Source organism: Wolffia australiana, chromosome 2, assembly GCF_029677425.1.
Source record: "Wolffia australiana isolate 7733 chromosome 2, ASM2967742v1".
Taxonomy (NCBI): domain Eukaryota; kingdom Viridiplantae; phylum Streptophyta; class Magnoliopsida; order Alismatales; family Araceae; genus Wolffia; species Wolffia australiana.
Genome location: NC_135836.1, coordinates 9854135 through 9992980, shown reverse-complemented (window position 1 = coordinate 9992980; position 138846 = coordinate 9854135). Strand labels below are relative to the sequence as shown.

Here is a 138846-nt window from a genome sequence, read left to right as displayed (position 1 = left end):
TAGTCCCTTCGTTCCCAGGACGCGATGATAATCCTGGCGGCCTATAAATAGGACGACAGTCCCTCGTACATTGCACAAGACCTGATTAGCCGACAAAGCAGATAAGCGGGCGAAGATCCGAGTTTGGAGCTATCCGGGTGGGAAAATATGGGTCTGAAGCGAGGAGGGTTACTCTTGGCTCTTGCGCTTGCGCTCTACTTGTGTTCTCCATTAGAGGCCCAGCTCACGGTGGGCTTCTATAGGACCACTTGCCCTCGCGCAGAACTCATTGTGAGGGAGGAAGTCAACAAAGCATTCCAAAGCGACAATGGTATCGCGGCAGACTTCGTCCGTATGCATTTCCACGACTGCTTTGTCAGGGTAAGCAAACGCATCTTACGACTAACTATGTTCCGGAAACACAACTTTATCCATCGGCTTGATCCAGGTGTTAGCATTTAACCGTGCAAGTTGTTAAATTTCACACGTACAGGGCTGCGATGGCTCCATTCTCCTCGACTCTAAGCCCGGAAACACAGCGGAGAAGGACTCGCCCATCAACAACCCCAGCCTGGAAGGCTTCGACGTCATCGATAACGCGAAAACCAGGCTCGAGGCCGCTTGCAAGGGCGTAGTCTCCTGCGCCGATATCATCGCTTTCGCTGCAAGAGATAGCGTCAGACTCGTACGTGTGACATACAAAGCAGTACATAATAACGCAATACTCGGCTTCGTCGCCACCGGTCTTATTTTTCGGATGATTTTATGGTCATCTGATTCTTTCGCAGAGCAAAGGTCTCTTCTACGACGTGCCCTCTGGAAGAAGGGACGGAAGAGTCTCCTTGAGCGCCGAGACCTTCGCCAACTTGCCTCCGCCGACGTTTAATCTGGCTCAGCTGACCCAAATGTTCGCCAGCAAAGGCCTCACACAGCAAGAAATGGTCACGCTCTCCGGTGAGCAAACATCTAACGTGAATCACTATTTTACCACGGCTGTTGGTGAAGGCTAAAATACGTATACGCATGCAATGTTAATAGGCGCTCATTCCATCGGGAAAGCCGACTGCTCCTCGTTCAGCAGGAGACTGTACAACTTCAACTCCACCGTGCAGACGGATCCGAGCCTGAACCCGTTGTACGCTGCAGAATTGAAGCAGAAGTGCCCGCCGGGAGCGAGCGGCACGACCGTGCCCATGGATCCTCCGACTCCGTTGGCCCTTGACATAAGCTACTACAAAGGCCTGTTGGAAAATCGCGGCCTGTTTACGTCGGATCAGGCCCTCATGTCCAGCCCCGCAACTGCGAACCAAGTGAGGGCTAACAGGAACAACAACAACCTCTTCAGCACGAGCTTCACAGCAGCAATGATCAAGATGGGCAGAATCGGAGTCCTCGCAGGAAGCGCGGGCGAGATCCGTCTCAACTGCAGAGTGGTCAACTGATGATTTCCGCTGCCAGCCTATTCGTTTTACACTCTTATCGTGGGTCATCCACCATTCCGTTCGATAAATATTAAAGAATAACTCGCGTCATGATCGTGTGATGCTTCTAAGAGAAATTCTAGTTCTGAACGAGGCAAATGCCGAATAAAAACATGTTCCTGGTATGTTACTTGTCCAAAGGAACAATTCTCGACCTTTCTTTTAACCGTTTGACTTCCTACAATCCGAGGATAAACATTGCAACAATATTTCCCTGAATCTAATTAATATTAAGAAAGTAAATCATCCAACCCCCCCTGTCTGTTGTACGAAGGGAAGTATTATATTCTATTCTTCACGGCACCATAATTTTGTTTCCAGTTCCAGTTAAACATGCAGTAATCGAACAAGTTCGATGACGAAGGGGGAACGGGCAAGTTCCCCATCTGTGTTTTGTAGGGAAGGACACGGTCCGGTTTTAGAAAAAACCTAAACCTAGACCTAATGTTCGGTCCGGTCGCGGTCTCGGTTCGGTCTCGTTCTGGTCCGGTCTTCAGTCCTGTCAGGTTGACTAGTACGTGTGAAAGTGAATGCCAATATGAAGAAAATAATTTAAGCAACATTTAGAAAGTATTTTTAATCAAAAATAGAAAATAGGTTAATAATTTTTTTAAGTTTCACTGAAAGTAGTCCCCTTTGCTGCACTTGGTGATCTCGTCGCATCTTACTATTCTTCATCAGAGTGCTTGATATTGTGTACCTAAGAGAAGCAACTATATTCATGTGATTGAAAACATAAATAATATGCCCAAAATCGAAAAGATCTTCCAAAATAATAGTAGAAAAAAGATTGTACCTTTTTTAGTCTCTAATTTCCTCCACTCTCATTTCTTCAACTTCACTGTCTTCTCCTTTGCATTCCATGTTGTTCATTGAAGCCCAACATTTTCATAGCATCACTTTGACTTCGAGGATGAGAGTAAAAGAAAGTAAGAGTGAGAGAGGGAGAGAGAGGGGGATCTAATGAGAAAGGAAGAGGTAGATAATGAGAGAAGAAGAGAGGGAGAAAGTGAAATAGGGGGAGAGGAATAGAGCAAGAGAGGCAGAAAAGGAGAAAATGAGAGAGGAAAAGGGAGATAGTGAGAGAGGGAGGGGGGAGATAATGAGAGACGAAGAGGGAGAGAATGAGAGAGGAAGAGGGAGACAGTGAGGAGGGGAGAGAGGAAGAGAGTGAAATCAGGGGAGAGGGACAGAGCCAGAGAGGGAGATAATGAGAGAGGAATAAGGAGATAGTGAGAGAGGGAGAGATGGAGAGAGTAAAATAGGGGGAGTGGGAGAAAGGGAGCTGATGAGAAAGTAAGAGGGAGATAATGAGAGAAGGAGAGAGGGAGAGTAAGAGTGAAATAGGGGGAGAAGGAGAGAGCAAAATGAGAGAGGAAGAGGGAGATAGTGAGAGAAGGAGAGAGGAAGAGTAAGAATGAAATAAGGGGAGAAGGAGAGAGCGAAATGAGAGAGGAAGAGGGAGATAGAAAGAGCGGAAGAGGGATATAATGAGAGAGGAAGAGGGAGATAAAGAGAGAGGGAGAGAAGGATAGAGTGAAATATAGGGTGGGGGGAGGGCATGAGATAGTGAGAGAGGGAGAGAGTGAAATACGGGAATAGGGAGAGAGCGAGAGAGGGAGAGAGGGAGCTAAATGGAAAGGAAGAGCGAGATAGTGAGAGAAGCAGAAAGGGGGAGAGCGGAATAGGGGAACAGGGAGAGAGCGAGAGAGGGAGAGAGGGAGAGAAGGAGAGAGGGAGAGAGGGAGCTAATGGGAAAGGAAGAGCGAGATAGTGATAGAAGCAGAGAGAGGGAGAGGGAGAGAGGGAGAGGGAGAGAGGGAGCTAATGGGAAAGGAAGAGCGAGATAGTGATAGAAGCAGAGAGAGGGAGAGGGAGAGAGCGAGAGAGGGAGCTAATGGGAAAGGAAGAGCATGGACAGGGAGAGAGTGTGCGAGGGAGTGTAAGAGCACAGAGAGGGGGAGAGGGTGCCGGGCAGAGGAAGAGGATGGCGAGGGAGAGAGGGTGCGGGTGAAAGGAAGATGATGGCGGAGGAGAGAGGATGCGGGCGAGAGGAAGAGGATGGAGGGGGAGAGGAAATGCGGCGGAGAGGAAGTGCATAGAGGGAGAGAATGGGTGAGGCAGAGAGGAAGTGCATGGGGGGGAAGCGAGGGTGGGGGGAGAGGAAGAGCATGAGAGGGGGAGAGGGAGAACGTGGGAGGGGGAGAGAGGAAGTGGAGGAGAAGACGACCGTGCGAGAGGGAGAGGAAGAGTGTAGGAGGGGGTGAGAGGGAGTGGGGTAGAGGAAGACCATGAGAGGGGAGAAGGAGGAGCGTTGGAGGGAGAGAGAGGGAGAGTGTGAGTGGGAGAGTGTAAGAAGGCGGCAATGAGAGCATGAGAACAAGATAGGGGGAGAGAGGAATAGAGGGAGAGTGTAAGAGGGGGAGTGAGAGAGAGAGAGAGAGTGTGTGTGTGAGAGGGAGAGTTCGAGAGGGAGGGAATTAGAGCAGAAGAGAGGGAGAGAGAGAGATAAGAGGGAGAGTGTGAGAGGGAGGGAATGAGAGCGTAAGAGAGGGAGAGGGGGAGAGGAAGAGCATGAGATGAGGTGAAAGCAGGAGGATGCAACGGTACGAATGAGAGCGGGAGAGGCTGAGAGAGAGAGGGAGAGGGGTAGAGCGAGACTGGGAGATGGAGAGAGGGAGAACATGTGAGGGAGGCACTGCGAGAGGGAGAGAGATAGGGAGAAGGAAATGCGGCTTACCAAGTCTCAAACGCGGCGACAGCGACGGCGAGAGGGTGGCGGTGGGAAGAGGGTCTCGACAGTGACGGCGAGAGATACTGCGAGAAGGACTGCGAGAGGGTGGCGGTGGCGACGGCGAGTCTGGCGAACGAGAGTCTCAAATGTTGGCGACGGCGAGGGAGGGGTTGGCATCCAGTCTGGATCCTCTCCCTCTCTTCCGTATTGACCGAGGAATGTATTGGCGGAGGGGAGAGGAACCGGGGGAGAGTGATTATTTTAATTATTATAATAATATTATTATTTACGAACGCTCCTCGGTCCGGTTTGACTTGCAAACCGGACCCGGACTGAACGGTTCGGTCAGCCCCAAATTGGCTGACCGACAATACGGTTCGGTCCGGTCTGACCGAAGTTCGGTTAGACCATGTCCTTCCCTAGTGTTTTGTTTTGGAGAGAGGCAGGAGATGTACGTGATATTTGAAAAATGGGCAATTGACGTAGATGGGCACTAACCGTCCATGGATAATCCAGTTGTGTGAAAGGATCCTGATTGTGTATTGTTATATTGGTCTCTTAATCTATGGATAATTATATATGTATGTATGAAATCGCAGGGGGCGACAGTATTTTCATCTGATAATGGTTTTACCTCCTAAAATAGTTACAATATTTTCATTGGAGCGGCTCTGGAGGCGGAGAAAAAGGCATCGGCATAAGAGGTAGTAACTGCCTTGAGGCGTACACCCCCATAAATATAGCACTCATTTTTTTACTTATCTCGGGGTTTATAGATTCCTTCTTTACCATCATGGGCGGCCCAATTTGAGCTGCTCCACGTTCTCCATGGGACCTATATGGGCGGCCCAATTTAGGATTCTCCAGGGCCCATACCATGTCACTAAAAGAAAAAAAAAAGTGAACAAGTGAGAAAAACAGATGTCGACCATGCTAGAGGCAATCGGCAAAGTTCTCTTGTTCAAGGGTCCTCCACAGTCACTAGTTGGCCCAAGAAGTACCCAAATTGATTTATATGTATTTAGTCAATACAAGGATGACAGATAATGCTTGGTATTATGAATTGAAAATACTGAATTGATTGATAGGTATTACATGCAAATTTAGTGCTCTGTCCACTGTTGGGAGTTTTAAATGGAAACAATATCCTGCCAAAATGGGCCTTCTGTGGAAGTAGTTTGCTCTATATGTGGATGTTGTGCACACATATCAAATATCGGTACCAGCTGGTCCCAAGAACTACTGGACGAGACAGTGTATGCTAGTGTTAAATGACACGAGACAATTATTCTGTAATTTTTCAAGGATTAGTGAGTCAGTCCAAAGACAGATTTGGAAGGTAACAGGAGTTTTTTCTATGTTATTATTCTCAACAAGATGTCATTTTCAGTTAATGTTATTACCCAAAGCTGATGCAGTAATGGTGTGCCAAATGTCTTTCAATGGGTTTGTACTTTATTTACATTTCACTTCTTTATGTAAGCTATGTGTCCTATTCTACGTGGACTACACATGAATACATCACAATACAGGGGCATAGAATTCCAATCTTGAAACTCCACACCTTTTAAACATGGAAGAAAGATGTGACGCCTGCCCTCACATTATCAAATCTTGATTATGCCATAATATCTGTAAAACTAGATGAATCTAACGAAGAAAATCTAGAAACATGGGAAAGATCAGATCAGTTGAGTTTGATGATAATGCAATATGTGATGGAGGACCATCCAGTCGATCACGCCCGACCCGCCACCAGCCACCTCGCGGAGCCCGAGTCGATGTGAAGAACGCACATTTCCACTTTCAGGTTTGAGAAGCGTTCCCGTCGTCTTGGTACGTGCCGTGATCATTTCTGTTCTCTCCTTTTGATGGCTCAATCCTTGCGTACGAGCCTATCTTTGTGTTGTATTCATCTTTTCTCGTCATTTTTGAATTGTAGGGTGGCCCCTCCTGCATGAGTACAGGCCCCCTCATACTTGTTTTATTTGCTTGATTAAAGTAGTTGCCATCTTTAGGCCCCCTCATACTTGTTTTATTTGCTTGATTAAAGTAGTTGCCATCTTTAGGGGGAGGAAATTCATGTTGGGTTTGTGTTGAAAAAAACCAATAAGCTTAAAGAACCCTTTTAAGGAGGAAGCCCAATAAGCTTCCCCCTTAAAGGGGGCCTATTTGGGCATTCCACAACTGCCTTCTTCTCTCTATAAGGGGAAGGAGTGGACGCGGGAGAGAGGCATGTTATCTTTTGAAAAAAACCGATCTGAAATTCGTGTTGGCAGTTATTGTTGTTCTTTTGAAGAATTGAAGTTTGTGTTGAAGTTCCGCTGGTTCTTCGTTGCCTCTCTTAGATCTGATTGGGCAGAGACTGGAATTACTTCGTTTGTTTTCCTGAGTGTTCCCGCATCCCCTTGAAAGCGAAAGCGTTGTGTTCTCATTGATCAAATCCTGTTCTGCTAGGGAGCCTCCAAGATTTGTCATCGGATCTGTCCAAGCACCTCTCGTCTTCCTGTTTTGTTGATTGGCTGCCACGGGTGCCGATCATTTCCGTGAAACTTCAGCCCGGTTGACCGTGATTTGTGCCGCAAGAATCATAATCTTGTTGTTTTTCCGGTGGCTTTCCCGATAGATCAGCGTGTATTAGCGTTCTCCGTTCCATATCAGCAGCCATCCGACAAACTCTGCGACGCCTATTTGCGTCCTTCTGTGGACAACTTTCTCAGCCTGATCAACAGATACGTCGGGTGCTGATCGTCCTCTCATCACTTCGGCCATTGTTTGCCTCGACCCAACTCTAATTCCGTCATTGGGACCACGTAGATCACACTCACCGTATTTGCCTGTCTGGTCATTTCGAACATCTACGATTGAGTCCCGAGTCCACGCTATTCCATCTACCCATCTTCATCAGAAGTTCTATATCACTATCTGTGGGATATACCAGAACGTTCTTTACTCACCGTGGACCACCATCGTCATCTTTCTACCATCGGCGTGATTGTGTTGTTTTATTTCTGATAATCTCTGGCCCGTCCAAGGAAACTCGAATCTGAACCTTTGTACGCTGCCCAGTGTTTTTTTGTTAATGATAATAGTCTACGGGGAACTACGACCATCACTGGAGTCATCTGACGGTGTCTGCTGATTGGATTCCAATCCGTAGCCTTGTTGCTGTTTGTTTTGAAGTCTTGAACTGATCTTCAAGGGGTGCCACGACTGATTTTGCGACACGTGACTTCATTCATCAAGTGGATCATTTGGAAACAGTGTGACTAGATATTTCGAGGCCGTCTATTCACATTCTTCACGATTATCTGCTGCCACAAGTCACCGGATCAAAATCAACAGGTCCGACTTTATGCTCCCTCTCCTTATTTCAGTAAAATTATATCTTCCAGTGCTGATAGCCGATTGCTCATCGCCCGAGAGAACTTTGTACGTCTCGTAGGCTTAGCCACTTACTCGTGTTAGAGAATTTTTTCGATGGTGACGGATCAGTTCATTGGACTTTGACGGTAAGGGCATTCTTGAACGAAGTTCATTCCCCCCACACCATCGGCCTTCGAACCGATGTCATTGGGAGCTTCGGAGTGTCACAATCCTTCCGTGTCGTTGATTGGTTAACGTCTCAAATCAACCGGATTCCACGTAATCGTATCGTCAAATTTTCTGACACACATATCATTCATATAATTGAATCATCATTCAATTCTGTCAAATAGTAATTTGTGTTTAATCCTCTGTGACGTAGCACGAACTGACGATCCGCCGTTTCCGGCGTTCGTGTTACATCAACATGTAATTCCGAAATCCTATCACGTGGATTTTATTGTTTATGTTATTATGGTAACAAAATTTATGGCTGAAATTCATGAAATTGAATACAAGTTGATTTCCATAAATGTTATGGTAAGGCTCATGCTAGAGAACATGTTTTTGAGTTGTAAGCTATATTTACTAGAACCAGACAATTGGGTATGGACATCCCAAAATATTCCCATGCATTTTGTTATATATTTACTTTCTGCACCAAGTATACAGTCCAAGTTGGCCTGCAATGTTCTGTGAGAAAAGACGAGTCTTAAAATTTTCATTTCACTCTGTGCTCAAAAAGAAAAATAGATAAATATCGAGCATCCTAAAAGCCCTAATTTGGCCAAAAATTGAAAGATAAAAATTGAAAGAGAAAAACCAAACCAAGCTGCAAATGGACACATCAGAAGAAGCAACAAAATCTGGAGAAAGTTGTGACTTGTATAGATTTTAGGAAAACTATGTACATTAAAAAGAACAGCCTTAAGTTTCATTCTTGGTGAGCAAAGAAAGATAAACAGATCTCCATAGTTTTTTCATTAGTTAAATCTTGCACCCAATGTATAAAGAGAAAAAAAGCAAAACCTAAGACCAAAGGGGTCACTAGAGCTTTAGGTGTCGTGCAAATATGCATACAAATATGCGGACCTTTCCCTACTGCAACAAGGAAAGATCAATACCTCTTTATAACTTTCACCGATGATTATTAGAGATGTAGATGTGTAATGAGAAGAAAAATTCTGAGCTGACCCCTGCATCAAATTTGAAATAAAGAAAGGATAGATATTCATGGATGTGGAATAGCAAACGTGGGGTGCCAAGCTACACCTCGTGCTCTAGAAGATACCGAGTAGTCTCGAACTCTCTCATGGAACCTTTTCCATCTCTAGTTACCGTTATGTATAATCCATCATCCGCGCGAGACTCTCGAACGACTTAGGGTATGGTTTATCGTCAAACCCTAATCAGTCATTCGATTAGTACTGAATTGTAACAAGGATCATCATCTTCCTTGAGTCAATCTCCTCTTATACCAAAGGCAGATGATCCCGTCTTGACAACTCAATCATCTCCGTAAGCTTCTTACTACATCCGATCTATAATTTATTTGAATCCCATGATTTGAGGCTCATAAGTCATAATCAAAATGTAGTCATCTACTCACAAGATGCCCTTGGTGTCTCACGTCAGTGGATCACTTATTCAACCATGACTTGAATCAACCTGATTAACGTTTAGGTATAATATCATTCAGGGATTCATACAGATCAATTCAGTGAACTATTTCTCCAAAGAGCACCCACTATATGTCCTTAGTGTCGGCACACTAGTAGCCACACTAAGTACTATCAGCTAGTGATGTTCTATCCAGATAATTCGATGTCTGTCTCAACTATCCATCAAATAGGAATATTTAGAATACATGTTCAAAGACTAGTGATCACTGTATTATGATCTCATCATAATTCACTTAGTCATTCCACATATTTATGGATGTCATTATAAACATCAAATGGAATAATAATGAACACAAATATTTTATTCAATGAACTTTAATAAACATGGAAGTGTGATTGGCTTAACGGCCACGTAATATCCATCACTAAGAAGGTTTTTATCTCTTGAAATCCAGCCTTTGTACAAGTTTAATTTCATTCTCCAATGAGAAAGTAGCTTCTAAATTTGAATTTATGAGTTTGTTCTTCAAATCATGCCCCACTTTGACATATTCTCTATGTAGAGATAAGTTGGGCCTTTTCTCCTCCATGAATATTGGATCTCCTATTTTGATCCATGTAAGGGCTCAGGCATCCAAATTTTAGTATTTTCTTTACTTAAATCCTGAATTTCATTAAAAATTCAAGAAATAGTAAAAGTGGTTGACATAATTCAATAAAATCAAGTGAGGTTAGTCTCAAAAACCAGTAAATCCAATAAATAAATAGCTAATTTTTTATTAAAAATGAATATCAATAATAATATTTCCAAAGGCATAATCACACAGAATGATCACTATCTATTTGATGTAAGCATGAGAGTAGTTTACCGCTCTGGCCTCTATCCATGCATTTCCTCATATCTATAAGAGGAGGTACCAATTACTATAAAATATTCTTGGAGTTTTGTTCCTACAATTTTACACTGATTGAATGAGAGTGTGTTTAAAGATCCATAAAAGTGATTTACTGGTGTCCTATGGGATTGCTTAAAGGCAATAGAGAAATACAGAAGCTAGGTTTCATCTAGAAAAGCATTGTAGTCCTGGCAGAATGCAAGGACCTAGGAGAAGTCTCATTGCCTTACATTGACGTAGCATCATCATTGTTATTAGGTTTGATCTATCTCATTCAAAGATCACATCTCATTCTATCATCATCATCACCTCTTAAACCATCTCCATGATTTCACGTCTTCATCCCACCGCCCCTTGAGTTTCAAAAATGTTTTCATTCATTTACGCATATTCTTACTCTCATATATCTCTCCACCTTCTCATCCCACCATTGCCACCTAGCATCATTCTTCATCTCCTTTTCTCTCACTTATTATCCACATCTGATCACTATCTCTTAATTAATATCCATTGTATTAATCATACTACTATTACTTTATATTAATTATTTCTCACCTCAACATTTCTGTCATCTATCTATATTGTAATTTATAGGTATCTCTTCCATCATGTTATTTACCATTTAAATGGTATTAAATTCTTAATCGTCATTCATGGAGAGATGATGTGCACTCATTACTACTTAGATCCCTTTAAGTGAGTACATTATTTTATAGGTTTTATTAATTAAAATAAATAATAAAAATTTCACACTTTATTATTATTATTTTTTTAGAATCTTTGATCCGTATTATACAAGTTGATCATCAAATTGATTCATGTCATGGTTATGTACATGGACCTTAGCCTAGAGACACCAAACACATCTTGTGGGTGGAAAATTGTCTTTTGATGATGACCAAAAGAATTCTCATTTCTGGAACTCAAACGTGTCTTGGCTCTGTGCACCATCAAGTTCACAAAGCTGAGCGGGAAATCAAGATCGTATTGTCAATTCTCACTATAAGAAAGACAAATCAAAGAAGATAGTGTAATGAAGTCCTTGGCCAAGGGAGTATAATATTGGTGCTAACCATGTTTTTTATTAGCATTTAACATACCCGAAGTCAATTGGTGAACACCTTAGTGAGGCTTCGCCAATTGAGAGCACCTTAGTGAGGCTTTGCCGATTGAGAACATCTTGGAGGCATCGCTGATTGAGAACACCTTGAGCTCGTTTACTCAGGGTTAAGCAAAACCTTATTTTTATCGTCATTATCTCAATCGGCGATGCCTCCAAGGTGTTCTCAATTGGTAAAGCCTCACTAAGGTGTTCTCAATCAGCGAAGCCTCACTAAGGGGTTGTCAATCGGTAAAGCCTCTAAAGACAAAGGTGTTCTCAATTGGCGAAGCCTCCTAGGTGTTCTCAATCGGCAAAGCCTCAAAGGTGTTCTCAATGACAGAGCTGAGGAGTTCTCAATCAGCAAAGCCTCCAAGTACTGAGCTGAGGATTTCTCAATCGGTGAAGCCTCACCCCAAGACTTGCTTCCTCATTTTATTTTAATTAAAATTTTAACTTTTATAATTTAGTTTTAATTATAATTTTAACTTTTATAATTTATTTTTAATAATAATTTTAAATTTATAATTTTATTTTTAATTATAATTGAAACTTTTATAATTTATTTTTAATAATAATTTTAACTTTTATAATTTTATTTTTAATTATAATTTTAACTTTTATAATTTTATTTTTAATTATAATTTTAACTTTTATTATTATAAAAATTATTATTTTAACTTTTATTATAATAATATTAATTATGTAAACTTTTATTATTATTTAAACTTTTATTATTATTTAAACTTTTATTATTATTTAAAATTTTACAAGCTAATGTTAGACCTATTTTTACATATTTACAATTACAATGCAACTATGTTTAAATCCTATTCCTATGGCTTGTTTTGTTCTTATAACCCTGTTCTTTATACCCTATGATATGAGGAGGTACCTGGGATTTATTTACTCACTTTTATGTTCTCATCAATTGAGGTGCTATAATTTTATCCCTACTTCGGGAGCCTTCACTGCCCCCTTTTGGTCCTATAAGTCGCGCATTCTTTCGTCCGTTCACGAGGTTCTGAAATCAAAGAAAGATAAAGGAGCGGCTATCTAGCAGGAGTCGTGGTGGTTTTATGCCACGAGGTCCCTATAGATAAGGGGACAAATGAATCATCGCTTTTGGGCGCAACCAGCCCTCTACCATCCATCCCATTGCATTCCATCGTCTTATATTGTATTGTACCGCCAGCTACATCTATTGATAGAAAGGTTTAAAATGAAATGAAATTTTGGGATCCCAATTCATTCTGTTATTCCCGTAACTAGGAGTATCATGCAGTTGAACATACCCTAAGTCATCCTAGGAGCATCGAGCAGATGAAACAAGATAGATAGTAAACAATGACAATACGTTTCCATGGAACTGTCACTATACATAGTAACATTATATGATAGTTGTTTGAAGAATTGAATATGACTTACGGATGTGTGATCCCAAGAGTCTATTCAAGGCTCACATGGTCGAGGGATCATCTGCATATGAGGATGTGATGAAGATGATTGAAAGTAAGATCTGCATGGAGAATGATTCTCCCTTCACTTTATTATTGATCTCGACATTCAATTCATTCATGACCCGTACTTAACTTGCTTAAGATCGTCAAAGGTGAACCTTTAGAAGGAAATATCCTGAGACACCTTATTTGGTATGACCAACGGGAAGGTGTTCTATGTCCATGATAAGGATAAATGAACAAAGCATGATAAGGTATCTCTATCACAAGAGGATATAAGCAAAAAAAAATATCTACACTATGGTTACAGTCTAAAAGGCCATTAGAAGAGAAACTATGCGTGGTAACCCATTAAGATAGCTCGAAAAAAGTTGAAACATAGGGTTGCTTTAATTACTTAAAATGTGGAAGAACGTTGAGAAAAAGGAAACATGAAGTTGAGGGTAGGAAATATCATAAAGGTTACAATGATCACTATATGGATAGTGAACCTCAAGCTTCACTTGAGAGATATGGTATCTTTGGAAGATACCACATCTCTCAAGTGAAGAAAGCTCACATTTGTTATGAAAATATTTGGATATTCCCCAATGATTGAGAAAAATAATTGTTCCGTTTATTTGAGAAATAAGTTAATTGTTTTGGCATGAATAGAAAGGGAATAATTCTGTTGCATGATTCTTACCGCTATCTCAAAGTGATATTATTCCTAAGAAGAGCAATAACTATGTGAAGAAAGCTCATCTTTATGAGCCAAAATAGCATTGACAAAATGTAGAGAACTTAAAATGCATGGGATGCATATTTAGTACATTTGATTTTGAATCATATGCTAGATGATAATTGTACTTTATGGGTAAAGAACTAGCGTTTCCAAACTTATGAAGTGGAGAACATGAGAATGATTTGTTGTAGTCAATACACGTTGACATATGTTTCTACATACCTTAAAGAGTATTAAACTTTTCGATGAGATCAAAGAGAATAATACTTGAGTATGGAGTTCGCATAGTTCATGTATGATAATGTGACCTATCTCAACTTAGTCATCCACTTACGTCTAAGATGAATGGTTTGTCAAAGAGGTGGATTCACATTTTGTTGGACATAGGGGAATCCATGACGAGCAACTTAAGACTTTCAGTGAACCCATGGGTACATGCACCTATTGCAGTTGCATGAATGCTGAAATTTTTACCCATTAAATTTGTGAATTCTAATACATAAGAGTTGTGGAAGGAGAAAGAAGCCCAACTTTACAAATGGAAAGTCTAACACATAATATGAGGCTTGAATCAGATAGGATGGGGCTGAGGATTATGAGATATGGATTTTATGGATACCCAAATTAGACCATCCTAAGGAACAAAAGTGTGTTGTTTTCTAAGGATTATCCTGTAGGAAGACACATATCTTCTATGAGAAGATAGTTGGAACTAAATTAGTCTCAGAAAGAATTCCAGATCAAAAAATATATTAACCTCATTTGATGAGGATTTAGTCTTAAACTTGTTCAGAAATATACCGAAGAAATTCATATGTTGAGTAGAAAGGACTAGATAACCCGATCATAATGTTGGACATAATGATTTTGAGTTATGTCAAAATACTCTATCTAAGAGATGGTGATCTCTACCATATGAAGAGGCTATTTTAACTTTTGGAGTAAGCGAGAACGTATGGATTCTGAAATTTGGTCCACACATCTCAACCAATTTTGGAACTTGATCGACACTCTGAAGGGTATGGTGCCCAATATGAGTAAGTGAACCTTTTGATGAATATTAGATGCTGATGGACAAATTGAAATAATTAAAAGGGAAAATTAATGGAAGAATGGTTCGTACTAGCTGCAATGATAAAGTCCACCAGAATCGTTCTTGTCATAGAAGCACATTATGATTATGGAATCCACAAACGGATGAAGGTATATGTGGTACAACATAAAACTATACATCCAAGTGTGCAAACTGCCAAAATCCAATTATGGATAGAAGCAGGCATTCTGAAGTTGGAATATGAGTTTTGATAGAGTGATCAAATCTCAAGTCTTCATTAAGAATGAAGAACAAGCCATGTGAGTACACATGAAGACCATTGGGAGACCAAATCCAATCAAAATTATCATATTCTTTAAATAGAATACATTATACTCATTGAGAATGATGTAGGAATAGTATCTTCAATAAAATAATGACTGTCAAATATCATCTCCATTAAGGGATTTAGGAGAAGTAACCTATGTATTGAGAATACAGACCTTTAGAGATAGGTCAAGAAGGTTATCACTATTCTACAAATCAATAAACATATATATCATCACCAAAAGGAGTTTTGGAATGGAGAGAGGTTCATTGTACCATTGTACCTCAATAATAAGATTAATCATTTATATCATTCTATGTGTGAGGCGTAAAGTGGCCTTAGCTCTAATTGGTATGAGCACTAAAACAATATGAGATATGTTCTTGATGTCTTGTGAAGACAAAAGGAAATATTTGAGTTCATGGAGAAGATGGATTGAAACTCAAGAGTTACATAAAATTGAGTTTTTCAATGATATTCAGGTGATAGAAAGTCTACATTTGAAGTTATATTTCTACATTAATGAAGTATAACCTATTGGCAAGTTTCCAAGTCTGTCATTTTAAAACTTGACGATGAGAATGGAGTCAATCACTATAGTTGAAGTCTCCAAAGAAGAAAGAGTGATTGAAATGTTCACCACGAACCATAGATTTATATATGATCGTAAACCCTTTTCTATTGTTGTGTGACATCAATGGTGATATTGCATAAGTGAAAGACTCTAGGTCTCATTTGAGGTTAGATAACTTCCTATGACACTTCACTAGATTAGGAAGATCATCTTTAATTGGAGATAACGTAATGGAAGTGTTCCATTGACCAACAATATAGCAAATCCATGGGCGGAGCCATTAGCTCAATGTATTTTAAGCATCACTCGAAAACAAAGGGTTTTTTACTAGGAGTGATTGGTTTTTGTCCAAGTGGGAGATTGATTGAAATATATGTGGTTGGCAAGTTAATCACACATTCCATATCTCGTTACATGTTCATTAATAGAACATATTCATTATATTGCACGTGTGATGCATATGATGAAGTCCATAAATAAATGATCTGGCTTTTTGAATTATGATAAGATCATAATACGGAGATCACTAGTCTTTAACGATGTTCTCCAAATATTCCTAGTCGAAGATATGCGAGAAGGACCTCAAAGTATCTGGATAGACAAGCACTATCTAGCCTCACTCATTTGATGAGTATGGAGATACTAAGGATTAGGGTGGAGATATTAAGGATAGATTGTGGGTGCTCTTTAGTAGAAAGAGTTCACTGAATTGATACATACGAATCCCTAAATGGTATTATACCAAACTGTCAATGATTGACTCAGGTCACGATTGTGTAAATGGCCCTTAGACTTGAAATGCCAAAGACGTCTTGTGGACGAACAGTTGTACTTTGACTATGACCTGCATGTTCCTAATCACGGGTATCTAAATAGTATTAGTTTGGGTGCATCAAGAAGTTCACAAAGACGATTGAGTGGTCTAGATGGGATTGTCCACTCTTGGTATAAGAGGGGACAACTCAAGGAAGATAATGCGATGAAGTCCTTGGCAAAGACAGTGAAATATCGGAGAAGAGTTCTTTGATGATTTCCAAAAGCATCATGTTTAACTCGGATGACTGATTAGATTTTCACAGTTTACCATACCCTAAGTCATCCTAAGAGCATCAAGTGGATGAGGGACTATATGTACAAGGTATCTTCTAGAGCCCGAGGTGTAGCTTTGGCACCCCACTTGTTGGAAACTCAACCTATCCATTAGGATAAATCGATCCAACGTTAATTAATCTTTATGGTGATAAAGTTAATTAATTTAAAAGGCTCATAAAGATTATCGGGCCACTAGAGTCATGAACTAGATTGATACTTGGGCATAGCGGACCACCCGCAAATGGTCTTTTGGACTTCAGAATAAATACTGAAGTTTGAGGGGTTTTATGAAAAATATCCACTTAGTATAAATAGGGAAAGGCCTTATACGAAATTCACTCGGGCCAGACTTTTTTAGGGACTTCCCCTTATTCTCTCTTCTCCCTATAGCTCCTCTCCATTCCCGACGTGATCAAGACAGTGTAACGATGATGACAGAGGTTGAATGGAGCTCACCAAGGTGAAGAAGGGGATTCGACGTAGCAAGGATTATGTGGATATATTTAGAGGCTGCCCACATAAGCAGCTTGACTCATTTCAAACGAGGATTTAGGAAATCACGGATGTGATCCGTGCACAAATTCTTCATTTCATGTTTTATGATTACCGTTGTGATTCCGTTGGAGGTTTTCTAATGCATGGAAATCCTGATGTTCATCTAGATCAAGGCCTCTAGAACCCAACAAATGCCCTGGTGGATTAGATTGTTATTTTTTCTTCTAACTAATCCACCATTTAACCACTTGTCTCTTTACTTATAAGAGACATTACAAAACCCACTATTTTATTTTAAGAAAACTACAAGCTACATTTACAAATTGATTTCTCAGATATTTATAAACTTGCGATGTGTTAGGAAGTTGCATAACTCAAGCTTATTGGGGTCATTCATGCTTTGTTCTGTTTAATACACATATTGGCTATTAGAATCCTTATTTAGCCAAATTTCAAATTGGGACCATGTACGTTGAGTTCTAGGCATTGAGATTTTTAATATCTTACCTATGCTCCATTTTCCATTTCTACACGCTATTGACTATTCATTTTCAATAGAATCAGTCAATGTTAAGATTAAAATAGTTCTAGAGTCTAATGTTTATGGTTTATGATAACATAATTTTTATTTTTTTTACTTAATTTAAACAAATGTTTCAGATATTAGGGAATGAATTGTCCTTTTTTATTGTACATAGGGATATCAGGGGCCCATATTATTATTAATTAGTTTTCTATAGAGTTAATCCACATCAATGTTTTTATTTTCTGTCACATGTAAAACTCATTTTGATGATAAAGCCACATTTTAATGGGTTAATTTAAAAATATTAAGTTTTTATAAATTGTATCTTAGCTAAGTCCATGAGTTTCTTAATAAAAATGATTGATCTTACATTTTTTTGCCACAAGTTTTATTTGTGTTCAACATTTCAACATATTATTGAAACTTACGGATATGTTTTGAGTTTGGGAGAACAAAAAATTAGGAGTTCAATATTACAGAGGAAGAGAGTGAACTCCATAAAGGGATAAAGGCAAATTATAAAGAGCATAATTAATATATATCTATATATAAAAAATAGAGTAATATTAAAAATAAATATATTAGGAAATGTAAACTTATGATGTCTGAACTCAGAATACAAAAAAATTAAATCTTGTCTTTCATGTGTCCTGTTTCAAATTTTAAAAAAAGTAGGAAATTTAATAGAATTTATGTCTTAACAATTCGCCAAATATGTGATTTTTAAAAAGAAACTTATTCGAGCATATTTTATTAAAGGCGAATAAGACCAAATTATTCTAATTATATATTTATGGATAAAGACCAAAGTGATCAATTTATTTGAGCTTAACATGCTGCACTGATAAACAGTCAAACAGTGTTTTATTTTATGGAACAGTATTCACTATTTATTACTGCACTTGTTTGGCGTTTTCTGGTTTGGAGTTTTGCAGTGCTGATTTGGATGCTCTTAGCCAAAAAAAAATTTGGTATGTGCAATCATTATTTTTTAACATCAGCATTCTTCAATTGCTTTCTCACAGTATGTTTGACACTGACTTATTGGTACTTTTTTAATGAATTGCAAATGACTTTCCGATTTATTAACATCCCTTGAATTTATGTCCTCAGATAAGATTAACAATCTTTGTCAAGTTTTCATGCTGAATATTCCCCCGGGGTAATATTACTTGATCTGCAGTTTCATTGTTCATGTTGTGGCTGGAATCCCAAAGTTGATTCATATTGCAGTTGATTCATTCGATGCTATTTAAAAATAACATCTTTGTTGAAAACCTTTCAATGACTTTCTAAAAATTATTTTTTGATTACTTTATTTATACTATCATTTTATTTCATGATAACATTTTGATATCACTTCCTTCTCACAAATTTGGTATAATCATAATCATTTGTTTGACCCAGATAAGTAGAATTAAGTTGAAACTAACTGATTGTTTCCAAACTTGATTAACGTTTTTCTGTTAAATGGAAAAAATGTTATATATTGTTATGCTTATTTTATTTTGAGATACGTTCAACATATTCCCATGTTTCCAAATCCAAAAGATGATGATGCATAATTTTAAAAGGTATTAAGATACAATTTTCATCTAAGTAAACAATTTTAGTGTTATCAAAAGTTTATAACGATAAAATGACAGTATTATTCAGAAAATTACCAAATTATGAAATCATAATATATACTTTATGATTACACAATTGCTTTTATTGGAAATTTATTATAGGATATTATAGTATGACTGAGAACATCAAATTATGATGAAATGAAAGTAGTAGCGTATTCTAAGCGTGTGCTGCAAAATTAGGACCAAATGAGTAAAGCTTTGTCCCAGTATTGTAAATTGAAGCTTGATCAGGTGCCATCCCTAATTAAGGAAATCATTCCAACATACTAGGACAATCAGAACAAGCCATATATAGCGTTGGACCAAACATAGACTTGGACTTCAACTTTTTAACGAGATTGTAATCTGCCACATGCTCTCTCAAAGGATCTATCAGATCTGTAAGAGCCTCCTGTCATTAGAGTTGCTTACTTCAATATGGAAGATATATATTGAGCCTTTAGGACTTAAAAATTAAACTAAAAGATTCTCTGGATCCAAATCTCAGGTTCTAGAAAGTCTTGTCGGTACAAGGTAATATGAACATTGAAATGTATCATATCTATCAAATTAGAGAGACTAAATTCATAATAAAATATTTACATAAACATTTTATCCAACAATATTTATGCTTTGTATGAACTGCAATAAACTTCAAAATAAATATTTACTGGATCTTACTATATATAACTCATAGACTAGGTATATTCTGCCACTGGGACATAATATAATATGAAAGTTTGATAACTCATGAATGATAACTCAAGAGAAAGAACCATGATGGAAAAAATCCATTTTCCACAGCAATGATAGGGCCAAAAGAAATATGGGCAGTAGAGAATATGAATACCTTGATATACGCTGTAACAATGTCGTTAGCAAGGGAGAAGAGACTATAAGAAAACTCTTTTCCCTTAGTTGAGACACTACCTTTCTTGGGGGTCTCATGGGCCATGCACCTTGCACAGGCTGTTTCTCTGGTATTGCACGTCTAATGAATGCTGACTCCTCTGTTGGTTCATCAGTGTGAATAGTAAACGAAATCTGGAGAAGAACAGAAAAGCACTCTTAATATGTTCAATAAGTATGTGATGAAAGCCGTTTTAAAAAGGTGTTGTCTGTCTTTAAGGACAGAATGAATAAACTTCCAAATTTGAAGTAAAAATATTAGGATGGCTCAAAAATGATGCAAAAGAATTAAAGAGCAAAACCATAAAAGACAGATGTAATGGCATATTGCAAGTAAGAACCCTATTTATGTTTTAGTTTTAACATTACGAAGGTGATTAGTACTTGAATGTAATGAAGAATAAACTAAGTGTTGTGGCCAACCCTGTTTCTTGACTGGCTTCTTGGAATAGTCCTGATGAAAAGCTCATCTATGATGTCCCCCTTGGAAGATTGGCCTTGTGTATATGACGGTTCTCAATGGAATAGACTAGCAGACTCCCATCCCTTGTTCCAGCTAGGAAGCAATCCTCAGGGGTGACAACCAGGGAAGTTAGTGCTTTCCCTATTGCATCATATCTATGCACAATTTCTAAAGAGTGCATCGAACGTAGCGTTATCTGTCCATGATCTCCAGCACAAACAAGAAAATCTCCACAACTACTGAGTTCGATGCAGTTAAGACGGCCGTTTGACTCATGACTGGCGAGCCACTTCCCATTGATCGAGTACAAGTGTAAATGAAGGTCATCCTCAGAGTACAGGATTACCCGTCCACTCTGAGAAACGACCAACTTAGACAAGGCGGACCTGGATGGATGTTGGATGGACCTCGCATACCTTCCCTCCCTCAGCGTGTGAAATGCACAAGTGGCATCTTTGGAACCACTGATCACTATATCAAGTTCGGTGCTCACGAATATGCAGCTGACAATGTCATCGTGTCCGCAAAGAATATGAAACGGGCTTGGATCAATCACTTGGTTCTCATTGGATCTTCCATGGAAAACATTCCACACCATGACCGTAGTATCAAAACTTCCCGTGGCGAGGATGCATCCGTCATTTGACACTGAAACGTAGATGAAACATTATGAGACATTACAGATAAATAGTACATGAAATGTAGAAAGTTTTTGAAGGACATAGACAACAAGAACACTGTGGATCATATCTGTTGTAAACTTCAATATATCCTATATCGATGCAGTTGATATGGATGTCTTTAGTGATAGCAAAGGAGAAGAGAGGGAGCAAGAGGAAGAAAGCTGAAGAGACCTTGGAGAAGAGGAGAGACAAGGAACACGAACACAATTTTCGTTACTCTCTTTTTGCTGCCCTCTTGAGGGTGGTGCTCCAGGCGTTTAAAGAATGAAATGTAGAAATTTGAGAAGAAATGATGGGAATCCCTCTCATGTGATGGGCATCGTATCAATATGCAAATAGTACCTACTATGTTTTAAAGAAATAAATAAGAATAAAAAGGGATACATAATAAGCTTGGCACCTGAAACACAGCTTACGACATCTTTGTGTTGTCTTACAATTTGTACAGTCCTTCCATCATGTACGGATGAGACCTGGAAGCTATTATCCCAGCTTCCACAGGATATAAGGTAGTTCTCAGCTATGGTTTTAACAGTGGCAAAAGTTTGCCTTCCACTCTGGAAGTTCTCTGCAAGAGGAGACCCAGTTTTACGAGGAGAAAGAATATCAGGTCCAATTCCAAAGAACGGTTCCTGCAGATTATGGAAAGCAGTCAGTTATATCAATAACACGATTTTCATGGAAAATAAGATCATTTCTGGATATTTTATGCTGCTTTTTACCTGAGAACTGGAAAACGTGAAGCTTCCACCGGATTGAAGCTGATTCGTCAGCCACAATTTCACGGATAAAATGAATCCCTTGTTGATGATTACGATGTTTGAGTCTAGCAAACCAAGAAAAATAAGAGGAGACTGAAACTGAATGGGAGGAGAAATGATGGATGTCAAGGTGATTGACGATGGAGCAAAATATAAAGGACGCGCAATAGGAATAGGTGGGCCCCTTCTCGGATGCTTTTTCCGGAAAAGCTGGATTGGCGTCTGTCCAAAATTTGCAATTTGATCTTCTATAGCAGATCTCTGAAGTTCATCCTCAATCAATTCCAAATCAACAGCACCTTCATATGTCAGGTAGTAGAACACATTAGCGGCCTGCAAATTGGATCAAAGTTTTTTTAGATATTCTATGACATATGACATGGCTTCCATGCAGAAAAATAAAAATAAATGTTCTCTACCTCAACTGCTGGTTTTCCACGCTGCTTGTAGCCAAATATTAGGTCTACCCAGTGGTGGAGATTAGAACTCACAAATTCACTTTCCAATGCTTCCCGATGTTGGTAGATAAACTCCTCAGGGGATCCCTGATGAAGAATCATTAAGCTACATCAGCTCAATGAAAATGCACTTCATAATCAAGAAAGATAAAATGGATCAGTGCGAAGCTATCAGGGAATAATAATACAAATAATGGGTGGAAGCATGCAATGCTTATATTCAGCTCGCGTAGTATAAGCCCTCAGATTGGAAATAAAAGTCATTTTTTGAAGCGTGAGATAAGAAACTGAAGTTCTTATCAGGGAGTGGATGGGAAAAGAGGGGGACAATGGCAGTAAGATTGTAGAAAGAAAAGAGGAGGGAACTGGTGGAATGGATGTTGTCCAGAGGGTAGATATCGGAGAGATACAAATCACACGGGAGAGTCATATGAGGAATGAACAGAACAATTTACCTGTCTGCCTTCCCCAAGGGAAAATGGAAAACTAACCTACAAAGGACAATGACTAAAGTAACCCTATCAGGAATTACATAAATGCCCCGAGTTGGTTTAATGATGTAAATACCCCTAGATACAACTGGAATCAAATCAGTATGCTCTTAAAACATGAAACAATTTTTCATAAGATAATTTTTCAAAAATTACTTAAACAAATCTAAAAGATATCACCAGAATACTTGGAATAAAAAGTAATGTACCTTCAAAATTCAAGGCAATTAGCTCAAAGATTTGTACATGAAAGCAAAATATCAAGCTGTGATATGCGATAATTAAGTAATATAATTCTGCAGAAGTAAAATTCAGACAGCATAATACCCATTATAATGGTTCATGGAGTCTAAACTTTAGCAACCTAGGAAAATAGATGATCATTTCCAAGAACTTGATACTTTAATCTGACGAGTAAATTAGAACTGTGATGATAAGGAGGGGCCTCTCTATGTGTTGGTTGCATTAACCTTCAACGTAAAGAAGTCATCCGTGAAGAAGTTAGCCGTCAAGGTTGACTAGTATCCTTTGGCCCTGAATGTGACCTAGGCAAAAGCTGTTCCTTGGTCCCTAACTTCATCTCCTCCACAGTCTGATTTTCTGCATGAGATCTGAGTAGGAACACCTGGCATGAAGAAAACCCTAGAACCTTGACAAGAACCTAAGTTCTTAACTTGGAAATAAAAGGGGAAGAGAGTTTAGACTCCTGCCTGTCCTGAAGAGACTTTAGTCACAGGCCTGGCATGAAGAGAGAGAGATAATGTAGGCCCAATATCATTGAGAGAGGAGAAACGGCGAGATGAATTTTGACAAGAAAGATAGGGTAACGAAACCACTTTGATATTTATTATCGGCAGCCTTCCTAAAGGGAGGACCACCATATAAAGGGAAACACGCACAGAAAAAAAGCAGCCTAAAGTACCCCTTAGTGGGTGAAAATGAAAGTAATGCCCCGAAGTAAATGGCATTTGCTCTTTTTCCCTTAAAGGCATTTGCCCCAAAGTTAGACTCCTTTTGGCTAGAGGAGCAAATTGTTTTGTTCTGTACCATTTACTAGTACAAAGAAACTTTCTACTAACTGGTTCCTTTACAGATGCTACGGGTATTATATACCATGTAATATCATGGATAGTTTTTTTTTTAAGGAAAGGTAGAGGAGATCGCACAAAGTCGGTGACCCTCCTTATGGGATAATAATGTAAAATCGCTAAGTACAAGTAGGGCCTAAAAGGCTAACTGGGGCCTTGGCCCCGGGCTTTTACACCATGCAGCGGAAAAACCCCCAGATGCTTGTACCACAGTGTCCATTGATGCTTCACATTCTTTGAAGATGACTGCGTTCCTGTGCAACCATAATGCCCAGAACACTACGAAGGGTCCAAACAGCCGCTCTTGCCCCTTGAGTGCACCATTCTATATTAAGTCCCAAAAGGCTTCCTCTGGGGAGATATCCACCCCCGTGATTGGCTGGTGGGTCCACATTACTCAGCAAAAAGAGCATCCAAAGAAGAGGTGGGTGCAATTTTCATCACCATTTGCGCACATAGCACAATGCACCGAAGATTTTAGGAGCCATATCTCCCGGACAACCTTCGTCACTGGTCTTCATTGGAGGAGCAGCCAACAGAAAAAATTCACCTTAAGGGGGAACTTTTGTCCCCTGATGCGACAGGTCACGTGTCACACGTGTGAAGGATCCTCAGTTAGTCCCCTACATGTCTACGTCTGAGATTCACATAAGCATCCCGAACATAGAGATGCACCCATCCACTCCCATCCATCCTATGTCACTCTAAGCGGGTGTACACGTATTAGGGTTTGTTGCAATTTCGTATAATCTTCCACTCTTTGGTCAGACAGGGTGTCACATAGGCATGGGATCCATGCACCATCCCAGCACTCTCTGTGGCATGGGTGGTCCTTGCAAGGGCGAACAGGAGCAGGAATTATGTCTTCAATGCACCTTGGGGGGACCATGCATCTAGCGAAAACAGGAATGTTGCGCCATTACCCAGCTTGGCTTCGAAGGAATCTTGGACATGAGGAAACACCTGCCTCAGGCCTTATCGTGATGTGGAGGCTGCTCGGATTGGAGCCCTCACTCATTCCATGATATGCAATTCATGGCCATACAAGATTATCCCCTTCCTCAGCTCCTAGTGGTATCCCGATCCATCTGTTATCTTCTTACTCCCTGCCTCTGAGAGCTGGAATCCCTATCTTCTTCCTCCCTACAGCTGACTACTGACTCATCCACTGCAGTACGGTCATCCATTGCAGTGTTCCTCTCGTCCACGGGCTTCTTGAATTTTCAATCATAGTTTCCATGGCTTGAAACTGTCTCCTCTCTATGTCCCACCTCTGCTCCCTTCATACTCTTGTCATTCAGTTCCTTCGTGTTTTCCTCAACAACAGTGAGCTCCTCTTCTAAGGTTCCACGCTGCTCAAACAATTGACCTACCTTGCCCGATTCCACAAAATGTAGGCAATCTCCTTTCCCAGCTACCAGCCATACTTTTGCGCCTGTCTCATCAATAAGTTTGCCAAAAATATCCCCCTTCATGATCGGCCACCCCATGTGCAATCTTCTCGGTGCTACAAGCTTGGTTCCTCCCACCATTCTTTCTCCCTCTGATTCGGTCAAAGCAGCAGGACGCTTGCCCTCCGAGATGACCCTCTCATCTTGTAAATCTATAAGCTTTCGTCTACTCTTCAGCCAGGCGTTTGGAGTGCTATCCTTCAATTGCGTGTCATCTGCTAAAGGGGTTTTTGTCGTCGACGAAGCCTGAGATGCCACTGTCTCGTCAAGATCCTCTCTGTTAGTAGTCATCATCCCGTTGGATTCTTCGTTTACTTTCTCTGCCATCAGCGGAGCCTCCAACAGTTATTGGCTGTCGACAGACTTCATTAATAATTCAGCACGCCCATGTTGTGTCTCCGTCAATGAGATTGCCTTTCCCGTGCAGCTCCTATCCTCCACCCCTTGCAACCTCATGGATAGTTGCCCTCAATGACAGATTAGAAACGGTATGTGTCGCATTAGATAAAATCTGCTGGATAAGAAAGCCTTGTAAGAAGGAAACAAAAGTTAATATTTGGTAGCACATAAACCTGTAATAACGGAAGTACCTCAACGAGAATCATATTGCTCTGGTAGGATGACAATTGGATCAGGCACAGAGACTTGATTTCCATGTCTTAAGAGAGAATAATTTAGGATGAGAAAACACTCATGCTCCATTACTATCTATTGGATCCGTTGGAGATTTTCCTCTCATGAGAGGAGGTTATCATAAAGATATTCTTAAGGTCTAATTCTGACAAATATAGAAGTTGGTGGAGAAAAATACCAACACATTAGAATGATACAGTTCCAACAGATAGAGGCCAGCAAAGGAATGAAGAATTAAATATAATTTTGGACAGTAAAAAGTGACTTTCTCAAAAGACATTTTGACTCCATAAACATCTAAAAGGCATTTCCATACCTTTGCCCAAAGTGGGAGGGAAACATCACTTAATGGTTCTCCATCTTGCTTCACACCAAGATGATAGTTATTGGAGTTCACAAGAAAATCTGGCATGTAAAAGAATTCAGGTATGAGCTCCTTCACATCACTCGTATTTGACAAACAATTCTTGTATGTGCCTTCAATGCTCTGGAATAGACGGTCGGCATGGTCAAACTTTCCGCCCTGCTCATAGAACCCACCATTACTCAAAAGCAATCCAAATTTTCAACAGTAAAATAGTTGATCAGTTCCTGAAGAGAGATTTCTTATCATGGATGCATCAAACAAATGGATAATTAAATTTTCCAAAAAGCCAACAAAGAAGCCCAAAATCATATCAGCCCAACTGTTTGTGTCAATTGTCGATGTAAAAAATTATAAAACGGGGCATCAAATTTTAAATGACGAGAATACCGACGGAAGAACATAACTATAAACTCTAATAGAAACAGAAACCTTCTCCACCAGAAACCATGCTAAGAAAATCACGTATCTACAAGAGTGTTCTATTGAAAGATCAATAAGTCATGAATACCTGGAGTGCACGATGAAGGGCTGTAAAAGGTTCCATTCTAATCATGTAAAAGAGCACAATCCCCATGCTTGAATAGTGAGAGCCATAGTAAAAGCTGAAATTAAAAGAAGCATGTTCAGAAGGCCAACAGGTAAAACTGTGGCAGCTATATCTGGTCCATTAGATATATGGATAAAGATCTTTCCCTCCATAACATCACCTTGGAATTTCAGGGTCGCAAAAGTTGTGATATCTATCCTCAAATACCTACGCAGACAACAACCATTTTCTCATCAGTTTAGATTTAATCTAGGAAATTCAAAAAAAAAAGAACATTTTACCTGAAACCGCTTCATATCTAGTGCACCGACAGGCTTTCTAAGATCCCTAAAGGTGGATGACTTGTTGAAGTCAAGTTTCTCGGAAGTGTAATCAGCCAGAACCCATGGAAAGATGGGATATTGAGTTAAATCATTATATGATCTACCGGCAAGTGTATTGAGAATCATTAGATATTCAAAGTTGCTTAATTCCCTTCTTCTCCAACTTTCTCGAGCAGTTTCTGCCATCTCAATTGCTACTCGACGATCAACAAAGGTTACCGATCTCCCCTTTACCCCAGTGCTTCCTCGAGGTAATGATAATTCATTTCTCAATGAAACAATCAGCATACCCACCTGTTTCGCATCATTTGAAGATGCAAAGTTGAAAAAAACAGGACAAACAGAGTCATCAAAGAATACTTCTATCGCAGTGTATTGAAGTAAGTATCTGCTCCAGTGGACTGCTTTGACCTGCGTGCGAAAAAAGACACCAATTTTCAACATAAAATTCACTATAATTTCAAGCATGCTGATTTAAAACATTTAAATGTTGGGACCTTGTGAATACTCCATCTTCGATGGCGCTTGAATTTCTTAGTGTATGTTGGGGAACCCAAAAATGGAGCGTTTTTAGATCCAATATCAAGATTTGGAACCCTTTTCTGCTTGTGACTCCCAGTCAATTTGTCTTGCTTCTCTGAACCAGAGGCGTTAAATTTGTCAAAGTGTTTGAATGCAGACGATCCACCTGTACCTTCAACAAGAAATTCACTGAAGAAATATAATGTATTTCGCAGAAGAGCGAGGCGCCCACCCAGCTTCCCCTTCATCATCACAAGCACACAAGGAATGGACTGCAACACCTGAAAATTAATCTCATCTGTCAGCACTTCAGGTGGCCAAGACTTCTGCTTATATGGATATTCAACATTATACATACCTCATTTGTTTCTGTATCAGCAAGTGTCAATGAAAAATCTGTCACATTGTAAACATTTTTTCCATTGTTTTTATCATCTGGAACCTGAGTTGCCCTGACGCTGATGGGAATGTTGATTCCTTCTCTCGTACTCCCAGTTTCAGATACATTATCGATAATCCCTGAATCTACTTTACCAGAAACTCCTTGAAATTCCTTTTGAAGGAAACTCTTCATATGATCAGAAATGATACTAATTTTAGGAGGGGACTCTGAAACTGGACTAATAGATTGAGGCTGATTACTGCTTGGAGGGAGACAGAGTCCATAGTCAAAATGATAGTTCCTTCTCAACTTGGATCTACACCGAAGCTTATCTTCAGTTTTGTCTAGCTTCCACCAGGTCACAGAATCATTAGGAAAGGGATTAGTGCACCAGGGACCTCGTTCATTACTCAGATAACGGATCATGTGGACCCACCGCTCCTGAATTGGAATGGATATATATCAAATATAATTTGAATTTAAAAGAAATAAGAAAGGCAGAAAGAGGACTCACAGCAGTTATCTGATGTTTCTCGTCATAAGCTAACTGATATGCTTCCCGTCTACTATCATCTGAAGCAAGAGTTCTACTCGTATTCATCACAACCTCCTCTTCAAATATCTTCTGCTGATTCATTTCTGAAACAGAAACATCTTTTTGTTTCATGCAGAGATCCTCCAACTGCTTCAGTCGTTCAGAGATTGAATTTTTGATGTAAGTTACTTCATCGACAACCTATCCAAGAAGGTTAAAGGAAAAAGTCAGTAGTAAATGGGAAAAACATAAATGAGCATCTTTATTCTGCACATTACTCCTGCAGTTTTGATGAAAATGAAACATGAAATAGAAAAGAGTACTTTACTGTAAAGGTTCAAAACATACTTCAACAATAACTTTTTCCTTCTGAAGTACAGAAAGCAATGATGCTGGATCCTCCTTTCTAACCAATATATCAATTGTATCACCCACGCCTGAGGTACCCGAAGCAATCATAGACTTCCAGAGGTTAATTATTTCGATGATCAGAAGCCAGATAGTATTTACTCTGGTCATATCATCCAGTGTTTCACAAAATGAACTCAGATTGGCCAAAGACCTGCAAATAAACAAACTAGTTCATAAAAAAAAGAGAACTCAAATCATCTTCCATCAACTAAAACTGAAGAGTACCAGAGAAAAAGCTGAACTCTGTTGTTGAGTTGTTCGTCCTCAGATGACAGAATAGTGATCAAGACAGAACAAAATTGCTGAACTGCGGCAGATGCTTTCTCTGCGGGACCTCTGCAGAGATAGAAAAGCACCAGATGAAAGATAATACGAGGGCATCTTTCATTCCTCAGCAGCATCGCTTTATCCATGTGTTTTCCAGTCCTTCCACCAAAGGCACCACCTACTCCCCCAGAGAGTGCTGCGGCCATCTCAGTCGCTGGGATGTTCAGGGATTCCACTAGACCACGAGCCCTTTGGCCTAGTGATGGTCCTCCAGAAGCAGGATCCTTACTTTGAGTCTTTCTTGCTGTTTTTCCACTCATCTCACTGGTAATTCTCCAGATATTTTCACACAGAACCCACTGATCAGCACTAGGAGAATCATTAGAACTTGATGATGCATCGCCATTCCAAGAAATTCTACAGAAAAAAATCGCATCGTGGATTTATACACAATAACTTTAATGATTATAATGAATTTGAAGTAAGAGTTTTAAATATGAAGATGACGAGCAATTAGGGTTCGCAATATGAAAAAACATAACCAATAATCAATGGATGAAAGAGATGAGAAAAACAAAAATGTCCATTTGTAGTTTTCTTAAATATATATCAAAATCGTTTATTTTTTATAACAAAATTCTTTAGTTCCATGCAAAATTCTCTTGAATAAGTATTTTTGGGGATACTGTCCAGGTGCAAGATTTGGAAAAATGGAGCCAAAAACTAACTTCAGAGAGTGTTTAACTAAAATAAAGATGGCATATTGATAGAGGCACAAGAAGATGAACCGACATCACAAACACAAGAACAAGGGCAACATCATCATGTATCCCTCCGCAATACATTGTGTGATCAGTAAGATTATGTAAAACTGCTTCCAAAAAATTAACGTTGTTCACTTAAACCCGATTTTTTACGCTAGTCTTTCTTGAATTCTTGCATTGTAAATGAACAACCAGAAGACAGAGGTTCACCTTGGAAGATCGCCAACACATTCAGATTTCATGATTTCCTCAATGCCTGAAGCAAAGTCACTTCCAGATTGCCCGCAAGAAAACAAAACAATTGTGGACAATCCACCTGTGGGAAACTACATAATTTTTTGAAGCAACACCATTAGTTATTGTGACATTCAGGTAATAACAAGAGGGACAGGTTAAGCGCCAATACCGGGAATTTATCAAAATTTTCATTGATAAGCATCTCATCAAGGAGCTTTAAAAGATATAATGTATTGTCCCGGCATGGTTGTGTCAGTAACATGGCATCTTGCTGTGCCACTTCTAGAAGTCCGGTCGTCAAATCCACAAAGATATGTTGAAGCAATCGGTGATTTGGCAACTGGCCCTGGATGAAGATTAACAAAGCAATATCACATTTCCACAGAGCTTTATTTACACTAAGTTTGACCAAATGAAACGGAGTAATGAAAAAATATCACATCATACATTTTTAAAGCTGAGTAAGAGATAATTCACAGTTTCTTCTAATCGTTGCCAACCACCTCTGACAGCTAAAATGTAGTGGGAGAGAATAACACAAAACACAGCCCTCACAAGCTTTTCTGCCTTCTCATTATGTTCTGAATCAGAAACAGCATCCTGAGATTGAAATTTCTGAGCTACATACAGTTCTACAGATGTCTCCAGCCAGCAGCTCCAACCGATTTCCTGTCAATGAACATCAGAATTTTATTTTATCATACGAACTAGAGATGAATGGAGGAGAAGAGAAGAGGATTACCATCACAGCCTCGATATTAGATGGTTTTGAATGAAGAAGTTCCAGAAGATCCACCATAATCTTCTCTTGAACAGTACAGTCTTCACAGCGACCCAGGACCTTAAAAATGAGCAAAAGAATGTGTGGAAGAATGAAATGAGATGAGGAAATAGGAATTTCACTCTTCGTAGACTGAACATGGTCGCGTCTTTGTAAAACCTGAAATCATATTGGAGATGATAAAATTAGAACAATGGAGAGGCATAGAACTCTAGGCTCAGTCTGATATGAGATTACCAACCTGTTTCGGACTGGCTCCACCCAGAAGAACATCAAACAATGTTGCAAATAAGTTCTCTGACAAAGGGAACCTCAAGAGTCGCTCAGAGACTGCATTGAGAATGGAATGTAATCTTATGTTTTCTTCCTTTCTGTCAATCTCAGGGAAAGACTTAGGCCGTCCAATGGTGAGACTGAAGAATCTCGAAACTTTTTTGTCCGAAGGTAAACCTAAAAGAAGTTTTCCCAAAAAATGTAGAGCCAGCAACCTTACCGGCTCTGAATCCCTATACATCAAACATTAAGATACCTAAATTCCTCCCCATGATTTGTGATATTTAGTCAAGATGAACAGAAATTACAGTAGAAACAACACAACAACAGACTTAATGACAAAAAATCTTACAAACTGATCAATTCTCTGTGAAGAATTTCTCTGCGCCATGATATTGATACGGTCCTTACTCGGACCTATCAACAAACAAAAAGAAGGCGCCAAGTGACAGAACCCACATGTGCCGCAGGAGCAGCACATGTATCTTCAAACTAACAGCACTTTCAGAAGGTTATGAATAAAGCAACAGAAGACTCATCGTGCACCCTTCCTGGAAATCAAGAACTTGTTTAAGTCACAGGGGGAGCAGAGATTCTCCAGCTCGAGGAGAAAATAGTGTCCAATCTGGCCAGTCCTCTATCTCTCAGTTTCCTATTATTCTCTTCTCATCCGTCATACATTACTGTCAGCAAGATTCAAGTCTTATATTGTGTCATATATTAGAACTCCGTCGATCTTGATTTGGTAGTCAAACACTGATTTGGGTTTTCTCGGAATTTAATCTTTGTAGGATCGCAGATCTTATCAATATATCATCGTTAAAAACTAAATACATCTGAAAAACTTAACAAATTTATGCAGAAACGAATATTGATTTAAAAGAAAACACAAACTGAAGAATATAGAACAAGTGAAAAGGAAAAAACTCCATTATCAGCTTGAGTGAGAAATTAAAATGATGAGAAAGATGAACATCCAAAGCTGGAATGTTTATCTTCCACTAACCACAATCTACCCCGCAAGTTGTATTTCTACCTCAAGAGTATTTAATCTCAGATAAAAAAGTTACAGGAAAATATATTATACCATTCCTTGAAATTATGAAAAAAGACAATAACAAAAAGAATGGAGCAATAAATTAGTTTTACTGACCTGCACAGGAGATTGAGGAAAATCTGACAGCCTCCAAGAAAATCAACATGTTCTAGAAAGGAAGATAGAGAAGAACTTTGAGAGAGAAGACGAATAACCATATGCAAGACGTCCTCAATGCATAACAAATCTTGACTTCTTTCCAGAAAAGACAAGAGAGCCTTTACATCTGTACTTGAAATATTTTGCCTGAAAAACTACCCTAAAAGATCAGAACCTTTCCAATTATCAAAAATTTACAACATCATAATATAAATAACAATGAGAAATTGGTTGGATGCTTGGTTGCCACAAGGCACTTTGAGAGAGGCATTTCATTGCTTATGTGCGAGCACAGTGCCCTAATTCCACGGTAGGGGAATGTTGGGACAGAAGATCGAACCCGATCATATATGGTGCTCTGTCAGATCAATGGGTGGCAGAATTTCTGGACATGCAGCAATCCATGTTGCAGAACAGCCCCCAAAACGGGAACAAGATGACTGGGAATGAGTCGACAGCCATTTTTTCAGTTTGAAGGGCTTACACAAGGATCAGGGAGGAGCATGTGGAGCAGACAACCATCGGTGCATGTAGGGTCATTTGGAGACAAAAATTCCCGCTGAAGCACAGATGTTTGGATGGCTTTGACTGAGAAAGAGATTAGAGACTAGTGTTTTTTCGCCAAAGGATGTACCTGGATACATCGACAGTCTGTGAGTCATGCTCACTAGGGGATAAGGATTGCAAGTACCAGTTTTTTGGGTGCCCTTTTTCTCATACGATCTCGACCAGCCAAGTGATACCATCAGTGGATGTGACCTCAGAGAGGATTTTTGAGACTGAATCCCAAGAGGATCTAGAAGGGAGGACAGGGGAAGAGTAATGGTGGTGCTTTGGGTAATATGGCTGCACCGAAACGAGGTGCTGTTATGGGAAGGAAGACTTTTACCAATGGGGTTGTCCAGGAGGTGGAGGGAATCTTGGGACCCTGGTTTCTGCAGGATGTGTATTGAAAGGAGAAGGTTTGAACAGGTTTGGATATGTCGACAGGGGCCCGTTTGAATTTTACCTGGGTGGTCCCCATTTCATCAGTTGATCATCCCTTTTGTTTTTCTTTAAAAAAAAAAAGGAATAGTAATGAGAAATTATTTTTTAAAAGCCCTCAGTAATTCAAAACGCAGCACCAAAAAGGTTAGGAATGTTCTCAACTATACATAGATAATATAGAGTATCCACTGTAAGCAGCAGATTAACCAAAAGCTGGACAAGTATCAAGTTGGCTCGAAGATATACCAATTTGTTTATGAGTTATCTTGTGATGTAGCCCATTGGGGGATGTTTCTATTTATCTATCATTGGCAAAATGCTCACATAGATGGGGATCATGGCTCTTTTATTAAAAATTTCTGCCCAAACACAAGCTCTTTGTCTTTGATACTTTCAAAGTATTGAGAGGACTTGGTAATCTATTAGAGAGAGTATGTTCTGGATCTGTTGCAAGATTCAGGGCTCCTACAGTTCAAGCCTACTGACTCCCCAATGGACCTTAATTCAAATTCGACCCTGAAGCCAGATAATTCTTATTTCACTCTAACTTGCCCGGAAACATTTATGACACCAGTGCGATTTGTGATTTTTAACTGCCCTTTTCATTCCCCACTTGACTGTTGTCATGTCCATTCTTCAGTCTAGGCAGCTAGGACCACGAATAATTACCGGATCAAAAAAAATGATGTGTATGCACTTGAGGCAGATATTTAATAGGAGCAAGATGGGTAGCAAGTTGGCTATGAATTATTCAAAAATTTGGAAGTGGTTTTAAAAACACAAATTCTTATGTTGCTCAGAATACTAATTTGTAGGGATGAATAAGAGAATACCTCAAAGTCATCTCAGCCAGACTCAACAAAAGAAGACGAATTTTGTGAATTTCATCGAAGTTTAGTCTTCTCGTAGTAATGATCTTACTTGATGAACGCAAATGGGGAAGGATCCCATAGGATGAATAGTTATCTACTTTCTCAGAATAGAACTGCTGAATTATATCCAGAAACCATGGGAAGCCGCGTAGCTTTATCAAGAGGCTTGGATTACTTTCAAAATAGCTTGCAAGAAGCATATATAATTCCCTCTGCACATTAAACTCAGCAAACATCCAAATGTAAGGGTTCAAGTAGATCCATGAAATTGCATCGGTCACTAGCTCCGATTTGCCTGATTTCAACAAATACCAGTTAAATGAGGTTTAAACAGAATCAAACCAAGGAAGAAGAATATAAGAGGTAAGCATGATTTTTCACAGTACCTGACTCTTTTAAGACATCAAGCATCCTTTTTAAAGATAGAAAAAAGTGCATATTTAGTTGCAGCGGAGAAACACACTGCAATAGAAATCCCAGAACAGAAAAACCTGACAGTAAATGCATCTGTTCCTGATTTGCTGAGTTTTCTTCTATAACAGACGTTATGAGATCCAAAATATCTGCAACTAGTTTATTTCTCTCACTCTTCTGGTGTGATGATAATTCTTTTTCCTCACAATCTACATCAGAAATAGCCAACTGAGCCAAGAGAGGAAATAATGCAGAAACACCACCAACACAGTATATAATCTCTTTCAACATACGACGAGAGCATATCAGGGTTCCATCCATAACCTCTGCTTCAAATATCTTTTTATTCATGTTGTGGTCCATACATGAGGAATTAAACAAAATTCTTCCTGCACTTGCCTGCAAAACAAAAACATTACATTGATGTTTCAAAAAAACATTTTTGCATAAGTCACACAGACTGATACTGAGAGAAGTATAACCTGAGCACTAATTGAAAATATTATTTTTGATGTGAGGCCATCTTTCAGGTCACTAGCCCCCATGTGATTAAAAGTTGAGGGAAACTCTTTCGGAACAAATGAATACATGTAATCTGGTCCCAAAAAATAAATCGCCTTGACTTGATCTTGGGAAATAGCATCATTGAAAAGATAACTAGGGCCCATTTGACCAGCGAATGGAAATAACTCTTCGTCAGGAAGCTGAGAAACATCTTCAATATTAACACTCAGTCTCATTCCGATAGTGCAGCATGTAAGACTATCAGTGATCTTTGGGTACCTGAGATTAGAAAATAAGAGAACATAGGTACAGTAAAACCCCTTGTATGCAACAAAGATTTATTCATTACTAAGTCCAAGCTTGAAATGCTAAACAAAATCACCTGCATCTCTCAGAAGATAATAAAATACCATCAATATAACACTTAACAATACTGCCTCCAGAAAATGTGCGGCCTGTATTATGGGTGATACAAAGGAAGTGCCAGCTCTTCGAAAGTAGGGTAAGAGGCAATGATATGGACTGCTTTTTCTGATTGATCACCTGTGAGAACAGATTAATAAAGAGAAGGATGAGAACTTCACCGTTGCAAAAAATATTCAAGATGTTCATTGGGAGGGATATACAATGCAACAGAAGGTGCAAAGTAACCTGTGGTCAAGAGGCTTCAAATATTGGCAAGCCCATGCAGTTCAAGAAACAAATAAAACGTGAATATTCAAAAAAGCAATTATTCTTTGTGCAGTTGTTGCAAAGCCAAAAAAGGAGGGGACATTGAAAAGACAAGAAATTAACATCATCCTTTACAGAACAAAAAATGCAGTTGTTGAGCATACAAACTTCATGGGTTATGAGGTAAAACCCAAGTTTGCCAAAGAGAAGAAGGCAGTGCAGTAGGAAATGAAACATCAAATCCTTCATAAACAGCTGGTTCAAATAAAAATAACCAACTTGAGAGGGAGTGTTGATTTGGAAATGGATATCTTTCCCTTATTATCCCTATTCTTATCATGTTTATGTTAAGCCTGTTGGCGTTAATAGATACGACATTTATTTCTTCCCATATCTCTCTTTGGCACTCCATCTTTGGCCACCACATCAACAGAAATATACAAATAGATGACATTATACCATCAAGAAAAAAAAGAGAGAGACCTACAAGCACCTTTAGTAGTTTGATAAGAACAAATAACTTCATGTCACTTCATTTTTAGAGTTCTCACCCTCAGAATTCAATACCACAATTAAGATTGCCTGAAATAATTTATTCTATCGCTATATTCAAAAAATACAAATGAAATAAGAAATATTAACATACTTTGAACCTTTGGAATGTTTACAATGAAAAATAATTCTCGATGAAGTCTACCTCAAAAATAAGTTTATCTCTTCCCAACATTGCCAAACAGCCCTTCCCATTGTCAGCCTGAAAGCAAAATAAACCCATTATTCCCTCTGGGAAGTTCTCAACTCTGATCCAGCATGTGAAGGAGAATCCCTTGCTACAAGGCCATTGCACTGGTGTCTTTATTATGATTCCCTGAAAAATAGATAGAAACATGGAAAGTGTTACACAATTGAAACTAAAAAATAATCAAATGAAGTGAGTGAAAGAATTCAGATAGGTCGAAACAAAGAGTAGATGCAGGTGTTCATGCATTAGATGAATCTTTATTGCTTTTGCAACAAGAAGTTACCAATTCCAAAAGGATTTTTAATATTTGAATCATGAATACTGTTGAATAGGGGAGTCAGAAAAGCCAGAAACCCTCAGAGTGGAATAGTTGACTACGTCAAGGGAGAAGATACAGATGGACTTTTGTGGAGGAGAGGAAGAAGAGAGGTTAATGGGCTGGATCATTAACCTGATAATGTTATTTGAAGAAAGGCCCGTTAACCTAAAATAGACGATAGATACAATTGAAGGGAGGATAAATTTGGTCATTATGTGTATTTATTGTTTATATATTTTAATGGCATCATGTTGATCACTGGTCTCAGGTGGTCTTCCTTATTTTCGAAGTATAAGCGGGAATATCGCCAACACCCCCCACTCAAGTTGGTGTGTGGATGTCATCCCACCCTCCTTCCAGCACAGTGGAAACCGTACAGCGGTGTCCACTTTAGCGAAAATATCAGACAACAGCTTATGCTCCAAGCAGAGGAGCAGAGGAGCATAGAGGAAGGGATTGAGGCAAGTTTTTCCTAAAGTTCAAGAATTTTTCACAGCCCAGGTGGAAATGGAACCACCTTCCGCTATTGGTTGGACAAATGGTCTGCTCAGGGGTCCTTATGTGCAGAGTTCCATGGCTGTTCACCCTTGCAAGGATGCCTAGGACCATGGTTAGGAGCTTTTGGGACTGCACGTGGAACCCATTGTTTATCTGCAAATTGTCAGCAACTTATCAGCACAGAGGGTGGAGGATTATCAGAAGATGCAATAGTCCCTGCTGTCTCTATAACCTGAGATCGGTCCTCAAGACGGGTGGATGTGTCAGGCAAACCCTTCTCCGTGAGGGGTGCATATGTACAGATTAGACAAAGACAAGAAAAGGAGGAGCCGTTGATCATCAAAGCGTGCCAAGTTTTACGGAAGACTAAAAACCCCTTAAAAGTGCGGCTTCTTGGTTTGCTGCACCTTTGACAACAATTGGTGATGTAGGCCTTCGGGACGAGATGGCCATCGGAAGCCCTGACACTGCGTTATGTGCACCGAGGGTGAAGAATAGTGTTCCCATCTTTTCTTTGAACGCCCGCTTGCTCAAGCAATGTGGGCCAGCCAATCTATGACAGGGATGAATGTCTGCACAGAGTACTTCTGAGACTCAATGCGGGAAGGGTTCCCAAGGGGAGAGAGGAACAGGGACAGACTGTTTACCCTGCTCTGGGCCATGCAATGAGGTCATCTTCAAATAATGAGAGCCGTCACTGGTCGGCCTAGTGCACCATGTGGAGAGCTTAATCTCAGTTTGGTTTAGATGGAGGTGAATGGAGGGTGTGGGGACCCCTTAAGTCTAGCCCCTGTTTGGACCTTTCTAATTGTTAGTTATATAGGGAGGACCATCGATCACACGTGACCTTCCCCCACTTTTTTGATCAGACAACAAATTTTTCATCCGTATGGCTTTGCACAAACCTTGGGTAAGAGTCCAAAATTCTGCTTCTATGCTTGAGCAAGGTTCTTGCTGTGCCATGTGATAAGATTATGATACATGTTGATTCTTCTCCAAAAGCAACTCAGGACTGAAGGGGAAGACAAACCAAGAGTTAACATGTGAAACCTAACTCATGACGTGAGATCAATGACCCAAATCTATAAAGAGCATGACTGGGGAAATAACATGGAACATTCTAAGTCATTTCACGATTTCAGTTGCAAGGAGCAACCAAGAGGCTGTTTAGCAGGATTGGGTCTGCTGATCAGAAGGGAGATCTCCACCATGACATCTCTGTCGTCCACCCTCTCCTTTTCTGGTTCTCTCGACTTCACATTCTATGCATTGTTTTTTATCTGTATGACAAATCTGTTCTTGAACAATGAAGTGCTTTCTTGATACGGAAATGACATCAATTATCATTGATCAGATCGCTATTGGAATCTGACCCTATCAGGTTGCCACGACGGATTCTTTCCCAAAAAAGAAACGACAACCACCGAGGAAGATGAACTAGTCAGACATGGAGCACTTGCCCACAGGATGAAATACCAATTGACTCAATTGGCTGTCAATAAATGAGAGACTCACGGAGAACACATAAACGGGATCAGGACATCAACAGCATACCAATGAGAACATAAACAGAGAGTGTATAAGTCTGGTATTAGAAAATTCTCTGATCAGATGTTGATATTGGCCCGAATCCATGGATTCATTGTGCTCCATACGAGAAGTGATTACTAACTACAGTTGGCATACCAATTGGCTGGGAGTCTGCTTTCCTCAGCTGGGGTAAAATGTCACTAGTATACTTTATTTTACCCAGAAAATGCCTTGCGAAGAGTACACCACTTCCATGATAAGAAATTACAGAAGAAGACCGTGGCGTTTCATATGAAACTCCAACCCAAGATACTGATCAAGAATCTTAGCTGCCTTGGATTGACGGAAATAATCTTCTCCACAAGGACCAAAATGATGGTTAATCCCTTGCCCGAATGGTGATTAAAAAATGTATGGTTTCCATTACTCTGGCAATAGCCAAACTCCTTCATGACCTTCGTAAATCGAGCAAACCAACCCCGTGGAGACTGTTTCAGGCTATTCAGAGCCTTCTTCAATCGGCAGACAAGAAGAGAGACAAGATGAAAGCCGCGATACACCTGGACAGAAGAGGCATCAATCTACTCAGAGAGATCAGCATGCTAAATGGTGCTCTTGAACTTGACATAGGGATGATCTAATCACAGGCCTTGGTGGTTGCATGGTCATTTTGAGGTGCGGTATTAACTTTTGAAGTATTCCTCTCATAGCCCATTGAGCATTTGCCTCGCCTATTGTCCCTGGCAAACCGATTGGGTGGTTTTCAATCAATTGTTTATAAAAGAATTCTTTTATTAAATTAAATGACTTATATAGGTGATTGATCAACAGTGGCTCAGTCTGTGTCAAGGTCACAAGTTCAAACATGCTGCAAACGTACTTTTTGGTCATCACCCAGCGATCTGATACAGGGCACCTGTGCGCCCACTAAAGTCTTGTGGCAAGGCAGTTTTAGGTGATGGGCTGTTCATCTCTCTTTAAGGAAGACAGTGCCGTCCACCTTGAACTCAATGTGTGGGCGACAATGATCAGCTTCCATTTTCTGGCAGTCAGGGGGCGCACCAGTTGTTGAAAAAGTACTTCAGCTTTTGGTCGCGCTCCTGCAGCAGTTGGTTCAGATCGTCCAAGGGGGCGGCAGTTGGTCCAGGTCTTCCAAGATCATCAAAGGGTATCGTAGCTGAGCTCCGTCCAAGTAGCCAGGCGCTCCATTTTCTTGGTTGATCCCATGCAAAACAACGAATTTAAGTCTCTAGGGAGCAGTTGACCACCTCAGTCTGGCCGTCAGATTCGGGGTGATATGCCGAGCAGTGTTCCAGCCTTGTGCCGTGGAAGGTGTGAAGTTCAAAAAATAATCGTGTGAGCCACACCATGTGGCTTCACTATCTCACGTGCAAACTTGGCGGCAACTTCTTTGGCGGAGAATTGGTAGCACAGGCCTATAAAGTGACTGTACTTCCTGAGATGGTAGATGACCACCGGAATGCAGTCCAGTCTGGCCAACTTGGAAAGTCCCTCACTAAAATACATGAATATGTCTTCCCAGATTTGCTGCAGAATAGGTTGTGTTTGCAGGAGGCGCGCTAAAGAGAGAGATGACAATTCAAACTGTCAAGACAATTTGGCCGGCCGGACTTAATGTCCTTCATGCCACACCAATAGAATTGTAGGGCCACCCGTTTGTAGATTTTTAGCACACCACAATGTCTGTCAATTAACCCTCCGTGAAATTCTGTCAAAATGTGGTGACTAGCCGACAATCCTGCAGGCAAAACTAGATGGGCCATGTGCAACAGAATGTCATTGACCCAAGAAAATTTTCCCTGGCTACCCAGGCAACTCGCAAATTCTGGATCACAGCATACAGATGCCGATCATCCATCACTTCTCTTCAGATTTCTGCAACATCCCCCACATGGACAATGAAACGATGCCCGGGGGACCTTCGCTTCTAATGATTGGCATGAAAGTGCATCGGCAACTCAGTTCGACCTGCCCACTCTTTACTGGATGGAGAAGTGATAGCTCCTGAGCTTTGCAAGTAGGTGGTGGTACACCCTTTGGATCTCTTGTTCTAGTAAGTGTTTGAGACTTCATTGGTCAGTTCGGATTACAACGGCTTGAAATCTTAGGTAGTAATGCCATTTCCTAACTGTGAGAACTGTCAGAGGGAGTGCTTGGCTTAAGAAGGCAATATGGAGCTCGTGCTAAAGTAGGATGGCCCCCACACCTACCCCCGACGCATCAGTATCAATAGATAAGGCTTGTGCATAATCTGGGAGGGCGAGCATTGACGCCGATGACAAAGCTCGTTTCAAACCTGTGGAACGCTTGTTTGGCATCCGCTGGCCACGCAAAGTTTCCCTTTTTGAGCAGCTGTGACAAGGGCCAAGTGTGCCAAGCTTTACCAGCAATAGCGTATTGATAGTATCCTCCTAGGCCCAGAAATCCCCGCAATTGCTGAATATTCTGTGACAGTGGCCATGCCCGGACTCTTTCAACCTTTCCCATGTCAGTGGCGACCCCCTTGGCAGAGATCCAATGGCCCAAGTATTCTAGCTTCAGTTTTCCAAAGATGCACTTCTTCAAGTTGATACAAAGCTGATGGTTGGGAAACACCTGTAAAACTAGCATCAAATGCTGCTAATGCTCGACATCAGAGCAACAGTAACTGAGAATATCATCGAAGAAGACCAAGATGAATTCGCAAAGATACAGTTGAAATATGGAACTCATGAGTGTTTGGAAGGTGGAAAGAACATCGTAGAGGCCAAATGGCATTACTATGTATGTGTGGAAGGCTGTCTTCTTAATGTCTTAGGATCTTACACTGATCTGGTAGTACTCGGACTTGAGATCGAGTTTAGAGAGGATCGTCATTCCATGGAGATCTGGTGATACTCAGCATGGGGTAACAATCGACGGCACCTAAGTAATGTTGGTATCGCGCTTCTATCAGCTGTCACCCTAATGGACGCGATAAGGTGATGTCATTTCCCCTCGTCAAGTCAAGCTTGTGGGCTAAGGTGTTGCCAACAAAATTATTAAATGCTCCTGAGTTAATCAGAAGGGTAACGTGTTGGTCACAGATGGTTCCCTTGAGTTGAAGGGAGTATGGTGATGACATGTAGGTAACGGCTTGAAGATGGAGCCAATGGAGTTCTTAGGGGGGTTCTTCAAATGAAAGAGGGTCATTGACAGAGTCATAATCCTCCACCGTTCATATTCCCGTGGAGTCCTCAGTGTTCATAAAATGGAGATGTTAAGAGTCTTGCAACAGGCATGCCCGGGATTGAACTTCTCGTTGCACTGAAAACATAACCCTGCGCCTTCCGGTTGGCAAAATCCTCGGCCATGAGCCAGAAGTGGCGCAATGGTCAGGTTTGTAGGGCACCCCCAGGATTTGTGGTGGGAACTGCAATGGAGTGGTTTCGCAACAGGTCGACCATAGAGCGCAGCCCTGTGGTGCCTCTTTTAATGGATGTTGACTCCAATTGGGACAGCAACTTCTTAGCCTTAAAGGTGCAGTCAATGAGGTCTTTGATGGAATTGGGCTCCTGCCAACTGATTTCAACTTGGAATGAGGATCATAAGGCTGAGTAGAGTCCATGCATCGCCGTCTCTCCTGACAACTTGGGTAAGTAACCGACGAGATCTACAACAGCGAAGATGACCTCGTCCACAAAACCCGTATGTTGTAGGTTGAAAATTTATTGGTGCTAAACTTCAAGAGGTTGTAAGCTGAAGAGGCGGTACAGTAAACATTTAAAATCATCTCAAATGCTTAAACCCCCCCTGCCCTCCATGTAAGACGAGTGCTCAGAAATAAGGTCCCACATGCTGTAGCTAGCGCTCCAGGACACCATCCGAAAATATGTGAATTTCGGTGTAACAATGGTGCCGGGATGGCTGATTTTGGCGAGCTCGATCCCAGGATCCACACTTGTGACGGTTATGTTGCACATAGTCAAAGTTGTCTTCTTTGTTCAAGTCAGTGTCCGCCAGAACAAAATCTCCAAAATGGTTGTGACACAGCGTCATGGACAGAACATGAGCTGGTTGCCAAGGATTGCAGGCTGGGGGTCTGTCATCAGGAACGTTGAGGTCGTCTGAGGGATAGCAGCAGCGAGGAAGCAGGGTCAGCCATGCTTCTCTGTCAGGGCTTGAGAATCACCATTCTTGAGCAGATAACCTAGTGCAGGGAAGTCAGAGCGATGACAGGAAGACCTTCGTCTGGGAGGATGAGTGCTCTTCGTGACAGCCAGTTGGTAGTAGACGAGAGCCCATGGGGTCCACTCTACAATGATTCTGATTGGCCAGTTTACGTGGAGTGGCGTCGAAGGACCCCTCCTCCGTAAATGGCGTAAGTGAGAGCCGGGAGGTGGCATAAGGCAAACCTCATTCAAAGAGTTTTTTTGAAGCAGGCCCACTCATACCTGGAGCGATCTGTCGGGCCTGCCAAGCCCACATCGGTTGGCCCAGAAGGCTTTGCAGAGAAGAGAGCGGGTTCTCCTACTGCTGAAGGGCCGGGACATGTAAGCATCTGTGGCAGAGGGGGCGGTGTCGCCAGTGGATCCCTGTGGAGTAACAGTTGGACTTCTGTGGACAGGTTGAGGGTCAGGTGCAGATGATGAGGTACCAAGATTGGTGGCGAGGACTGGCAGTCATACTCGATGTGCCAGGATCTAGAGGACTCAGTTGATTTGCAACTCAAAGCGCAGATGCAATTGACCATGGGCACCAGGAAGTGACGGCTCTGATAACAAAGTGATATGACCCCATTAATCTTCCAAACTCAAACAATGAAAATCAAAGTTCAAATTGCTGACACTTCCGAGAAGAGAATTTGAGAGGTAGAGAAAACAAGAGGGAGAAGAGGAGAGAGCAGTAATCGATGTAGTGAATAACGACAATGGACAATCGAGACAAAGCATGGAAATTGCATGTGGAAGAGGGAAAGTCTGTCCTTGCTTGCAGGGATGGCCCTCTGCAAAAGGAACCATGCGTGTATGAGATAAGGACAGTAAATGCAAGAATATACTTAAGAAGTGTCAAAAGCAACCCCTCTCACAGGTTCGCATAGCATAAGAGGGTCTGATTGTTTGGCCGGTCCTTTGCCTTGTTGAATGGGTCGAGCTTGATGTCTGTACATGCGAAGTGAATCGCACCATTTATCAAAACCTAAAAGAATATATCCAGAAGAATCTCACATGAACGATGAAAAGTATGACTTAAGTCATTTTCCTTGAGGCAAACATGTATTAACCATTCACTACCTTCCTTCAAAAAAAAATTAACCATTCACTACCTATTCTTGGTTGAAGCTTCAACTTTATTACTGTTACAACAAGTTAGGGCAATAAAAAAGAAACAAAGCCTAGGCCATTTATAAAGAGTAGAAGCATAAAGAAAACTATCAATCAAATGAATTATCCAAATCTTCAAAGACAACGAAATAAATTTTCACTAACTTACAGAGTCAGAACCATCAAACTCAAAGAATGCAGTAGGACCTTTCTCTCTCAGCATGATCCCAACACTGTCCAAGAGTAATTTGTAGCAGTTTTCTTTGGATTTAATTTTCTCATTGCGAAGCAAGGCAAAAATCTTCCGTATATCCTTTCCATTCACACTGTGTCCCCCAATAAGCTGAATTAGTTGAGCTATCTCAAAAATCAGATCAACATCTTCTTCAAGCAAAAACCAATCAAGAAGAATAGTAAGCATTCCTGCGCGGCAGCAGGATGTTCTATTGGGGACTGTCTCTCGCAACAAAGTTTGAAAGATACCAAGGCCATAATGTTGCAAAGGGCCAGTGCACTGATCAACAAAAAGAATGATCATTTATAGAGATCAGCCGATAATTCTATTGATGAATGAATTAACAACAAGTAATTGGGAAACACGGACCTTTTTCAAGACATTCACAAGAAGAGGAATCACATCCTCATTCTGCATAAAAAGTAAAATAAAGTTAGCAGACATTAGACTTGAATATGGAACATTTCCCACCCTAGCAGACATCTTAACAGACTTTTTTGTCAAATCAAAAATGGGAGGAGAATTACTTTTCTAACTTGTCAATAATACAACTCAATCAAAACTAAATAGATGATATTTCAGGAGAAAGGAGATTATTTCTCGAGGAAATGTGACAAGTTGGATGACCTTTGTTTCTTCAAATTATAACTCTCCCATTTTATTTTTATTTTTCTTGAACAATAACTCTCCCATTTTATAAAGGTTGAATCATATGCATATGCATTATCATTTGATACAGTAGACCTTATAAAGGTTGAATCACACAGACCCAAAATTGTATAAAGTTTCACTGAAATGAGAACCTTAGCTCATGAAAACTAACATTCATTCTTTGCATTCCTATCTCTTACTGTCTTTGGTGCTCATGATTTTGGCTCATATATGAAGGTCAACATAGTATCAGAACTTCTTTGTTGACTTTATGGCGCGATCAGACACTCTCTAATCATTTCCTGTTCCAGTATGAGCCAACAATTATTGTACCCGAAATCTCTTGCATCTATTGGCTGAAAGAAACATGTCAGGAACTCCATTGCAAACCTCCAGACATCGCACATCTCGACTGCAAGAGATTATGTGAAGAATTGGAATTGAGTAAACTGCCACAAAAACAGCTTAGCTAATAGGCCCAAGGACACTGTGATATTGCCATTATTTTCAGGTAAGCTAATAGGCCCAAGAACCATATAAGCTAGGAACCACATTGACTACGAGACCCCAGTTTCCATAGGCCCAAGGACATTGTGACATTGCCCTTATTTTCAGGTAAGCCCATGTTTGTATCGAATCCAACAGCGGGACCTGTTGGACTATCTCCCAGTTCAAACAAACGCGAGGCAAGAACAAACCCAAAGTAAAACTGACAAAATATTCAGGGGCAATGTACAATATCCTATTGGACTATTCCTCATTATACAAAAGACACAAAAGCTAAAGAACATCAACAGTATATGGTTCTCATCTTCCTTAGGTAAATCCAGGCAAATCTGCATGCATTCTCCATGCATCTATTCTCGCTTGACTATGAGGGTCAGTAGGAGATAGGTTAGAATCCAGCCCGGAACAGTAAGGGGGCCGTACAGTCCTTTCCTACTGGAATGTAAATTCCTTGTAGTATGACTAATTCAATGATATCCAATGCTCGTCAGAAGAGGAGAGTGAGAAGGGACAAGGAAAGTGAGTGGCAGTGTTAAGATTAAGAGACCCCAGAGCTGTTGTGATCCATAGTCGCGCCCCCCCCCCCCGCCATTCGGCCGATCTCCAGCTTCTAAGGTGACATTGAAGTCCCCCCCGAAGAGTAGGGGTAGCCCCCGAAATCGCCCCGCCACCGACTCCAGGTCCTCCCATAGCTCTGCTCGGTTGGGTGGAGACGCCGGACCGTACACCGATATGATCACCCATTGCCATCCGTCCGTGCGGCATGTCAATTTTACAGCCACTAGATGTCGTCCGCACCACCGATCAGCTTCTTCGTAATGGTCCTCTGACCATGCCACCATCACACCTCTGGCTCGGCCCGTGGCCGGAAGAGCCACGAAGCCCTAGAGATGTCCTGCCCCACGGCATTCCAAATGTGCGCATCACACGTTTCCAGCATGGTTTCCTGAAGGCAGACTGCTGTAGTTCCCCATTCCCGGAGATACTGGCCGATGATCCTTCGCCTTCGAGCATCCCGGAGCCCACGAACATTCCACGAGACGCACTTCATAGAGAAACCAGTCGGACCTCGTCGACCTGGGGCACCAGGTGTACCCCTGCCTCCTTAGCGATCTTTTCCGCGCCTGGAGTTATTGCAGACGGGACCGTGGTCCCGTTGATCTCTTCCAGGTAAGTGGTGACTTCCTGTCATGACATGATCGTGCGCGGCTTCCTGTTGCTGCCCTTTCGCTTGTAGAAGCGATGCTGCGCCTCTAGCATTCGCTTTGCGCGCCCCACGTTCACCGCTCGGGTGACCCTGTTGCCGTGGTCCCGACCCTCCCCGTAGAGGCATTCATCTGCATCGGTCGAGCCTGCTGGCTGGATCGACGCGGGGCTCTGATCGCTGTCCATCACCGGGGGCTGAGCATGGTCCGAGTCCCCGGGAGCAAGGACTGAGCTTGGCCCCGGTGAAGGTGCCGGCGGCAGCACTCGTGGAGGAGCCGTCGCCGTGCCCCCCTCCAATATTATTGTCCCCCTGGCGACGATGGGGATCTCAGTCTCCGTGGTGGGGGAGGCCGACAGACCCGTGACGGCTGATGGAGCGGGAGTCACCCGCACCGCGTCCGTGCTATACTGCTGCATCACTTGGACGGGCGGCGACTGGTCCATCGCTAGTGGCGACGATTCCGTCCGGGGTGTATCGACTGCAGCCGCTGGAAGCGAGGACCCTGTTGTCGGGGCGTTATGGGGCACCGCCGTCTTGCTCCGATGGGTTGCCGCAGGGGTGGGATTGCTCCCTTCCCCATTGTAGATGGAACTGTCCGCCTCCAGCGACTGGCCCACGGGACCACAGTCTTGGGCTGCTTGAGTTAGATGAGGCTGGCGACCAGGGCTTGACTGTGGCGGTGGAGGGGGAGGGGGTACTACAATCTGAGCCATGAAGGCGGTCTCATCTCCTTCAATGGTGACTGCCGGCGGGATGACCACCCCCGCGGGGACTGCAATCTCTACCGCAACGCTGTTCGGGTCGCCTGACTTGAGGCCGGTGGAGATGATCCGTCGTAGGGAGCCAATAGGCCGTGTAATCTTCTCTAAATGCACCCATGCCCGGCGTCCGAAGGGGATCCCCCGAAGTTCAAGAAGCACGGTATGTTGGCTGGGTTTGTTTGCCCCATCAGCAGGAGTCGGCTTGCACCAGAGAATTCGGCCGCCTCCGTTGACTTCCTCTTCCCGTCCCCGTAATGCCTGGAAGCTGGCCCTCGTCAGATTGTGCAGGAAGAAATCCCCTGAGGATAGTTGATGAAGATCAGCGCTCTCCGTGTCTGGCCATTGGGACTGGAGGTGTTGCAGCACTTTTTCCTCCTTTGGCCGGCCGCTAAGCGCCACCCCGACCAGACAGAATATAGGCAGGTCTGGTGGGGGCCATATCGAGGCAGGCGCTCGGTGGGGTATCCGCGCGTGCGGGCAGGCAGCCTGGCGGTGGCCCGAACGGAGGCATAGGCGGCAGACAACCGGTTCCCGGCACTCCCGGATCATATGACCCCGTGAGAAGCACCGAAAACATCGCTGTTCGCCCACGCTGTTGACGGCCCGGAGATCGACCGGCGTGTGGCGACGTCGACGGCGTTGTACTCTATTCCATCCCGCTTCCTCGTCCTCATCGCCCACGATGTCCAGGGCTGCACTAGCTGCTTCTGCATAGGATCGACGCCGCGGTGATGACACCGCCTGTGCCGGTGCGGCGGTTGAAACCAAAACTACCCCGGTGCGCTCGGCTGGGGTGGAGGGCGGTGTAGGCCGGCGTTGCGGACGTGTACGCGAAGGGCTGCGTGCAGGTGCCAGAGGACTGTATCGCCTTGGCCGGGTCGGGTGGGGTCTCCTTGGTGGCCGTTGGGCTTGTCGCCGCCCTGGCCTTGCCCGATCAGGTGCCACGGTCGTTGGGGGGGATGGCCGTTTCCGTGACGGGTGTCGCCGCGGCGAAGCTGAGTATTGTGCCTGTCTACGCGTCGGGCTGTTCCGGCCACGACACAGGCAGGGACTGTGCCTGCGATGCCGCGGTCCCTGGGCGAGAGGACTATGCTCGGTCGGCTCCTGTCTCGCCCCGGCCCGCGGCACGTGGCCCACGCCAGGTGGCATGGGTGCTCGAGGACCGCCCCACGACCGCGTCTCGTGCGGGCGACATCACGCGGTCGGGGACGCCGGCGACATCGCCGTCGCCTTCGGCCATAGGATGAGGAGTGGGGCTCGGCGGGGGATTCCGCTGTCGCCGGAGTAGGGACGGGGAGGTTGGGTGTCCGCCCGAGTAATACGTCCTGTGCCCGCAAGCTTACTCCCTTTCCCCCTTCCCGCGGGGATCACCGCGGCAAGGGTCGCCGTCGCAGGCATCGCTGCGGGGGTTTTTCCGTCGCAGGCATCTCCGCGGGAGGTTTCTCCGTCGCCCGCAGGGGGTTTTTCCGTCGCCAGCGGGGGCTCCTTCCGTCACCGCGGTGGGGATCGCCGTCGCAGGCCTTTTTCCCTCCGTCGCGGGTATTCTTCTGTCACGACCGCCGTCGCAGGCCGCGGCGGGGATCGCCGCCGCGGGGATCGCCGTCACCGCGGGGGATCGCTGTCGTGTCCACTCCTTCATCTCTTTTCCTCCTACAATCATCACCCCAAGAAAGTTATTATCTCCCTAGATGTTACCTTTAAAATGTCAGAAAAATACTTTGGACTATGTAATGGGACTTCCGAGTAGAAAGATAGAGCCGAAGTGGAAGGAGATTTTTCCATTTGTGCCTTTACCATTTGCGACCGAAAGTACTAATGAAAGGGAGGACCAATCATCAAGTACTGACATTGAATTATCTGACGAACAAGAACTGATCATTGAAAGAAACCCTAAATCAGCACTACGGAATGCAAATGATGCTGGTGTACAGAGATGATACGACTTGCAGTATCAATGAATATATCTCGACTTAAAACTCACGAAAATCATCAGGAATAGAGAACAGATGAGATGAGAAGAAAATATAGAAGGTAGCTCGCCAGGTGGCTCCTCCCTCCGCGACGGCGCTTCCTCCATCCGGATCAGCAGGTCTGCTCCTGCTGCTCCAGCCTTTCTGGCGGTAACCGTCAGCCTCCAGATTCAAGAAATGCCTGATTCCCCCTCCCATACAGGTTACCTTTTATTTTAAGCTGGTTCATATGTGCGAGGACTGGCACGGGTGTTCTGGTTGGATAATTCATTTTGTAAGGAACATATCAAGAGACAAGAGAATGATGCTACATTTCCATGGATACAAACCGAGACAGATGAATTTACAGCTCAAACAGAACAGATGCTGCCTGAAGATGATCAGGGCTGGCCCATTGCCTTGAGAAAGGGGTAGAGGACATGCATCCAGTTTCCATTATCCCTGATGTCACATTTCATTCACTTCTCACATCTCTCTCCATCCCATTAAACTTCTAGTGCTAGTATTTATGTGATACCCACACTGAGGACAGTGGAAGAAGCTGCGACTAATCCAAAGTGGACGGAGGCTAGGGATGTGGAGATGGATGCACTCATCAAGAACAACACCTGGGAGGACTACCTTACCACCTGGGAAGAAATCCGTGGAATGCAGGTGGGTATATACCGTCAAGTTTAAAGCAGACAGTACTTTGAAAAGGTATAAAGCTCGATAGGTAGCTAAAGGATATACTCAATCGTATGGGATTGATTATGGTGAGACATTTGCTAATTGCTACACCATCTGCTCTAATTGCAGTGGCAGCCAACTCGAATTGGAAATTGTATTCCTGCATGGGGATCTAGATGAGGAGATCTAAATGGAACTTTCTCCTGGCTATTATCAGTCAAGATCCAGAGGTCAAGTGTGCAAGTTGAAAAAGGCACTTTATGGACTGAAACAGTCCCCAAGAGCATGGTTTGGGAAGTTCTTTCAGGCCATGAAATGTATGGGATACCGACCAAGTAATGGAGATCATACTCTGTTTGTGAAGACCAGTGAAAATGGAAAAGTGGCTGCTTTACTTGTGAATGTAGATGATATTATTGTTACAGGTAATCTTGAAGATGAGATAGCCGTGCTGGGACAGAAACTTGCTCAAGTCTTTAACATCAAGTCCCTAGGACTGCTACATTATTTCCGTGGTCTTGAAATTGCGCATTCTCCAAGCGGTATTTTCATTTCTCAAAGGAAATATATTTTGTATGTTTTGAAAGAGAAGGACATGAGCGACTGCAAGCCATCATCGATACCCATTGATGCTAACTTGAAGCTTGGAATGTGTGAAGAAGCTGTCCCTGTGGATCTTGTACAATATCAAAAATTGATCAGTAAGCTTATCTATCTCCATCATTCCAGGTCAGATATTGCTTTTACAGTGGGACTTTTAAGTCAGATCATGCATTGTCCAAGAGAACCTCATGTGCAGGCAGTTTTTGAAGTCCTGGCTAATTTGAAAGGGACGGGAGGACAAAGTTTAGTATTACAGAGAGGTAAAGAACTGACAAAAGTTTATACCGATGCAAATTATGGTGGGTCGGTATTGGACCATAGATCAATCAGTGGATATTGTAAATTCCTTGGCGGTAGTTTAATTACCTGGTGAAGTAAGAAACAAAAAGTTGTGGCAAGATCCAATGCAAAAGTAGAATTTTGAGCAGTGGCCAAAGAGATTTGTGAACTCCTGTGGACCAGAAGTATTTTACAGGACCTTGCAATATCACAAAAAGGTCCCACAGTATTATATTGTGACAGCACAATAGAACGATAGAACAAAGCATGTTGAGATTGACCAGCACTTAATTTGTGAGAAGATTGACTCCAAAGCGATTCAAAAGAAGTACATTCAGTCAGTTCACCAAGTGGCAGACCCTTTTTCCACAGGTTGTATTGCAAGCAGTGAATGCAGAGTATCTACCTACAAGCTTGAGGGGGCATGTCAGCCAGGACACTTTCCTATTTTACTGTTTTCTATTTACTCTCTCGATATGTTATGTTCCCTATTTCCTTATTTCTTTCGTTTTCCCTTTCAAGACTCATGGGCCCATCTAATGGCCCACGAATATAAACATACTGTGGCATTTAAACCAGAGTGCCTCAGTCCAACAATTGTCGTTCGCCCAATATGTGAGTTCCCCTCCTAGGGTTTCTTACAGTGAGGAGTAGAAGACAGCAGTTCCAAGGAGCACAATTTTCCACACAAGACTTCAATAAACATATCTGTTAGTGAGAGGACTCTCCTATTGGGTCATGTTCTATAAACCCACTAGGCTCCCTCACTTATCACTAACTCATATTCTCTCCTCTCTCTCTCCTAGGGTATATATACCCCTCCTCATGTACATTCTAGTTAAGGATTTCATTTCCTCTCCTTCCTCCAAGCCCTAGCATGGAGTTCAACATGGTATCAGAGCCAAGCTCTTGATCCCCATCTCTAGCCCTAAGCCTGTGTGCGGGCTTCTTCTTCTTCTTCTTCTTCACCATCACCCTCTCAATCTTCTCCTTGCTTGCACGCAAGAAGCGCCGCCGCCCGCAAGCAGCCGCCCGCAAGCAGCCGCCCGCGAGCGCAGCCGCCCGCAAGCCGCCGCCCGCGAGCAGCGCCCGCACGGAGCGCCGCCCGCAAGCCGCCGCAAGCAGCCGCCCGCGAGCAGCCGCCCGCAGCAGCCGCCCGCGAGCAGCGCCGCGAGCAGCGCCGCGACGACCGCTCGCCGCGAGCAGCGCCGCGAGCAGCGCCCGCCGCGAGCGCCCGCCCGCAGCCGCCGCCGCAAGCAGCCGCCCGCGAGCAGCCGCCCGCAAGCAGCCGCCCGCAAGCCGCCGCCCGCGAGCCGCGCCCGCGAGCAGCCCCCGCACGGACCGCTCGCCCGCGAGCAGCGCCGCAGCAGCGCCGCGAGCAGCGCCGCGAGCGCCGCCGCGCAGCGCCGCCGCAAGCGCCGCCAGCGCCGCCCGCAAGCAGCCGCCGCAGCAGCCGCGAGCAGCGCCGCGAGCAGCGCCGCGCGACCGCCCGCCGCGCCGCCCGCAAGTAGCCGCCCGCGAGCAGCGCAGCCGCCCGCAAGCAGCCGCCCGCGAGCACCGCCCGCGAGCAGCGCCCGCACGGACCGCTCGCCCGCAAGCAACTGTCTCCCGTCTTCGGACCGTGTTCGGTTCTTCGTTCGCTGCCGCTGCTGCTGTTTGCCGTCATGTCGACTACCTCCAGCATGGGCAGTGATCCGTCTGCATCCACCGCCCCGACGTCAACCCAAGCAGATTTCACCGCGGCTGACTTTGCCCGGGAACTCCCGTCGCCGAAAATCGGTGCTCCTCTCCCTCCGGCTCCGGATAACTGCCGTCTCAGTGCTCCGAACTTGATGTCGTGGCTGAAGTTCGTCGAGTACACTCTGCGCGGCCGTCTGCTCCAGAAACATCTCACCTGCCAGCCCCTCCCCGTCACGGACCCGCATTTCCCGGCCTGGAGTGCCGAGCAGTACCGCCCACTCCTGGCTCTTGACTCACACTCTCTCGGGAGGTCTATGACAAGTTCCTCCACCTGACGACTCCGCGGGAGATCTGGGAGCACGCTCGTCGCTACTGCGGGCATGATGCTGATGACTGGAAGATCTTTACTTTGGCCGAGCGGGCGAGTGTACTCCGACATGGCACCATGTCCATTATGGACTATAGCCTTGCCCACCAAGCCCTGTGGCGCGAGGTGGACTATTACATGCCGGTGGGGGATCCAGTGCGTCGACCGCCGCCATGCTCTCAAGCTCCGCTACATGTCATTTCTCGACAAGCTGAATCCGGAATATGCGGATGTCAGGCGTCGGGCTCTTCACTCCCAGACTCCTCTTCCGGACTTCGATGGTCTGGTTAAGGAGTTGACGGAGGTTGAAAGCAGCCTTCGTCGTCAACGTCCGCTGCTGGACCTGCCTGCCGAGTCCCCCGGCGTGAGTGCTGCCCTCCCGTCCTGCCCTACGGAGCAACCTCCCTTGCTGCCCCAGCCTTCTTCGCGCTCTCGGGCACCGGTGGTTTGCTCCTACTGCGGCAAGCCGAATCATCTTGAGGCCCGGTGCATCAAGAAATTTTTGGACAGTACCCGGGATCCGGAGGTCGCCTCGTCGTCATCAGCTCCTGCCTCGCTGCCTCGCCGGTCCCGCAGCCAGAGCCCATCTTGCCCAGGCACCGGCCCCGTCGCCCTCTAGCTCCAGCCATCCAGCCATGACTAATGATCAGCTGACTGCCGAACTTGTCCGTCTCAGCTCCCAGCCGGCTGCCCTGCAGACCGGGGCTTCTACGCAGCCTACCGTGGCTCACTTCAGTGATTTCGGTGCGTTCTACTTTCCCAGGGCAGATCAGTGGTACTGTGGATACTCGGCCCTCCAAGCTCCCGCCGTTTGGATACCACCTGGGTGCTTGATACTGGGGCCACAGAGCATATGACCCGTTCAACCACCGGTTTCTGTCCTCTGGCGGCACCTTGGTGGTCGAGCTGTCCACACGGCGGGTGGGGGCGACCGGCGTGACTGGTATCGGGTCGATCCATGTGGATGGCCTTGGTATCATTCACAACGCGTCCTTCATGTTCCGTCCCTTCAGACCTTACTTATGTCACCGCGGCGACTCGTCGATGCGGTCCATTGCTCGTTCCACATTCAGTCTGATGGGATCTTTTGACTGACAAGGTGGGGAAGACTTTGCGAATGGCGCTCGGATGGCCTACTGCTGTTGGACGAGAGGGCGGTCGGGAACCAGTGCAGCGGTGCTTGTTGACGGTCGAGGACCAGCGCCGGCAGCGGCTCCTACTCACTCACCAGCGGCTCGGGCATCCGTCTTTCCATGTTTTGAAAAGACTTTTTCCGACATTGTGTACTGGCTTGGACCTCTCTTCTGTTGTTTGTGATGCATGCAAACTGGCGAAGCATCGCCGGGCCTCCTTCCCTCCGTCGACTTCTCAGTGATGTTCCCTTATATCGCATTCATAGCGATGTATGGGGTCCGTCGCGACAGGCCAGCCTGAAAGGACACCGGTGGTTCTTGATCTTTGTTGATGAGGCCACCCGTTACACGTGGACCTACTTGTTGCCGTCCAAGAGCGCCGTCTCCTCGACTGTTCAAGCCTTCTGCACCATGCTTCAGACTCAGTTTGGCCGGACTATTCAGCGGTTCCGGTCCGACAATGCGCGGGACTACGTCAACCAGGAATTGACCTCGTATTTCACCGCCCATGGGATTCTCCACGAGACGTCTTGCGTGGCGACGCCCGAGCAGAATGGCCTTGCCGAGCGGCGTATTGGGTATGTCACGTCGACTGCCCGCACTCTCTGCTGGACTACCACGCCCCGTGGACTTATTGGGAAGCCGTTCTGGCGAGTACTCATCTCATCAACCGGCTGCCCACCCCGACCCTCCAGTTCAGCCCTCCGCTTGACCGGTTGTCGGCTGCCTTTCCCGCCCGCGCAGCTCCGCACTCACCTTCTTCCCGCGTCTTTGGCTGCACGGCATATGTTCATGACACGCCCTCCCTGTCGAAGCTGGATGCCCGGGCGCTCAAATGCGTCTTTGTTGGCTACTCTTCGCTTCAGAAAGAGGTATAAATGCTTTCATCCCTCTTCTCGCCGGTTTCGTCTCCGCCAATGTCACCTTCTCTGAATTTCAACCCTTCTTCTCTCCCACATCTCCTCCGGCCCCCTTGGAGCCGGATCTGGTTCTGGAGCCCGCTGCTCCCTTTCCTCCCACCGTCGTCTCTCCTCCCACAGTCGTTCCACCCTCCTCTTCTTCTCCTCCACCGGTCGGCTTTCCTTCCTCACCCATTGCGCCTACCCCATTATCTTCCTCCCAGATCCTCGCCTCCTGCTTCGCTCCCTCCCCGTCTGCTGAGTCCTCGCCTTCCTCTCTTCCGCCAGCCATTTCCGAGTCGTCTTCTTCTCCTGCTGACGATGACTCCCCTGACTTGCCTATCGCTTTGCGTAAAGGGGTCCGCCAGTGCACCCGCACTCCCCTTTACCCCCTCTCTCACTATCGCTCCTTCGCCAGGTTGAGTACTCCCTACCGCCTGTTTTTGACCCGCATCGACTCTGTCTTCGTTCCACGCCGCTTAACCGATGCTATCGCTTGTCCTCATTGGAAAGCGGCGATGGATGAGGAGATGGGCGCGTTGCTCAAAAACCACACGTGGGATGTGGTTCCTCTCCCACCCGGGAAGACGGCCGTCTCTTGCAAGTGGGTTCACACCCCCAAGCACAACGCCGATGGCTCCCTGGAACGCCGCAAATCGCGGCTCGTGGCTCGTGGCTTCACTCAGTCCTACGGCGTCGACTACTTCGAGACGTTTTCTCCGGTCGCGAAGATGGACACCGTCCGCCTCCTCCTGGCGCTGGCCGCTCATCATGAGTGGTTGATTCGCCAGTTCGACGTTAAGAACGCCTTCCTTCATGGCGATCTTACCGAGGAGGTCTACATGCATCATCCTCCGGGCTACCCTCTCGGGCCTCCGGGGACCGTCTGCCGACTGCGGAAGTCCTTGTATGGACTGAAGCAGTCACCGCGGATGTGGTTCGGCCGCTTCAGCTCCGTCATGCGCGCCGAAGGGTACACCCAGAGCAATGGGGAAGCCACTCTCTTCTTCCGTCACGGCCCGGCCGGGGTCGCTATCCTGGTCGTTTATGTGGACGACATCCTGATCACCGGGTCGGACACTGCCGAAGCTTCACGCCTCAGCCGCTCCCTTGCCCGCGAGTTCGAGATCAAGGCCCTTGGTCAGCTCCGGTACTTCTTGGGGCTCGAGGTGGCCTACTCGGCTCGTGGTATCTTCATCAGCCAGCAGAAATATACGGTGGACCTGCTGACTTTGACGGGTATGACCGACTTTGCTCCTGTGAAGACCCCATCGACCCCAACGTCAAGTTGGGCGCCGGGGGTGTCTCTCCGCCGGGCAGCACCCATCAATATCAGCAGTTGGTTGGTAAACTTCTCTATCTGTCCCACACGCGTCCCGACATCAGCTATGCAGTTAGCCTTCTCAGTCAGTTCATGCATGCTCCGCATGAGATTCATCGTCAGGCCGCTCACCGGGTGCTCGCGTACCTGAAGGGCTGTCCCGGGAAGGGTTTACTCTTCCCCCGGAGCTCAGAGCCGACTGTAAAGGTATATACAGACGCTGACTATGCAGGCTCGACTGTGGACTACCGGTCTACCACCGGTCTTTGCATCTTTGCCTTCGGGGGCCTTGTGAGCTGGAAAAGCAGCAAGCAGGATCGTGTCTCCCGTTCGAGTGCAGAGGCGGAATACCGGGCACTTGCGGATGGGGCCTCGAGGCTCAGTGGATTCACGGGTGCTCCGCGAACCGCGTCGAGTACACCCGTCCGATCCACTTTTATTGTGACAACAAATCGGCTATTGCTTTGGCTCAAAATCCGGGCCAGACGGGTCGCATCAAGCACATGGAGATCAACCGCTACTTCTTCAAGGAGCGGATGGACGAGGGCTTGTTCGACTTGTCTTTCGTGCCGTCATCCGACCAGGCGGCCGATGTTCTCACGAAGGGATTATCAAATCCTCTCCTTGTTCGTGCTACCTCCAAGCTTGGCATGGATGACATCCATACCTCGCTTGCGGGGGGCTGTTAGTGAGAGGACTCTCCTATTGGGTCATGTTCTATAAACCCACTAGGCTCCCTCACTTATCACTAACTCATATTCTCTCCTCTCTCTCTCCTAGGGTATATATACCCCTCCTCATGTACATTCTAGTTAAGGATTTCATTTCCTCTCCTTCCTCCAAGCCCTAGCATGGAGTTCAACAATATCCATTTGCAAAATTTCTATTGATCACATCAAAGCAATGATTCCTCAACTGGTAAGATCAGATCAGATAAGATTGACCAATCCAATCTTGGTATCCCAGCTACCTGAGGCACAACATGGTCCTAGACAATCTCCAGGGATATCTAAAAAGGGTTAATGATCTCTTGCAAAAGAGGAAGCAGAAAGTTGTCAAACTCAAGCACATATACTTTTTTTTTAAAATATAAAAGGGTTCAACACCCGATGAATCGGTGAACCCCCCCATCAAGACCTTACAGTCTCTTCACCATCAATCCGATTATATTCAAATCCTCCCCTCTCAGCCAGTCGCCCCTGGAGCCATACTTCGTGTATGGCTCCATCTGTAGAAGCCATTCTTCCCCTAAACAGCACCTCGTTTCAATGCAACCATATGGCCCACAACATTGCCAATGCTTGGCCACCTTCATTTCCTCTGCCTCTGCAATTGTGGACTGAGTCTTAGAAAATCTCTTCAGATGTCACCTGCAACCTTGATAATACATGGCTGGCCCAGATCGTGCGAGCAAATGAACACTCAAAGAAAAGATGATTGCAGTCTTCTTCCCCATTAGAGCATAGCAGGCATTGTGACAATGTGTCTGGATATAGCTTTTTGTAAAAGACTCTTGTCATTAGTCGTCTTTGTGCTAGCAGCCAGCCGAAGATCCTCACCTTCAGCGGAACTCTTTGTCGCCATATGAATCTGCATGCTTGGATTAATGACCTATCTTCCTCTCAAGCACAGATACTTGCTTAGGCCCAACAGGAAACGGAATATGTGAAGCACCTTAGATCATCCAGAACACATCCCCATTCGGCTGCAGCAGTGAGATGATCATGCCTAGGCATCACTGATGGTATACGGGTGGGCACATCTGCTGAAGGTTAACCAGCTGTTGGTGGTTCTGAACTGCTTGATCAGGTAGCTGTTGACGATCCAGATTCCTTTCCCAGGTAAATATTGTAAATCCAGCTTGCTTTTCATTGCAATGAAAAACATATTCCAACAAAAAATGAAGAAAATCCTTTAATATTCACAAAATTTGACATCTAAGAGAGTCAACAATCAATAATTAAGTTTGCAGGCATGCAGACAACACCTAAAATTCAGTATTTCATGGCTAAACCTAATCTAAAATAAGTAAATTTCTAAAACCATGAATCTTGATAATGCTTCTGGAGGCAGGCCACTATACGCAAGTATAGAGCCATAAAAATGACTCCAAAAAACAAAATCCAACATTATACCTTTATTTTTGGGAACTCCATTGCATTGAAATTTCCATCTACGAGCATATCGAGGAGGGCATCCAACAATTTCATGCTAGGGTGAAACCGAATAAAATCTAAAAGCAGGCTCTGCAACATTTGGTATCCAACACCAACTAGGGCCGTGAAGGCTGCCTGCAGATCAATAAAATGAGTAAAAAAGCTCCAGCTGAAATAAGGAAATAAAAAATGAAACATGAATGTCTACATCATACTTCTCAGAGTAATAAATGGATCAGAGACGAAATAAAGTTACAAGTGGATTATTATTAAAATCTATGATATTTCTCAGGTCAAAATGTAAGAGGCTTTCCAAGAGCTAAACAAAAGAAACCCGGAAGAAACAGATGGTAACCTTGGAAATAACGTTGCCAGAGAGCAATGATGTCAAAGTCTTCAAAACATTCAATGCCAAAAGTTCTCCAGTTTCTTCGTCCAGGGAACCGTTTAATAGTGACAAAATGTGCAAGAAACATTCTCCTTCGCGGAACAATGTTTGATAGAGCTGACAACAGAAGACAAGGCAATGAGGTTAAGAGAAGAATGTCAATTCCAGAAACTATCAAATAAAGTATCTATTTCACAAGCTATTAAATAAAATTAGAAAGAAACATTACTCACAATTTGATCAGCCAAAATGACGGTTCTTATGCCATTCAACAGATCAATCGACAGCTCAGCAAATCTTGTTTCTCTTTCTCTTGCACGAGTAAAGGTTTCCAAGTATTTTGAACACAGTAGCAACTTTCCGCTGTGGTTTTCTGTGGAAGATGATGGTGTCTGGAGAAAGAGAGAGTAAGCATGTGCATATTCGAGACAAACAGTACAGTGATGATAAAACTAAAAAGGAGAACCTGGTTTTACCTTCAAGAGACGTATAATACAATCCATAATTCGATTCCTTAACCGTTCTACCCAGAATAAGTCAAACAAGCACTCAATACAAAGTGAAGAGTGTGCAAGATTTTTTCCATCATCTGTGGTGAGGAGATACTCCGAAAAAAGGTCCAACGAAGTTTCTAAGCATTCCAGCAGACTTTTAACCCTGTTTTCTGCAATACGAGCCAACTCATGTTTTGAATCGACTACGCCAACGTCACCCTCAAGGTCAGCAGGCAACTTGGCATGTTTTTTGATATCCTCTGCTTGGATAGACGCAACTTTGAGAATTCGAGCCATTGCATCAAGATTCTTGAAAGAAGAAACAGTTTGTTCGAATGCAAGTTGTAGAATTCTGTGCAAACTCCGCAAAAGCATAAAAGCAATGTACGGATTGTGTGCCGATTGCTCAAGTGCATTCAAAAGAGAAGCACATTCAGGCTGCCAAGAATTTTAATGCAACGATTCAAAATTTTAGATAGATCAAACCCAGTTTTCCAAAAGAAAGAACCCAGGCATAAAATAACCCCACGTTTATTCCCTTTCAATTAGTCAACCAAGTTTTCATATCTTTTTGTTTAATTTTTTTTAGATTGATATTTATCCACCTCAAAAATTTCCGGCATAGAAAGTAAGTTCTCCATAAAATATGACAGTAAAGCATAAGAAAAAACATGTCCCACGTCAGAGTGAACTTCCTTGAAGGATGGATATATGAGTTAAGAAAACATTTGGGTAGCGAATATTTTGATAATTTGGAAGTGCTTTCAGTTAGTTATTCCGGCGATAATAAATGGACATAAAACGGTCCAAACCCATTTGTGTTTGCTCTCTCTCTGTCTTCTAAATATATTTCTCGATGTACCCTTTCTTGAATAGTTCTTTCAGAAAATAATCTAAAATTGTTTTTTTTGCAAATGACAATACTCTAAATATCTTTCCCGATTTACCCTTTTAGCTAGACCAGAATACTCATTGGCATCAGTGTTGTAAATTCGAAAAGCTGATTGGCACCATTTCATTTTGAATCCTTTTCTAAAGCATTATACTCATCTGCGTCGTCTCCAGTACTGTTCAGGTGCATAATCTTCATCATTCGTTCATCCTCATTATTTTGGTGATGTTCGCTTCTGTTGGTGTCCGAACTATCTTTCATAACATGACACAGCCCACATTATCTTTGGTGCCGTCAGTGCTGCCTGCCCTTGCTTTCTCATATGTGTTCTCTGGGCCATCTGCATGCATGCATTCACTGTCATGCAGTTCAGATTGAACCCCACCATGGAGCTTTGCAACTTAATCGTCTGCAGCACCTTGCTTCCTCCCATGGAATTACTATTCTAGGTCAAAAGTTGAGTACCTAGTCAACTTTTGACTCAATGAATGGTCAGTGGTTAATGAAAAAGTGGGTGATGAAATCAAGCATTCTGGTATTGACTCTACACCTTCCTCTCCTGATGTGGTCTCTCCAGTTTCTCCTGTACAACCTATTCTGGGTACTTAACTTCCTGTCATTACTAATTACCGCCAAAATTATTATACTGAATCATGGCTAAAATGGAGTATCTGTTTTGACAGGGAAGAAAAAGCTAGTTACAATCCTCTGGCAAACAATAGTTCAAAAAAAAAACAATCCTCTGACAAACGATCATACTCTAGTGTGTATGTGGAAACACAGGGATTCAGGGATATTTCGAGCCTTCTGGAATTTTTATGTAACCTAATACCGTGGATATGGTCTCTCATTCAGTACTTGAGATCAGTTACCAATTGTACTTGCAAGTAAATATTTTTCAATAACTCATTAATGTTCAGTCTTTCAGCAGTAACAAGACAGAGTACGGCCTAGTTGAGTATTACAATTGTTATAATGTATCACATGCACGTCATGTGATATGTCATCTGAAATTTAAAACTAGCCTTTAGAACGGCATCTATAAATTTGTTCTCCCGTCACCCGAATAGTCATTCTCCTTCCCGATACGTCTCTACGTCTGCATCTATCTTCCCAATATATTGGCAAGGCTCTGATACCATGCCAATATATTGGGAAGATAGATGCAGATGTAGAGAGCTATCGGGAAGGAGAAAGACTCTTAGGGGAACTGGAGAACGAACACCAAAAATAGCACTTCTACTTCTCTCATTCGGTGAATATATACAGATGCCGTTGTAACGGCTAGTTTTATATTTCAGATGACGTATCACGTGACGTGCACGTGATATGCTATAACAATAGTGAATCCACTTGTCTGAATGATTATTAGACTACACCTCTTTTTTCCGTGAATCTTCAGGCCATTCAGGTGCAGTGTGACCAGTTGGATGTCATAAATTCTATTTGGGATCTTCCTGCTGAGTACATGGCTGCTTGAAGCCAAATATTTTCTGACCAGATGTGTATAAGTGCATGTCCCAGTTAAGACCCAACCCATCCAGATATATCTCGATGGCCTAGGCCCATTTACTTCTAGGCAGGGCCCACCTGGAGTAGGCAGGAAAGCAAGAGATTCAAGTCCCAGAGTAGAATGGAAAGTCAGAGCAGGGGTTATTTTGGTGCACTGGTTGTGGGGAGAGGCTTTCACTGCGAGTGTGGGGTATAGGACCAGGCACTGGGCGTTCTTGATCTTCTTGCTTCTTGTTTGATCTCTCTCCTCCTCATTCTTGGGGTTCCAGCAGTTTTTTTCAGTACTTCCTGAGTCATCACTGTCCTCTGTTTGCACAATTACTCTCGCAGAGACAACTTTCCCTAGTTGCTACTCCAACCATGAAAAGTGATGCACCTTCTCAGAGTCATAGCCACATGGAGATCATGACTCTGATGATGGTTGAAGACGTTGACGAATCTTATGTACTGTTTGACCCAGGAACAAAACAAAAAAAAAGCTTTCTTGACCAACATGGATATCCTGTGAGGGTTCATGCTTCATGCTTCATCTATGACAGAAGATCTGAAGAGCTGTCCAACCCACACCCACATCGTCAAATTACAAGATGGTCCGCATTTCCAATGGATGCGAATGAAACAACAGATTCCTCTCGTGCCTCCAGTTGCCACTCTCACAAACTTTGGTCCATCTTTCAGCATTTTTTTAGTTGGTCATCCACTTTATGATATTGTACCACTGCAGGCACCATGTTTGATGCCTAGATCCTTGGGCGGTTTCCATTGATTCTTGACTCTGGGAAACCACTTGCATTGCAGGTATAACTGACATCTAATCTCCATGGCAGCTATTTGCTATCAGGTGTGTTTCTTTGTTCTCACTTGCATAAAAATTCTGTCATAGGTACCCACTTCTCGGACTATCTTTCAGGTTCTACAGCATCCTGGTTGGCATGTGGCTAAGGATTTGAAGATGATTGCACTTCACCAGAATGGAACATGTGCCGTAGTTCCTGTCACCAAGCCCATTCTCAGCTGTCACTTTATATTTATACCAAGTTGTCTCCTCGGGTGTCTACTCAGATGTATCTAAGGATCATACCAAACATTCTCTCCCTGGGCCAAGATAACTTTTATGATAGCTACACAACTTCAATTCTAACTCTCCATAAAGAAGCCGACAAGGTTGGTGAAGGATCAAGAGTGAGACGACAAATAGGAAGAAGAATAAGAAAAAAATTTCACACTGATAATAGGGTCACATGTCCACCCTATAAAGTGGACAAGAGGAGAGAGAAAGAGTCCCCATAAGTGGGCCAATGACAGCGATACTTGAAGAAGCTCATTTAAACACTCCCCTTCAACGGCCCATGGTGGAAGTCAACTTACCATGATTAGTGGAATCTGGCAGCTGCAAAGCCTTTGGTGAAGATCCCGCATGCTGCTGAGCAAAGGGAATGTATGACGGGCAAAACTCTCCCATCTCCATCTTCTCTTTAATGAAATAATGGTCCACCTCAATATGCTTGGTGTGATCATGTTGCACCAGTGAGCAATACTGATGGCAGATTTTTTTTCACCAAATAGTTTGACAGGTTGATCAGAGGAGCACTTCAATTCAGCCAAGATGAAAACCACAAGGCCTCACAGACTGTGAGTCAGGGCATGAAACTCATCGCCGACACTTGAACAAGCAACTACTGGTTCGAGTAGGCAGGTCGCCACAAAGAAAGGTGAAAGATCCAGCCATTGGTCTTGGCCTTGTTTTAAGTGTCATGGTGAACTACAGTTGGAAGAGTATACAGATGTTGAATATGCAGGCAGGCATATTCAACATCTGTATACTCCGTTGGCCACCCATTCGATATGATTTTATAGCATCTATAAATTGGCTGAGGATGCGCATTGAATAAGCTGGGGGCACTGGTATTAGGGCTAAGGAGACTTAATTGTCCGGGCTCTAACAGTAACCAACAAGATTATAATAGAAGTTGCACAAATGAAGTTACATGTCATCCATAAATGAAGTAAAATGTCGCCACAACTTCGTGTTTGGGGATCCAATCCCCATTTATGAAAAATCATTAGATCTAGTAAGGGGAATAGTGGCAGTAATAGATCCAACAGACAAATGAATACAAACTGCTAAGCGCTAAGGTTCAGATGGTAAAAATGGTACATTCAGTAGATCCAGCCTTTGCCAAGATTTGCAGTGGAGTAATACTCAAAGGTCTGTTATCTAATGTCAGTAGAGTTGCATAGTCAACATGTGTACATGAATAATGTATTGGTACTTTCACTCAGGCAAAAAACTTTTCCCCCTCCCAGCGATAACAGTTACTGTGTGAATGAGTTCAAGAAGATTTTATGTGTTCATGAGCTGGTTCACCAGATAGTAGTATTCTTGATTCAGATTGATAATGAAGGGGTACATGAAATCTTTCATCATATTCGTACAGCTTGGTCTGGATTTCAAACTGCTCAAGAAAGAAGGATTTCATTCCACAATAAGCCGAGTTCAATGCTCTCCTCCAGAAAACTGCAACTTTCCCATATCAAACAATTAAGCTTCATCCTGCCCTTGGAGGGCCTGATGAGCTCCAACCCAAAGTTCTTTGCTGTAGAAACATATGAAAAGTGTGATAAAAACATCATATTTGGGTTTTACTGTTGAGTGAGGGTTTGAAACCTCACTCTAAAGATTGTACGGTCTATACCCTATCTGACTGCCAATATGCCATGAATCCAACCATCAAAGGAAGAAGGTATGGTCACTAAAGATAACATGAATAATAGTGAACAAAAAACCAAGTATATTCTATTCTCCAGCTTCCTGTCGGAGGGAGCTTATTCAGATTAATCCACAAATAGCATTCAGGAAGATGCAAAGATGCAGACATCAATAACAAGAAATGTAGGGGTGACATACCAAATTATGTTTATTCCCGCCAAGTGTTGCTGTAAATTCTACAAATGAGATTATCTCCATATAAAAAATGTGAACGTTATCATGTTGTAGATAATTTATAGAACTTCCCTCAGGACAAACAGTAAATGGCGTAGCCACCCCTTCCCTAATAAATGATCCAATGACCACCAATGCCTCCTCTGGTATCGGCACAAAGTAGAAGAAATTATCGGAGAAGATTAAGTTCCAGATACCCTCTTCCCGTAGAGCATCTAATAATCCTGGAATGGACATAAGTAATTTTCTGAATGCATAAAGAATATGGTTCTGCAAAACGCCAGCAAACACCCTAGACATAAATAGAACAGCATCGTTAGGAAACAAACACGAGAATGTGAAACCTGAGGAAATAAACCCTAATATCTCCAGGAAACTAAAAGGCTAAAAATCGTTTTGATAACCAGTGGGATGACTTTAGTCACAACTGCACAATAGCTAATCAGAAAAAAATGGCTTTGGGTTTAATAATCCATCATTGAACCCCAATTAAGTCATTTGTATTTAAATAGCCTAAGTTCATGAATATTTGAAAAATAAAAAGATTCCATCGAAGCAATTATGAACTTTTCATGATTTCACGTAAGTTACCTTAAATGACGAGGCAGCTCACTGCCAGTAGAACAGGCTTTAATACTCGGGAACACTGCAGAAAGAATCTTAACCATCCATCTGGCAGAGGTCTCCCAGTATGCCAGTGATACAGGAATCGATGTTCGGGCACTTGATCTCATTCTATCATCATACTCTTCATTTTCAGGAGGTAAAATAAAAGAACAGAGAGCTCTACACAAATTTATAACATACGAGTTCCACTCAGATTCCGATGAATAATTTTCGCCGAGAGAAATATCTTCTGACTGAAATTTATTAGGGGATTCATCTGAAAGTTTATAGACCAAAAAGGAAACATCCGAATGAACCATCCCAGGTTTTATCTCCTGAAGCACAAACGCAGGCCAACAGAGGCTGTTTGCAAACTTCTGCACTCTTCCATTTTCACATAGGAACTGCAAGTTGTTCATGTTAGCAAATCTGTGGAATTTTAAGGATTGCAAAAGATGAAACGATAAAAACACCACAAGGTTTTTCAATCTATGATAAACTCGCATATAATTATTGTGAAACCCTAATCTAGGGTTAGGGTTAGGAGGAGGAGAAGGGTCGATGAGGTAAGGAAGAAGATACACTCATAATAGATAAGTTACACTAGAAGGGTATCTATACCCTAGGAGAGAGAAAGAGAGTAAGTGGCTAATGAGCTAATAGAACAGGGCCCATTGGCCATATAAGAGACCTATCTCACTAACAATTATGATATTGTAGGTGCAAGTTCGAAAAGCTTGACCTCTGCCCCACTGGTTAAGTTTTATAGGCCTCACAACCTAACAGACTGTAATGACATAGGGAGAAAAATTAAAATCCAAAGAAACTTCTTGCCAATATTTTTAGATGAAGTTGTATTTGCTCGTCTAATAAAGTGAAAATTTTAATCAAGTTAATTCAGTTGCATTATAGATTAATCACAGATGAAAGTGTAAGAGGGAAAGAAATGCTCATAAATGTGGAAAAACTTAGCATGTTGTGGAAAGAAAGTACACTCTAATGTATCAGTAATTCATTTTTTTGGTCCACCTCAACCCTGAGTATGTCAACACATGGAGAAAGGCCGCTCAAGGAAAGCAAGTTCCAGACATATATAAAATTATTTACATGCTTATTTCGGAGGAAAGCCGACTCAAGATCCAAGCCTCAGGTGACCAGGGCAAGTCAACTGCCTTGACTTCCAAAAAGACGGACCCCATTCCATATGCAGTTGGTCAACAGATAGTGAACAGAGAGAAAAGGAGAAGAGTTCCAAATCAAACTATGGAACCCAATCCAAGTCCAATGAGGGACTGATATGTTCTAATTGCAACAAGGCCAGGGACACCTAGGTGATCTCTTATAAACTTTGTGAGTAGGCACTGGAGAAGAAGTTTTGTTCATTTGCGAATGTACGAACGTTCACACACAAACAGAAATGCAAACGAGAAAATTGCGACACCAACACTGTTCGCAAACAAGCAAACCGTTGGCAAACACAGGGCGGGAGAGAAAAAAAGGTATACTCAGGTTGAAAAAAAAGGGGAAAAAATGGTAGCATATTCTGCATTCCACAGTACTGCGCTGAGACCATTTACCCATGACTGGTTTAAGCGGCAGACCTGCCGGCGCAGACGATCGCAGAAAATGGCATGCATGGGGAGCTGTGGAAGTTCCCGCACATAAACTTGGGATGCTCCTGCGGCACCTGCTGACCACAGGCTGAAGCACGTTCATAAACCAGAAGAAGCTCGTGATGGGCAATTCCATCGTGTTCCTCCGGGCCAATAAAAGGGAGCTCTGCGAGGAATCCGAAGCACAAAGAGGGGGCCTGCCAGTAGTCTGGAGCTACCCTCGGGCCGAAATACCCCAGGGGGAGCTGCTTTCCTCCGGCATGTGGTGGTGGTGGTGGTGGGGGAAGAGGAGGGGGCGCAGTCCTGCTACTGGGAAAGCCTATATTGCTAAGAGATAAGTAGCTGATGGAGGCAGTCCTGCTACTGGAGCAGTCTGTTGATATGGAGAAGCTCGAGGCAGATACGTCAAAGGTCTTGGGCCTGCTCAATACTTTCTCTCTGGTGTCTTTGGCCAATCTGGTGCATTCAGTAGTTCATTTGGTACTAGTGTGTCGAGTGATTTTTCCAGTCTTTCTTGTGAGTTACATCAAATGATTGTGTAGTCGTAAACTTGTCAACTTGTTAAAAGTTATGGTAGTCAGGCAATTCTAATTGCTGGGAGGATATCTTCAAGTCACCAGATTTGTCATGTAAAGTTGGATGGATAGGGAATTCTTAAAAATGTGTTCCATGTGCTGTCTAGGAAAGCGCTGTTGATTTCATCTAAGAGACTTGTTACAGATGTTGGGTGCGTACTTTCTCTTAATGATGGGTGTTTCTTGCATGACAAGGTAGGGAGGAAGAATACGCAGAATAGGCGACAATGTGGACTGCTCCTATTGGAGGAGGGTGACTGTGTCTGCCTCATAACAAGCAGGTTATGGTCCATGATCACTTTAGACATCCACCAACACATTGTGTAAAGCTTATTTCCCTTGTTTGTTGCTTTTGATACCCAGACAACTATATGTGAATCATAATAGACACACTAGTCAGTATGACCATTGGTGAATCAGTAGCTTCTCAAGTTGCTGATGGTTTACACAGGGCAATCGATCCTGTTTCCACCACCAAGTTGCTGGATAATATCTGGAACCGGACTGATCAACCCACTCTGACACATCCAGAGGAGAAGTCGAAGAGTTTAGAATTACCGCTCGTCAGCCTGCTCGTCCTTGATAACCACATAAGATGAGCCCTCAGTTGCGGCTGTTGAACAAGAGCCATCTTTTAATTACAGGACCTACATCCACCTGCACTACCCCTGATGCAGACCCCAGTGACTCTGGAACACTTGTTCTGGTCCATTTCTCTTTGCAAGGGCACTAGGAGCTGCACCAAGGTTGGCAAATCCAAAACTCGCTAGAGGGGAGGAGTGAGAAATAGGCTTTGTCTACCTTAATTTTGTACCTGATATTGAGCAGTCATCGATTCGGCCCTTATCAGATGTCTCAATTTTTATTTCTTCCACTGTGGCGATTATTCAATTTTTAACCAGCCTCACATTGTCATTAGTAAGTGGCAGATTTGAGTTCTCTGTGGAGATCCCCAGCCACCAGCCCTAACTAGGGTTAGGGTTTTGGCGAAACACGAAAAGCGCACTATAGGCTGGCAAACAGCCAGTAAAATGATATGTTTTGGTTTGTCAGGCCTGGCCCACTTGTCCCATTAAGAGGATCCCTATTCATGGATCATCTTAAGATTACATTTACAAATACATAAAGTAAGGGGTTTTAAGAAATATTACAAATAGAAAGAGGGTATATAACAATTATCCAGAAAAAAAGGATAGATTACACTGGCTGATGACTCTATCTAACAGTAAGACATTACATGTCTCTACCTTGATTGATTTCTTCAAATTCAAGTCTGACATTTACTACTTTAAAGAAAGAAATCAGGGAAAGGTAAAAGATATACTCAACAGAGACATAAAACCATCAAAGAAAGATAAACCATGATTTCAACAGAGACACAAATCAATCAAGGTAGAGATACATTTTGAGCACATGACGATGGTACTTACAGTCTCCCAGAGAAAGATAAACAATACATTTCTGCATTTAAATTCATCACATAACTGAAATCAGAGAGAACTTATTATAATTAGCCTGAGTATTGTGTCAAATACAAGTTTTGATAAATTAAAATAAATGTTAAATAACATTAAACTAGATGTAAGGATACATGCTCTCCCTTAAAACAACCAAAGACAGTATTTGCAGTTGAAAAATGTCAAACAGACAGCTAGCCCTTCTGCAAAAGTAACAATGCTCATGAGGCAGCAATCAGAAAGAAAAAAGATGGAAGAAATATTAAACTTAGAAAACTCAATTGAAATAGAATAATTGGAAATTTAATGCAAACCATTAAAGCAACACCATAACAGGGTCTAAGCATGAGAAATTAAGAGCAAGTACATGAAGAATCAGAGCCTCTTTATACAAGACATCAATGTTTCTTCTTATTTCCATCATGGCTTTCTTAAAGTCTAAAAATCACAGTCCAGATTGACAAGATTCTGAGGATCGTTGAAGTGCAGATTGAGAAAAGAATAAAAAATTTATTTCATTCAAAAAGATACATAAGAGAGTATTTTTATCAGTATTTATAGGAGCTGTTTGGGCAGTCGGCCAACGGCTAGTTAACGGTAGTTTTAACTAGCCGTTAGCTTTTGCGGTGGGCCCCACTGTCTCCTAGTGGGCCCGATAAGATAGCATTTCGATTTGGGCCTTTTTCTCTGGGCTTGGGCTTATTTCTCTGGGCTTGTAACACATATTTCTCAACACAGATATACCAAGGCAACTATAAATTCTGAGTGATGCGCCTCAGCCTCAATAATATGTCAGCAACACTTCATTCCCTGATGAATCAAATCTTCCAAGCCCTACATATGCAAAATTGTTCTGGTGTTCAACAGAATTGGACTTCTGCGTCGTTACAGTTCTTCTGAATAGATTAAAGTGGATTAATATCAATCTTCTAGAGCTACAGTTAAAATATGATACAATCCCTGACCTTTTAAAATATATTTAGATGATCCCCCTAAGGGAGTAGGCCTAAAAATGTGACCGCTCGTGGTCGATTCGGTAAGTACCAAGACAGAGGACGGCAGGAGAGTCTGGAGAGGCCAACCAGGATGAAAGGCATATAATTCCCTCGATTGGAAACTGTTATGGTCCTCTATGAAGTAGAGAGTCTTTCACATGGAATGGATGGCATGGGTTTGGCCGTTCGTTACGTCCTATTTTTTTATCCTGGTGAACAGGCATCCGGAGGGGGCATGGACTCATCCCATACGGGGTCAGACACAAATATCTGTCAACAACATTATTGTTTGTCGTAGCCGTCGATGCTTTGGCAACCCATGCCCTGAAAACATATACACATGGCATGTTGAGCAGTTTCAAAACCACGAGATAAGGGGGTCAAGACTTATCTGCAGACTTTTCGGGCCTACATATCAATTAAGACAAGTCTGTATAGTGGAGTTCAGACAATCACTAGCGGAGGAGGCACAGTGCTCTAGAGGCCTAGGGACACCAATCGGATCAGTTCCTGTGCACGGGGGAATGGATCTCAAACATTGATTGGAAGCCAGTGATAAATAATGTTGAAACAAGACTCAAGGGGTGATAGAACAGAGTACTATCAAAGGGAAGCCATTTGGTGCTGCTACGTTCTTTCAGGAATTCCAATTTTCTACCTCCTGGTCTTGAAGATGTCTAAAGGGGTAGGAAACCGTATGGAAGGCTTGATGAGGAGGATTCTTGGGAGGGATCCAGATGCGAAAATAACAGGGGGATGTTCGCAGTCTCCTGGGATGTAGTGTGCAGACCCGTGAAGGGAGGGGGGTTGGGGGGTTATCCATCGATAATCCATGAATTTGGTACTACTGACAAAATGAGTGGAAAGAATTATGTGGTCCGATGAGGATCTGGTTTTAAACATCCTGAAGGACAGATGTGGCTCAGAGCTGGATTGGGAGAGGTGTGCAGTTAAAATTCAGGGGAAATCTCCATTTTGGCGTTGGCATGAGACAAATTCCCCCCCCCCAACCCATCCCGGAATTTTTCAAAGCCAAACTAGGAGATGGCTCCATTTATAGACACTCACGAGACAATTGGTCAGCTAGAGGTAAAGTCCTGGACAATCTCTTGACCATAAAGGGCGTAAAGTCCTGAACAATTGCTCTGCAACTGGAGTTTCCAGGACATTATGCCCTTGCACGGAATCCGCATGCCACGAGTCAGAGAATGTTAGGATGGAGCATGGAACCCAATCTTAGAAGGGATTTTGTCGGAGCAGAGGGTTGAAGAATTGATTAGCATGCAACAGGCACTTATACATCTTAGATCTTTGAGTGAGACATGAGATGGTTGGGAGTGGCACTTCCTTTTCTGCCATGGATGCCAACATAAAGATCAGAGAGGGAGTATCTGTTACGTCCCTCGTGTACTCAAACAAACCTTGATGAACTTGTAACAATGTCAGCAAGGGACCTCGTCAAGTTCTTATTTCCTTTTATGCCCTTTTTATTTTATTTGTATTTCTTTTAAGTACATTCTCTGTGTAAGTGTCAAAGGCCCAGTTAGTTTGGGCCCACTATGTAACTCATAAGACTATGGGTGCGAATGAAAAAAAAGTGTAAGGTTTCTTTTCAAAAACCCTAGCCGACGGACCTCGCTCAGGAAGCTCGACCGTGAGGGAGTTCTTCTTCATTTTTGACAAACAATGTCTTGATGTTGCAACAAGAAGGAGAGTGAAGAGAGAGAGAGATAGAGAAGGGAAGTGGAGAGGAGATGAGGAAGATCCAGCAGGCTGGACGACGCCATCGAATAGGCGGGATGGACAACGACTGAGCTCAGGGTGCTCCGAGCTCCGTCGCAGGTCTGGACGTCTGTGAAGGAGATCGGTTAGGAGAGAAAGGGATTAAGACGAGAAGTGCCCAAGCACTTACTAGGTCGAAAGCCGTCTTCTCTATTCTGATAGCCTGCTTAAGTAAGCCTGGCTATTGGGCCTTCGTCTTGGGCAGGGGGCGACGTCCATGGATGCGATGATGGATCGCATCAGTATCAGAGGATCCAACAACCATTACCATATGAGGCTATTTATGGAAACAGAAACTTCCCATAAAGGTGTGGATTTTTGCTTGATTATTGATAGTGCGGCAACTAGTGACATGAACCTTCCAAAAGAGAATGTTCATGGATGCCTCGACAGAATGCATTATGTGTACAAGGGGTGAGTAACATTGTTTTCATTTATTCTTCGCATGTGAGTTTGCCCAAGTAATATGGGCATCGGAGCAGATCCCACGGATGGATGTCTCTTCTGACGAGGCCTTCTAGGACTATCAGAGAAGGCAGATCTAGGCAAAAGATGGAATGGGGAAGGCTTCTACTAGTGCTCTGGGCAACCTGGCAGTACGGCAATGAGGATTTTTTAGGGGGATGATGGCCTCTATGGGCAGCATTCTTCATGACGTTGAGTCCCTTATAGCATACCAGCTTAAATGGGTTTGAAGGGAGGAGCATTTTGGCCATTTTGTTTATCTGTGTTAATAGCATCAGGTTGACCGTCATTCTTTGGAGGGCTTCCTTATTTTTAATGAAGATCTTGTGTCCTGTTTCACAGTAAGTTATAAATAGTGGAAAAAAGAAAGGAGGAAAATTGCATAGTTTGACAGATATCTACCCTCTGCTCCCTTCTTTTCCCCCACCCATGCCCATCTCTTCTATATTTTTAACCCGTGCATGCCAGGAAATACTTGTTACATATTTTCAATGGGGTTGACAAGTCAACTCTTTAGAATTGGAAAACCAATGTCCCAGCTTGTAACAGAGATATCTTAACGCAACATTTATCACCGGCTTTGCTGAACAAGATGACATGGCATTGGAACAATAAACGAGGAAAAGAAAGAATGAGAACCCACAAAATATGACCGAGATCGAATATTGAAACATAAGATTATCTACTGAAGTTCTGCAAAACATTATGTTACCTTCCAATTAAAGAGAAAGATTCTGCCCTGGGAAGCCCAAGCGCATCTAGAAGAACTTCTAACCCTCCAATTAGTCTGAAATGATTCTGGGCACGCAGGTTTTGTAGTAGTGAAGACTTCAAACTTCCAAGAGTCAGATATTGAAGAGACAGAACTGTCCCTGTTTCATCAATCCTCAATCTTCGGACACTCCTCAAAAGTTCTGCAAGGTAACTCTCAATCATGTCAATTAAAATATAACTCCTCATATATAACTGATCCAGGAGTTTAGAAGCATGATATGGTAGACAGTTAAAGAGAGAAAATGAAACAAATGAACGAAGGATAAATTTTATAGTGGTGATATCAAAGGAAAGCCGCCAATGGAAAAAATATACTGCATGCACCAATATTATGTTGTGCATATATATAATTTTCAAATAGTTATAATGCTTAATATCAGAGAAGTTTTCTTTAGAGGCATTCGACTTAGACTGAAGTTGGCAATGTACAACGGTCATAGAGGATCATTTGCTTCCCGAGGCCTTTTTCTTTTTCATGATGTGAAAGTTCGAATTAATTCTAGTTTATTTAAATTTATGCAAGTGGGGAAAAATGTATGTCTTCAGCAACAAAGTCTATCTTATAAACTGCAGGGGGTTCTATTTTTCTTTAATAGGAATTTTAGGTATGGCTCCTATGAACCCACTTTAAATTCCAAAACAAAAGCTTAATCAATAGTATCCCCTAGCATTATAGCCAGTGCAGGATCCCGACACGAATGTCCCTCCCCCCGTCAGAATCCCGCCAGTGTGGGATCCTGACCCAAACACCACCCCCCCACCCGGCCAGAATCCCTGACCCGAACACCCACCTTCTCCCCCCGCACACCGGATCCCCCCAGTGTGGGATCCTGATGCAAAAAATCCCTGTCCCAAACGTCCCCTGCCCCGGAATCCCAGCGGTGCCGGATCCCAAGCCAGATTGACCAAATCCCTCTGGCACGGGAGCCCAAGCTGAACACCACGGCCCCACAGGACCTCCCCTCATTGCGGGAGACTGAAACCCCACAATTTCCTCGACTGAGCTGCCTCCAACAGAGGAAGCCAAATACGCACACTTCCTGGCCCCGACCAATCCACACTACCTCCTCGCCGGAGCCCCTCTGTCATGGCAGCCCGATCCACAGAACACCACAGGGGATGCCTCCACCATGGGATCCTGATGAGCAGCCCCACTAAGCTACCGTGGGAGGCCACAAATGACATCACCAATTCATAGGACTCCCAACGGCGACGACCGACAGCGTAATTGCCTATTGGGAAGAACACTGTACTCACCCCACAGAGTTCACCAAATCGGTGGAACTCAATTTCTCCTACACGGCGGGAGAAGTGGACCAGCAGATATGGAATATGAAGCTATTGGTGAACCAACCCCACTCATCGTCCCATGCCTTAACCCAGATCCCAGAATCCCTAGGGAAGCCTGACCTGGCTACATCCCATTGCAGCGGACCGATGGACAATGGGCAGCCCAACTCACAATCGGCCCAAGCAGGGAAAGAGAAATAGAAGAGATGAATCTCTATGCTGTACCCACTGATAGATGGACTTTAATGCAGTAGCTGGCTCGATGTAATGATGCAATCAGCAGCTCCAATCTTCATCGCGTTAGGTGCGGCCCCTCCCTCATTGGCTCGACGACAACAGTCAGACAAATGTTGCACCAACCAATCGGCATCTGGATCCCTAGGATTACGTGGGACATGCTAAATTCGGGAGAACTGGACTACCCTATCTCACCTCCCTGTAACCTTAGGGGGGCAGCATAGAGCTCCAACAACAAGGAGAGCTGGTGTGCTCCCTCTCAGAGGCCAAATTCCAAGCCGCCATCAAGAGACTGAATGGAGAAGGAGCCCCAAGGCTGGATGGACTCTCAGTTTTTTCAGTGTATTTTGGGAGACAGTCAAGACAGAGGTAATGGCCATATTGGAGGAGTTTTGGCAAGGAAATTTTAGAATGGAAAGAATGAATCGGGCTTACATGATGTTGGTCCCAAAATGTGGAGCCACTAGAGTGGGAGACTTTTGTGCTATAACATTATCCAACTCCATATATCTTATCATAGCCAAGGTCTAGGCCAACCAGCTAAGGGAGGTGATCGGTGACTTGGCTAGTCCTCTCCAATCTGCAGTTATTCCAAGACGACAACTGGCTGACGATGCAGTTTTCGCATCAGAAATCTTGACAGCGTGGAACAGATCACAGATGAAAGGTGGATTTTGCAAAGGCATACAATTGCCTTGATTGGGACTTTCTATGGGCATCATTTGGTGCCGAGGCTTTCGAAAAGAACGGGTGTCATGCACTAAAAGATGTCTTATGTCCCACTATTTTTCAGTGTTGGCGAATACGCGTACCGAAGAAGGTTGGATTCAGCTGCAAAGAACAATCAAACAAGGATGCCCTCTAGCACCTCTATTCTTTGTCTTGACCGTGGACGCTCTAGCCCTAAGCAAAACAGAGGTTTGTTTTAATGGCCTGTTGAAGGGATTCTGGACCCCTAGTTTCTCAGCGGGTATCCCCATATTGCAATATGCAGACAATACAACTTTTTTCATGGAGGGTTCTGAGGAGGAGGCCAAGAACCTATCCATTTGATAGATCTATTCGCGGATTGCTCTGGCCTACACATTAACCTCGCCAAGTTAGTCTTTGTTGGCTTTGGGTTATCGCAAGAGGAGGAGGCCCTAGGTTTTAATGCCTTGGGGACACCTAGTCATACACCACTCATGAAATATTAGGGCTGCCGCTGACGGCGGACGTATTAAGACCACCGATAGGCAACCAGTACTAGAGAAGGTAGAGAGGAAGTTAGAGGGATGACAAGGCAGAGTGATGTCGAGAGGGAGAGGATTGGTGTTGTTGGCATATTAACCGTTGATAGCAGCCATATGTCTGCAGCTGAGTCTTGCATAGGAATCTCGAACAGAAAACGGTGTGCCTATCCACTCCCACCTGTCCTGTGTCCCGCCACTTAGAGACAAAAGATCCTTAAGGTGAGAGTTCTATGTTGGCTACTGCTTCGACGAAGACTAGTGACAAAAGCTCATCCGGAAGAGATGGCTCCAAGACGCCTCTACGGAATGTGCTTTGTGCACAAGCGGCGATGAAGACTGTGGTCATCTGTTCTTCGAGTGCTTGTTCTCCCAAGCTGTGGGGACCCATCAGCCAATCCTGGGGGTGGATGCCTCCTCAGATGAGGCCTTTTATTTTCTCCATACAAGGCGGCCCTCGCAGGGGGCGAGAGGGGCCTGGACAACCTTTTGCAGTGCTCTGGGCATTATGGCTGCACAGGAATGAAGTAATCTTCAATGTACAGAAAGCCGCAATGGACCCTGTTTTACAAGCAGTGGCCTATTTTACCTCTGCATGGTTTAAAGGACCATTCCCAGGGTACGAGACGGCCGTGTAGGCCATTTATGTACTTAATGTTCATATTTGTATATCACAACAGGAGGTTCGCTGATTGTGTGCCATCTCTCCTCTCTTTCTTCAAAAAGAAATGCCCAAGCATTAGAAATAGTAACGATATTTTAGGTTCATTCTTGCGATTGTAAAAATTATCATTTGTAAGACATCTTTTTTGCCCTTTCTTATATTTTAATCCCTTAGTATCTATATCATGACCGTTCATAATTGTTCAAAAAAAAATTATGACCGTTCATAACCTTTTTTTGCCTTTCTATCTTTTATGCCTTTTGAACAGTTCAATAAGACAATTTCATGACCATCCCATCTCTCTCTTCTCTCTCTCTTGGGATTTCACTCTGGCATTACGTCTTCTGCCAGCGACACATCAACATATCAGATCAGGACCAAATCCTTGCTGTCTCGAATAGATCATTTGCCATCATTGTTAATTCGATCATCATGGTCCGACAATTTCACCGATTTTTATTTTTAGATCATGTGACATTCTGTGATCTTGATGACCTTGTCAGATATCAGAATGTAATCATGGTTCCTCTCTCAAACAATCATTGAAGACATGAAGCTATTTAATCCGCTGATGTGACATCCAGGCTAATGTCTTCAGCGATCTGGAATCTCCTTCTTATATTCTGCCTTATCACATCCTGTTAGTGAGATACTAATACTCATGGGCTAATGGGCCCTATTCTATAAGCCCATTAGCCCTCTTATCATTCTCTCTCCTAGGGTATATATATACCCACACATGTACTCACTTGAGTTCATGTCATTATCTTCCTTCTTCCTCACTTGACATGGTATCAGAGCTCCAGAGCTCTTCCAACTAGGGTTTAACATCTAGGGTTTGACATCACCCTCTCGCTGTTTAGCGAACCCGGAGCGTGACCGACAGATCCGCCACAGCGCGAGCTGTAGCCAGCCCGCGGAGCTTCCGAAGAAACCCCCGCAGCCGCGCGCACAACCACAGCCGCCCGCACAACCACAGCCGCAGCCGCACACGCAGCCGCAGCTGCACGCCCAGCCGCAGCCACAACCGCGTGCACAGCCACAGCCGCAGCCGCAGCTGCACGCGCAGCTGCAGCCGCCGCCGCGCGCACAGCCACAGCCGCAGCCGCTCACGCGACCGCAGCCGCAGCCGCGCCCGCGCGCACAGCCGCAGCCGCAGCCGCCGCCGCGCGCACAGCCACAGCCGCAGCCGCTCACGCGACCACAGCCGTGGCATGTCTTCAGGGCCCGAACTTGCTACAGTGGCGTCATTTTGTCGAGACCACTCAAAGCTCGCCAATTGTTCAAGCACTGTACGCAAGCTCCTCTCCCACCGACTCATCCACACTATGCTGCGTGGGAAGCCGAAGAACATTTTGTACTCGGCTGGCTCTACACGACATCCCTGGCACCCTCGTTCCGTGAACGGTTCCCTTGCTGCTCCACTGTGAAAGGCTTTTGGGACCAGGCTAACACCTTTTGCAGACGAGAAGGGGATAACTGGCGCCTCTTTATGCTAGTAGCCAAAGCCAGCAACCTTCACCAGGGCGCAATGTCCATCTCGGACTATGCGTTGGAACACAAGAAGTTGTGGGACGAGGTGGACTACTACTTGCCGACGGATGATCCGACGTGCAAGTCATTCCAGAACACTCTTCGCCTACGACTCTTGGGGTTCCTCCATGGTCTCAACAAGGAGTACGATGACACTCGTCACCGTGCTCTACACCGCAAGGAAGGCCTTCCTACCATTGACGACTTGGTGAAGGAACTCCAGGAAGAGGAGAGCCATTTTCAGGTTCTTGGCAATCTCTCCCCGGAGGCGGCTCGTGACTCGACCGCACTCCTCACCTGGCCTCCCCCTCCAGCTCTTGCTCCCACCGCGGAGGCGGCACCCTCCGGGCTGGTTTGCTCATACTGCAACAAGCCTGGGCATCTTCGCAAGTGGTGCAAGAAGCGTCAGTACGACAACCGGAAGAAGAAAGAGGCCACCGAAGGGAAATCTATGGTCGCCTCCACCTCTACCACCTCTACCAGTCCCACGACTATAGCGCAACTCCAAGCTGATTTGGCCCGTCTCCGTGACCAAGTGGCTACCATGCAGACTCCGACTCAGTCCACGGCACACTATGGTGGATTTGGTGCGTTTTCTTTCTCTCCGTCTGCTCAGTGGTATTGTGGTCACACGGCTCTTCACTCGCCTCTCGTATCGGATACGAGCTGGGTTCTTGATTCGGGGGCAACCGAACACATGACCCCGTTCAATGACCGGGTTGTATCGTACGAAAGGCATAGTGGGAACCGTACCGTCCTTACAGCCGGTGGTGGACGGTTGCGTGTGGCTGGTATTGGGGCCGTTTTTGTCGATGGTCTCGGGGTAGTCCGCAACGTCCTTCATGTCCCAGCCCTGCGAGCCATCCTTATGTCCCCTCAGCGTTTGGTTGACAGTCTGTCCTGTTCATTTCACCTCCAACCTGACGGGATGTTTCTGTCTGACAAGGTGGGCCGGACTACACCGATTAGGCGGGAGAACGGCCTGCTGTTGTTGGACGATGGGGGTCGCTCTCGGTGCTTTCTGCTTCACCGCCACCTCCGACCGGCCGATGCGCAGCGCATGGGACGTCTCCAGTTGGCTCACCAACGGCTGGGTCACCCGCCATTTTCTGTTTTACAGCGCCTATTTCCTTCGATGTGTACTGGCTTGGACCTTCAGACTATTTTGTGCGAAGCCTGTCAACTGGCCAAGCACCGTCGTTCATCTTTCTCTCCGTCCACCTCGCACTCATTGACTCCATTGTTTCGCATCCACAGTGATGTTTGGGGACCCGCCCCGCAGGCCAGTCTCAAGGGCCACCGCTACTTTCAGATCTTTGTTGACGAGGCCACCCGCTACACATGGGTATACTTTTTGACCGCCAAGTCTGAGGTCGCACCGACGATCCGTCACTTCTGCACCATGGTTCGCACTCAGTTTGACCGGGGTATCCAGCGCTTCCGCTCCGATAACGCCCGGGACTTCGTCAACGCTGAGTTGGCCAAGTATTTTGCTGATCATGGGATTCTCCATGAGTCCTCCTGTGTGGCGACCCCTAAACAGAATGGTATGGCCGAACGTTGGATCGGGTATGTCACGTCGACCGCCCGGACCCTTCTGCTGAACTATTCTGTTCCGTGGGCGTATTGGGGTGAGGCGGTCTTAACGAGTACCCATCTAGTAAACCGTCTTCCCTCCCAGCCCCTCGGGTTTGTCAGCCCCTTGGATCGCCTGAACACGGCTTTCCCCCACCTCTCGCTGCGGACTGGACTTCTACCTCGCATCTTCAGGTGCAAGGCGTACGTCCACGACACGGCTCCCTCTCGCACGAAGCTCGATGCTAGAGCTCTTCGGTGCGTCTTTGTCGGGTACGCGTCTCTCCAGAAAGGTTATCGTTGCTATCACCCTCCGTCTCGGCGGTTCTTCATCTCGGCAAATGTCACCTTTGCCGAGCATGAGCCATATTTCGGTGACTCTACCTCGTCACGCCTTCCGCTAGATGAGGCTTCGTCGACTCCTTCCTTGGAACCCTACCCATTTGTGGGACCCCTTACCCCACCGTCGCCGTCTCCCGCTCCCGCCCCGTCTGCCTCTTCCGTGCCTTCCCCTGAGAGGTCGTGTGAGCTCCCTCCACCTTCGCCTTCTCCCTTGCCTCCTACCACCTCTCCCCCCGGTGCACCGTATCCTTCTCCTAGTGCACCTCCTTCCCCTGGGGAGCCTCTCTCTACCCCCGGGGAGCTACACTCTTCTCCCACTTTTGCTTCCGCTCCTCCGTCGGACGATGACTCTCCCTCGCCTACTGATGACGATGCTCAGTTGGGATGGCCTATCGCCCTTCGGAAAGGGGTTCGTCAGTGCACTCGTACACCCCTCTACCCCTTATCTCACTACCTCTCCTTCGACTGGCTGAGTCCTACCTACCGGTCCTTCCTTTCTCACATCTCGTCGGAACCACTTCCACGTCGCCTCTCCGATGCTCTTGCTTCTCCTCATTGGAAAGTGGCGATGGATGAGGAGATGCAGTCCTTGCTCAAGAACCACACTTGGGAAGTCGTTCCCCTTCCTCCTGGCAAGCGGGCGGTGGATTGCAAGTGGATCCATGCCAAGAAGCATCATGCAGATGGTACTCTCGAACGCCTCAAGTCTCGACTTGTGGCTCGGGGGTTCACTCAGTCTTATGGCGTGGACTACTTCGAGACGTTCTCTCCTGTGGCGAAGATGGAAACAGTCCGTCTTCTCTTGGCACTTGCGGCTCACTCTAGCTGGCCGATCCGGCAGTTTGATGTGAAGAATGCCTTTCTCCACGGTGACTTGACGGAGGAGGTGTACATGCAGCAACCTCCCGGGTATACTCTTGGTCCTCCGGGCTCCGTCTGCCGACTGCGGAAGTATCTTTATGGACTAAAACAGTCGCCGCGGATGTGGTTCGGTCGGTTCTCTTCGGTCATGAAGGCCAAGGGCTACACTCAGAGCAATGGGGATGCCTCCCTATTCCTCCGTCACAGCCCTGCTGGTGTCTCCATCTTGGCCGTGTACGTCGACGACATTCTCATTACAGGGTTTGACTCTGCCGAGGCCAGCCGCCTTAGCTCTGCGTTGGCCAAGGAGTTCGAAATCAAGGCCCTCGGGCCTCTTCGCTACTTCCTCGGCCTTGAGGTGGCCTATTCCCCCCGGGGGATCTTTGTGTCGCAGCAGAAGTATGTCGTCGACCTACTGGCCTTGACCGGCATGACCGAGTGTGCGCCGGTGAGTACTCCCATTGACCCTAACGTCAAATTGGGTAAGGGGGAGGACTCAGCACCGGTGAACGCCTATCAGTACCAGCAGGTGGTGGGGAAACTACTGTACTTGACCCATACCCGGCCCGATATCAGCTTCGCCGTCAATCTCCTAAGTCAGTTCATGCACTCTCCGCGGGAGATCCATCATCAGGCTGCCAACCGGGTACTCGCGTACCTAAAGGGCTGCCCCGGGAAAGGCTTACTCTTTCCTCGGAGTATGGAGCGGACCGTAAAGGTGTACACTGATGCGGATTTTGCAGGCTCAGTTGTGGACTGTCGTTCCACCACGGGGTACTGTACCTTTGTCTTCGACAGTCTTGTCAGTTGGAAGAGCAGCAAACAGGACAAAGTGTCCCGCTCCAGTGCTGAAGCCGAATACCGAGCACTTGCCGAAGGGGCCTCTGAAGGCCAGTGGATATACGGGATCCTCCATGAACTCCGTGTGGAGTATTCAGGCCCGATCCACTTCTACTACGACAACAAGTCGGCAATCGCTTTGGCAAAGAACCCTGGTCAACATGGCCGGATCAAGCACATGGAACTCCACCGCTACTTCTTCAAGGAGCGCATGGACAAGGGCATCTTTGACCTGGAATTTGTTCCATCCTCTGAGCAAGCGGCTGATGTCCTCGCCAAGGGACTCTCTCGACCTCTCCTTCAGCGTGCAGTGTCCAAGCTCGGCATGGATGACATCCACACTTCGCTTGCAAGGGGGTGTTAGTGAGATACTAATACTCATGGGCTAATGGGCCCTATTCTATAAGCCCATTAGCCCTCTTATCATTCTCTCTCCTAGGATATATATATACCCACACATGTACTCACTTGAGTTCATGTCATTATCTTCCTTCTTCCTCACTTGACACATCCATTTCATAAAAGCTCATTGTAATCATGGGTCCATCCACAATGATGTCTTTCGTTAAAGAAGACAAGGATATCACCAATGTTCCCAGGAAGAGGGGAGCAAATGTAGTTCTAAAATCCCAAGAGCCATCTTGTACATGAACTCACCACTCAGCCATATTTTCATCCCCACAACTGAAATCATTTCGAAATGCATCAGCAACATAATTCTAAATCATAAACATGGACAGAAAATATCTAAGAAATGAAATAAGCAGCCCCCATATTATAAGAATAAAAGTTTAGATTTCATTGAATTCCTCTGGTAAATCAAATTTTTATTCAAAAAGAAAATTTTAAGGGCCTTTCCTAAGAAAAAACCATCGCATGTCAATGAAGGTGAGGAGTTCAAAATGTTAAAAAAATCCAACTTTGTGTCAGAAGAAATAAACGTAACTTTAATCTCAAACCTTACCAACAAGCCAATTAAGTCCACCTGCCTCCAGCACCATCATTGAAGCGTTATGTTTCCAATGAACACAAGCCGCAGATGTGAATCCTTTTGAATGGATAGATTTCCTCCCATTGAAGTCAGTTGTCATTGAAAAATAATCCCGAATGCCCTCAAGTTCAAGAATCTTTCTGAATCGACTTGAACTTAAATTTGAGAAACTGAAAATAATTGAGATGACATAAAGAAGCATTTTTTCCAAAAAGCTTGCTTTCTCTGCATCCGTATTTGATAAAGACTCATCAAAACCAATGGCATTGACCAATGTCTTCAGCTGAATCACCGCCACTAAGAATTCCCGATTTGCAACAATGGAAACACGATAGAACTGTCATTAGATCTTTATAAACAAAAGAAACGGAAGACAAGGAGGCAAAAGAAAGACAAGATGCAAGACGAGTTCAAAGATATGACATAAGGTAGTTCAGAAATTAAAATAAATAAAAAGATATGCAATGGTATGAGGGAAGGAATACTTAACCGAACGCTAGCCCTCCATGCACCCACGCATGTTACTCATTCTGTAGTACAGTTAATGTGGAGATTACAACATATCAGACAACAAAATTCCTGGAAGGCACTCATATTATGTCTACATCCAAACAAGAGGTTTTCGCATGCCATGATTAATACTATCCACCAATGTTTCATTGACCCTAAAATGGTTACATGTGGCTAGATATCATCAATTTTCACTTTCTGATTGAACACATACAAATCCTTTATAAAACGTATAGCCATAGTTATCGACTCCCCATACAGCGTTCTTCTGGCCAGCATATGCACGTCCTAAGGCCAATTCAAGAACAGGTCTACGTATTGTTAACGTAATAGAAGTACCTTCGCAAAATATTTTGTTCCCTTCTGGCCACTTTATACTTTCAAAAAAAAAAACTCGACATTGACTAAATTAGTTTTAAAATAAGGTAAGGACATAGATATTCCTTCACAGATGAACTTTAGATAAGAGCAACTCTTTGACAGGATTTTCAATGGATAAAGGATGGGCTTTGGTCAACGTTGGAGTCAAATGTTGGGCTTTGGCCAACGTTGGGCTTTGGCGTGTTCTCTCCACAGATGGGGCTCAATGGAGAAGGCGAATAGGGGTGGTGATAGAGGCACAAGGGGTCCCATTGATGCAGCATAGAAGATCATCACTGGAGAGGATGGTCGAGTCTTTCGGGAGACTCACGCATATCATTTCATCGGGATTCGAGTCCGGTGACCCCAACGTGGCTGTGTTGGAAATGGAAATGGTAGAGGGAGATCTGATACCGCGGTCAATCCAGTTCCATAGCTATCCGGGTACTTTCAGGGTGAGTTTCCGAGCTAGGGGACTCCCACAGGCACCTTGCGTATCCTGGGGCCCAGAGGCGCGACAGGGCGAGATGCCGCGAAGCTCCCCAAATCAAGCACAACTGAAAATGCAGACAAGGGAGTACATGCCAAATACTAGATGGAGATATAGGGGGCCAGGCTCAAGGAGAGTCGGAGACATTAATTCCTCCGGCACCCCCAACTGCAGAAGTGTAGGCAACTGAGTATGGTGGGTCAGACCTTCCACAGTTGTCAGAGGAATTGGCTGAGTCGGTCACCCTGGTACCCCAAGAGGGGGACGTTGCCATGAAGGGGCAGGGCCCAGGAGGGAGGAGGATAAGGATGCCCCAAAGAACACAACGCATCAAGAAGGGTGATTTTAGCCGGTTTAAAGACATGGTGTACCGTTGGGGGAGATTAGCCTTGACGGATGCAGAGGGTAAGGAGACATGGCTAGTGGCTGGGAAAAATGGTCTAATGCGTCTGAGAATGGAAGGACCATCAAGAACGATAGTTCCTAAGCCTCCGGGGAGTGAGGTGAAGGAGATTGCAACTCCCCCAAATCAGGGAGCGGATCTCATGGTAGAGCGGGACTTGAACATGCCATTGACAGTATGAGAGTTGGCTTAGAAATTGGAGATCCTACCGGCGCAGATATTAGGGGGGCAACCATCACTCCAGATATGAAATGCATCTCCTGGAATGTACACGGTCTCCGTGACGAAGGGAGACGCGGTGTGATAGGATGGTATTTGCGGCAATGGGGGGCAGATATAGTATGCTTGCAAGAGACGATGCTGGAGAGATGCGACGCTAGGGCGTGGAACTTGGTGGGGCGGGGTTTCCTGGAGGGTTACGTGGCCGTTAATGCAGTCGGAAGATCAGGGGGTTTACTGGTGGTATGGAACACATCGACCTATGCTAAAGAGGGGTCCTGGACGGGGCAATATGTGGCTGCAATTAAACTTAAAAGAAGAAGTGACAATGTTCAATGTGTGGTGGCATCAGTCTACAGCCCCGTTATCGCGACTCACCGACAGAGACTATGGGAGGAGCTGGAAGGGGTGGTTGCGCTCTTCCAGGGGATCCCAATGCTTATTGGAGGGGATTTCAACGTGACGCTGGAGTCGGATGATAGACCAGATGGGACCGGAGGACAGGACCAGGGTTCGGAGGAAATCTGGTTCTTTATTTCAAGCGCGGGCATGCAGGAAATGGGCCCTACGAACTGAATCTACACATGGAGGAATACGAGGGGACCTAATACTCTCTCCCGGCTTGATAGGTTCCTTTGTTCAATGGAGCTGTTGGAGGAATACCAGCTGGCCGATGTGCGTGCACTCCCTAGACCGTTGTCGGATCACGTCCCAATTATCTGGCGGGCAAATGTTGGCGAGAATAGATCCACATATTTCAAGATGGATAGATCATGGTTGAGTGAGAAAGGGTTCAGGGAGGAGGTGAGTTCATGGTGGTCATCCCAAGCCACCCAGGGCACAGCTACAACACAATTGGCTACCAAGTTGTCAGGTTTGCGTCTTCACTTGATGAAATTGAAGAAAAAGATCCGGGAAGAACGACACAATCATAGAAATGAGGCCTTGTCACGGGTCCAACAGCTGGATGCATTAGAAGACATAAGGGGCTTAACTGATGCTGAACGCTCAGAGAGAAAAAGTTGCAGAGGAATAGTGGAGGAGGAAGACAAGAAGCTTGAGCTTGATTGGAGGCAGCGCTCTCGCCAACTATGGCTATCTGAAGGGGATGCCAATACTCGATTCTTTCATTTGGCAGCGAATGTAAGGCGTCGCTCGAATCAAATACTACGTTTAAAAGTGGGGGATCAAGAAGTTAACGGGACACAAGCGGTTGGAGGAGCGTTGGAAAACCATTTTAGAGAGATGACTAAACAAGGCACTCGAAATCAATGGAGATGGAGCGGTAGAAGCGCATCCAAGGTGACACAAGGACAACAAGCTGATTTGGTGAAGCCTTTCTCAGTGGAAGAAGTGCGAACAGCGATCAAAGGTTTAAATGAAGAAGGTGCACCGGGTCCGGATGGATTCCCTGTCTTTTTCTTCAGCGAATTCTGGGAGGTGGTTGGGTCAGAGGTGATGGGTACACTAGACGAGTTCCGGCGAGGAAATTAAGGCCTGGAGCGACTCAACCGATCCCACCTATGTCTACTGCCCAAACGACCTGGCGCCATGAACGAGGGGAATTTCAGGCCCATTGCACTGTCAAACTCTATATACCTTATCATCCCCAAGGTGTTGGCGAACCGGCTAAGGGTGGTAATTGGGGACCTTGTTGGGCCGTTTCAATCATCCTTCATTCCTGGAAGACAATTGGTGGACAGTGTGGTGGTGGCGGGAGAGATTGTATCATCATGGAAGACGAATAAAACTAAGGGTTTCATGTGGAAGGTCGACTTCGCTAAAGCGTACAACTCACTCGACTGGAGATTCTTATGGTCAGTTATGCACAAATGTGGGTTCCCCGAGGAATGGGTGAGATGGGTGAGGCAATGTGTTACGTCTCACTCATTCTTGATTCTGCTCAACGGTCGAGCTAAGGGAGGGTGGATCCACCCACAAAGAGGAGTCAGGCAGGGATGTCCGTTAGCACCATTGCTTTTTATTCTTGCAGTGGACACCTTGGCCACCTGCACACTAAAAGCTTGCGAGCAGGGCCTACTACGGGGTTTTCAGACGGCGAGCTACTCAGCGGGAATCCCGTTCCTGCTATATGCGGATGACACCACTTTCTTCATTGAGGGCTCGATGAGAAAAGCTCGTATTTTATCCGCATTGCTCGAACTATTTGCGGACTTCTCGGGGCTACAACTTAATCGAGCCAAGTCGGCCTTTGTGGTTTTCGGACTTTCTTCGGAGGAAAAGGCACAGTGTGCAAGAGCTTTAGGCACACCTCAAGGCTCGCTCCCGATGGGGTATTTGGTTCTTCCGTTGACCGGGAGACAGATCAAAAGGGGGCAGGACAAGTGGAAAGGAGTGCCTCTAGCAACAGAGAGGCATCCAGTAGTCAAAAAAGTGGAAAGGAGGCTCGAAGGTTGGCAGGACAAGACACTATCAAAAGGGGGCTGTTTGGTGCTACTACGGTCGGTCCTGTCAGCAATCCCATTATTCTACTTGTCAGTATTCAAAATGACAGTAGTAGTGGTAAACAGATTGGAGGGGGCTATGAGAAGGTTCTTTTGGGGAGGCACTGGAGAGGAAGGGGGCAAGGGAGTGCCTCTTGTGGCGTGGGAGATATCGTGTAGACCTATGAAACAGGGAGGGCTGGGGATCCTTCATCTGGCATCAATGAATCTGGCATTGTTGGCCAAATGGGTGGAATGGATTATGAAGTCAACAGAGGGCCTAGTTTTCAATGTCCTGAGAGATAGATATGGCTCTGAGATAGGTTGGGAGAGGCGTTGGAGCGGTCTACGCCAAGCGATAGCTCAGGCGCGGGAGTTCTTTGAGCCCAAATTGGGGGATGGGGCAAGGTTCCATTTTTGGACTGATAATTGGTCTAACCAAGGCACCACGAAGTTAAATTTCTCAAGACTACTTGCACTAGCGAGACACCCAGAGGCCAAAATCAGTGAGTGTGGGGACGAGGCTGGGTCCCTATATTGACAAGAGCTTTATCAGAGCCACATTTTGAGGAGTTTTTGGGGATGCAAGAGTCACTTCTACCACTCAGCCCCTCAACTGAAAGTGGAGACTGTTGGATGTGGCGGGGGTCATCTTTCTCAGTGAAAGAAGCATATTTGAAGATTAGAGGAGAAGCGAGAGACGACGTGACCATCAATAGGGCATGACACAGGTTGATGAAGCTCAAAGTTCCACTGAAAGTGCGACTTTTCAGCTGGTTATTGTGGAGGCAGAGGCTGATCACACGGGTCTATCGGCGGAGATGGGGCCCCATGGATCCCGTTGACTGTCCTATGTGCGCTAGGGGGAAGGACTGCTCACACCTATTCTTCACGTGTCACTTCGCCCAGAGAGTCTGGGCATCGCAACAGGTACCGGAGGTGAATGTCTCCTCGGATGAGGCCTTTTGGACTTCAGTCATAGAAGGAAGGCACAGAAGCGGAGTGGAATGGGGGCGGCTACTCGCAGTGCTCTAGGCGATATGGCTACATCTGAATGAAGTGGTGTTTAAAGGAAAGGTAGCTTCGGTAGTGGACGTTATTCATGCCGTAGAGGCACTCTTGTATTTTTGGGTTGGAAGGAGAGGATAGTCCTTTTTTCGTCGGGTTTGTACATTGTTTGTACAAAACATTTACAATTTAATGACAGCAGGTTGGCCACCGGTTCCGGGTGGCCTTCCATATTTTCTTCAAAAAAAAAAAAGCATTGGAGTCAAATGATACCGATTAAAACAGTACAACCAATGGGTAAAATCTGGCAAAATGAATAGACTACTAGAGTAAAATATGTTCCACGACAGTCCAAGTCAGATAAGTGGGTTTCATAGGATAGATTTAACTTTGATCCATTTTTAGAGACATTTCATTAATTTCATTAACAACATACCAAACACTTTCTTCCTGAGAGAATGACAGCAACTATGGTAAGGTGGTTAACCAATCACTCTTGTCATACTAATGATGCCATGGTACTCTTCAATGACAACTACAAAATAAATATAGCATTATATGTACTCATTTATCAGAAAACTATCAGTGCCCCTTTCTAAACGTATATTGAGCAAGCAAACAGACGATAAAAACCATAGAAGTGAAAATATGGCCAGCTATCTATCCCGTCTTACGTCATTCTACTATCAATCACTAGTATCTCAGATGGGATAGCTGCTTGAAAACCTTCAAAACCAAAAAAAATATACTCAGGAAGCACAAGTAACACATATACATCAGTTCATGTAGCTGCTTTTTGCAGAAACACCAGACGGCCTTTATATGGAAAAAACTTGCAGGAGGAGAAGTACCTTTCAGAAGTGCGATGATCTTCTGGACACCCCCATAATAGCTAAAAACTCTGCAGTTGTGTACTGATCGAATAATAATTTCAAGAGACTTCAGGATATTGAAGGCTTCAACTCTAAATTTTGTAGTTTCTGGAGCATCCCCAGGAACAGCAGGATCACTATTCACTATTTTAGTTCAACTTCGATCAGTACAGAGGCATCATTAATATTGCTCTTGTTGAAATATTATAGAGAAAGGACACCAAAAATCGAACGCAAAAGTCAAAAGGAAACCCAGTCACCTTGATGACACAATACATGTTCCAGAGAAAAGTGTTAAGTATGAGACACAATCCAAAAAATATTCTAAAAGGTATGTAAATATATTCAACCAACTCCCAGATGAAACTAAACATAACTACTCAGGTTTTTTGCGCATAAAACATGTAGTTTTCAGTCTAGATACAAACAGGTTTCCGCAACTACTCCAGTAATATAAGTTAAGACACTGAAAAAATGCTCAGAAATATTTCATCACTCTCAATATAGCCAAAGTATCGTGTCTTCATGAAACTGTGTTCCATTGGATCATCCCTTCCCCCCCCCCCAAGAAATCATCCTTCTTCCCCATTCCCCCCAGGCAGACTCCTTGTCGTGGGAGACCGAACACGCCTGCCGCGGACCTCCCTGATGCTGCCACGGAGATCTGACGACCACTGGAGGCGTCATCGCATAGGGGGAAGCACTCTGTCGTCCCTCTGGACACAACATGAATATACTACAGAACTGACTTCCCTCCTTGCCCCATGGCCAAACCAAGATCACCAGGCCCGCAGGGAACTCCCTCCCTGGCACATCCCATCGCAACGGGCGGAAATACGAGGGACCTCCCAAGTCAAAGTCGGTCAGAGTAGAGAAAGAGAAGTCATGGAGATGAATTACTATGCAAGACCCACCAACTGAGAGTCTGAGAGGCAGCTGTTGAATTGAGGCTATATTGGAGGCAGGAGCTCCATTATATGCAGGAGCTGTTGAATCGGGCCAACCCCTCCCTTATCTGATTACCCCTTGAGCGAACCCTGATGCCATGAGGACCTCAACCTCATGGGCGAGCCCATCCTTCGACACTGTTGCGATCCCCGATCATGACTCTCCTTGAAGAGGATTCTGCCAATAGTTCTCCAACAACAATATTCTTGAATAGAAAGACTTCAAGAAAATCAGTTCATCCGAGGAACAGAAAGGGAGAAGGGAATCAATGATGAGTGGTAACAGGATGCGAAATCAAGATTCAACAGAAAAAGGAATATGGTGAGAGTCTGAATCAGATCTTCTCGATGGAAGCCAGAGGAGAGGTCGAATCAACCATCGCTCCACAGATATTGGAGTTATCTCCTTGCCCGCCCGAAGTCCACTCCACGGTTCTTGAAATTCAAAAATTGATGCCCCTTCTGTCAATTGACCTTTATCTATAGTAGGCACCTCAAGCCCACTTTATTCCAACTAACACGTGCGACTGGCTCCTCTTCTTAGAGCTATGATAAGTCCTTAAGGGGACCTTATCAGACACCTTATGCCCCCTAAATATTGCATCGTTGCAGTGTAGCCATATTGGCCAGACACTGTCATCACTCGACCCCCCTTCTCCCTCCTAGGTCCCCCTTGCCTTAAGAACTCCCAAAAGAATCCCTCGAACATTACATTCCCCGCCAGCTGCGCTTGGGTGGCCCAGATCGAGCGGCCAAAGAGGCACTCAAAGAATAAATGATCGCGGTCCTTGTCACTGCTTGTGCATAAAATGCATGCCGCAGAGGTATCATGATATATCCTCTTGCGTAAGACGTGTGTCACCAGTCTCTTGTGCAGTAAGAGCCATTCAAAGATCTTAACATTTAGTGGGACTTTTAGGCGCCATATGGCCCAACATGCCTGGATAGTTGATTGGTCCTCATTTCCTTGGCAAATCCTAGTATAGGCCTTCCGAACAGAAAAGAGAGCACCAATCCAAACCCATTCGTCTTGTTTTCTGACAGGGTCCCTATGCGGACCTATCAAAGGATGAAGAGAAGTCGTTTACCAAGTGACGCCACATAAGCTGTCGAAGACGCGCGTGCGATGCCAAACTAACCCTTTTGTAAGGTTTCTTTAAATAAAGTGGCAGCCGATCTCTGGGGGACACAAAGAAGATTCCAAGCATCGTTGCTGTGGCGAGAGTGGAGATTCTCCAGCTCGAGAAGGGGGCCGGAGCAGTTGCCGATACGGCCAGTCTTCCCCTGACCTCTCTTTCTGTTTCCAAACATTTCTTCTCTACGTTCTCCTATCGTTCCTACATATTGTTTCTCTGAAGAAGGGATCTCTGAATCTTCTCAGGATGTACATTGATTTTGTGATCCGAGACTTGCTTGATCAGTTTTTTTTTTAAGAAAATAGGGCAGACCACCCAGAACCGGTGGCCCACCTGATACTATTACAAAAAACAAAGTCATGTACACATCATTTATAGATATGACCGCACGGCCTGCTTTTATCCCTCTACACCCCAAAAAGATACTAGCGCCTCAACGTCGTATATGACACTCTCGACTGATGCCTTTCCTCTCTTGAACACCACTTCGTTTCGGTGCAACCATACTGCCCACAGTACTGCGAGAATTCTCCCCCACTCCATTCTCCTCCGGTATCCACCAGTCGTGACTGATGCCCAAAAATTGACGTCTGCGGATATATTCACCCCTGAAATCTTCTGCGATGCCCATACTCCCCCTGAACGAGATGACACGTGAAGAAAAGGTGTGAGCAGTCTTCCTCACCCCCAGTGCACAAGAGGCAAACGACAGGCTCCGCTGGTGCCCACCTCCGCCGATAGACCCGTGTGACGATTTTCCGTCTCCTCAACAACCAACCGAAGAGTCTCACTTTAAGGGGAATCTTTAGTTTCAACAGTATGTGATGACTGACTGACTGCTGGGTCATCCCTCGCTACCCCTCGAATCTTCAAGTATGCATCCTTCACAGAGAAAGGTGGCCCCCGCCATACCCATCCGTCTCGAGAATCCGCCGATGGGCTGAGAGGTAGGAGGATCTCCTGCATCCCCAACAACTCCTCAAACCGGAGGTCTGATAATGTCTCAGAGAGGGTTGGGACCCAAGCCCCGTCCCAACATTTGCTGACGGTGGCAGTTGGGTTCCTTGTTAGAGCAAATAGTCTGGAAAACTTCAACTTCAAGGGACCTTGTTTTGACAAGTTATCATACCAGAATCGAAAGCCTTCCCCATCTCCAATTTGGGGTCAAATAACTCACGGATGTGAGGGATGATTTGACGCAGGCTGAGCCGAAAAGGGGACTCCCCCCTATTTCTCGCCCATCGCCTCTCCCTATCTGTCTCTCCGCCATATATGTCTCTTAGGACATTGAAAACCAGACCCTCCGCCAGTGTCATAATTCGTTCGACCCATTTAGCCATAAATGCCAAATTCATGGAGTCCAAGTGGAGAACCCCCAGCCCTCCTTGTTTCATGGGTCTACAGACCACATCTCACGCTACCAGGGGTATCCCCCTAGGATCCCCCACTCCACCACCTCCCCACAAGAACCGCCTCATTAATCCCTCTAGCTGCTTTGTCACAACTACCAGTACTTTATATACCGATAAGTAGAATATAGGGGTCGCTGAGGGCACCAATCTCAAAAGTACCAGGCTACCCATTCATGATAACACATTGGTCTGACAGCCCTCCAAACTCCGCTCCACCTTGTCAATCACTGTCTGCCAGTCTACAGCTAAGATACGTCTCCCTGTCAGTGGAAGACCCAGATACTTCATTGGTAGCGAACCTCGAGGTGTGCCTAGCGCGTTAGCGCATTGTATCTCCTCCACCAATGACAGGCCACAAAGGCTGATTTTTCTCTGTTGAGACGTAGCCCCGAGAAATCAGCAAATAGTTCTAACATGGACGATATGATATGAGCTTCTGCCGCAGCTCCTTCCATGAAGAATGTTGTGTCATCCGCATATTGGAGTAGTGAAATACCACTGGGGTAGTTCGCCGTGTGAAAGCCTCGCAGTAGGCCGTGTTTGCACGCCTCGTAGGGAGGAGGGTACATGTGGCCTATGTGTCTACTGCAAGGACAAACAATAATGGGGCTAGCGGCCAACCTTGTCTAACTCCTCTTTGTGGGCGGATCCATCCTCCTGCCCACCATTGACCAAGACGGAGAAAGAGTGGGATGTAACGCATCGTCACTCCCAGGCCACCCAGTCCTCATGAAATCCTTGCTTTCGCATGCCGGACCATAGAAATCTCCAATCGAGCGAATCATAGCCTTTTGCAAAATCCACCTTCCAAATAAAGCCCTTCACCCCGTTTCTTTTCCATGCTGAAATGATCTCCCCGCCACCACCGCACTGTCTTGCAACTGTCTTCCCGGAATGAAGGCCGATTGGAAGGGTCCGATTAGGCCCCCAATCACCCCCCTCAACCGGTTAGCCAACACCTTGGCAATAATGAGATAGATAGAATTCAACAAAGCAATGGGTCGGAAGTCACCCGCATTCACCGCTCCCGAGCACTTGTGCAACAGAAATAAATGTGACCGATTCAGTCTTTTCAAGCCAAAGTTACCCATCCGGAACTCCTTCAATGTATCCATCACGTCTGAGCCTACAACATCCCAGAATCCGCTAAAGAAGAAGACTGGGAATCTGTCAGGGTCCGGAGCTCCTTCTCCATTCAAACCTTGGGTCGCTTTTCGTACATCTTCCACGAAAAAAGACTTCACTAGCTCATCTTGCTGTGCTTGTGATAACCTAGATATGCTTCTACCCTCCCATCTCCACTAGTTGCGAGGCCCCCACTTTGTAATTGTTTTGAAGTGATCTGCTAGTGCTTCTCCCACCACTTGTGTCCCCACGAATTCTCGGTTTCCCACTTTCACTCGTGGTATATGATTTGACCTTCGCCTTCCATTAGCCGCCATATGGAAGAACTGTGTGTTTGCGCCCCCCTCCTTCAGCCAAAGTTGCCGCAATCGCTGCCTCCAATCCATTTTGAGCTTCTTATCCTCTCCCTCCACCACCTCTCTGCATGTTATTCCTTCCTTGAGTTCGGAGTCTACCAGGCATCTTGTGTCTTCGATGGAGTCTAACTGTTGGACCCGTGATAGGGCTTCGTCTCTTCGCTGGCGTCTTCCCTCTCGGATCTTTTTTTTAACCCCGATAAGGTGTTGTCTTATACCCGCCAATTTGGTAGCCAGCCTCATCGTGGCTGTGCCTTGTGCTGATTGACTTTTCCACCATGTTATCACTTCTTCTTTGAATCCCTTCTCACGTAGCCACGAGAGATCCAACTTAAAATAGGTGGATCTGTTCTGGCCAACATTATCTAGCCATAAATTTGGAACATGGTCAGATATTGGTCTAGGGAGTGCTCGTACATCTGTCAATGGATACTCTTCCAACAGGTCCACCGAACAAAGGAATCTGTCCAAGCGACAAAATGTGATAGGGCCTCTCGTACTTCGCCATGCGTAACTACAATTTGTCGGTCCCATTTCATGTAATCCAGTCTCGGATATGAAAGACCAGAAAGCCTCTTACCCTAGATCCTGCCCTCCCATCCCATTCGGTCTATCACTTGACTCCAAGGTCACATTGAAATCACCTCAAAATAACATTGGTATCCCATGAAAGAGGGGGGCTACACTTTCCAACTCCTCCCATAACCTGTGTCGATGGTCTGCAATAACAGGGCCTTAAGCCAATGCCAACGTGTATTGAAAACCGTCGCTCCTTCTCTTCACTTTTACTGGCGCCACATACTGTCCCGTCCATGACCCCTCTTTAGCAAAGGTCGTTGCATCCCATGCCACCAATAGGGCCCCGGATCTACCTGTGGCATTTACGGCCACGAAGCCCTCGAGAAAACCTCGTCCCACCAAGTTCCATTCTTTTGTTTCACATCTCTTCAACATCGTCTCTTGTAGGCAAACCACATCCGCTCCCCATTCCCGTAAATAGCTCCCCACCACTCCCCGTCTTCCTTCATGTGGTAGACCGTGCACATTCCACGATACACACTTCATCTATGATGTGATGGTTGCCCTACCTGCAGCCTCTCCCGTGCCACCTCCACTACCTCAGCCAACTCAAGCAACGTCGGGGGTGTGATTTGAATTTCCTGTCTCTATTTCCCTTATGTGACTCAATGACTCTATGATCTCTTTTCCCTTGGAGCTTTGACCCTTTGGTGCTACCCTGTGTGGCTCTTTTCGAGACATCGATTTCTTTGGTCTACTGTCCGCAACTAAGCACACCTGACCGTTTTGCCCGGACACCACCCAAGTCTTCTTACCATCTGCCTCCAACAAATCCGATTTCCCCCTTCTGTAAACCGACGAAGATCTTCATTAGTTATCCGCCGCATCATCTTCCGTCTTGGGCTTCGGTCTTTCTGAGCCTTGTCCACCATAGCCGATGTCAGCAGTATGGCCGATGATGCGCTCTCCCCCTGTATCTTGTTGCCGCTCTCAACTCCTTGTACAACTTCCTCCATGGTAGGTCGCCCCGACGGAGGTCTTGTGGGGGAGCCCCTGAACTTGCAAGGTGCTGCTAGGGGGGTATTGTGGCTTATTCTGGCCTTGAAGGTTTTCGTGTGTCCATGTGACCAGGCTGATTCTGGTAACGACTCCCCTTCTATCACTTCAATGTCTAGTAACACCATGTTTGGGTCCCCGAATTCCAACCCCTTCGAGATGATACTCTTAAGCCATCCGAATGAGGAGACTAATTTTGTCAGCGTCAATTTATTGCAATGTACCAAAGGGACCATGTGCATCTCCACCACGATCCCCATCTTTTTAACTCCATCAGCTCCATCGGTGGGGAGTATCTGCCGCCATCTCACCTCGGTTGTGTCGGCGATCCGTTGCTTCCAGCCGCATACTGCCACATAAGCGGCCATCAATACCCCTCGAAGAAACAAGGTGTTGTTATCTATCCATTGTATCTCCGCCTGCTCCAGCTTCGGGAATTTCTGCCACAAGCCAGAGCGTACAGCCTCGGTCTCTGGACTATCTCCGAAAACATCGCCCACCAGGCATTTTTGGAGAATGTCGGTGCCCTCATCCTCCCCTTCAGTAGCTACTTGGATCTTTTGTTGTCCTTGGCTTTGAATCGGGTGTCCTGTCTGCGTCTGAATTCTGTTATTGATGCAGGACAACGTCGTTGACGTCCTACGGCGGGAGTGGTGCGTTCATCCTTCTCGGGGACGATCGGATCGGACTAGGCGTCCCACTCTAGGGTGTCCCGAAAAGGTCTCGCGCGGGGCCTCAATTCGTAGAAGCCGAGGGTGTCGCATCTCCACATGGTCTGCGCCCACGTGGTAGTCGTCGAGACGCTGGTAGGCCTGACGACCATGGGCGGGTAGGTCCGTTTCCGGATGACGAAACGGCGGCGAACGGTGCTGCGGCATACGGCGGCAGAAGGCGGCGGCGTACGGCGGCCGAGGGCAGTGGCGTGCGGTGGCCGAGGGCGGCGGCGTGCGGCGCCGGTTGGGCGGCGGCGTGCGGCAGCCGAGGGCGGCGGTGGCGGCAGCCAAGCGGCGTCGCGCCGCGATGGCGGCGGCGGCAGCGGCGTGCGCCGGGCGATGGCGGCGCGGCAGCGGCAGCGTCGGCTGCCGGCGGCGCGGCGGCGCGTCAGCGTCGCGGCGGCAGGGCGGGACGACGGCGGCGGCGCGTCAGCGTCGGCGGCTGGGACGCGTCGGCGAGCGTCAGCGTGCAGCGGCTGGGGCGACGCGGCGGGCATCAGCGTCGCGGCGGCTGGGACGACGGCAGCCGAGGCGTCAGCGTCGCGGCGGGACGACGGCGGCGGCGGCCGAGGCGGCCGTTTGGGAACGACCGGCGGTGGCGGCCGGCTGAACTCGACCGGCAGGAATGCGCGAAACAGCGGTGGCAGCAGCCTGCTGGCGGCCAGTGGAAGGCGGCCGACTGGCGGCCGCCGGTTGGGACGGCGACGGCGGCGGGCGGCAGCCGAGGGCGGCGGCAGCGGCGGCAGCGGCAGCCGAGGGCGGCGACAGCGGCAGCCGAGGGCGGCGGCAGCGGCAGCCAAGGGCGGCAGCGGCGGCTGGCGGCAGCAGCGGCGGCGGCGGCAACGGCGGCTGAGGCGGCGCGCGGCGGTGGCGGCGGCGGCATGCACCGGCAGCGGCCAAAGGCGGCGGCGTGTGGCGGCCAGCCGGAATGGGCCCAGCTGCTTCCGGAGCGCAGCGGCGGCGGCGCCGCCGGCGCGGGCTGGCCCGGCGGGCGGCCGCGGCTGGGTCGCGGTCGACCGCAGTCTGGATCGCGGGTGGCCGTTAACTGGGCCGCGGCCCAACGCGGACTGGCCCAAATGGCGGCCAGGGCTGACGTAGCGCGCTGGCCCAGTTGGCGGCCAGGGCTGACGTGGCGGCTTCAGGGGACGCGTGCCGGGGTGACTTGGGCATGCGCGGCGCCTCGGGGCGCAGGTTGTGGCGCCTCGGGCCGTGTGTGTCCAGGCTGGCAGCTGGGCCGGTTGGGCCTGGTTAGTGGGTGTCGGCCCAATGGGCGGGCTGGCCCACGGGGCCGGACGGGCGAGCCACCCTGGCCTGGTTGGACCAGCTGGGCTGGACCGGACCGGACTGGGCGGTCTCGGTCGGCCAGCGGCTGGCCGCGACCGAGCGCGGCACGGCTGCTGGTCGGGTCGCGGCTGACCGGTGGCTCTGGCGGCCGCGTCGGCGGGCAGGGGCTCGCGGCAGCGGCATCAGGGTGCAATGCGGCTTCAGGGTGCGCGGCGGTAAAATTCAGGGCGCGGCGGCGGCTTCAGGTTGCGCAGCGGCACGATTCGGGGCGCGCGGCGGCGTCGTAGGGGCTCGCAGCGGTGCGGCATCAGTGGCGAGCAGCGGCTTCAGGGTGCGCGCGCGGCGCGGCTCGCGCGCGGGCGGCGACCTCAGGGGCGCACGGCGGCGCTGCTGGCGCCGCGGCGCTGCTGGGCGCCAGCGGCGCGCCAAAGTGCGCACAGGCGGCGGTCTTCAAGCGGCGCGCGCAGCGCGCGGTTCGGGCGTCGCGGCAGCGCTTCACGAGGGCACGCGCAGGCGCCGCGGGGCGTGCGTGGCGGGGACTCCGGCGCCGCACGCGGCGTCGAGGAGCGGCACCTTCTAGGGCGCGGCGGCGGCGCCGCGAAGGGCGCACGCGCGCGGCGTCAGCCGCAGGCGCGCGCCACGGCAGCCTCGGGGGTTGCGCGGCGGCGGCCTCAGGGGCATGCGCGGCGGCCTCAAGGCACACGCCGTGGCGACCAGGGGCGTGCGCGGGCGCTGCAGGGGCGCGCGCAGGTGGTGGCGAGGAGCGGGCCGGCAGCGGCGCCGCCGGCGGCGGCACCATCTTCTTCAAGCTCTCTCACTCTCTAACTTCTCTCTTGTTCCAAAAATTTCTATGTCAAAAGACAGACTCTTCTTTCTTATTAACCTAGGGGTCCTATATATCGGCCCCATGAGGAACAAAGGGAAACCCTAACTAGAAATGAAAAATTAACCTAAACCTAGGAAAAAAAATCCTAGATAACTTGAGGGCATCGCCATCAGTTATTTTCTCCTCTCCCTTGCCGACACTCAAACTGGCAATGTTCTGTCCTTTGGCACCTCCGGCAGATCATTGGATCTCAACAATCATGTGGGTGGTGGCCTCGCGCTAAACATCTGAAACAAATATTTTTCTCTCCAAGGAGCCTTTGATTTATGGACCCATTTGCGAGATCTCACCGTCAACCATCCATCCGCTTCATTCTCCGATCCGCACGTGAATTCTTGCTCGTGTGGCAACCTCCGTGCCGTCTTGCTCCGTATATGTCCCTGCCCGCTACAGTTACTCCAGGGTCCTCTTGCGCCCCCTCTGCATTAATTGTGTGCCTGCGGGGTCTGCGCTCTCCTGCCCAGGTCCCACTCCGCCATCTTCCTTGCGGCATTGGTCCTGCTCTAGCCTTCTTCTGATTGTTGTTCAGCCCCCCCAGTCACTCTCATGTGGCCTTCCCCTATGTTGAGTGTGCATAGATATCCTTCCCCCTCTTCATCTCTTCTTTGTGCATGAGCTCTGTACTTGCGCCCGTCTTAAAGGAGCAACTCTTGTTCCGGTACCTCCCATCGGCGAGTATCATATCGGAAGTCCCTTCGACGAAAGCCTTCTGGTGTTGCATCTCTCATGCCATGGCGAGACCCCGTTCCACCTTCACAGAATTATCCTCGAGCATTGTGTCGCCGGCTCCGAGTGTAGAAAAACTTGGAGCCGGCTCGTTTTGGTCCCTCTCTTTGAATGCCCTCCCACTGAAGACCCTCGACGCCGTTTCTCCGGCTGAAAGGTCATGATCGACACCTTCTTTTCCGTGCTCCTGATGATGAGCGAACCCCTGCCGGAACCCGTTTGAGTCCCTTTGGTACTATTTCTGGTCGACCTCGCGTCGGGCGTCTTGTCAGGAAACATTGTTCTGACTCTCATATTCTTGTCGGGAAACATTGCTTGATCAGTATTTGCCAGTGGGATTACATTTTATCTTTTATCGTGCATTGAAGCCCTAACATTCTCCATGTCTTGGCCGGCACTGAATCAAAACTTGTTGCATGTCCAAGAAATCCGCCACCCTCTTGCCTGACAGACCACCGTCTACCCTCGAATTCCATGTGTTGTCCCAACATTCCCCCATTGTGGCATCAGGGCATCTGGCCAGCGCATAGAGCTGAGAGAATGTCTCCCTCAGAGGGCCATCCAAAGACCATTGGTCCTTCCAAAAGCGAAATAGGGAGCCATCTCTAAGTCAGGCGGAGAAGGTCTCTAACTTGGGGGAAAATCTGTATAAGGCTGTTAGTGATAGACTATCCCTCATGGGCTAATGGGCCCTATTCTATAAGCCCATTAGCCCTATTATCCTCTCTCCCTCTTAGGGTACATATACCCTTACATGTACTCTGCTCAAGTTATGTCATTATCTTCTCCTTCTCTTCCCCAACATGGTATCAGAGCTCTAGAGCTCCTTCCCTAGGGTTTGACATCGCCCACCTACAGCCGCCGCGCACGCACAGCAGCCGCAGCCCGCAGCCGCCGCGCACGCACAGCAGCCGCAGCCGCAGCACTACCGTAGCAGCGCCGTAACAGCACCATGCCGTTCACCGAGACCGACTTCCTGGAGAAGCCACTGTCCTACAAGGTGGCTCATCCGCTTCCGTTGGTCCCCGAGACGACACTCTTACGGGGCCCAAATCTACTCCCGTGGATGCGCTTCGTCGAGACCACCTTGAAGGCGCGCCAGCTCTTCAAGCATTGCACTGAAGACCCCCTTACCATCGACCACCCACATTATGCAGCGTGGGACGTTGAGGACCAGTTCATCCTTGGCTGGATGTATGCGTACACCCTGGCTCCAGATTTCCGCGACCGTCTTCCGCATTAGAAAACGGTGAAAGGTTTCTGGGATCAGGTGCGCTCTTTCTGTGGCCGGGAAAGCGACTGGTGGCGTCTTTATTCCCTTGCAAGTCAGGCCAGCAATCTCCGTCAGGGGTCGTTGACGATCTCTGAATATGCACTTGCCCACAAGAAGATGTGGGATGAAGTGGATTACTACCTACCACCCGACGATCCGACGTCCAAGACGTTCCAGAATGTGCTTCTTCTGCAGATCATGGGCTTCCTCAATGGCCTGAACCGCGAGTATGATGACGTACGTCGTCGTGCCTTGCACCGCAAGGAAGGTCCTCCTGCCCTTGAGGAGTTGGTGAAGGAGCTTCAAGAAGAGGAAAGCCACTTCCTCCTCCATGGGACTCCCTCCTCTGGCCCCCCGGGTGAGTCGACCGCACTACTTTCTGCCCTCCCTTCAGGCGGCAAGGCACCGTCGATCCTCCCTACGCCCACCTCCGCCGCTCCTCCAGCTGGGACGACGATTTGCTCGTATTGCGGCAAACCGGGCCACGGGAAGAACAAGTGCAAGAAGCGCCTGAATGACTGGCGAAAGAAGAAAGAGGCCGCAGAAGGCAAGGCCATGGTGGCCCATTCTGATTCCTCCTCCGCCAGCCCCTCCGCAGTGACTATGGACCAGCTTCAGGCAGATTTGGCCCGCCTCCGTGACCAGATGGCTGCCCTGCAAAATCCGTCCACGGCCTACTTCGGCGGCTTTGGTGCGTCTTCCCTTCCTTCATCTTCAGATGCATGGTACTGTGGCCATACGGCCTTCCACTCACCTGTCGTCTCCGATACGACGTGGGTCCTTGATTCGGGGGCTACCGAACACATGACCCCGAGCAATGCCCAGTTTGTATCATATGAGCGGCATCGTGGTGGCCGCACTGTCCTCACGGCCGGGGGTGGACGTCTCCATGTGGCCGGAATCGGGGCAGTCTATGTGGACGGCCTCGGTGTGGTCCACAACGTTCTCCATGTCCCTGACCTGCGGGCCGTGCTTATGTCTCCGCAGCGCTTAGTTGATGCTATCTCCTGCTCCTTCCACCTACAACCTGACGGCATGTTTCTGTCTGACAAGGTGGGCCGGACTACACCGATTAGGCGGGAGAACGGACTGCTGATGCTGGACGATGGAGGCCGCTCCCAGTGCTTCATGGTGCACCGGACTCTTCTCTCGGTGGCTGAGCAGCGTCGGGGACGCCTTCTGATGGAGCATCAGCGACTTGGACACCCACCTTTCTCCACGTTACAGCGTCTTTTTCCCGCATTGTGTTCGGGCGTGGACCTTAAGACTATGCTTTGTGAACCTTGTCAGTTAGCCAAGCACCGCAGATCCTCCTTTACTTCATCCTCGTCTCACACATCGACCCCGCTGTTCCGAGTCCACAGTGATGTTTGGGGGCCGGCACCGCAGATCAGTCTGAAAGGGCACCGCTACTTTCTACTCTTTGTGGACGAAGCTACCCGCTATACGTGGGTCTACCTCCTGGCTGGGAAGTCGGAGGTTGCGCAGAATGTTCGACACTTTTGCGCCATGGTACAGACACAGTTTGGTCGAGGCATCCAGCGTTTTCGTTCCGACAATGCTCGGGACTTCTTCAATGCTGACCTCGCCTCCTTCTTTGCCGACCGGGGCATCCTCCACGAGTCCTCTTGTGTGGCCACGCCCGAGCAGAATGGCATGGCTGAACGTCGCATCGGCTATGTTACCTCGACGGCGCGGACATTGCTGTTGGACTCCAAGGCGCCGGGGCGTTATTGGGGAGAGGCGGTTTTGACGAGTACTCACCTCGTTAACCGTATCCCCACCCCACTCCTGAAGTTCTCCAGCCCCTTGGACCGGATGACTGTGGCATTCCCGAATGCTTCTTTGCGGACGGGACTCTTGCCTCGTATCTTCGGCTGCACCACCTACGTCCATGATACTTCTCCCACACGCACGAAGTTTGATGCACGCGCACTCCGGTGTGTGTTTGTGGGTTACTCTTCCCTCCAAAAAGGGTACCGGTGCTATCATCCGCCTTCTCGGCGGTTCTTCATCTCGGCAAACGTCACCTTTGCCGAGCATGAACCCTATTTTGGGGACTACTCTACCTCATCACGCCTTCCGCTGGATGAGGCTCCCTCGGCCCCCCCCTTGGGGCCCAGTCCGATCGTGGAGTCCACCACTCCCACTCCACCCTCCTCACTTCCGGATCTTTCTCCCCTTGATTCCTCTTCCTCACTTCCTCCTGCGGGGTCCTTGGACGTGTCCTCTACCTCTTCTTCGTTACCTGCCCTTCCCCCTTCGGCAGCTCTCCCTCTCCCATTGGTCTCCGTTCCTCCTTCCGGCCCCCCATCCTTGTCAAACCCCGGTGCGTCACCCTCCTCCTCTCTCGGTGACCAACCCTCGTCACCCCCCCCCCCCGGCCTCCCCTCGCCCTCCGGTGAGTCTCCTACGACTCCCGGTATGTCGTCTACTGCTCCTCCCGGGGAGTCCCCCATTGCTTCCGCTCCTTCTCCTGTCGATGGTGACGATCAGTTGGGGTGGCCTATTGCTCTACGGAAAGGGGTCCGTCAGTGCACTAAGGCCCCCCTCTACCCTCTCTCATTACCTCTCCTTTGACCGGCTGAGTCCTCCCTACCGGTTGTTCCTCACCCGCATCGAGTCGGATCCCGTTCCTCGACGCTTAGCCGATGCTATCGCTTCTCCCCATTGGAAAGCGGCGATGGACGAGGAGATGCAGTCTCTCCTCAAGAACCACACGTGGGATGTCGTTCCACTACCTCCGGGCAAGAGGGTAGTGGACTGCAAGTGGATTCATGCCAAGAAGCATCATGCGGACGGTACTCTCGAACGCCTCAAGTCTCGGCTTGTGGCTCGGGGGTTCACTCAGTCCTATGGCGTGGACTACTTCGAGACGTTCTCTCCCGTGGCGAAGATGGAGACTGTCCGGCTTCTTCTGGCGCTTGCAGCGCACTTCCACTGGGCCATCCGCCAGTTCGACGTCAAGAACACCTTCTTGCACAGCGACTTGACGGAGGAGGTGTACATGCAGCAACCCCCGGGCTACTCACTCGGCCCCCCTGGTCACGTGTGCCGACTGCGGAAGTCCCTCTATGGACTCAAGCAGTCCCCGCGCATGTGGTTTGGGAGGTTCTCCTCTGTTCTGAAGACCGAAGGGTACACTCAGAGCAATGGAGATGCCTCTCTCTTCTTCCGTCACCGCCCGAACGGTGTCTCCATTCTTGCCGTGTACGTCGACGACATCCTTATCACGGGATCTGATGCTGCCGAAGCTGTCCGCCTCAGCACTGCCTTGGCTAAGGAGTTTGAGATCAAGGCCCTCGGCCTTCTTCGCTACTTCCTTGGTCTTGAGGTAGCCTACTCCCCCCGTGGGATCTTCGTCTCGCAGCAGAAATACGCCGTCGACTTACTGGCACTGACAGGGATGACAGATTGTGCGCCGGTGAGCACTCCCATTGATCCCAACGTGAAGTTGGGCAAAGGGGAGGATTCGCCGCTGACGAATTCCCACCGGTATCAGCAGCTGGTGGGGAAGCTCCTCTACTTGACGCACACTCGGCCCGACATCGCCTTCGCCGTCAACCTGCTCAGTCAGTTTATGCACTCCCCACGGGAGATTCACCATCAGGCCGCCCACCGGGTCCTTGCGTACCTGAAGGGCTGCCCCGGAAAGGGCCTGCTCTTCCCTCGCAGCACTGACCAGACAGTGAAAGTCTACACTGATGCTGACTTTGCCGGCTCCGTTGTGGATCATCGGTCTACCACGGGCTACTGCACGTTTGTTTTTGGCAGTCTCGTCAGCTGGAAAAGTAGCAAGCAGGACAAAGTCTCCCGCTCTAGCGCCGAAGCTGAGTACCGCGCACTCGCCGATGGGGCCTCTGAGGGCCAGTGGATTTACGGCATCCTTCACGATCTTCGCGTGGAGTATGCTGGCCCGATTCACTTCTTCTGCGACAACAAGTCGACGATCGCGTTGGCCAAGAACCCTGGACAACAGGGCCGCATCAAGCACAAGGAGCGCAACCGCTACTTCTTCAAGGAGCGAGTTGACGAAGGGATCTTTGACCTGGACTTTGTTGCATCCGCCGACCAGGCAGCGGACGTCCTTACCAAGGGACTCTCCCGCCCTCTTCTTCAACGTGCCGTCTCCAAGCTCGGTATGGAAGATATCCATACTTATGGGGGTGTTAGTGATAGACTATCCCTCATGGGCTAATGGGCCCTATTCTATAAGCCCATTAGCCCTATTATCCTCTCTCCCTCTTAGGGTACATATACCCTTACATGTACTCTGCTCAAGTTATGTCATTATCTTCTCCTTCTCTTCCCCAACAAAGGCTCTTCCAGACAGGTGACGTTCCTCTGCCTGGGGCCGCTTTCTCATCCCAGTTTAAACCTCGACCGTAGCTATCTCACAGAATTTGGATGACTAGGTCCTCCCAAAGGTGCATGACCCATGTCACCCACTTTGTTAGTAATGTTATGTTCATGTGTCGTACGTGTAGGACACCCAAACCTCTTTGTTCGGAAGGTTTGCAGACGATACCCCATGCCACCAGCGCCAGCCCTGGACCCTGGTTGAGCACGACGTCTTTCCACAAGAAACGACGCATCAAGCCTTCGAGTCCCTGACCGATTATTACCGGCATCTTGAATACTGAAAGGTGGAAGGTAGGAATGGATGACAGTGCTGACCTCACTAGCACTAATCGACCTCCGCTGGACAGTACCTTAGCTTGCCATCCTTCCAGTCATCTCTCGATTCTCTTTACCACCGGCTGTCAATCTACCTTATTTATCTTCCCTGTGGTCAATGGCAGGGCCCAGTATCTCATAGGTAGGCTTCCAAGCGATGTACATAGTGCCTCTGCGCATTGTGTTGCCTCCTCTTGAGAAAGGCCACAACCCACAAATGCTGATTCAGCCTGATTGATTTGTAGGCAAGGGAAGTTTGCAAATAGGTCAAGTAAGGTGGACAAGTTCTTTGCCTTCTCCACCGAGCCTTCTCTAAAAAAAGTGGTGTCATCTCCGTACTGCAGTGGCGGAATACCCTCAGGATAGCTTGCTGTCTGGTATGATGACCACTAAAAGAGAAGACCTCGACGAGACCGTGGCATCTCAAGCTAGCAGAGGTGGTATCAAAATACCAAGGTTTGCCACTACTGAGGGGCAAATTTAATGTGACGCTTGAGGCGGAAGACAGGCCTAATGGAGCAAGAGGACAGGACACGGGATCTGAAGAGATCTGGGCACTCATTGTAGAGGCATCTCTAAAGGAAATAGAGACAAGGGATTCCAGATACACATGGAGGAGCTCGTTGAAAAATTCCCGCTGGCAGAGGTGTGGTCGCTTCCACGACCTTTGTCAGACCACACTCTAATAATTTGGAATTCACAAGAGAGAACTTCGCAATTCACATATTTTAAAATGGACACATCTTGGCTTCAAGAGGAGGGCTTCAAGGAGGAGATAGCAAGATGGTGGACAGAAAGTCTACAACAGAGGTCGACCACAGTAAACCTATCTACCGATATTGGAGGCCTACGCAACCACCCCTTGGAATTGAGAAAACATACAAGTGAGAAGCAAAATAGAAGGCGATTTGAAGCTCTAGCCAAAATCAAGGTCTTGGATGACCTAGAAGATGTCAGATGTTTATCACATGAGGAAGCAAAAGAATGACGTAAACATACAGAGACAATAGCATAGGAGGATAAGATAGTGGAGATGGATTGGTGGCAGAGGTTGAGACAACTGTGGGTAAAGGAGGGAGATGCCAACACAAGACTCTTTCATCTCATGACAAATGGGAGGAGGCGAACAAACCAAATATTGAGGGTACATGCATGATACCAATCTGCCTTTAATCTTGGACGCCAATTAATTCATGGTGGAGTCCTCGCATCAGAAATCTTGATCGTGTAGAAAAGATTGAAAGTAAGAGGGTTCATGTGGAAAGTAGATTTTGCGAAGGCATACAACTGCCTTGACTAGGACTTCTTACAGGCCTCTTTGCTGCACCAAGGTTTTCCAGCCAAATGGGTGGGGTGAACAAAAAGACATATTACATCACACTCCTCTGTCGTGATGGTGAATGGACACCCCAAACGAGGCTGGATTCAACCGCAATGAGGGGTTAGACAAGGATGCCCTGTAGCCCCCTACTCTTTGTCTTCGCCGTGGATGCCCTTGCCATAAGCACAACGGAGGCTTACTCAAAGGTTTTCCGACCCTGTTTCCCGACATATATTCCTCTTCTGCAATATGCAGACAATACCATGTTTTTTCATAGAGTTGGCTGAGTAGGCTAAAACCTATCCATCCTGCTAGACCTTTTCTCAGATTGTTCGGGACTACATAATAACTGCGCCAAATCAGCCTTTGTTGGTTTTGGATTATTGCAAGATGAAACCTCAGTTCCAGTGCCTTGGGGACACCTAGTGGTATGTTTGGCATGACATATCTAGGTCGGCCATTGACAGGAGTCATCAACTCCGCAGTTTGGCATCTGATAGTGGAGAAGGTAGAGCGGAAGTTGGAGGGATGGCAAACTTGAGTTCTATTGAGGGAGTATGATTGTTGCTACTGCAACGCACGATTTTAATGATACCCATCTTTTATCTCTCAGTGTTGATACTACCGGTGGGGTTCAATAATCGTCTTGAAGGTGTGATGAAATTTTTTTAATCGAAAAGCTCAAGATCGGAGAAAGGGAAGGGGATGGCCCTCGTCTCGTGAGATATGGTGTGCATACATGTTCGTTTGGTGGGGGGTGGGGGAGGGGGGTTGGGTGGGGTGGGGGATAGGAGTATTGAAATTACAAGATCTCAACCTAGCATTACTGCCCTAGAGAGTGTCTAGACTCATGGGACCGGATACAGATATGGTTACATGGGTTTAAAAAGACATTATGGCTCGAACTTGGACAGGGAGGTTTGTGGGACTCCAATCTGAGCAGCATCCCCATTCTGACAAAGCCAGCTGCAAGTGTTTCCTCGTGTTTGAGATTTCCTCGAAGCCATGTTGGGTGATGGCGCAACATTCTTTTTTTCGCCAGACGCATGGTCCGCCCAAGGCACATCGAAGACAAAATTCATGCTCCTGTTCGCCCTTGCAAGGACCCCCCATGCGATAGTTAGAGAGCGTTGGAATGGCGCATGGACCCCATGCCTATGCAACTCCCTGTCTGACCAAAGAGTGGAAGATTATACGAGGTTGCAACAAACCTTAATACACCTACGCTCGCTGGATGGGTGCATTCTTCTCTGTTTGAGATGCTCATGTGAATCTCAGCCGCAAACATATAAGGACAAACCGAAGATCCTCAACGCATGTCGCATAATATGGCAACAAAAGTTTCCCCTTAAGTTGATTTTTTTCTGTTGGCTGCTCCTCCGACGAAGACTAGTGATGAAGGTTGTCCGGAAGACATGACTCAAAGAAGCTTTGGCATTGTGTGCTATGTGCGCAAACAGTGATGGGGATTGCACTCACCTTTTTTTTTACTGCTCCTTTGCCCGAGCGATGTGGATCTGTAAGCCAATCATATGGTTAGATGTCTCATCAGAGGAGGCCTTTTGGGACTCCATACAGAGTGAAGCACTAAGGGGGCGAGAGGGGCAGGTTCAACCTTTCGCAGTGCTATGGGCACTATGGCTGCACAGGAACGAAGCCATCTTAAATGAACAGGAAGCATCGAAGCACAATGTGGTACAACGAGAGATGGGTTTTACCGCTGGACGGTGTAAAAGCCTGGCCAAAAGGCACCAGTCAGCCTTTTAGGCCCCACATGTACTTAACAATATTTTTATCTCATCGGGAGGGTCACCAACTTTGTGCGTTTTTCCTATTTTTCTTTAAAAAATGAAACTGTGTTCCATCATACTTTATGCATATTATTCTTTTAGTCAACGTTTAAATTGCAGCGGATCTATAAGGACACCCTTTCAGATAAATTGGATGTTTTCCACAACGATACCTGCATGTGGTTTAACTGAGTCCTAACATGACCACATAGCAAAACAAGAACAATGTTCTATGAATCTCTCCGGGAGAGAAAGGAAAAAAAATGCCACCCTAGAGAATTTACTCAGAGGACAAAGCTAAGGTGAATTCAACTTTTGGTCAGTAAGGTTAAAGGTTGCAGAAACCTCAAGCTATTTCAGGAGAAAGAATGCAACGCAGAAGTGACTTGAGAAGAAACGAATAGAAATGAGTAGAGACAGGCTGAGATAGACATTTAGAGGGAACATTAACTTACTTCCCGTTGTATCAGAAGCAATCCGAACCAGTTCTTGAATGAGAATTAGAATTACTTCAGAAGGATGTCCAATCGAGCATCCTCTTACAACTTCAGGAAATCCATCAGTGTCCTCTTTTGGATGAATTTCAAATGAGAAATCTTTCTCGGGCTCCCAGTTCTCATAAGTATGAATAAACTGCAAGAGGAAGATTTGCAGTAACTTCCTCTTTTCCCCCTGAAGATAAACAACAACAAATAAAGAAACGAAATACTGAATATAAACAACAACATTTGAGATTTAGAGACCAATGACAGATTAGAATTCATCAGCACATGCATGAAAATTTGTTGGAAAACTGATTTATCAAGGAATATTTAACTGTGACTCAAAATGGTTAACAAGGGATCTTTTTAAAATGGAAACCAAAAAACTGAGCAACAGAACAACAACCGACTTGTGTCAGAAATACTCACAATAAAATTATTGGGAATATCCATCCTGCATGCGATCAAAGAGGAAATGAGCCCGTAATTGATCAAATGGGGCAAGGGACCACATTCTTCATTGGAAGAATTTGGACGCATAATAAAAGCAAAATCTGAGACATTATGATTTCAAGCTTTTAATCCGCTTCACTAATTTTTTTCTTGTCTCGGGTTTGTTCTTTATTTTAAAATTCTCAAAAGTTAAAGTACCTTGTCAACACAGGTTTCATACTTCTGCCACAATGAGCATAGAACTCCCTCATCTCCATCATTCCTAAATCAAGAAGAAAAAATTAATGTAACAAACAGAAATTATTCAGAATAGTAAAATTGCCAAATACCTCCGGAAGTTCCAGGCAAAAGTGCAATCATAAAAATTGGTAACATTTATTGGAGAAGAAGCCAATCATTTCAAAGGGAGGATCAGCTGAAGGATCACGACTAGAGAGGAAGAGGAGATCCAGAAGTGGAAAGATGAAAGAAAAAAAACTCTAAACTTCAAAAAATTGAATCCTGAATTCATGGTTGCACATTGAGGTTTCCAACATAAAAGAAAGTACTAGTTGAAAAGTTCATTTTTGATCAATGTCGTGTAGTCAATATAGAAAATTGCTAACATCTGTAATTTTTTCTTGTAGAGCCTGGGCTCAAGAATGGGACCATAAATCTAGATTACAACCACTGCAAGCATTTCATTGACTAGTTAGTCAATAGGATAGTGGAACCCCTTAAAAGCACCAGTCAAGATTTTCTCTGTCGGATTATCATGTGGTCACCCCTCTTCTTTGGATAACTGAAAAATGGCCACAAGATTGATAAGGATAATCTAGGGGATCAAGACAATTAGTTAGGATTACTTCCATCACAAGACTATTTACCCCTTTTCTCGAATGCATTAACCCCAGTGACACAATTTGATCCTTGGCACCATTTACGGGCTCTCTAGTAGTTTGACTGGTGGTAGTAGACTCTTCCTTTGGTCTTCTTCCAGGTTATAATTCATGCAGACTTCTTCCAGGGTATAGTCTTGCATTAACTCCAAGGAGCCATCGATCTTCTCTGAAACTTTCTCCAAGAAAATCTGACCCTCGAATGCATATTCCAACCTCATCCCTGGCTTTCACCAGCTCATCCTCCTCCCTCTTTCAGTCTCTTCCTTGCTAGAATATTAGACGATGCTTAAGAAAAGAGTTGGTTATTTGTCTACATTAAAATGAGAAAAGTGGAAATATAGGTCAAAGAGTGGTTATCAAAATTCTTGCTCTAGGGAATACTCCAAAATTCTTGCTCTCTGCCGTTCCTTTACCAAAAAATGTATCTTCCTCTGTATTGTATGTCTTACCCCCTGAATCCATGCTCGGGACCTTCACATTGGGTTGGGCTGAGTTTCACCGTCAATGTCTCCCTTGGCCACTATTTGTAAAAAACGTCATCTACAAGGCCAATCTTAACACATTCTTGTCTGGTTAACCATATAAAATAATTTTAGTAAGAATTAAACTTGAGGTCGACAAATGAATTCAGTCAAAATCTCAATGAAAATCACTTTATTCTATTTTTTCTCCACTGAATTAGTCGAAAAACAACGAAAAATACATTACACCCATCGGATATTAAAATAAGTTCTCATTTTGAAAACAAAGAAAGATTTATAAAATTTTATCAGTGAAATAAAGTTTTTTTTTTACAAAAAAGACTCTATGTTCGAGTTTTATATGAGTTACACCAAAAGCACAGAGGGATTCTAACAAACATACCCGAAATGAACCCTTGTTGAGGGGGCCGAAAACTTGTCACCCCCTCCCCATGCGAAGTTCTCCCCTGCTTGCCCACCAGATGTTTTCCGAAGGAGGTCAGCAACCCCCTTTACGATGTTCATGTCGTCAAAGAAAAGATTTCTGTCGGAGAGGCTGATGCAAGAAACATATCTCACATACGGTCGTACTACATCATTCCAATGATCCCCCTACAATCGAATGTAGAGAAAATAAATCAATAACAACCAAGAACAATCGAAAGTAGAGAGAACTTATCACACTACGACGAAATTATTCACCATACGAATTTGAGGAGAAAAAACACAAGTAAAATGCTTACAATTAATCAGAACACGCGGTAAACGGAAGACAGAGCCAGCATCACAAAAAATGGCAGTATCCCAAGCTACGCGAAAAGCCTTATACAGGAATGAAAGAGAACTCAGAAGCATCACTTTGATCCGCACCGAAAGCACAATTCGTTGTCAACAGAACACATCCATGTTTTGTCTTGTTTACTTTGCCGGCAACACTCCTGATCGCAGGGGAAAATCAAACGGGAAACTTTCAGAATATGCGCACAACTAACGACTGATGAATTCAAGTAAGGAGACTACTTGCCTTGCGGTGGGAACCAATCAACGAAGAATTTGGGGGGATGAACACCTTCCGAATTCCGACGGCAACGAGAGAAGAGAAGAGAAAAAATGAACGAAAGAAAAACTTAGCATTAACGCCCCAATGTTCAACTTATGAGAGATGGGTTTGATCAAGTATTCAACGGCCCATACACCATCCAATAGCCCATGTAACAGGGAGCCCATATTTCTTGAAAACGGGCATATTTCATGCCAACAAAATAAAATAATTTGTGCCTACATGGCATAGTCACCAAATGGCTTATTTTTATTAATCAAGTGAAGGAAGTACAACAAAAACAAATGGTGAGACAGTTTAATTATTTACCTTGTTTATTTATCTATTTTATGGGTTAGCTGAGGCATTTGTATTGAATTTTATATAAGTTTATAACCGCTTTACCCTTCATTAGTCCAGAAAGCTGAAGACTTTTCATCCCATATCCCACCAATGTGATCTCCATAATAGATGGACAAATCTATTTGTAAACAGAGGTCTTTATCTCTGAATGAGGCCAGCTTCTAAAGTCCAGCCTTGCTTGGATTTTTTTATGTATCTCTTGGTGTTTTAGCTTATTTAATGTGTCAACCTCGTTCAAACACTGAATAGGGTTCATTCAAGCTCAAGAGAGCTCAAAGTGGAACGGGGAAGGCATCCCCACAGAAATGAACAAAAGGAGTGCAAAAAAAAACCTAAAGCACTTTGTTATGGATGATTCCAAAGCCGCCATTCATCAAAATAAAGGCAGAAGTTGGGTTTGATACCATTGTAGGGTTGAATAGGTCTTGATCTGGATGAATACAAGGATTTCATGCAATGGAACACTTAATAACAGAATCATAACAACATCAACAAAACCAAGAAATGAATCACCACTGCGCGGTGCGCATTACTGATTTCTTGGGTCCCCAAGTCAAACATGTAGAGCTGCTAATGTGTGTAGCCTCTAGATGTATCTTTGTGTTCCATGGCACGTAGAATCTTCTTCTTCGCCTTGACAAGCTCTGTTCACGCTTCGTCATCGTAAGCTGTCCAAATTGCATCAGGAATGAAGTGGAGGTGTGGGGAGAAGGTAGAAGAAGGGGAAGGCCCTAAACAACTTTGGCCTCAATAAAGTTCGTTCATGGCCTTCTCATGTTTATACTAAGTGGGTATTTTTCATAAAAAATCCCCTAAACTTAAGTATATATTCTGATGTCCAAAAGACCATTTGCATGTGATCCTCCGGGTTCATGTATCAGTTTGGTTAACGACTCCACCAGCCTAATAATCTTTATTAGCCTTCCAAATTAATTAAATATATCATCAAATAGATTAAGTATTGTCTGATTTATTTAACACAACCAATAAGTTCTGTCTCCAACCCATGGGGTGCCAAGCTACATCTCGTGCTCTAAAAGATATAAAGGAGTGCATATCAACTCACCCATGGAACATGTTCATCATCATTTATTGTGTATGTATAGTCCCATATCCATTTAACGCTCCTAGGACAACTTAGGGTATGGTCAACTGGCAAACCCTAATCGGTTATCCAAGTTAATACGCATGCATTAAGAAATCATCAAAGAAACTCTTCTCCGATATTCCACTACATTAGCTAAGGACTTCATCGCATCGTCTTCCATAATTGTCTCCTCTTATATTGAGGTTGGACGATCCCATCTTGGCCATTAAGTCATCTTCGTGAACTTCTTGTGTACCCAAAATAAGATTTTTTAGAATCCTATGATTAGAAACTCATTGGTCATTGGCAAAGTACAATTGTTCGTCCACAATGTTGGGTTCGATGCCTTGGTTCATCCATGGAAAACATATTTCCATTGATGCAGAAGCGTGTCGATTGATTCCTAATCGATCTTTCAAATAAAACATCAAATGTACCTTTTGGGGAACTCGTTCCACCCTTGAATTTGTCGCTCCTAGGTTGTTCTGAAGCCTTTCACTCACCCCGCCTCTAGAAGTATCAACGCGATCACTCAGCGCTTGGATCTCCACGGCTTCTTCTTAAACTCTTCTTAAAATCTAGAAAATCTTCTCACCATGAAAGCAATCTCCTTGGATGAGTGAAAAAGAGACTGGAAAAAGGTAGGGGCTCTCAAATCTGGCTTGCATGTGTTCTTGAAATGAGAGCCCTTTCCCTCTTTATATTTCACTTAAGATTTTTCTCAACAAACCTTAAAAGTAAAATATATCCATCAATACCCTTATGACCTTATATGTGTGACTCTCTAGGCCCATGTATCCTTCCAGATAATAATTTTAGTGGCCCAATGACAATTATTAATTAACTATATCAACATATAGATTAATTAACTAAAGATCGATTTAACCCAATCGATAGATTAAGTTTTCAGCCCATGGGGTGCCAAGGTACACATCGTGCTCTAGAAGATACCAAGTAGTATTGAACTCTCTCATGGAACTTTTACCGCCATCAATTAGCGTATATGTATAATCTATCACCCTTGCGAGACTCTCGCACGACTTAGGTTATGGTTTATCATCAAACCCTAATCCGTCATTCGATTAGTACTGATGCGTAATGGGGATCATTGGAGAATGCCTTCTCCAATATCCTCACTACCCTGGCTAGGGATTTTTCTACATCGTCTTCCTTGAGTCAATCTCATCTTATACCAAGGGCGGATGATCCTGTTTTGACCACTCAATCATCTACGTAAGCTTCTTACTACATCCGATCTATAACTTATTTGAATCACATAATTAGAAGCTCATAATTCGTAGTCAAAATGTAGTTGTTCATTCACGAGATGTCATTGGTGTCTCAGGTCAGTGGATCACTTACACAACTGTGACATTAATCAACCTGATTGACGTCTTGGTATAATTTCATTCAGGGATTCTTACGGATCAAATCAATGAACTCTTTCTCCAAAGAGTACCCACTATCTGTCCTTAGTGTCGCCACACTCACAACCACATAATCAGCTATACTTATCGTATAAGTAGGATCAACTAGTGCTATTCTATTCGGATAATTCAATGTCCATCTCAACTATACATTGAATAAGAATATTTGTGATGTCTGACTTCATCTAAGACGTCGCCCGGTCAGCACGGAGTATGATGGCTCGATACCGATAATGGATGGTGGTATCGAACGTCAACGGTATCATCATCTGACGGGTGAACCCTAACGGGTCAGTGTGACTTCGATGAAATGAATGAATGTCCCTACGTGTCTTATGTGCAGGCTCTAACTTGAGGGAGGCGTTGAGCCCCAAGCTTGGACGGGGTCACTGTGTGACAACGATGGTGGCCTCTCAAACCTCGTCGGAGCGATGAAGGCATCTACGGCCAAACGTAATCAATCTATAGGGCTCGCACGTAACAGCCGAACTCATCCTTTTGGTAAGACACTCGTGACGTCGTAGTTTCTCTCAAATGCCTCTCTCACCTACCTGGCCCGAGCGCGGTGGAGTCAAGACGAAATTATACTACGAGAGGTAATTAAATGAGCGACGGGAGAGGACGGCGTACCTCCTTAGTGCGTGGCTCGTGCTGCAGAATTCGTCGACGATCCGCAGCAGCAAGAGCAGGTGTGGCAGAGAGGCGCCGGAGAGCCAACGGCGGCTCGACTAGCAAACTTGCGCAAGAGTTGTCAAAGAGGAGACGAGGATTGAGGATGAGCAATGGCGACGAGCTCAAGCAACTGTTGAGGCTTGGTTATCACGACCACAGGTGATTAGATCATTGCAATTGGGATCGATCGGCGGTTGGACGTGTCGGTCTGTCGGGAATCCTCAGCGCGAGGCGCCGTGACAGAGTCCCGAAGTTGCCGACGTTTGATGTGGGCCAACCGGATCAGCGAGAACGGTCCCAGACTCAGGGTCCATCGGCACGAGGGTCTAGTATTCCGAGAAGCAGAGCACGACCGTTAAAAGGCCAGCTAGTTGTTGGGTAGCTTGGTCAAATAGGTAGCGAGCGTCGACGACTTTGACGAGCCGAGTCAATGCCAACCACACAGCAAATGTGCCAGGCGTGGGCGATAGAAACCTAGTGGGGGAGGGGTTCCGTTAGCATCGAAATGCCCTATGCTGATGTGGAGATGAATGGCGTCCTGAACTCCCACATGTGGCAGCTCTGTCAGCATGGTTGCCCGCAGGAAAGGGGCTTCGACACGTCGTCACCGAGGATGGCTGAATTTGTTGACCGATCACTTCCTCTTAGGGAAGAGAATGACCTTAGTGTCCACTAAAGTGCATTCACGATCTACACCTTAGTGTCCGCACAATAATGGCCATAAGACCGGCCATACACATCATATGAGTGAGATTAGATAGTGTTATTCTATCCAGGTACTTCAATGTCCTTCTCGAGTATCCTTAAAACAAGAATGTTTAGAACACATGCTCGAAGACTAGTGATGTATTCTTTATCTCATCATAATTCACTGAGTCTGGTCATGTATTCATGGACTTCATTATAATCATCACATGCGCACTATAATGAATATGTTCTATTAATGAAAATGGAATAAGATATAGAATGTGTGATTGGCTTGACGGCAATATATATTTCCATTAATACAGTCAACTATTTGAAACAAGTCTACCAAGCTCTTTATGGATTCAACCCTTACCATCATTGTGATTGAGAGTATGTCTTTGAGTGAACTAGGAATTTTATTTTTTGGATGATGAGTAATTTCTTAAAAAGACTGCACAATTTTTTCTCATCACCCATTTCTTAAGTTTCCCATAGATCTAGTACACCAATGTGAGGCTTCTAATGGTGTGTCCTTCAACAGACATTTGTGATTGTAAAAATATTGTATGTTCCCCACACACATGTACCTTTATGGCCAATGATAATCTGGTTGCACACCACCAAATTCCAGTGCTTGCTCCCAAAACTTCCATCACGTGTCGCCCATTTTTTATATGTTGGGTGTTGAGTTATTCCTGTACATTCAAGAGAATCCATAAAAATCATGAACTTAAAAATATTAAATAAAAAATAAATGGCCTTTTGAATAAAAATGCTATCCTAAGATCATTCATTTAATGAATTAAAAAATAATTGAATCTATCTAAATTGAACCACTAGTTTTTCTTGAGAGTTAACTAGGAATATATATATATATATATATATATATATATATATATATATATATATATATATATTTGTATTATTATGTTCCTTATACATTATTCACTTCAATTATCTTGGTACTGATAAACCTAAGAGAAATTTGATTAATAATGTATTTATTTAACCTTGAAAAGGAAAATGCGACAAATACACGTCTTTAACCTTTAATTAATGTAAATTTTAACTATAGATTAAATGGTTTGTTTTCATCAAAATATCATAAACCATGATGACATGTTTAATAATCATGTGAGTTATACATTGAACATTATTAATTATGATGTAATGCACATATAAATTACACGATATCACATGTGATAATTCTTTATAAAAATTTAAACTTTATTCATGTGTGGGACAAAATAATAGAAATTTAAGAAAAATAAATATTGTAAAGCATACTTTAAATACTGGCAAAAAAGTAAAACAAGATGCATAAGCCTCTTTTTTTTGTCAAAAAAGATATGAGGCAAGTGGGGTATGACTACCTACAACAATCGTTATAAAGGCCTAATGCGCGGATAAGGCTGAGACTTCCATGTTGCCCAGGTGTGCCCTTCTACTATACATATAAAGCAACCTTCTATAGTCCATATGCTTGTCTAGCCGTTTGATTCAAGGATCAATCAAATTGAGTCTAAGCTGATTCAGCCCTAACTGACCCAGTCACCTCGGTCCTCCCGATTTGATCTAGGTCCATCTGAAGCAGATAGGGTCTGATCTGATTTGTGAGACACATGTGATGTGAGAAGCGCTGATGGGCACCAGAAGTGAATCGGGCCAGATCCAATACATGAAGACTTAGTAGCCGCCTAGCTCACAAACCACTAAGCCGGGTTGTCGTGTGCACATGGAGTCACCCTGATTGTGGGGCTATTGTGGATTGTGTGTCCGCTACCTTGTCTTGTTGCCACCAGGTATTTCTCCGATCTCCTTAGGGGGATTGCACAACACCCCAAATGCGCTAGTGGTTGGTGCCAATACCCAATGCTCAGACTGACACTAGTGTCCAATGTTGAGGCTAATGATGGTTGTTTTTGGAACCAAAAAGGACCCCAAAAACATTAAAAAAATAAATTTTGGGATTGCTTTATGGTATTTTAAAAAAATTTAATGAATAAATCTTTTAGAACTTGGCTCTGATACCACTGTTGTGTTTTGGGGTTTTTATTATTATTTTAATTTCCAATTTTATGTAGAGTAAAATACAAATCAATTCGTAATGGATAAACAAAATCCTACATATCTCATCACCTTGTGGGGAATTTATTATTCCCTTGACTTTATCATTGGTAGAGCTTATTCAAGTTGTTCACATATTACGCCTCTAGACATATTCATGAGATCAATGAAGCAATGGATCTCCTCTTGATCATATCCAATCCCCATGGAAGATATAATTGATCTTCCACCTATAAGATCTCACTATAAGGAGGTGGATTGTGAGAAGGGGTGAAGACAAAGGAGGCAGCTTAGATCAGGCTGGCATTGTCACCTATAATGGGTGCACCTTCCATTTATACTTATTTTTTAACTTTTCCCAAAAGCCTCTATAACTTGAGGATATTCACTAGCATCCTTAGATCTTATGTGTGTCGTCCTACGGACTGATGTATCAATTTAGTTAATAAATTTAACGGCCCATATCATTTATTAGTAAACACTATTAATTAATTAAATCAACACAGATATGTTAAGTTTAACCCAATTAATACGATAAGTTTAACCCAATAGATGGGTTAAGGTTAACCTAATTGATAGGTTAACTTTCTAGTATGTAGGATGCCAAGCTACACCTTATACTTAGTACCGGTTAATCCCTCTCAAGGAATTTTTACCACCATCATTACCCTGTATGTATAACTCATCACCCACACAAGACTCATGGATGGCATAGGGTATGTGATGGGCACTACATCGAAGATCGTCGACGACGTAGTCCGCGCCGCCTCCCACCGTCGTCAAAGATCAGGTGAAATCACTTGATTTATCGCATTTTGTTTTTTTCGTTGTTTTTTCTCGTGTTTCGTGTTTTTCTCAACTCGTTGTTGTGTTTACGTCGTGTTTGCGATGCGTTCTGCACGTTTCTCATCGTCGACACGGAAAGGGTCCTTGCCATTTTGGACCCCTTCCTTGTGCCTTGTCTCTTGTTTCCTTTCTTTTTATTTTGTTTTAAATTCCCCCTTTTATCATGTAATGAGGGGGCCCATTATATAAGGGCCCCCTTAATGGACCCTTTTTCCCCTTTATAAGGGAAGAGGGGGCGCCCTAAAAGAATCAGACCAGGAAGAACAACAAAGCATCGTTGTTGAATTTGTGGTCTCCCCCTTCAACAGAGAAGAGATTTCAGAAAGGGAGGGAGAAGAGGAAGAACGAGAGGGATAGAGGGGGGGGGGGGGGGGAAGAATTCTACTCATTTGTGAATTACCTTGTACCTAGTTGTGGTGATCATGTGGGAAATCTCTAGGAGTGAGTTCGTGAATCAATGAATTGGCCATGGATCTGCGCTCAGGCGTTAGAAATTCTCTGTCAACTGCCGAACGACCCCCGCTGCCCCAAAATCCAGACCGGTAGTGAACGCTCCGACTGAGCCGTTGGAGGCCGTCACTCCACACTTGACCTTGCGGAGGATCGCCTCTTCGAATAGGCCACCCTGAACTTCCAGTGGCAGCCCCCTCCGTCAGAGATCCGGTCAGAAATCTTCGTCCGGACTTGTACACTTTCGTGAATTGACGGTCGAAGTCCTGCCGGCCTGATTTCGCAGAGTGGTGACTAATCCAAATTCGGCCGGAAATTTCCGTTTGGGCCTGAAGACTTCTGTCAACTGTCGAAGTTATGTCGGCCATGTCGTAGGGTGGCGATTGATCCAGATCGATTCCGCCAATCATTCTATCTTGCTGTGGGTGCTCAAACAGATTGCCTCCCAGAGTCCGGGAATCGCCCACTTGCAATTCGGATTTGGTTGGGTCCTCACATCGATCGGCCATCCAGTCCCAACAGACCACCTGCCTCCCAAAATTGTGCACCTCTCCTCAAGCAAACGACAGATCTGACCTCGATCGCTGACACCAGCAGATTGATTCGCGTGACCCACGGGAGTCAATACCGCTGCTGTCTGCTGTCACCCCACTGCACGCCAAGTGCTCAAAATCCTATCCGTCATTGAGCGGCCGTCCACGCTAACCCGACATGCCATTGCGCGATCGCTCGGGTATTCATCCCTGAAGGTGAATCGTTTCGCTACTGATCAGCTCGCCTAGCCGCCCACCTTGCCGACGCCGCGCTGCCATAAGAGTCGCCCCGGCTTGGATCGACTACTGGCTTGAGCTGCGACCGCTACTGCTCTCATCTTCCTCTTCCTTCGACCTTTACCCACAGCTCCAACATCACCTTTGCTCGTCGAGCCGCCGTCTGCTCTCCGGCATCTCTCTGCCCCACCTGCTCCGAATCGCCACCAACGTCGATGAAATTCTGCCCAGCGCGCCAGGCCGATGAGGTACGCCATCCTCTCCCGTCGCTCGTTTATTTACCTTTTGTAGTATATTTTTGTCTCGACTCCACCTCGCTCGGGCTAGGTAGGTGAGAGAGGCAAATTGAGAGAAACTACGACTCTGTGAGTGTCTTACCGGTACGGAAAAGACCGTCTGTTACGTGCAAGCCCTACGGATAGATTCTGTTTGGCTGTAGACGCCTTCGTCGCTCTGACGAGGTTCGAGAGGCCACCGTTGCCATCACCTCGCAACCTGTCCAAGCTTGGAGCTCGACGCCTCCCTCGAGTCAGAGTCTACAAGTACGACAAGTAAGACACGTATTTCATCACGTCGTAGTTACATAACCCATTAGGGTTCATCTGTCGGACGACACCGTTGACGTTCGATATCACCATCACTCATCGATACCGAACCATCATATTCGGTGCCGCCCGGACGACGTCCTAGACGATGTCCAACAGCAGTATGGTTAACCACCAAACCTTAATTTGTCATTCCAGTTGGTACTGATGTGTAACATGGATCATTAGAGAATATCTTCTATAAGACTTTCATTACTTTTGGACAGGGATTTGATGCCTCTTTATCCTCGAGTTAATATTCTATTATATAAAGGATAAATGATCTCATATTGACAACTCAATCACGTTCACGTACTTGTTACCACATTTGAGCTAAGAATAATTTGGATCTCATGATTAGGGACACCTTAAATATAGTCAAACAGTCTCTTCCCAGGTATAAGAGGATGTTAATTCAAGCAACACCATGTAGTTGAATCTCTTTCTAGGGTTAGCTGAAACATTTTAGAGGGGACTCTCCAATTATTTTCACTATGCATTAGTATGAATTAGAATGACGATTAGTGCTTGATGGTTAGGATTATACATTATGATGAATGATGGTAAATGTGCCGTGGAAGATTTGGTATAGTCTGTTCTATCATTTAGTGCACAATGTGTTGCTCGACACCCACTAGTTGGAATTGAACCTATCAACTATGTTAAATTGATCCTTGATTAATTTATGTGTATATATAGTTAATTAATAATGTTGATCAATTAATTTTGAGTAAATTATAGTTATATTATAAAATGATATATGGGCTTCGAAGGTCACGCACATAAGCTATTTAAGAGTTGGTGGATATACTTTGAGTTAGGAAACTTTTATGATTTTTTCTTTGCAACTTTTAACTAACTATTCAAAATTATTCGAAATAATATTAATGAGGCATCCACTTTTGTTAACCATGAGGGTTATCATTGAGGACCTTCCCCCTTCTTATCATTCCCTTCCCAGGCTCTGCTTATTGTGAGATTGGATGGGGAGGAAATTAACTCTAATTTCGCACAGCACAGTTGGAGGGAAAATTTTCAAAATATTGTACTTTGAAGACTGTATGAATACATTTTAAAGAGACTCATCCAATGAAAAAAGTGATTACAAAAGTTGTTCTGCACCAGGTAATATGATCATATTTTTTTTAATTTAAAGATTTATTTTATCATCGTAATGCAATTATCATGCATCACATACATATAGTAATAGCAAATATATTTTTATAAATAAATTCTAATTGAGACGTGGGAAATGTAACTGACTTTTAGGGTATAAGTAATTCCATCACTAGCCAATGTAAGAAAGGTTAGAAAAGCCACTAAAAAATGGTTCACACCAGGTGGGATGCACTCTCGAAGTTAGCAATGTAGAACAGCGATGATCCTCCAAAAGAGACTACTAACATTAAATCTTAGGAGGGCTATTAGATAATAAGTTGTTCAGTCACTGAAGATATGAAATGTCATAAATTTTAACAGTAAATCACTTCTACCAATTCCAATAAGACACAAATAAATAGATATTTTGGCAAATCAATAACAGCACTAACACTGAGTAAATTTCAGATTTAAAACTGTTCATAAAAAAAATATTCAGCTAGCTAGTTAAGAAAGTACGTCAAAGGACAGGAAGTCCCATGTTCTGAAATAATTTACTTTGTAGTGTCATCCAACTAAATCCGGATTTATTTGCGAGAATTTTTCTAAAAAAACCATGTTTAGAGAATGGTGCAAGTGCATATTTTTCATGAAACATTCCACTCAAATCCTAGTTCATCTATTATGGTTGTAGAAGTATTCCACGATCATATTCAAAACATTGTCTTCTACTTTTTACACACCTGAATTTCTTGAAAGCTAAGATTTATCTCCATTACTCTGCTGAATTCTGCCGTTCTAATTTCATCTCATCTTTTCCTCCTCTTTGTCATCCTGCAGAAAGTCCACTAAAGTCAAATCTCTGTGGATTTGCAACTGACTCTCCCATACTATTTAGTTCAGAAACACTGTACAGATTTCTAAATGGTTTGAGTGACTCTATCTTAGATGCTGAAAATTGTCTTGAAGATAGAATGATTAAAGGTGAAACACTTGCATTGTTTTCACCTCTAAAGTAAAGATCAAATAATCAAAGATGATATCAAATTAATGTTCATGAATATATCAAAAATGGATTCGTGAAATTTTCGTTGAGTCAATGAGTAAGAAAATGTGTTAATAATCTTGTATGAGATTTGAGAATGGTCACATACACAAGTACAAAATTCAGATGAAATCTCGGTGACCTTAAATTTTCAAATATATTAACCTCAACTAATTCATTATTAGTTGCCATTACATTTTAACTCCACATGCAGAGAACAACGTCGTTATAGACAACTCTTATCTAACAAGTTTTCAGTGTTAGGTGGCCACAAATTACTAATTCATTTTAACCCCAAATAACTTTCCTCAAAATCGGCACAAATAACAAAACCATTAAATCAAACTCACAGAAACTGGAGACCAGGCTTCAGACAACAGTGGGTGGCTTCAACAGAATGATCACGCGATGATGCCCGATCCGGGCCTCTTGAATCCGACCAAGATGGCGAAAAACCTGAGAATATAACAATTCCGAAGAGCATCAAGAAAATCCAACATCTAACTTTCTTCATTTGGCAAGCAAATAAAAAGAAAATTAATAAATAAATAAGTGTTTAAATGTTCAACCGTAAGAATTGCTTTCCCAGTATTGTCAAGCTTCAACCCCGGTCCCTTCATGTCAGTCTCCACAAAGAAGTACTTGCCCTTGACTGACTCGGATTGCGAAATGTCTCTCATTTCCTGCTCATTTGAAAATAACAACTTTGGAAAATGCATGACGAAGATATAGACAAAATATCAATCTGAACCGAGTTCACTTACATGGGCTTTCTCCCAGACATCTTCAGATAACTGCTTGGAAAAGAGATAAAATTATAAAGCCTGATTAAGAAATGGGGAGAAACCAGCGACGAATGGTCCGACCTTCTTCTTTGGGTATCCGACAAGTGATGCTGCTGCCTCTGCATATGCAGCCATTTCGTTAATGGCGATGTTTACCTTTTCCAGGGTCAGCCTTCCTCTCATGTATCTGGAGAACATAAGCAGGATAATTTATTATGGAAATAAATATTAATATGTTAAGCAGAGAAAATAATATTGAAAAAACTAGTTATTGGCTGGTACTCACGAAGACAATGAATCAAGCTCATGAGAAGAGATGTACCAGCGAGGAGCTGGTTGGCGCCCTTTCTTCTCCTACGTGTTTGGGGCAAAAGGTTATTATCAATATTTTCATAAATAAATGATTTTTTACTGATTCTTATAAAGGAAAAATATCCTTGACAATTCCACTCAAGTAGCCGAAAATGAAAATTTGTGAAGCTAAGTCACTGTATATAACAGAATTGGCCATACTTCGATACTCTACCTTGTACAGAAAGAAAACTAGAAGAATCAATGGTAATAGTTCAATCTCATCTTCTGGCATTAATTTTATTACAGATTTATATCTTTAAGATAGAAAATATAATGATGAGATAAACTATTGCAATATGAGGTTTGGACACATTTGGCATTATATCTTTTCTGAAGGTATCATAATTACATTACAAGCAGTTCTAGCTGGAATCGAGTGCATCGGATGACGTTGTGATATTACGTGAAGACAACCAAGGAAGTCCACTGATTGTCGTCAATTGGTCTTTTGAGTTTGAAGTCAGACAAAAAGTATCCAATGTCAAAACAGAATTTTGAACCCAATAGACACAAATAAATTGTGCCGAAAAAGATTAAACTAAAACAACTCTGAAATAAACTTCAAATTTCCTACGAATGGCCTAATGCAGTTGCTGGAAAATAAAATAAGAGAAATATCATTGGCAGGCGAACTTTTTCACCTTGAGCTTCATCTTTACATGATAAGGTGGATACTTAAATCTTTCATGAATGAAAAAACAAGCTTTTGCCAGCGTTCACCAATTACCGGTTATCTTCTCCATTATCCGTGGTGGGTTGCCTGATTTCGTTCAGTCAACTCGGCAATCTAGCCAGTAAATTCAAGCCAAGTAAACACTGTGGGTCAGCTCAAATCCATCTGAGTTCTACTTCGCAGATTCTATCTTAAACTCAGTCTGAGCCAGGTAGTCAAGTCAGTTGGTCAACAAGCTAATCAACGGTGATTGTTCAAAAAAATAACAAGATAGTGTCTGTGATACGACTCCATCTGCCATTGTCAAGAAATTGCTGTATCAGTTGGTCAATGTAGTTCAATCTTGGCAGGAACACATTGAAATAAAGGGATCCATGAATAAAGTGAGAGATGAGCGAGTGAAGAATGAGAGAGATCGAAGAGTGGAAATCAAGAAATGGAAGCATCGGGGGGAGAGCCAAGCACCTCCTCTGCATCTGGAGAATCTCCGGATCAGCCACTCGTATCCACAAATTAAGGCAATATACATAGTCTCCTTTTTAACCAAAGTTCCCATTCAAAGGGGATCTTGTCCAGCATGTGCTTCCCTCCAGAGGCACTTCTTACTCTGACAACAAGGGTGGCAAGGTTGGCAGCAAAGTGGTAAAATTCTTTTTTTAAAAAAGTGGTAACTTCTACTCCAAAATGAAGGTTTGATCAACGATCTCCCTCTACAGCTGCCTGGGGTTGGCTACAATCAATGGAAACCTTCTGTACTTCTCTATTGGTAAAATTATTTTTTTTAAAAAGTGGTAACTTCTACTCCTTGATTTCCTCCAAAATGAAGGTTTGATCAACGATCTCCCTCTACAGTTGCCTGGGGTTGGCTACAATCAATGGAAACCTTCTGTACTTCTCTACTTCAAGGGAAATTGTCAGACCCCCCACTTGAATCCTGTGCTAGGTCAGCAATTGAATTCTATGGAATCGGATGTGATGCATGAATTGTCTCATCTAGACACGTGAAAGCAGGTATGGGGTCTTCTCTCACCAATATTTAATTTGGCAGTGAAGTAATATGGTTTCAAGAAAGAAAATAGATTGGCTGATCACTTCGGATATTTTACACACACCTGGGAAAAACTACATGTGCTGAGTCGTTTCCCCATTGGTGTTTGGAGCATGCGGAAACTCTCTTTTCTAATATTTCTTCCCCATTCTTCATCTTCATAATCACCCTCCAGATTCATGTCATTGTACTGTAATAATCTGGTGCGTATTCAAATTCTGTTGAGACCAAACATACTGACATAGTTTGTCACTTCATTCAAGAGAAGTTCAAGATCAACCTATAACACCTATGCTTGTTTCTTTGATTGCTTAGCTTGCAGACCTCTCAATGAAGGTGCTCTAAGGTCCGCGCCAGAGAGTATTTGTATCTCTAGCTTTGTGCAAATGATCTTTATGCTTCAGCGAAAGGGGAGTTGAAGATATGAATTCAATAAATATGCCATAAGCCATAAGCCTAATATCTATTTTATCTCTTTCAACTCTTCTTTTCTTTTTCTCTAAATGCATTTTTTAATCGATGAGAGAGGACTTTTTCTTTCATCAATTTCAAACATCCCTAGTCAGCTAATAAGGTTTCTTTGAGTCTGATTGAAGACATTAAACGTTGGCATCATAACGTTCTATGGATCTAGGATCGATGGGCTCGGGTTACCTTTGCTACTGTAGAAGATTGCTCCGGCGCGTTATAAAAGTTGCATCCAGCGTCGGCCTCCAAAATTCTGACGGTTCGCAAGGATTTATTTCAATCATCAAACGCAAATAATCATGGATTCACGAGTCGAGCACTACCTTGAAGGCGTCTGTTCCACAACATTAACATTCTCGGACACGCGTGCAGGTAAGTGTGCCAGTATTTGCTGGATCTTCTTCTGCTGCCGCTGAGATTGCTCTATAAGTTTCTGCAAACGAATATGAAACCGCGTGAGAAAAAAATCAGTATTTGTCACAATCATCGAAGGCATTCGTCCGTTCACCTTGGCTTTTGGAATAGCCTCCCTCTCCTCTCGGAGGCGATCCATGATTGCAAGAGTTTGAGACTCAATCGTCTGTAGCGCCGTGTCAACAGCGGATAAATCCTGGATGCTAGTCGCCGGATACACTGATTTCCACGACGGCAAAACAAGTGAGAAAAACGACAATTCTTCGAGGGATAGAAGAGAAGAGATTGATTACTGTTCCTGGCGATGACGAGCTCCTGCAACTCGACGATCCGCGAATTGAAGGAAGAGATGAGCAAATCGAGAGAGGCGCCGGCATCCTTCGAATCCATTACTCCACTCTTGTTCGTTGTTACGACTACCACCGCGAGTATCGAGATCTAGAAAATGACCTATTTTTAAACTGAAAAAGCGCGGGAAAAGCGAAGACCCACTCCAGACGGATTGCTTCTAATTGCAACGTACCGTTCATAGGGATCACCGGCCCCCCTACTGACATCGGATTACGATATAGGGACGGATGTTGCACTGGATATCGGAAATCAAATTTTCAGTTTCCGTTTTTTCGGATATCCGGTCATCGATTGCTACAGTACTGATATCATATATTGGTATCTGTCTCGATGTCATCATCCGCCTTCGTCTCTCGGGGAGGATGACAATATCGGATATCGGAGTTGGATATCGGATTTTGATATCCGACATAGAAGGGTTGTAAAAATATAATTTAATCGTCATAGACATCATCTTGCAACGGTTTGGAGAGGAAATATGTGGGTCAGCGGGTAAGCTGAGAGCTTTCTAAGTTATTAAGTGGCTCATTTAACATATACATCTCAATATTTTTGTTTTCTTCCATATGGGATTACAAGATTCGGAGTTTAACATTAAACTCCGAATCTTGTAATCCCATATGGAAGAAAACAAAAATATTGAGGCGTATATATTTAACGAGGTAGTAATTTATTATATACTGATTTTTCTGTTGATATCGATATCTGGATACCGGTTCCGATATTCAGATATCGGTATCCGGTATCCGATATTTGTATTGTCCTTACCCATTCGATATCCGACTTCGATATCCATTTTTACCTATCAGACGGATATCGTTCGATATCTGATATCAGACATAGTCCCACTTTTTTCCAGATATCGAATGTCCGATCCCGGATATCAAACGGACAATCCCTAACCATGTGTTAAGGTTGTTGGATGGATGACGGAAGTGATAGATCATGGATGATTAGGGTTTGAGATCATAAAGCAGGAGATAAAAACCTGGGTATAATCGAGCCGAACACAAATCATATCAGTTTCGACAAACTTTAGCAAACATCCCTTTGTTTGAGGGCGGTCTGTGAACGAATGAGAATGAATCACGCATGAACATAGATAGCTATTTTTGGATGTCCGTTCATCAACGAATATGAACGTCGCATGTTTGTCACAAACAGCGAACTTCCAATCCCTATTTTTTCAGAGCAATATGATGGTGGATGGATGGAAAAGTGGTGAACGATACCAGATATTGGTTGCTATAGTATCGATATGAGGATGGACGGCAGTACAAGATATTGGTCGATATAGCAATGATATCCCATGATGTTATCGATCCCAATATTGACATCCATCTTCGCCTCGTGGGTTGGATGACAATATCTGAAATCGATGTCAGATATCACGATTTTCGTTAACAGATAAATATAATTTAAATAGATGATCATTTTATTACGAAACATTCGAGCTAATTAATCCTCAACCTAGCATAAAATGGGTTTGGCTTTATTCGGTCCTCCATGACCAATATTGTATTGTATATAAGGTTGGACATTTAGGACCGAGGACTGGTTGGACTGGACTTAAATGGGCGTGTATGCCCCCCATTTGAGGGTGGACCGATGGTCAGACAGGTTTAGGTCCAAGGGACAAACCAGACCGGAATTGGAAGTAAATTATTAAATATTTATTTAATATCTTCTGTAATATTCTAAAAATATCAAATCCAACTCGCCGGAGAAGTTTCTATTGAGTTCAGCGTGGCCGCCTTATATTTGACTATTTGTGGGCACCCACTTATTGTATAGAATATTTAACATAACCATTGACATAATTTTGATTCTTTGACTTTGACATTGACTACTCAACCTGACCAGACTAGGACTGGTCCTGACCGGACAGGGACCAAACAAGAATGAATCGAAATCAGACTGAAGTTTAGGCAAGTTTTAGGTCTTTGCTTAAAACACAGACTAGACTAGGACCATCAAAACCTACTCATGTGTCTTTAAATCTAACTTGAATTTGTAGTGAGAATATTTATGATGTTTATAACTTATTTTTTTCCATATGGGACAACGGGTCCTTGTTTATTGATATCCAGGAACCAATTTTCATTGTGGATTTCAACATCTGATATCAAGAGGCTATTCATTGTCTAGTATCGGAAACCAAGTTGATTTCATTGGGATATTCAATATCAGTTGTTCTATAATAAATATTGGATGGGAGAACACTATAGTGAAAGACACTGCATTCTGTAGCTCAAAAAGGATGACTGGACACCAAAAGGTAAACCCAAACTCTCAAATCAGTCGCCTGATATTAATGTTTTCTAAATAATTACCTCATAACCTGGTGGGACCTAGAAGGTCATTAGCATAGTCAACAACAGTACTAGACAAACCACATCAAAAGTTCTTGGCGTAAGCATTGAATTTGTAGAAGAGGATGATGATGAATAAGAAGAAGAGAAGAAGAAAAGAGGAATATTAAGAGTCTAGAAGAAGAAGAAGAGATGACAAGAAGAGGAAAAGAAGATGATGAGGAAGAAGAAACCAGATGAAAAATAATCAGGAAGAAGAATAAGCTAGAATGATGGAAATGGTGGACCATGGATGATTAGGGTTTGGAAAAAAATTAGTTCACTCGGTAATGGTTGAGAACATAAAGCACGAGATAAAAAAGGTGGGTGAAATCGAGTCAAACAAAAATCATGAGTCTTTTAACAAATTTTAGCAAACATGATGGGCGACCAATGAAATTTTAGCAAATTTTAGTTGACGCCGGGACGGGACGAGTCCAACCACACCTGGCTGCTCGCGCCGACGCTCGCCATCCGGGGTTCAAATACTCCGCTTAAGTATCTTCCCATTTTCGCGCTTTATTTTGTCTTGTTTGGTTGTATTTCCGTTTATGGACCTTTATGGACTGGGCCGGTGCTTGGGCCTCGTCCATGTTTGTTTTTCACTTTTCTTGTAACCGTTGAATAGAGGGCGATGCACGTCTCGTGACAGTTCTCCCCTCTAAACGACGTCACTTGGCACCTATCCTCCCTATATAAGGGGATAGCATGCCCCAAGTGAGGAAGGCTTTGTTGAATTTGAAAGGTTGTGTTTCTTTCATAGTGTTTAGAGAGATAGAAATAGATAGGATTTAGAGAGTAGAGGGAACGTGGCTGTTCCCGTCCTCACGTCGAGATTACTCCGTGGGTTATCGCCACACGTCTTCATGTCGAGACCACTCTGTGAGGCGTCATCCTTCGCCCCGTCGAGATCACTCCGGGATGAATCCAGCAGAATCAAGATTCACCATTCTGGGAGGTTGCCGTCACCAACGTTTCCTCGTCGAGATCACTCCGAGGGCCTGTTGTCATTAGTCACCGCTCTCATCGATACCATCCCTGGGATTCCGCCGCTTGAGCCAACAAGATCTCTCAAGATTCCAGAACCAGCAGTCTTCTTGGACTTCTTGAGCGGTTAATCCTCAAGAAACCCAAGATTTCTTGATCCACCGCCACCGCCGTCTATGCCGACATCCCAGTCACCTTTGCCAGTCGACCAAGCTCCACACCATCTCACACCTGAGCGTCGCGTGCTTGTGCGCCGAGCGCCCTCACGCCACCACAGAGCTCGTCACCCGTCCATGCGGGGTCACCCGCACGCCGCCCATCGGCGCAACATCACCTCGCGGCGCTCTCCCGTGCGCGCACACCCGCGCGCCGCCTGCCCGCGGCCGTGCATCCGTGGCCGCACGCTCGCGCGCCGCCCGTCCGTGGCCACACGCCCTCTCGCCGCCCACTCGCGCACTGCGCGCTAGCGCATCCAGGCCGGGGCGTCTTCTCGTCAGTGCCCGCACGCCCGCGGCTCTGTGCGCCCGTTCGGCGCGCACGCCCGCGAGCCCTGCAATCCATGCTCCACCCGCCCGTGCGCCGCCCGCTCTCGCCTCGCACCAACCCCGTGCGTGGTTCTTCATCACCGATGTCACACCCTCTCGGTACCTCGTCGTCGTCCTTGCTCACGCCGTGTTTGAACATCTTGCCGTGGACGTCGTCGACCAGGTATCTCATCGTCTTCCCCCCCATTACATTTCAGTATTATTACCTGTTGCAGTGCCGTCTTCCGCTATCACTTCCTCTGTCCAATATTTCAACAAACATTGCTATAGGATAACCACTTCTCGAGATATAGGATTTCTTTGGGCTATAACGATTAGTCGCTGATTCTTAGGCAGGAACAACTCAGGGCCGTTAAACGCCCCTTACACCGCAGACGTCGTAAGTGGTCTTAAGGGTCATTGGGAGTCTGAGATTGATCAATATCTTCATCATAGAAATTCTTTGATTATTCACCCTAATCGTAGACGTCCTATATTGCTCGTCCAGGGTTTTTCTCACTACATTCATTCCACTAAAACGGACTTATTAAACTCACTCATCATCGTGTTGTGGTGTAATAGGAACTGTCAATCCCGGTGGAATCGTATTACATCAAAACATATGTTCTTTTTTGAGTGCTAGCGAACTAACATGAACACAAACAGGTATTTCTGGCTGTTCGTTCATCAACGCACACTGGTCGACAATGAACACAAACAGTACATTGTTCGCTCAGCACCAAACTATGAACTTTCAATCACTCTTTATCAGAATATGATGATAATGGATGGATGGAAAAGTGGTGAGCAGTATCGGATATTGGTTGCTGTAGTACGTATATGAGAATGGATGATGGTGTCAGATATCATTTGCTACAGTACTGATATATGTTATACGTTCCAATATTGCCATCCATATTTGGCTCATGGGTTGGATGACAATATCTGATATCAGTGTCAAATATTGGGTCTTCCAATATCTGGCACATATAATTTAAGTAAATCAGTATTTTATTATGAAACATTTAAAAACATATTTAAGCTAATCAAACATTGTTGGCAAAATTCCAATCCCTATTTGTTGGGAGAGGACGATGGTATATGGATGAAAAAGCGGTAACAGTATCAGATAATGGTCGCTATTGTACGGATGTGAGGATGGATGATGGTATTGGATATCAGTTGCTGTAATACCGATATCCAATAATGTTATCCGTCCCAATATTGTCATCCATCTTCAGCTCATGGGTTGGATGACAATATCTGATATTGGTGTCAAATATTGGGTCTTCCAATACATGGCGCATGTAATTTAAATAAATTATCATTTTATTATGAAACATTCAAATTCAAATTTACGCTAATAAATCAATGTAGACGAATTTCATCAATAAGCAATTACGATTCCCATATTGAGCATTGTCGAAATCCAAGTTAGATTTATACTCACCCCACCCGGCACAAAATGGGTTTGGCTCATCAATCCCCAAGCCCATTTCCGTACGTTTTTAAATCAAACTTGGATTTATACAGAGAGTACTTATACTGTTTTTAGTTTTATTTTTTTCCAAATGGGATTGAGATTTCAAACCTATACCCCATATCATATCCAGAAACCAAGTTTCAGTGTGGATTTCAGTATCTGATATCACATTGACATTCAATATCTGATAACCGAAACCGACTGACTTCAGTTGGATACCCGATATCAGTTGTCGGATATTGAATTCGGACTCGCGAAGACCACCGTGAAAAGACCTCATGGCATTCCATAGCTCTGGATGGATGACTGGACGTCAAAAGGTAAACCCAAACTCTCTAATTAGTCGCCTGGTATTAATGTTTTCTAAATAATCACCCCATATCCTGGTGGGACCCAGTCGGTGAACAGCGTAGTCAACAATAGTACTGGACAAACCACACCAACAGTTCCACGAGTAAGCGTTGACTCTGAAGAAGAAGAAGAAGAAGAAGAAGAAGATGATGATGGTGATGAAGAAGAAGAAGAAGAAGACGATGAAGAAGATGATGATGAAGATGATGATGATGAAGAAGAAGAAGAAGATGAAGAAGATGATGATGAAGATGATGATGATGAGGAAGATGAAGAAGGAGAGTAGTAATAATAATAACAAGAAAAAGAAGAAGAAGATGACGATGACGATGATGAAGATGAAGATGAAGAAGAAGAGGAAGAAGGAGAGTAGTAATAACAATAATAATAATAAGAAAAAGAAGAAGAAGAAGATGATGATGATGATGAGATGATGAAGAAGAGGAAGGAGAAAAAGCTACAGGAAGAAGAATCTAGAAGAAGAAGAAGAAGAAGAAGAAGAAGTAGAAGAAGAAGAAGAGAGGAGAAGGTGGCCTAGTTGTGGGAGGGGGGATGGGTTCTGGGGGCGTCGTAGTCAACGTTGAACCCGGGGTGGCTTCGTCGGGCGCCACGTGGCGTTCTCCAGAGAGACGCGGCGACTCGGAGCTGCGACTTGACGGCGGCGGAAGCCCTCGCCGGAGCGCCGCCACTCGCGCCGCCGCGCCGCGCCGTCACGACCGAGACCGCCGCCCCGCTCAGCTTCCTCCCGCAGAGAGAAGAAGATAGATGGGCGGCGCGCGAGCAAACAGAAATAGAGAAGAAAAAAACGAAGAAAATGAGAACCGCCGCCGCCGTTTGGCGGCGCCGCCGCTTTCGTGGCGGAGGCGGATGCATGTATCGAAAGAGACGGAGAAAACTAAAGTGCTAATACCGGCCGAGTTTATACATTTTTTTCTCTCTCCCTTTTTCCGGGTTTTAATTTAAATAAACGACTTGGGAGGTTTTTTTTTATTAAGACCTTTGACCGGATCTCGGGAGATGGCTAACCGACACGTGTCGCCCGGTGGTTGGCTCAAAAGTCTGGGAATGGAGCGCCTCTTAATGGCGGTTACTGACCTAGCTTAGTTCAAATTCGTCTGGGAAGTTGGGGAATCGATCGCGACCATTCCCCCCCAAGGGCAACATTCCCGGCAATTCTTGATAATTTAATGCGATCGAGCTTTGGCGAGCGATTGGTTCGAGCTGGAGCTTTTGGAAACAAGCGATTGTGTTTTTTTGACCCTTTTGCGATGCATCAAATCGGCCGGAACCAGGTATTTGTCCAGATCAATTCCTTAATTTCTTTCACTTTCATCTAGAAAACCGCGTAGAAATTTGTCGTGCTCAATTGAAGTGAGGAATGCCATTAATTGGAATGAAGCTGTATAGAGTCACGAGGCAAAAAGGTCTGTTGGGAAACTGCTAAACGGGGGTAGTAAACAATGATTTTTAACTTCACTAATGGTTGTTCCCGCCTTCCGCATTTTTTTTAATCTGGTTTTTTATGAGGACTAAATCCATGAACTGACTGGATCTCGCGAGAAATTGTCTGAATTGTGACTGACTGTTCCCAATTTCACTGGCGATCAAATGTATAAACTCAGCCCTGCAGCCTTTCCAGCTCCAAAAAATTACCGCAGTAGTATTTCTCGGCGCAGATCGATGCGTCAAGAGTGTTCGAGGAGAAAATGCCGCATGCTGACACTAACAGTTTGGAATTATGGGAAGGAGTTGTAGAACTGTATACTACGTTCATTATTTTGATTCAAGACGACCGAGTTTTCCCAAATTAAAGTTTAGGTTTTAGAAAGTTGTGAGGTTCCTATCAGGACTTGAGCAAGAAAATGAAAGAAGATTCCATAAATCCAGAGCAAATGAGATTTAAAATTGCATGAATCCTCCTGTGGTGTTAAGTAAGAGGGGTAATTGGGGAGCTAATTTTGGTTGGAAGTGTACGTAGAAGGAGCTCAAATTAAAAACTTATTCGCTGGTAGGGAGCGGCACGCCCGGGACATGATGCCCCGGACATGACGGGACGGATGACGTTCCGCGACGAATGGTGACGTGATGAAAGTTTCGTCACGTCACCGTCCCGTCACATGTCCGAGGATTTCAGAAAAATCCGTCATGTTCGCGTCACCGTCACGGTTTGCGGCGTCCCCGTCATGACCCCGTCACCGGACGGCATCACCATCATGAGTGACGGGAAAAACAACCATGCGTAGGAGAGATAGAATCGGAGGGGCATATCTCGTATTATCTTGGGACAGCAGCCTTTTGTGCGCGCAAATTAATGTATGGAGTTTTCTGCAAAATGCCAAGAAATTGAGTTAGCGACGCCACGTGGCGAAATCTCGGCCGTTGAAAAGCTTAAATCTAACGATTTTTAAGCTTTTTTGGTCATTTTTAAAAATTCGTCACGGACGTCCTCTGTGACGGCCGTCCCGTCACGTCACTCGTCCGAGACCCCCCGTCACCGTCACGTCACCGTCACGCCCAGTTTGTCATCTGTCACCATCACCGTTACAGACCCCTACATCATCCGTCACGTTGCCGTCACCGTGACGTGTGACGTGACGGATGACGGCTGCCGTTCCCTATCTGCTGGCAAGGGCTGGGATTTTCTGACCTCCTGTGCTTAACTGAGATTATGAACGGAAGTCTTTCAGCTTGGGTATCCCATTTCTTCGGGGTATAGTTTTTAAGAATTGAATCCCTTAGCGAGAATAAAAAATTACTCTCTTATTTATAACACTCCCTGAGGCTTGAAAAACAACTTATCAGATTTTTAACTTTACTTAGTCAGATAAAGGGGTATCTTGAATTTTTCTGTATCGTGACAGTTTGTGTTTGAGATGTGAATAAAACGGCACGACATAAAATACAGTGGAAAATACTGACACCCCAATTATGAAGTCCCAACCGTTACATTTCATGAAACTGGAGGAGCTTTGGATCGAAGTTAAATAATACTAACCATTGAACTGTGATCTCATCATTTTTCACTTAGTTATTACATATCTTCACACAACAATATTAACATATTTGTTTAATTTATTGAATATAATCAAGATGTTAATTACCTTGCATGCCATTTAACATCTACTGTGAATGAGAGATGGGGCAATGGGATGACAACGTCAACATACTCACTTAGTGATGTTTCTTCTGATTCATCATTGACTTAAGATTTGCTATTAATAGATTTTTTAATGACCTATGGATGGTGGATGTTGATGCCAATGAGAGAAGCGACATTGATTTATAAAGTTAAAAACACATCATTGACAAGATTTCATCATAAATACGAGTGACCAACATTGATGTCAGTGGGTTGTTTCTAATAACAAGTTTCTCTAAAGTTATCTTTTATGGATTTATTGAATAGATTGTATCTTTATGATTGAATCTAGGTATACTCACTTTAATCACATCAATCGTGGCTAACAAACCTTTCACGAAAAAACTTGTTATTCTCTCCCTTCTATTCAACCTCCCAAGCCCTCTAGTTAAATCCTTGAAATTGTGTAAACAAAATACCAATAGCTGAGCATCATGGTATACTCACTTTGTTTGAAACTCAATATGAATATTTTTCCAATATCAGTTTATCACATGAAGTTTTTTCAATAAAATAACTCCATTCAAGATCACTAGACTTTTTAATCACATGAATTGAATACATCCTCTACAACATAAAAATGATCCATTTCATAAAATGTTAAGATCTTAAACAATTCTAAATTTATGTAAAGTAGAATTTTGAACATCAGACCGACACGCCACATCATCGATGTAGGTCTCGAGATTACTATGAAATGTTGAGAATCAAGTTCAATGTCATTATCCAAATATTCATGTTGATCATAAATTATATGACCAATGAAATGTGATGGTGATGTAGTCCTCAAGCCCAAGTGCCAGCACAATCATGAACTGTACCAGTGAAAATATTGCGTCAAAAATCAAAGACTCAATTCATAAGTAGTGCTAAATCTGCCAAGATAGGATGTGAAATTGTCAAGTTAAAGTATCTAGTTTTCATAAATCAAATGGTCAAATACATTTAATATGAGAGAGAAAAATAATAATGGGAAACGGATTAAATCCCAAACTGATATTATTACAAATATTTTTTTGTTTTTTATTTCTTTCACTCCCTCAAGTTAGAGGTCATAAATAATAAAATAGCCAACTTTTGGAACAACTTATGAGATATTAACTCAATTAGTCACCCATACCTTAATCCATATTATTTCTCTGGTTATCTTGAGTCTGTAGGTGCTTGACTCTTAGTTTTTAATGCATAATTTTGAAATTTATATGCAAAAGGATGAAATGAAATATACAGAGGGGTGATTACAAGATTTCGAACATGGAATCTTGATTTTCGCACGTCTTCACTAGTGTTGACTTTGATCCATGGAAGGATGAAATGTGCATAAACATAGAAGATGAAATATTCATTAAACGAAAGGAATAAAAATCGGGAGATAGAAAAGGGAAGGTAACCATCTTGAGATAGTTTAAAATTCAAATTATTTTCCTTTGAAATGTGACAATGGAATATTTCTTATTAAATATCCTTGAATATCTATCGTTGAGATAGTTTAAAATTCAAATTATTTTCCTTTGAAATGTGACAATGGAATATTTCTTATTAAATATCCTTGAATATCTATTGTGAAAAAAATTATACATGTCTGTGAGTTTGGATTAACTAAACATACAAACTTTAAGTAGATACTTTTAGGCTTTGGGGGTCAACTAGGTGAAGGCTTTTTTTCGTACATCTTGAGTTAAGGGTTAATTAGATTCTTTGCGACAAAGTCCTTGAATGCGTCAAAAAAATTAGTGAATTATGAAGAGATCAGGATTGAGTGATAACTAGTCTTTGGGCATGTATTCTAAATATTCATATCCATCGGATACTCAACAGAAACAAAAATATATGGTGATTGAATATCATTATTTGATCTTTACTTATATGATAAGTATGGCTAATCTTAAACGTTACTGTGAAGAAACCACGAACATATATAGGGTGTTTTACAGAAAGGATTAGCTGAAGTGATCCATATGACTTTTTAAATGGTATTATATTAAAATATCAACTAGGTTGATGCATGGTATGATCTTATTTGTGGTCTGTTGACTTGGGCCACCATAGACATCTTGTGTAAGGACCACCATGTTTTGACTCAAACGTTTGAGTCTCTAACCATGGGATTCAAACATACCTCAGCTTGGACTTAGCAAGAAATACATGAAGGTGCTTAAGTGGTTAAGAAAAAATCATCTCCCCTCAGTATAAGAGGAGACTGACTCAAGGAAGAAGATGGATGAAACCCTTGTCCAGGCTAGTTCGGATATTATAGGTTCTCTTCAATGATCCCAATTATGCATTAGTACTAAATGTATGCCACATTATGGTTCGATGATTAACCATACCTAAAGTCATTCGGGAGTCTTGTCTAGATGAAGGATTTTGCATATATAGTAAGCAATGCCAATAAAAGTTTCATGAGAGAGTTCAAATACTATTAAGTTTCTTGAGTACGGGTAAAATAAAACTTAAACCTATTAATTGGGTTAAGTTGACACTTGGAAAAATAAAATTTAATTGATATGGTTGGAAAATATTAGTTTCTTATACTAAATATGCTGTCCAACAAGCCATTTTAAGTTATTGAATAGATTAGTACAAGGGCCTATAGTGTCGCATGCATATGCTTGAAAGTACATTCGAGGGTAAATTTTTTTTTGTGAAGACATCTTAATAAGTATAAATAACAAGATCACACATTTAGGTGTCCATATGGGCATCACCTCTTTGTATTTCTTCCGCTCCACTCATTACACTAGACATTCAAGAAGAGTTGGAGGAGGAGAAATATCCAAGAGTCCTTTGATTTTATGGATATGTCTACAGGCCAGGCACATGAACAACTTAAAAGCCCTCCCCCAAGTAGCAAGTCAATGGTAGATCTCATTCCCCCTGCATTAATATGATTACTCTTTCTCCTTAGATCACTTAATAATTGATAATATATTCTATTTCCGTGGATGTTTTTTAAGCACCAAACCATCCAACCTCTGGGTTACCAATTTACACCTCTTGCTCTAAAAGACACAAATGAGTGTATTGACCCACTCATGGAACCAGTCTATCATTACTTATCATTTACTTATAAGACCTCAT

General features: G+C 44.7%; 3 protein-coding genes and 1 long non-coding RNA gene across 6 annotated transcripts in view; 2 read left to right on the top strand and 2 right to left on the bottom strand.

The window, feature by feature from the left end:
• Positions 1–1585, top strand: part of LOC144716779 (peroxidase 5-like) — a 2963-nt gene extending 1378 nt beyond the window's left edge. The window contains exons 2-5 of the mRNA XM_078592024.1: positions 4–360; positions 473–664; positions 768–933; positions 1018–1585. Of these exons, the coding sequence (XP_078448150.1) occupies positions 148–360; positions 473–664; positions 768–933; positions 1018–1421 (975 nt within the window). The 5' untranslated portion in view covers positions 4–147 and the 3' untranslated portion in view covers positions 1422–1585. The remainder of the gene's footprint in view (positions 1–3; positions 361–472; positions 665–767; positions 934–1017) is intronic.
• A 17642-nt stretch (positions 1586–19227) lies between these two features.
• Positions 19228–111838, bottom strand: LOC144716778 (binding protein). 3 transcript variants are annotated; one of them, XR_013584990.1, is made up of 43 exons: positions 111727–111838; positions 111446–111640; positions 111106–111314; positions 109559–109622; positions 108881–109097; positions 89184–89348; positions 82872–83195; positions 73275–73476; positions 69455–69523; positions 65661–66104; positions 65034–65361; positions 59704–60159; positions 59461–59619; positions 59195–59344; positions 58819–58974; positions 45006–45047; positions 44571–44915; positions 36707–36877; positions 35720–35880; positions 35316–35616; positions 34806–35232; positions 34381–34714; positions 32519–32707; positions 31334–31598; positions 31054–31251; positions 30759–30980; positions 30481–30657; positions 30285–30400; positions 29269–29727; positions 28981–29194; positions 28612–28833; positions 28074–28538; positions 27691–27996; positions 27152–27604; positions 27031–27077; positions 26832–26925; positions 26273–26479; positions 22255–22380; positions 21797–22168; positions 21475–21706; positions 20352–21039; positions 19870–20063; positions 19228–19431 (listed from the first exon to the last, which is right to left on the bottom strand). XR_013584990.1 is itself a non-coding variant. In XM_078592023.1 (42 exons), the coding sequence occupies exons 3-41, from the start codon at positions 111225–111227 to the stop codon at positions 20399–20401; spliced, it is 9642 nt and encodes a 3213-aa protein (XP_078448149.1). In that variant the 5' UTR covers positions 111228–111314; positions 111446–111640; positions 111727–111838; the 3' UTR covers positions 19775–20063; positions 20352–20398. The 3 variants fall into 3 exon arrangements, 1 of the variants encoding a protein (XP_078448149.1); XR_013584991.1 differs by having other exon boundaries at positions 19950–20063; XM_078592023.1 differs by lacking the exon at positions 19228–19431 and having other exon boundaries at positions 19775–20063.
• A 10554-nt stretch (positions 111839–122392) lies between these two features.
• Positions 122393–127069, bottom strand: LOC144715200 (spindle/kinetochore-associated-like protein). Its single transcript, XM_078590116.1, has 10 exons — positions 126873–127069; positions 126674–126798; positions 126489–126598; positions 126352–126418; positions 123909–123976; positions 123704–123809; positions 123602–123631; positions 123407–123520; positions 123188–123293; positions 122393–122626 (listed from the first exon to the last, which is right to left on the bottom strand). The coding sequence occupies exons 1-9, from the start codon at positions 126967–126969 to the stop codon at positions 123207–123209; spliced, it is 804 nt and encodes a 267-aa protein (XP_078446242.1). The 5' UTR covers positions 126970–127069; the 3' UTR covers positions 122393–122626; positions 123188–123206.
• Positions 127070–133744: 6675 nt separating this feature from the next.
• Positions 133745–134508, top strand: LOC144715193 (uncharacterized). Its single transcript, XR_013584548.1, has 2 exons — positions 133745–133918; positions 134249–134508. It is a non-coding gene; the product is annotated as an uncharacterized LOC144715193 (long non-coding RNA).
• Positions 134509–138846: the final 4338 nt, after the last annotated feature.

Bases quoted from the DNA above. Each gene is read 5' to 3' on its own strand.
- LOC144716778 (XM_078592023.1), bottom strand. From the start codon at position 111,227: ATGAACATCGTAAAGGGGGTTGCTGACCTCCTTCGGAAAACATCTGGT. The intron at 69,524-73,274 runs GTAACATAATGT...TTACTTTTGCAG, and splicing joins TCTTTCTCTTTAATTGGAAG to AAGGGCTAGCTGTCTGTTTG. The intron at 28,539-28,611 runs GTGAGTCCTCTT...ATTCCAATTCAG, and splicing joins AGAAACATCAGATAACTGCT to GAGCGGTGGGTCCACATGAT.
- LOC144715200 (XM_078590116.1), bottom strand. From the start codon at position 126,969: ATGGATTCGAAGGATGCCGGCGCCTCTCTCGATTTGCTCATCTCTTCC. The intron at 126,599-126,673 runs GTGAACGGACGA...ATTCGTTTGCAG, and splicing joins AGGCTATTCCAAAAGCCAAG to AAACTTATAGAGCAATCTCA. The intron at 123,521-123,601 runs GTAAGTGAACTC...TCAAATGAGCAG, and splicing joins ATGTCTGGGAGAAAGCCCAT to GAAATGAGAGACATTTCGCA.